Genomic DNA, 123,887 nt, shown 5'->3' on the forward strand with positions numbered 1-123,887 from the left:
AGTGGGACCAACCACCACCCAAACTTACAGAAATCTGCTGGCTCCTGATTTATTTCATGATCCAGTTCAGTAGTACTCTCCTTCTTTTTAAAACATTTCATGGACCTGCCCTCATCATCCAAAAGAACCTTCTTTTCTATTCTCCTTCCAACTTGCTTCACTGCTCCTTCTCTAACTCGTCAGTCTTGCTGCTCCACTGTGGGTCTGACAGCTGCTTTCTCTGTGCTTCTGCCATGTAAAACAGCTTTCTTGTATCTCTCTGTCACATTAACTCTCAATCTATTGTCAAATCTCATCTAAATATCAGTCATTTCTCCCTGATCTACATAGAAGTGTACACCTACTTCACTACTACGTTTACATCCTTTGGAAATAATTTTTATGAAAGATGCTATACAAAGTAAAGTTATGTTTCATGGTACATTCAAAATCTGATTTAGGAATAAAACCCAGAGGTGTTGAATCCTATCAATTGATCATACACTTAATAAAAAGAGATTGATAAATGCAAGTCCTGCTATAGGTAAGGATCTGACAAGCCTCAGAGTCTGCCAGCTTGCCTTTATTAAATTCCATCTTGTGGCAAATAGCAAATAACTGAGCAATGAATACAAAATTAAAATGAGATATAGCACATATTGATAGATATCACTGATGAAGACACCAATTTGGATGCCATTAGTCCGCATAAATATACTCTGGAGCTTATTGCTCTGGAGTTTATCACTCCCAGGCACTGCATCTGTAAATGCACCTGGAAGTGCAGCACATTAAGCTGGGTCAGAGCAGCCCCGGCTGGCAGCCGGCCCAGTGGGTTGCAGAGAGCCTGGCTGGGGCACAGGGGTGCTTCAGTGCGGGGCTAGCCAGAAGGCAGTCCCCTGCACTGAAGCACCCTCATGCCCCAGCCAGCTGTGGCAGTGTGTACATGTGCATTGCTGTGGTGTAAAAAACTCCACAGAAGGATAGTACTTGTCAATACAAATGCTATCCTGCTGCAGAGTTAATTAATCTACTCCAGCCTAAAAGGGGCATATGTATAGACACATGACATTTACTGTGCAGCTAATTAGTCAACTGTGTAGTAAGTATATTGTGTAGATGTACCCACTGATTGTCTTATATTAGCTAATATCTTGGAATTGATATAATCATCTATGAGGAAAACAGCAAAGAGCACCATGCCTGAAATTAATAATGCAAGTCAATCCAAACAAGAAAAAATAGATATTGATGAGGGATTTGGAGTAAGGAAGGAAAGCCTCGTGTGCTAGGAAGAAAGAAGCTAATGCAGGCATAGGGAAGTTTTGTTAACAAAAGTTAAAGAGGTGCACCTGAAACAAGGAAGCAAAGGGCTTTTAGAGAAAGGTATTGGCTTGGATTCAAATGGGGATTTTTGCACACTTGTCCCTTTTCAGCTGGAATTTATACACTTTTTCTCTAATATGTGATTCAGCACAGTCCTCCCGAAATGTTTGCACAAATCGTGTGTGAGGTTCTAAGCATTTCAGCACAGATGTATGCACTGTAGTGATTAAGCAACAGTCGAACTGGTCATTTGAAACCAACAGCTTTTGTTTATGCTCATTCTGCCATTTTGAATGAAATCTGTTATTAATATCCATATCCTACTTCAGGCTGCTTGAGATCCACCCACTAGGTGTTCCTGCACCTAGATCATCTGAGCAGCCTGATTCATTACACACAATCTGAGTATCCCTAAGCAGCAGAAGGGATTCCCGAAAAAAACATGGGGCCAAAAGGTAAGAAGGTAAGATGGAGCCTCACTCTATAACCCAGTGAAGAGGGTACTTCCCTGGTCATTTCCGTAACTTACACGTTTTTAATATAATAGTGGACACAATGCATAAACAGCAGCACTGTGATCAGGTGTCTTTTAAATCTTAGTGTGCTGCAATGACTAGTTACTGTACAAAAGAGATCGTGCTCAGTGTACCTTGCCCTTGCCCTTCCTTCCCACCCTGTACTGTTAGTCTGTTTTATTTCTCTGGTATATACCTTGATATATCAAACACAAAGCTCTTTGGAGCAAGAACTTCCTTTTCATAATGATAATGTGACAGTTACTGGGCATAGGTCATAGAAGAAGCAGGAAATAAGAACAAATGTAGGTGTGTAAGTGCAGCACAGATTTATGGACTTTGATGAAGGTTTATGCATTTGGTGCAGCCCATGAGGGGACTTCAGAGGGCAGGCTGACTTAGAGTTTTGGGACATCACATAAACTGTCACATATTTTGCATAAACTGTCAGCATATTTTGGAGGAGAAAGAAATGGGGAGACCAGAAGCCAGAAAAATGACAATAGTCAAAGTCAGTGGGTACGCTTACTGTGCAGTTGACCAATTAACTGCAAAGTAAACATCTTTGTATCTACACACGCACCCCTATCAGGGTGCATGAAACTAATAACTCCATAGCAGCGTAGTACTTGTATTTACAAGTAGTACCCTGCTGCGGAGTTTTTTTCCTGCACAGAAGCTCAAGTGTAGACACTGCCTTGGCTAACTGGGGCACATGGTGCCTCAGCGCAGGGCTACCTGGTGGGCAGCACCCAGCCAACCCGCTCCCACCCCTCTCCCCTGCAATCCATGGAGCCTAGTCAGAGCAGCCCTGAGCTAGTAGGTGGCCCCCTTGGGTCCCCTGCCAACCTGGTTTGTTCCGACTGGACTCCATGCAATATGCACAAATAAACTCCAGAGGAATTTGCTCCACAGTTTTTTGCTCCCAGGTGTATATTCAAACAGTGCACCCAGAAGTAAAAAAAAAAAAGAAACTCTGGAGCAATAAGATCCTCAGTTTATTGGCCCACATTAGTTGCATGTGTAGACATACCCAGTGATACCTAAGAAATGAACTATAGCTTTGCCAATAGTGGCAAAGGCATCTGGGCATGTCATAGGGCTCTTCTACATGTGCAGGTAAAGGCACAATGGGATATAGTGCATGATCCACACAATCATGCCTCCTGCCATGCCATGTGTGCATGGCAGGAAGGACAATTATGGGATTGTACATTAGATCCCATGGCATCTCTTCGTCAGTGGAGGGGGAAACCAGAATCACAAGCCTGGGCTCCCTCCCTGCACTGGTTCCTGTGGATGTGAACCCTACAGCTGATAAAGCTGGCAGAAGTGGCAGTGTTCTCCCCGCTTCCTCCGCTGTGAGCCCCACAGCCAACAAGGCTCACAGCAGTGATAGCCTTCTCCCTCTCCCCACTGCAAGCCCTGCAGCTGATGGGTCTCACAGCAGGGGTAGTCCAGAACGCTGCAACCACTGCAGGCCTTGTCAGCTGTGGGACTGCAGCAGGTGATGAGCCCCTGTGGCTGGGAGCCCTTTAGTTGATAAGGCTCCCAGCCACAGGGGAACACCTGGCCGTATGTTCAATTAATAGCATGATTAGAACAAGCTACGAAGTTATTACACATTTTTTGTGGAGTAACTTTGTAGCTTGCTGCTTGTTTTATCATGCTATTATTTAGTTGAATGTGTAGCTGGGTCACAGCTTAGTATGTGATTAAGTAGTTAATCATGCCTTATGTGTAATGTGTAGAGGGGGCCTGAAAGGCATCAATAGGAAGATGAACAGGCTTTGGTGGAATGGATAAAATGCTAAATATGAAGCTAAGGTTTTAGGAAAATAGGAAGTAAAAGTAAGGATATTACCAATGGTGAGAGGGAGAGAAGGAAGAGCAGTGCAGCCCTCAGCAGCTGTTAAGCTTCCCCATGCTTACATTCTAGATCCAAGCAGTGAGTGGTTAGCTTATACCCTTTGTATTACAGTTGTACTCCATGTGGTGTAATTGCTTAGATGTTCTAATTGTCTTAATCCGGATAAATTCTTGGATCTGATGATCTATTGCAGCAGTAAGTTTTGTTTTTGTTTGACTACCATACTACATTGAGCATATAGTTTCATTTTATTGCTTACAGTGATGTACTGATTGGTTACAGTTCACTGAGACTTGTTCAGCTGTGATGTATTTGGGCATGTCTATACATCCTCTGTGGGGAGCCCAGGAGCACTGTTTTTCAGGCTTTTTGTTAGGCACACGTCTTAGTATGCAATCAGGGCTGTTCTAAGCCATCACACTATCTACTTTCCAGACGTTGGTGTGCACAGGCAGGTAAAACTTGCTTCTTGGTAGTAGTCTAGACTCACCATTAAGGTATACGTGCCCTTTGCTGCTGTTTGGCACCCTGCACCTTCACTAATGTTTCTAGTATTTACAAATCTATTTTTCTGTTTCCCATGCCTACTAGGTAAAGTGCCAAGAGAAGGTGGCATGAACTCTGCTTTTGCAGCAGTTGAACAATTAGGGATAGATTACATTACAAAATTTCTCATGAACTATGAAAGTTATCAAGATTGACTATCTGGTAGAAATACCCTTGATAACCACTATATAGATCATTTCCCCCTTGACTACCACTGTGTAGGTTATTCCATTTCTCTATTGTAATAAGGAGTGATAATTCAGGAGTAAATCCTTTAGTCAAGTGTTTCTAAATGATAATTCCTTCTTCATGCTCTAAATTGTTCCCTCCCAAAACAAATCATTCAAGAGGAAACAGCGTGGGTATACCTTTCCTATAATGACAGAGAGAGCACATTTTGGGAAAAAATTGGGGAGACGGCAGCACTTTGCATTTCAGAGAGTAAGCCCTCAGCACCTGAATCCTCCACCAGTAATACATGAGAACCAGATTGAAATGTTACTGGCCTATGAGCAGTTTATGGAAATGAATGAGGACTAGTGATCTCTGTCCCCTAACTCCCCAGATGCTGCTACATCTCTTAGCATTGTTCCTACTTTCTTATTTAAATCAAGAGCCTTCTTTCAGTATAACTCCATTATAATTATTCCCCCATGCTTTACCTTTTCTTTTGCGTATTTCTTCTTCTTCACACTTGAAAAGGGTATTACCTGCTACCTCTACTTTCCTCAAGAGGTCATGTCATTAGGTCTTATCATTCCCTTATATACTGAATGATGTGTAGAGGCCAGAAACTTCTGCAGGCTGATCAAGTTTCCTCTGCATTGTTGTATGACAGTTCGTGGTATAGATTCCCTGTCTTTCTGTGGAGGAAACAAGAGATTTGTATCAGAAGGCCACTAGAATCCCTTGAAATAATCAGGGATCCACAAGGCTACAGCTGAACTTTGAGGGATTCTGCCATGAGCACAAGCCCATGGGGATCTCTCAGTAGCTCCTCTGAATGAATGGGACTGAGGCAGAACTTCAGTGCAGAATTTCTCTTCATTGGTTTCCCTCCTATGCTTGTATTAACTTCCACTGGGGATAATTTTACCTAGCCCTTCTCAGATCTCTGCCTACTCCATCCCCAGCCTGCTCCCTGTACATGCATTTATGGACTGTGAAGAATCTCCACAAAGTGCAGGAGAGATAATATTGGAAAGATAACCAGTCTCCTCCTTTCATGGAGGAGAACAAGGACTTGAGTAGGTCACAAGGACATGATTTGAACTGTTCTTTTCAGCTCCTAAAACAGTCTGCTTTCTGCTTCCTGACATCAATAAAAGCATAGATCACGTACTGGAGAAATTTTCAAGACCATTGTCACTATGGTCACATGAACTCAGCATTTTCTGATGCATTTTGCCTGGTAGTTATAGGAAAGGGAAAACTAGACTCACTTGGCATTTTTCGCCTCTTATAACACCTACTTATCTAGTTGCACACAACTCTACACCTCTTTTTTTCCCCATCAATCTACTTTTTAGCCCCTGAGACCCCTTTTCCCTTATTGTTAATGATAGTTTTCTGCAGTAGAAACTCTCAATTGATATGTATTTATGCTACAATAACCAAATGTTTGCCATGGGGGCTCTTGGAATCCTGCTTAAATGGTATTTAGAATTATTCACAGGAGTTGATACAGCCTACCCAGTTCAGCAGTAATGGAGGCAAAGCATAGGTAGACCTGTGTTTGACACCTGCTTTGTAACAGGGACACTTTTTTACACACAGATACAATCTGGAATGATTTACTACGGTACATTGATTAAGTGACATAATGAAAATAATAATTAAAGCGGTTCCTTTTTATTTATTTGTATTTAATTTCCTTTAGTCTGTTTCTTATATAAAGATGTGCATTTAAAGAAGTTCTGATAGTGAAACTGTTTAGTGGAAAAAGAAACTTGTGACTTATTTACCACTTTTATTGAGATCTTGTCATATTAAAATGAACCAGGTGAGCTTGATATGATTTCTTTTGGAAAGTGTTTTCATTAGCAGTAATCAGCCTTAGAACTTGATTGTTATCCAATCTAAACATGCATATTACAAAAAAAAGAGAACAGCAGTCTCCCTATTATAATAATCCTGTATTATAGTACAAGAAAAGTACTGGAATAGTATTGCCTGCTGGAATAGTACTGCCTTCTTGAAGAAGTGTTAGTATAGATATGCATGTCCAATGTACATTTACTCCACCAGTATGAAAAGGATGTTCACTTCAAAAAAAAAAAAAAAAGAAGGAAAAAAGGGTTTTAGCCCTAACCTCTTTTATTTACATACCGTTTTTGGAAGCCATTATGGCAATGTAACTGTCAAAAATACAAACCAAGAATACAAAATGAGAAGTACTGCTGTTTCAAAAATGTTGGATATGATTGCTCAGAGCTCCAGTATGAAACTGGAGATAGGCCTGGTGCAAGTCTCTGGATTAGGGGCAGAGGGGAGAGCAACAAGGGTAGTGTCAAGGTGGGTGTCTGCTATTGACCACCAGACCAGGAACATGAGGTGCATGATGCTTTCTTCAGACAGCTCATGGAAGTTTCCAGATCACAGGCCCTGGTTCTCATGGGGAACTTCAATCACCCTGACATCCAGGAAGTTTTGGAGAGTTCAGGGACAACTTCTTGGTGCAAGTGTTGGAGAGGCCAACTAGGGACCATGCTCTTCTTGACCCACTGCTCACAAATAGGAAAGGATTAGTGGGAATGTAGTAGTGGATGGCAACTTGGGCAGCAGTGACCATGAGACAATTGAGTTCAGGATCCTGAGGAAAGGAAGGAAGGAGTGCAGCAGAGTAATGACCCTGGACTTCAGAAAAGTACTTTGACTCAGGGAGCTGATGGGCAGGATCCCCTGGGAAACCAGTCTGAGAGGGAAAGGAGTCCAGGAGAGCTGGTCATATTTTAAAGACACCTTAGCAAGGGTGCAGGAAGACAAGCAAGTATGGGAGAAGACCACCTTGGCTTATCAGGGAACTCTTCCATGAGCCAAAACACAAAAAGAAAGCTTACAAGAAGTAAAAACTTGAACAAACAACTGTGGAGGAGTATAAGAGTATTGCTTGGGCATGCAGGGATGAAATCAGGAAGACTGAAGCACAATTGGAGTTGCAGCTAGCAAGAGACATGAAAGGTAAAAAAAAGTTCGTACAAGCATGTCAGCAAAAAGAAGATGATTAAGGAAAGTGTAGATCCCTTACTGAATGGAAAATTCAACCTAGTGACAGAGGATGCAGAAAAATCTGAAGTACTCAATGCCTTTTTTACCTCAGTTTTTACAAGCAAGGTCAGCTCACAGACTACTGCACCTGGTAGCACAGTTTGGAGAGGAGGTGATCAGCCAAAAGTGATGAAAGAACAGGTTAGGGACTATTCATAAAAGTTGGAAATGTATAAGTCCATGGGGCCAAACGTGATGCACCCGAGATGCTGAGGGAGTTGGCTGATGTGACTGCAGAGCCGCTGGCCGTTACCTTTGAAAACTCGTGTCTATCAGGTGGGGTCCCAGACCATTGGAAAAGGGCAAATATAAAGCCCACCTTTAAGAAACGGAAGGAGGAGAATCTGGGAAACTACAGACCAGTCAGCCTCACCTCAGTCCCTGGAAAAATCATGGAGCAGTTCCTCAAGGAATCCATTTCTAAGCATTTAGAGGAGAGGAAGGCGATGTTACCTGTCAGCTCCGTGTTCTTGGGGAACCCTGACACAGGACACAGGCTGTCTGACTCACAAAGAATCGCTCCCCCCCTCCCCCCACCTAAACAGAAACTGATTAAGATGCAGTGAGAGACACACCTAAAACCATCCAGATCAGGGTGACAAAAGTGAAACAACTGCCCTAGGTCTCATTGGCATCTGAGATGGGAACAGATGATCATTCATTTACATGACAGATGGAGAACAGAACACCCGAAGCAGAGACTGCAGTGAATTCTGGGATCAGCGAAGCAGGGGAGCACTGCATGATGGCGAATCTGTGCTCCAAATGCTAATCACCCAGCTCAGCATTTAGCCGACCAGTTCTAATCCAGGTTTACAAAGAACTTTTCCTCTCCCCCCACCCCACACACACCTCTAAACAAAAGTAAGTTTACTAGGCATCTCGGGCTGTACATTCCCCGGTCCCACTATGGGAGGCCTATGTAAACTTAATTGGCTACAACTCGGTTGCCAGGTTAGGGAATGCTGAGGCAATAGACCGAGTCAGAGGGGGTATGGGCAACATTTGAACAATGGTACAGGGTTCATCACAGCGTCTAGCCCGTTGGAGTCCTGTCCACAAGTGTTTTCATACTTTTCCCGAGACGACTGGTCGAAGTCCTCTCCACAACAGGTTATAAACACTCCAATAATTGCCTTAAGTCTGTTAAAAGACTATGTAGTAAGATCTGGAAAAGTCATGCTAAGCTGAGACTTGTTCACAGCAAGTAAAAATCCAAAACCCTGATGCTGCAATCTATTGTTTCTGAAGACACCAAGAGATATCCCATCAAGTACATAATGTCAAACTGGCTCCCAAGTAGGTGTTTCCTGAGTATCAATCAAGTTCCTGAGATGTTCCACCCAGATAACCCCTTGTCAACAGAGAGGACAATTTGATTTACACTATTGAGAATGATTGAAAGAAGCTGAACTGGGGGTATAAAAATCTGTAAAAGAAGCAGCAGTGTGTGCTGATACCACCCACCTTCTTCTGGAGAGGCTGCAGGAAGAAGATCATCTCCCTTCAAGGATCCTACTGAGAACTTTAACCTGTCAGCTCTGTAACCTGAGTGCCTTGGACTGGTGAGATCCCAGCTCTTTCTCTCTTTTCTCTTCTGTCTCTCTAAGCATAGATTTCTGAACTTGAACTGTATTAGTTAAGCTTGAGCTAAGTTTCCCCAAATACTTAGTGAAACCAGGGTATACTGTGACTGTTTGTGTTTGTTTTTCCTTTGCATGTCTATTACTACTAGTGTCAATATATATTTCATCTACTTAGCAATAAATAACTTTTATAGTCAAACTGGTGGTAATTGGGTATATTTTGCCTTCTTTACTTCTCTTTCCCCACTTGCTCTACAGCAATGCCCCTTTTACCTAAGCTAAAGATCCCTGTGTAGCCCAAAAATACTGTGGGGTCTGCTGATCAAGAGGCTAAAAGATTGGGACGTGCTGAGTTTGAAACACATAAAGGGATCAGCTTGTAGAGGCTGATTGACCCAGTTTAGCTCAGACGTGCCCTAATGAACTGAATGCTGGCCCATGAGGGTGTCATCTGGACACCCAGCCAGATTCAGAGGTATTCTGTTTAACTGTGTGCTTGTGACTGACTGTAGTTATTGTTGCTCTGATGAACTGATTCTTGGCATATGAGGGTGTCAGCCTGTCCATGCTGATCAACCCAGCCAGGTCAGGCATGTCACGTTAATGTGTGTGTGTTTGTGTGTATGACTGATTTGGGGACTGGAGGAACCCAGCCCCACTGAACTGAGTCCTGCAAGATAGCTCCATTGGGGGTGAGGGCTTGCAGAAGGGAGAGATACAGCTCTATATAAAAACACCAGTAACACAAGCAGCACATCGATAGAATTACCAAGGCCCTAGCCCTAATAAATGAGCACACCCCAAAGTAGCGGGCAAATCTGGTAACAGTGATTAGGAACAGGCAGCGTGGATTCACCAAGGGCAAGCCATGCCTGACCTACCTGATTGCCTTCTATGATGAGATGACTGGTTCCATGGATGTGGGGAAAGCAGTGGACATGATATACCTTTATTTTAGCAAGGCTTTTGATATGGTCACCCCCAACATTCTTGCAAGCAAGTTAAGGAAGTATGGGTTGAATGAATGGACTGTAAGGTCAGCACTGGTGAGGCCACATCTGGAGTACTGTGCCCAATTTTGGGCCCCCACTACAGAAAGGATGTAGACAGATTGGAAAGAGTCCAGCAGAGGGCAACAAAAATGATTACAGGGCTGGGGCACATGACTGATGAGCAGGGATCCTGGTTAAAAATGTCACCATTTAAAAATTACAAAATCTCTTATTAAAAATCACAGATTACCTGATTGAAAACCCCCAGATCTATGCTTTTCAATGATTAAAATGAAACACCACTATGTGTAGAAAAAAGTAAATATCAGCTGAACACAATGTTTTATTGATATATTTACAATTTTAAAACAATTTGGAAGCCTACCAGTGCCTCAATCGTTATAATAAAATAAATTCTAAATACCTATATATTTTGGCATTTGATTTTGGTTTTTTTCTCATAGAAAAATCAGAGTTCCCCCTGCCCCCTTTGCTCACTAGGATGCAGGTCCAGCTGTGGTTTTGCCTCCTGGTGCTTTGTGGTGCTGAGCAGCCCTGATATGCCAGTGCCCTGCCCCTGCTGTTGTACCTCCCTCCCAAGCCACAGCCCCCTGGGCCTGCTGGTGCCCCTCCCTCCCTCCCTACACACAGCCCTCCCAGCGCCCCTAATTCCCCACCCACAGCCCACACCCCCCAGCACAGCTAATGCCCGTCACTTGCATCCTGCATCCCCTGCCTGCCCCCAGCCCTGCCAGAGGGAGCCCCCAGCTGCCAGGGCTATGGGATCAGGGCCAGGGCATGCAGCCCTTTGCCCCACCAGCTGTGTCTGAGCCATAGGAGGCAGAGCTGCTGTGGCCAGAATAAAGCATGAAGCCTGACTTTCCCTCCTGTGGGTGGCATGGTCAGAGTGGAGCCCACTGGAAGGGATGGAGAATGCAGGCTACAGGCTTGGGGTTCCCTGCCCTGCTGCTCTTCCCCCCCGCCCCGGGGAACTCCACAGCCCAGCGGGTGGGACCTGACATGGGAGGGCAGAGAGGGGCAGACAGTCTTGGTGCTGTCGTCAAGCCTTATGCTGGCCATGCTGTGGCAAGGCACACCCTGACCACCTGGCAGCAGTGGTGGCAGGGCAGAGCTGTGTACCCCCCACTGCTGCCAAGTGATCAGGGGGCACCTCACCACTGCTGACATGAGGCTGCCAGTGGCAGCACCAAGCCTGCCTGCCCTTCTCTGCTTTCCTGCACTGGGTCCCACCCGCTGGGCTGCAGAAGCCTCTGGGAGGAGGGCAGTGGGGCAGGGAGCCCCAAACCCACCCCATGCAGCACACATTTGACCCCTCCCCATGCACAAATCTGGGAGGCATGTGCCCCCTCCTGCCTCCCTCCCTGGCAGTGCATGCAGCATGAGCTAGCCCACTGCTGTCCCCTTCACATGAGCTGCCTGTGGTTCCATCCTGCCCCCACCATCCTGCCCTGCCTGCTGGGCCCCGCATTCCCACCCCAGCCCCAGGCCCCATGCACAGCCTGGCTGGGCAGCACCCCCAACCCCAGCCCTGCCCTTTCCTCACCAAAGGGGCCTTAATCTGCCCTTCCTATCCAGATTGACCTCGGGGAGCTGCAGGAACTGCTTTCCATGCTGCCGGGCTGCCATGTGCATGCATGGCGCCTCCTGCCTGTGATTGTCCTCCTCCTGCTCCCCCCAGCCCCAAGCAGCTCCTTGCAGGCTGGACATCTGAAAGCCTGAAAATGAAACCTGCTGTTCCTTAGGATTTTCTCCTTAAAAGTAGAAAATCCCTGTTTTTCTCTGTTAAAGAAAGTCCACTTTTTTCCACAGCAAACAAAAAACCCGGATCCCTGCTTATGAGGAGAGACTGAGGGAACTGCACTTATCTAGCATGGAGAACACAGGATTCAATAGCAGCTTTCAGCTACTTGAAGGGTGGTTCCAGAGATGGAGCTAGACTGTTCTCAGTGGTGACCCCAGGGAGATGGGAGTTCAAGAAGAGTGGTTGATTCTCAAGGAAGCGATCCTCAATGCACAAGCTAAATCTATTCCAACACGGAGGAAAGGCAGCAAGAAGGCACAGCAGCCCTCCTGGCTCTCTAGGGACCTAGCGGACCTCCTGTGGCTAAAAAGGAAAGCCTACAAAGGATGGAGGATGGGATTCACCTTCAAGGAGGATTATTCTGCGCTGGTCCGGTCCTGCAGGGAGCAAACCAGGAAAGCCAAGGCTGCAACTGAACTCCAACTAGCTTCAAGCATCAAGGACAACAAAAAGTCCTTTTTCAGATATGTGGGGAGCCGGAGGAAAAGCAAGGGCAATGTTGGACCCCTGCTAAACCAGATGGGGCAACTGACAACTGACGCCCAGGAAAAAGCCAACCTATTAAATAGGTACTTTGCGTCAGTCTTTCATCAGTCCCATGGGACGCCCATGCCTGCTATGGGACAGGGAGATCCGGGTGATGGGGATCCCCTACCCTCCATAAATGCTGACCTCGTGAAGGAACACCTTGAAAAGCTGGATACCTTCAAGTCAGCCGGCCCTGATAATCTGCACCCCAGGGTACTCAAGGAGCTGGCGAGCGTCATAGCCCAGCCCCTGGCACAGATCTTTGAAAACTCCTGGCGCTCCGGTGTAGTGCCCAAAGACTGGAAGAAGGCCAATGTGGTGCCGATCTTCAAGAAAGGGAGGAGAGTGGATCCGGCTAACTACAGGCCCATTAGCCTGACTTCTATCCTGGGGAAGATCTTAGAAAAGTTTATTAAGGAGGCCATCCTTGATGGACTGGCCCAGGCTAACATCCTAAGGGATAGCCAGCATGGGTTTGTTGTGGGCAGATCTTGTTTGACCTATCTCATTTCCTTCTATGACCAGGTGACCTATCACCTGGACAAGGGAGAAGAGATTGATGTCATATATCTTGACTTCAAAAAAGCCTTTGATCTGGTATCCCACGATCACCTCTTGGCCAAACTGGCCAGTTGTGGCCTTGGCTCCACCACGATCTGCTGGCTGGGAAACTGGCTCCGTGGTTGGACCCAGAGGGTTGTAATTGATGGCAGTCACTCATCGTGGTGCCCTGTGACCAGTGGGGTCCCTCAAGGCTCTGTCCTGGGACCCATCCTGTTCCACATCTTCATTAATGATGTGGACATTGGAGTCAGGAGTGGACTGGCCAAGTTCGCCGATGACACCAAACTTTGGGGCAAAGCATCCACGCCAGAAGATAGGCGGGTGATCCAGGCTGACCTGGACAAGCTCAGCAAGTGGGCGGACGAGAACCTGATGGTGTTTAACACCGAAAAATGCAAGGTTCTCCACCTGGGGAGGAAAAACCTGCAGCATCCTTATAGGCTCGGCAGTGCTACGTTGGATAGCACTATAAAAGAAAGAGACTTGGGGGTCATCATTGACCACAAGATGAACATGAGCCTGCAATGCGATGCTGCGGCTAGTAAAGAGACCAAAATGCTGGCTTGCATCCATAGATGCTTCTCGAGCAAATCCCGGGACGTCATTCTCCCCTTGTACTCGGCCTTGGTGAGGCCGCAGCTGGAGTACTATGTCCAGTTTTGGGCTCCACAATTCAAAAAGGATGTGGAGAAGCTTGAGAGAGTCCAGAGGAGAGCCACGCGCATGATCAGAGGTCAGGAAAACAGATCTTACGATGATAGGCTGAGAGCCATGGGACTCTTTAGCCTGGAAAAGCACAGGGTCAGGGGTGACCTGATGGCCACCTATAAGTTTATCAGGGGTGACCACCAGGATCTGGGGGAACGTTTGTTCACCAGAGCGCCCCAAGGGATGACGAGGTCGAACGGTCACAAACTCCTGCAAGACTGTTTCAGGCTGGACATAAGGAAGAATTTCTTTACTATGCGAGCCCCCACGGTCTGGAACAGTCTGCCAGTGGAGGTGGTTCAAGCACCTACATTGAACACCTTCAAGAGTAAATTGGATGCTTATCTTGCTGGGATCCTATGACCCCAGCTGACTTCCTGCCCTTTGGGCAGGGGGCTGGACTCGATGATCTCCCGAGGTCCCTTCCAGCCCTAATGTCTATGAAATCTATGAAATCTATGTGGCAGATGACAGAACAAAGAGCAACAGTCTCAAGTTGCAGCAAGGGAAGTTTAGGGTAGGAATGAGGAAGAATTTTCACACTAGGAGGATAGTAAAGCACAGGAACAGGTTACCAAGAGAGATTATGGAATGTCCATCTTTGGAAGTTTTTAAGACCCAGCCTAGACAAAGCCCTGGCTGGGATAACCTAGTTGGGGAATGGCCTGCTTTAAGCAGGGGGTTAGACTAGATGACCTCCTGAGGTCCCTTCCAGCCCTTATTTTCTCTGATTCTATTATATGCTCCTTGAACTCTGTGGTTCCAAATGTAATGGTGTGTGTGAAATAAACTATTATGAAAGTCTTTGTTCAAGTTTAAAGAAAAATGAAGAAGGGCCTTCTTGCCTAGACAACAAAAATGAGGAATACTACATATTAAAAGTCGTATGATAAGATCTGTAACACATTTGCCAACAGTAACCACAGCACCCAGTGTACCTTTTGTTCATCTACAAACCCAAATCCTGCATTATTTTAAGACGGAAGGAGGCACTCATCACATTGCAAGTTTGGACCAAGAAGCTTGCATTTTCCCTAGTTATGAACTTATGCAGAGCAGGGGCAACATGTAGGGGGTGCACGTGGGTGCATGTGCATCCCCTGTGCATGTTGGTGCACACCCTGAAAAAAGGTACTGCTGACACTGTTGGCGGCGCCTAAGGGCAGTTGCTGCTTACCACCCCACAGCTGGCACTGTGGGGTTTGTGGGAGGTCCATGAGCACATCTGGCTACTGCCAACACTGCCAGCACTCACCACCCCCCACCTCCGACAGTGCCGATGGTATCTGCGGGAGCTCCCCGCTCACCACCTCTGCACTCCTGGAGCTGCCAGGGGGTACATGCCGTTCATGATGCAGAATTCAGTATTGAGCCCTTATTCTGCATATTTCCATAATGCTATTTAAAGAGCTAGTATCTGCTATGCTGCTGATTTTAAGATTGCAGCCAGAAATATTGTATTACAGAGCTGCTCTTTGTGATCCTGTAGTTAAGGCTGTGTCAAGATCAGCTGGGTTATTAATACTAGAAAACTGTCTATTGCACAAGTGTAATCACATGTTTCATAATTCATTTCAGTATGCCAATCTGCATTAATACTGAGTTATTCTTTATTAATAGAATGCAATAGTAAACGCAGATTAGCTCAATTTAAGTTTCTTTTAAATCATTAAATATTTGAAGAATTCATTACATCTGATGTGCTCAGACTTCTTATAACCCTGAGCAATATTTAGCTAGTAGATGTCAAAGCATCAAATATATAGCAAATCAACAATGCACACTTCACAATCTCTCTAAATACATAAAAGAGATAATCTGGTTTCATGTAAACAAATGTTTTAAATAAAGTTTCTCTTTATATTCATGTTCTGGGGCACTCATCATGATACTTTACAGGCATCATATGAGTAATTTACTTGAAGGAAACACTTCCCAAGGTAGGGCCCAGCAATCTTTTTCTCCATACCTTGACAACACAGCTTTCCAAAGGAAACTGCATCTATAGAATGGTCAGCTACCTAAGAAATTAGTTGTCACTGAGAAAAAGTCTAAACAATCTTATGAATTTTTCTAAGAAACTTCCAGAGCCAGTAGCCTAAACAATGATGTTCAACGTCTGGCCTGTGGGACACCCCATCTGAAAATGCTGGGGTGGAGGAACTGCAAGTGTATTAACGGTCATGGCTTCCAGACCTGCAAAACGTAGTTCTGCCACTACTCCTTTGCCATCAAATTCCTAGCCTAGAGGGGGACTTTCCCCCCACCTCCTCAGGCTGTGTGACACAGTCCTGCATGACAGATCACCCTCATGGACTGACCCTGCATGCCAAACCCACACTGGATCTGGCCAATGAACGAGCCCCACCCATGGGATCCGGCCTGCAGGTTGGCCCCATGCCACTTATCTGGCCTCTCTTCTGTCCTGAGGGGCCAGGAGGTTGACCAGCACCACTGCCCTATAAGATACAATTTCCACTGGTTTTTTTCCTAATAGTCTCACTGCAGCACTATTAAGATTCTACTGAGGGGAGATTCCAATGGTGAGAGTATTCATGCAGACTAGGCATATAACCCTTTTCAGAGAAGGACATACAGTTTTCCCCTAGAAGTTTAGCCTGGGAACGCCAAACTAGAGCATCTGCATTTAGCATAACAGACTTGGGAGGTCAAAAGAAGAGAAACAGTCTCTTCCTACTTATTTCAGATATATAACTACTGGTAATTCCCGAAACAAAGTATGTTGCAATGTTCCATCTATGAAGAGGTTTAATCAGTTTGGGTTGAATAAACTATCTTGTGGGAACATATTTGGAAGTAAACAGGAGTGAATAAAAAGCACATCTGCCTCCTGTTCAGCTGAGCTGTGCTTCACACAGGACCTGAGGGGATATCAAATGGATCTCAGTTTTCTTGTAGACTTTCTGATGCTACTGGCAGCTGTGTACTGGCTTTACCTTTGATGTTATATAACTTTGACACAGCCCTAATGCTGCTCTAAGTTTATACTGGAGACCAGAATGTGGCCCAAAATCTGTCAAATGCTTTGGGATAGAAGAGTATGATTTAGGATAGAAGAGTACCAGCATTACTGTAAATGCTAGTGTTGTTCCCTAGTAGCTACATTTTACTATCAGCACTGTACTATTGAATTATTAATAGAAACAAGCACTTTCTTCCATTACAAATTGTTGTTTGTACTTTTTATCCATTCACAGCCCTGTGTATTTTTTCATGATTTTCTTCATCTCTCAATATTGTTGTTTATTTAGCTGTTGAATGTGAACCTACCACCATTATCGCATCAAATACTACTTACAGTGGTAATATATATATATATAACCACTGTAATATACACACATATATAAGCAGAATGGGGCCAAGTATTCTACATACATGGAATATTTTAAACAGCAGGCCATTTTTTTCTTTCTGCCACCCCTGTAAGTCCACTGAAGCCAGCAAACAAAAGCAGTAGTCAATAAAGTGCAATATTTTTGCATAGGAGGAAAAAAAGGAAAAATATGATGATCTGAATAAAAGCATTTTAAAATATGATTTTGATCCTCTTGTGCATCATTGTAAACTGTAATCATGAAATTTAATTATGCAAATGATACAATTTATCAGCCTAAAGTTCCTTTGGAATATACTTTCCTGTTCTGTTCTTTTTCTCTTTTTGCTATTTTAATTATTTCTCTAATTCTCCCAAATAAATAAAATCTCTAATATTTCCATAAGCTTTTTAGAGCAGACTGTATGTGCATTAACTTCCTAGAGTGAAATACTTTCTACCGGTTTAGAGACTCTTCCTCATCTCGGTGGCTGGTAACGTGGCCTGGTTAGAAACGTCTTTTTCGCCTTGTGCAATGCAGCTGGCACAAAGCCAGCATACTTCAGGAAACTCCAACTAGCACAGAACATTGCAACACATTTCCACAGTGGCACAGGCTGTCATAACCACATCAACCACCCAACTCCATTTCTAAGCTGGCTTCTGATTAGAACAGGGATGATCAAGCTCTGGCCACGGGCCAAATGTGGCCCGTAGGACCCTGGCATCTGGCCCATGGGGTTTGCCACAGGTCAGAAAATTTGGCAGCAGGGGACTGGTCGCCCTTAATACAACCACCTTCCCATGCTGCCAAATTCCCACACCCTTTACCCCCTCAGCCAGATGGGGCCAGGCCAGACTCCTTTTTCCTGTGATCAGGTTGGGATGGGCCATGTCCCCTTCCCTCCAGGAGGCTGGATCAGGGCCAGGCTGCTCTAGGGCCCCTCCACACGACCACTGCATCTGCTCTGATGGAGCCTTGCAGAGGGAAGGGGCCAAGCTGTTCCAGACCCCCTTCACATGGCCACTGCACCTGCCCTGGGCAACAGATCAGGACCACAGGTTGGATCTCGTCTGCAGAGGAACCTAGGCATTGCCCATCTGGCCTGCCAGGGAGAAAGATTGAGCACCACTGAATTACAACATTTGGGACCAATGGACCGCAGCCCAACCTCAGTATTTCTAAGGGGTTACTTTTAATTGAAAACACAGGCAAGGAGATTAGGGCCCAGGGCACTTGAGAGACCATTTAAAGACCACTCACCATGGCCTGATGGAATCACTGTCACTGAAGGCTGGCAAGATCGCCTGGAGGCCATCTGTGATCACCAGGGATCCTGGTTTTCTGTTTCCCATGGAAAAACAGAGAAAACCACAGATTTCCCATTTTTATCAGAGAAAACACAGATTTTTCCTTTTAGAAGAGAAACCAACAGATTTCCCTTTTTTGCAAACAGCTCTGTAGGCTGACTGAGTTCCAGCCTACAGGAGCTGTTTGGTGGGGAGCAGGCAGGCTGCAAACCCCCTCCCAGCTGGACTGCCTGGCCAGCTGCAAACCCTGGGCTGAAAATGCTGTGCTCCCTGCCCTGCTGCCCTCCCCCAGGCTCTCCAGAGCACAGTGTGTGCGACTGGTGCAGCAAGGCACAGTGGGGCCATGCACAAAAGCTGCCTGCTGCTTGCAAGCTCCATACTGGCCCAGACCACACTTCCTCTGTGTGCACACCCACTCTGCCCCCACCCACCACACAGATCTTGGGGGGGGTCCCCCATACCCCCCAGCAGGCAGGCAGCGGGGGGGAGGAGAGCCGGCTCGTGTTCCTGCTGTAGCGGTTACTGCCTTCTCTTGGGGGCTGCGGACCTGGGTCCCTGGCCCCATAGCCCTGGCAGCTGGGGGCCTCCTTCAGCAGGGCTGGGGGGCAAGGGCTGTGGTACAAGGGGCACAAGCAGGGCTGTAGCGGGGAGTGAGGGACACCAGCAGGGCTGTGGGGGGCATTTGATTTTAACCATGGATTTTGTGATTTTTTTTCAGAGAATTTGTGATTTTTTATTATGGAAAGCCAGGATCCCTGGTGAGCACCCACCTCACTTCAAAGACACAAGGGAGCTGTTCTGCAGAAAAGGTCACGTGTGGCTGGGCAGGAGATGGATTTCTCAACCAGGGCAGGCAAGGTGCCAGAGGAGGTATGGGCAGCCTCTGCATGTGGCACACAACCTGTGAGGGATGGGACAGAAATGAGGCAGGGCACCAAAAGCAGAGGGGCAGATGGGGTAGGGGATAGGGGAAGGGGATGGGAGAGGCACTGGGGGAAGATGAGGGGTTAAGTTGTACCTCATCCCCCAATAGTCTGTGGCACATGTTGATCAGGACTAATGCTCAGAATGACTTTGCCACCTGCGAGGCACATTTCTCTCTTAGCAACAAAACACTGGCCCCTTCACCAGGAGAGCACAAGCCACGCAGGCCTGGGCACAAGGGCACTGCAGGGACACAGCCACACAATTTCTGGTTGGAGACAAGGCAGTCTGCGAGGCCCGATGGCTGGCAGGGCTTTGTGTGATGCTGCTGGGGGGATGTCGTGCAGCCACACTGCTTCACATGCAACCCAGTAGCATGTGGGGAGTCCTGGGTGGAGGCTGCCCTGTGGCCAAGCTCGGCAGGGCCGTGGCATAGGCAGGTAGGTCCATGGGCTCCAGGTGCTCCTATGCAGGAGGATTTCAGGTATCCCCGGCCTTGCCCTGCAGCCCTCCCTGGGGCAGCTGGGTGGGATGTGCAGCTTGTCCTTGGGGGCGGCAGGGGGCATCCTGATTGTATGTGGGGCAGGGGCAGTGCGCATGAGGGGGAGCATGTGCGTGCGTGCGCGTCTGTGTCCACGTGTATCCGTGGGAGTGTGTGTGTCTGTGTGCACATATCCGTGTGCGTGTGCACGGGTGCACGTGTATGCGGGTGTTTCTGTGTGCACGTGTGCGTCTTTTTTTTCCTCACGTGCGGGGGGTGGGGGCACGTGCGTGTGTGCCGGTGGGCGCCAGTCTGTGCGTGTCTGTGAATGCGTGACTGTCCGGGCGTCTGTGCGTGCGGGTGTCTGAGGGCGCGTGTGCTTGTATGTGCGTGTGTATGCATGCACGGGTGTCTCTGCGTGCATGTCTGCATGCGCCTGTCTGCCCCCGTGTCCGTGCATGTCCGTGTTTCTCCTCACACGCCCGGCTCAGGGCGGGGTATCTGTGTGCGTGGTCGTGTGACGCGGTGAGCGCGTGGGTGGGGCCGCGCGCAAGCCTGAGGCGCGCCGGAGTGAGCGCTGAGGAAACCCCCGCGGCGCAGTGCGCCTGACCGCAGGGGCGGCGGGCCCCGCCCCCAGCCACGGGACACTCCCCGCTCCCCTCCCTCCGCCGCGCAGCCAATAGGAGGCGGTGGCGGCGGGAGGTGTGTGCCGTGACCTCACTTCCGGGACCTGTCACCCGGCCGCCCAACAGCCAGCCGCGCGCCAGACGCAGGTCGGCGCTGCCAACGGGCGCGCTAGGGCCAGACCCAGCCCCCCCCCCGCGCCGCCGCTCCTCCTCCCCCGCCGCCGCCGCTCTCCGCCCCTCGCGGGGGCCCCGGGCCCCGGGCTTCGCCGTCTCTCGGGACACAGGTGCGTGGCGGGGCGGTGGTGATCCGTCGCGGGCGCGAAGGGGTTAATCTGTGTGGAGGCGGGGGTGTGGATGCCTTGTCACCCCGTGTCCTTGTCACTGTGTGTGTGCGCGTCAGTGTCCCAGAGCCTGCGACCGTGGTAGCCTTGTGACTGGGCTGAGCCAGCAGTGTCAGGAAAGTGGCATCCTGCCCCCACGCATGCAACCGCAGCTGCCAGGGGAGCCCCAGGTTCCCTGCAGGGCTGGTGGCTAGACAGGAAGAACCAGTTGATGGCTGCCCCTGCAGGGCAGGCTGTATAAGCCTAAGGTGGCAAGCATCAACCAGGGAGAAAGCTTTGGTACCCTGGGGGTGCCTCAAGAGCTGTTCAGGTGGGTGCTACGCCAGGCTCACACCACTGCTGCGTTTGGCCACTGTTGTCCACAATGTAAACCCTGAGGTTTCTAATGGAAATTCACATCTGCAGTCTTTCTGGGCTCTTCTCAGCAGAAAAAGCACTCTGAAGTTTTTCTCTTGTCAAAAAAAGAGTGAACACTAAGAGCTGGCGTGTTTGCAGGTGCTGCGAGCCTGTTCCAGGGTTGCCTCAAGTCTTTAAAGGTTGAGTCGCTTTGGTGTAAGGGGTGTTGGTTGTAGCCGAGTTGGTCTAAGGACATGGGCAGACAAGGTTCTTTGGGTAAATCTGATGTCTTTTATTAAATCAACTAAATAGTTGGAAAAATAGTTGGTTTGTACCTGAACGCTTGCAAATAACAGGTTCTCCAACTAGTCAAGTCTCATAAAAGATACCACATCTACCCGAAGCAACTTGCTTGGTGCAAGGGAACATTCAGGCACCTGAGATTTTTCGCTTTGGAGTTGTTTTATCTGCTTACCCCAATTGGTCCAGTTACCCAAGCACAAGGTGCTGCTAGAAAGCTTAGTTGGAAGGGCGTGAAGATGGGATTTTTTAGATTGAACCTGGAGTAGGGATGGCGGGACTCCCAAGACACCCCATGTTCTTGAAGCCCTGTCTATGTGAAGTGTATAAAGTTGTCTGTTCTAGGTGTTATCTTATAGAACGTGTGTCTGTGCTGACTCTTCATCATTCTTGTTAGTAACAAAATCTTGTCCCTCTAGGCTAGGTACAGACATTCAAAATGCCTGAGGCAGAATCGATCTAAGCTGCGTGGTTTTCTGTAAGTGGCCTAGTTTAGATTGGTAGCTAACAGAACACACATTTGCCTTTTAGTGGGGGGGGGCAAATTTTAGACAGGGTTCTGTCACTTTTAAACCTGTCTGTGTGCACTGAACTTCTATTCTGTTACAGGTATAGACCAGTTTCTGATCACTTATACTGGTAAAAGGGTAATGTTTGTACCTGGCCCTGGAATCTACCAGCCCCATACAGTACTGATAAATTGCCCTGCAAGCTTCCTCTGTAACTATCCATAGCAGCTCCTCAACCTTGAGCAGGATGGTGTCCAGGGGTGACGTGTAGGAGATGTATGTGCACCCCCTGAGAGTGCCAGTGCACCCCCCCTGGCAGACTGCGCTTCCTTTTTAGCTGGCGGGCAGCCCCGCCTCCAGTCGCTGGCCGGTGTACCAGAGGCACCAGGCACCCATGATGGTATCCTACTGCGACATCCAACAATGGTGTCAATCGTGGCTTCTGTGATATGATCACTGTCCACTAGGAACCGTACAGCAAGTTCATCAGTTGCTTATTTTGTATGATCCACCAAATAGTCATTAGCTGCTAGTGACTTTTTTACAGCTATGTAGTTTGTACACCTCAAGTAGCACTCGCAGTACACTGTTTTTATGAGGAAGAGAGTCTAAAGCTGACCTTGCTCTCTTAGCAGAGTTTGAGAGCACTGCATAGGCAGCATGCTTGCTTTCTCTCTCTCCCCATGTAGGGCAGGGAACATTTGACATCCAAAAAAAAAGTCCTCTTCTTCCCTACTCACCACTCAGAAAGATACAGTGCCCTTCAAACGGTTATGTGTGGGGCATGGAGTAGTTGTCATTCACTTCTGTTTTCATAGTCTATGTTTTTAATATTTTTCTGGGTGAGCTGAGCAGTGCCAAGAATCATATAGCAGATAGGCGTCATAAATGCAAAATACTACTTTCCAGTGGAGTACTAGGCAGCCTAGGAGGAAACCATATTCACCTTCCAGAAGAAGCTGGGTTACAGTGACTCAGTGTTGCTGTGGGGTGCCAGGCAATCCTACAAGAAACCAATGTCCTCAAAGTAGCAGATACACTTTTCAGTTGGTATCTCTCCTTCCCTTACATGCTGAGACTTGAGTTCAAGGGTCTGTTTTCTTTGAAAATGAAATATCTGTTGCAAGGGAAGATGGAGAATCCTGCTGTGTAAGAATTGGGTTTCAAATATTTTGTATTAAAAATGTAGCGTATGTGCAGAGTATTTCCAGAAGCTTTCTGTGGAACTTGGGAGCTTGAACATTTTAAAGTTTCATCTTAAAACAGTTTTGTAAGTCGCCTTTAAAGGCTGAATTTTCCCTTTTAGGTTGGGTGTGTAAAAGAGTAGATTTAATTAAGCCATTATTTACTCTTTTGTGAAGGCATGCTTTAAAAAAAATCCTGGCATTATAAGGTGCATGTAACATAAAATCCCTACCTTTTGAGGTGTAACTAGTAGTCCATAGTAATATTACATCGGCATCTTCACACGGGTTGGGTTTGTGTGTGCATTTATACTATCAAAAATGTAGACAAGCTCCTAGAATGATTACATGCGACTTTTAGTGTTGAAGGAAATTGTTTTGTGCTAGTAAAAGCATTTTGGTTTGTAATACCTGACTATTAGAATACCCTGGCTTTCACCAAGGAGGTGTTTATTGCTTTACAATACAAGAGGACAGCCAGGATGATACTGAGACTTGACAGTCACAGGTGTCAAAGTATTGTGTGCCTGAATAGTCTCGTGTAAAGATAAGCACATGTATATGCTATATGTTGACCCCAAGTATCCAAAAATAAGATTGGCCCAATATATGAGGTTTGCCAAAGAAAAACAGAAAAGGGGGTGAAGAGTCTCTTTATACCATAAGCACTCAAAGTAAAAAATACTTTAATATAGCTCTTTACTCTTTTTCCCTGTAACCCTGATGGTTCAATAACTTTCTCTTATGAAAATTGAGATTCATATATAATTACTGGTGTCCAGAAGCTGTGACTTTAAAAATACATTGAATATTACAGCAGTCTTAACACAAGTGCAAGAGATCACACCACTGTGTAAATCATTGGGGTCTGAATATGGCAGCTATTGAGAAATATTAGGCAAAAATAGGCATGTTTCAGCTAGTAAACAGGTTAAATGTATCTGAGTTCTGCAGTAATGTGAAAAATCATTCAAAAGATTTACCTTAGATCTTTGTTTGCATAGATAGTTTGCAGTTGATGTTTGATGAAAAGATGTAGACACTTTTAAAGGGATTCTTAACATGAGTTATTGTAGAAGAACAACTACAGCTGCTGCTCTGTGCTTAAATGATTCTTTGAAATTTGAGATTTTCAAACAAGCAGGCCCCACAGCTCTACCATTCTGATTTTTATTTATTTTAACTTTTTTTTTAAAGAAAAAATGCCAGCAACTCAGCATCTATGAGGCCCTCTACGATAACAAACCCCTGTGCACGTGTGAGATGGAAGGGAAACAGATTATGGAAACCGATTTCTGTTTCAGGCTTCCAACAAGTTGCTCTAAGTGGTGAGTAAAATACAAGAATTATCTTGGGATTGTTCTTTGAATGGCTGAAAAAGAAAACAATTGAGTGATAATTTCTCTATGGAGCAGTTTATGAAATCAGTGAAAAAGGGAAGAACTTTGAACCAGTAGTACAAACAACAATTTGAAGGGTGAAAAGTAACAATGGCTAACTCAAAGGAGGAGAATAAATGTAAATATTTTTTTCAGTCTTGCTATGCCTGTTGCTATGCAGTTATTTATCTTCCTGGGTAGAAGTTATATAAAGGCTTTATTCTGCAGAATTCTGATTGTTTCTCAATTCTTGATGAGGATGGCACTTGTCACTTTATAGAACTAAGCCTCTAAAATTACTTTTTTTTTTAACAACTCTGGTGTGATCTTGCACAATGCTGAGCCTATTTTACCTTGCAGAATCAGGCCTTAGATCATCATGATATTTTGAAAAAATGTGATTTATTTTTGTCTACATTTAGAAAAAAGATGGGTGCAGAGTAGTTTGTAGTGTGAGGCCCTGAAGTGTTGTCAAACCTGGTTCAGTTTCTTCATACAAATGTTAATAGTTTCTGTTTACGTAACAGTATTTGTTTTAAAGGAGTTATATTTGCTATATACCTCTTTTTTTTTCTTTTTTTTTTTAAAGCTACCATCCCTTTGGAAATACCACTTGTCTGTTTAGCTTAGGGGTTCTCTTGTACGTAGTTTTAATACAAATTGTAAAACTGGGCAGCCTAATAATAGAACAGAATGTTAAGAAGGAATTTTAAGGCTTGTCTTTGATAACAGACATAGGTATGGCTTATTTTTGTTATGTGACTTTTGTGTTTCTTAAATGGTAGCATAAATGACATAGAAAAAAAAAACTTTTTGACATTCCACAACTTGGAGGTCAAAAGATGAAAAGTGGACTATATAAATAGCCATGCTTATACTTAAGTTGTTGATTCTGAATTAAAATTGCTTCATGCCTGTGAAAATGCTAACAATATAGAATGCCTTTCAAAATGCTTATGTGGTCAGATGCCACTTCCCAGAAGTGAGGACAGTACAAACTGTATAGCCCAGGAATTTTTGCCTAGGTCAGTTTGCAGATCACTTTACTCACCTTGGTAAGCCAAAATTCTCCTGAGTGATCCCATTAATGCAAGTAAGACTGCTTGGGGAATAAGAGCATCAGTTGTAAACTGTTTGGTTTGGAAACAGGAATTTATCATTTAAAAATTATTAATACTATATGATTAGGGGCCATCTTTTCATTGTGTATGCAAATATGGTGCCTAAAACAAAGTCTAGATCTAAGTATTACATCAGTGCAAATAATATTTGTGGCCTATGAATATATACATCTAATGAAATTTCACTTTTCATGTTAAATTAAACTGTTTAAACAAAATGTTAAATTAACTATCTAAAGTTGTTCTTAGAAACTTTATTAATGTGAAAATTATGAAACTAGCAGCCTGCTGAAGAAAACAAGTAATTACAGCATGTCAGAGCAGGCTTGATTAATTGAGTCTGCTTGAGCGTGGTAATTACTACACTCCAGCAGATTCTAGCATCACGTATATCAGTATCCCTGCACTGAAAAATGGTGGTGGGGGCACTTTCACTAAAGCTCATTCAAAATGTTTATATATAATGTAATGTTTGAATACTGGACAGCAGCATTTGGGGTGGGGGGGAGGAGAGTAGTTCTCTTCACCCTGACACTCTTTGGATCTGGTGCTTTTCAGCAGCTGCAAGCTGATCACTGACTGCCTCTCCCTTTCCCTGGCAGAGGACAAGGCAGTGATCAGACTCTTTAGGGGTAGAAAAACCCAAGATAGTACATCTTATTGCCCTCTGGCCAAACAGCTTACCTTTGAGGTAACAGAAACTCCCCAACCAGGGGACTAGAATGCCTGTATGTCTCCATAGCACTGTATATGTCTGTAGTTCTACAAAATGCCCAGATCCTTTGTAGCACTGCAGAAGAAGTCTTGTCCATAGCAAGCCTAAGTAATCTCCCTTTCAGTTGCTTTGAACATCTACGAGCCCAACTCAAGCTGAGCCCCGGTAGCTTTCTCAAGAAGGTAAACTGCTGCATTACTACTAACAAGATAATTTCTAGTAGCCTCTCAAGTAGGAGTCAGCTGGGGATCTCATTAAACCCCATTTAAAGCTCAATACTTTCAAAGTTATATTTATTAAACATAATAGAACCTAGTAACCAGGGCCTGTTTACCTACAGAAAAATGATAAAATAAATTAATTAAACTAACGGTACAGTAAAAGCAAACCTTTTATGTGCTCTTCTTCACCTTGTAGAAATTCTTCACTGGTGTAAGAGAATGATGGCTGTGGGATCAGGATTGTTCCTTCTCATTTTGAAAAGAAATGCCAGAATAAACAGGCAGAAGGGCTAGTGCTTTTCTGAAGGATTGTCTTTAATTGTGTGTAATCCATCTCTACTAAACGGAATTTAAGATATCAAGTGTGTTGTTCTTGTTTCATTATGCAAAAGGATGCAGTTTACCAGTAGTATAAAACCGCAAGAAATGCACAGTACTGTCTTCTGTTAAGAAGGAGAATTTGCTCTTGTTGAATCCTTTCCAAAAACCGATGTAAGTTCCACTGTAGCTTTTCAAATTGTGAATAATCATGGTCTGTTGTGTTTGTTAATGAATCATGCAGGAGGTTGCAGATGGTGTGAAGAATGCAGCTGTTCAGATACTGGGGGGACCAAGAGAGAAGATTAGAACAAATGACGGATGAAGGAAATGATCTACGAGTGGATGGGCATCCCTGTGGGAGTAGGGAAAAAGATGGCTGAGAAGGCAGATTCAAGCTAAGGGTGCAAGGGGTAAAGTCACAACTTGAGACCTGAAGTAGGGAGGGGACAGAAGGCTGAAGAGGAGTAGCACTGAGGCAAAATATTGAAGTGTTACTGTGAAATGACTTAAAGGAAGTTGTGGCATTGTATGTCAAGGGGATAGGGTCATTGACCAGAGGTAAAAGAACAAAAAATAGTGCCTGCAATGGGAAACTAAGTTGAAAGCAGTAGGGTGAGATTGAAGTGTGTATGGATGTTGGGGAACATGGAGGGACACAAGTGTTATGGCAGCAGTTTATGTAAAAACAAGGATTGTAGTAACAGACAGTTAGGCGTCGGAGTGGTAAGAGGAAAACAAAGATGGCAGTACCAGGAAGCAGGTTAACTAGCAGGGTTTACCCTGAGCCAGGGGAAGGGGAGGGAGCCTTACCGTCTCCAGGGACTGCTCTGGGAGTCACAGCTATTGCTATAGCATGGTCTGCTTGACCCAATTATTGCTTCTACAGCAGTAGCTCAAAAGCCATGCATCTGGCTGCTGCTGAAACAGCAGTAGTATGTCAGCTGCCACTGCTGCAGCTACTATGTTGGTGCCTGGGGCTCGTGCCCCACCCTTCATCCCACGTTACACTTACGGTACCTGAAGTCAGCAGGCTTCAGTCCTGGGATTTAGTTGATCTGATCTTGAAGTAGGACCTGCAGGTCCTGGGTTGTGTACAGGGAGTAGGTAAGAGTGACAATACTGAACTAAGGCTAATGATAGAAAATTTTGTGAGTGAGGAGAGCAAGGCATGGCTGAGAGAACATGGCTCAAATTCAGAAGTTTATTGCTTTAAATATGTATCTTTTTCTTAGTTTTCCATGATAATTTATTAAGAAAAATAGAATATACACACTATAATTGAACAAGAACAAGAAGAAAAATCTTTTTCTTTATACAGAAAGAATGTTGCCATTTCTGGGATGTATGACAAAGCTAGAAGCTTTACCTTCGGGTCAGAAGTCCTAAGCCAAAAGTGAATATTTAACCACTCTTTCAAGGACAGCCAATAGTCTTTTCCCAATAGAGTATGAGATTAGAGACAAAACAAGAACCCAAGAGAGCTGTAACCTAAGTCAAGTGGTAAAATAGTTTCAGAAATCTGGTGCACTGTTTATACTTTTTGTAAACCGCAATAAATAGAACACAAATTTGTAAAAGCCAGTTTAAAAAGAAAAAAAGGCCAGATCTAACTTGGAAGCAGGGTTTGAATTACAGGGGAAATTTGGGAGGCTACCCCCTACCCCGGCAATATCCAAGAGCCGCCTTGTAAGATTTGAAAATCATAACGTGGGGCGGAGGGCTCTGATTTTTCTTATTGGGGCATCGTGATGTGCAGCCCAATTTTTTTTTGCAGACCGCCCCAAAATTCAAAGTGTAATTCAAAGCCTGCTTGGAAGTATGTGTCCTGAGCTGCTAGACTAGATTTACTTATAAAAACTGTGGGTTTCTGTTCCTATTAAAGCACTACAGCAAGTAATACCTAAGGTAGATATAATCCCGGTGTTCTATATTTGTGTAGTCTTATGGATTAATACTCACTTTGGTTCTTTTATTAAAATCATTTATATAATACTTTAAATGTAAGTAGTATGTTTAAACAGCTGTTTCATGCTCCTACAATGTCATAACTGAATAAACAAAGTAAGTTATCCAAAAAATAACTAGCAGCCATTTTTAATCTACCATATATATCATTACATAGTGAAACTTATTTTGTTTTACCAAAAAGAATGAATATCTTTATTTCTTCTTAATCCATAATCTGAAAGGTAATGTCCAGAGGCCTCATAAAAGTGTCTGCTAATGGCTCTATCCAGAATTGCTAATTGTGAATTATCAGGTCCATCAGTAGGTGAAAGCTTTGTTTAATATGGATACAACTGCAGTTATGTTATTATTTACTACTATAATTTCCTTTAGTCTCTGGGGTGAAGAAAGGGTTTGCTTTCTATGATATTGCCGCAGCTCAGGATCTGATCTCCATGTACAAAAATGAGGGACCTTCCCCAGCTTAATCATCTTAACTGTAGCAACGAAGTACTAATCGTATAGCATGATACAAGACATAGGTTTGCATTGTGCTCAGGTGTGCTGTTTTTGTCATTTTACTCAAGGCAGTGAAAATGGATAGTGAAAACTGGGTTTCATGGTGTACATTAGTTTACTGGCAAAGGATTAATTCTCAAGTTTTATAGTTATCTCCTTGTATAATTTAGAACATGTAATGTATCGTCTGTAAATATTACATGCGGAAGGATCCACTTTGACTTAACTTATTTGAACTACTCAAGTCTAATCTCAAGAAAAATACTGCTAATGATGATGGGGCTAGGATACCTAACGTAATGTTCACAGTTCATCTGATAGAATTGAAACACGGCATTCATTGCATGGTATATGTTAAAAAAACCACAGAAACAAACCCTGTTTAACTAGATGTCAGAAAAACATGATTGCATCAACTCTGCTTAAATGTTGGTTCTGTTATAGGATGCATATCAGAGTCTAAAAGTATGCTATAGCACCTGATAAATGAATCATTGACTGGTAATTTGAATATCTTTTAATGCTTCTGTGACTGTAAGTTGTATTTTCTTATTATGAAATTAAACCATATATTTTGGTAAAGCTGAAGTGATATTGTAGCCACGAAGGTCCAGGAAATTTAAGATGCAAGGATTATTGTGGGTAATACCTATTATTGGACCATCTGCTTTGTTGGGGTGGACTTGCGCACTTTTTTGAATGCTTGTGTAAGTCTATCCCAACCATGCAGTTGGTCAAATAAAAATATCACCTACAAAAATCCTTGCCTCTAATTAAACCACCATTATTTTTGTTAATTGTATTTCTTTAAAAATGAATATTTCAAAAAAATATTTTGACAGAATAATATACTTCCTTCAGGTATGGAGTACACTTGAGAGAGACAAGTTGAGTTGAAACAAAGGCTTTGTTCAGAATGCAGCATGCAAATATATGCTTTATTAAGTTTTTAAAAATAGTTTTAGCTATCACTTCAGTGTCTTTCCAACCCACTTCTTAACATCAAGTGCATAAAGTAGAAGTCAGCTTTTGCCAGCCAGTCCTATTTGGGGCCTGTTCCTTTAATTGCTCAGATTCTAACTTGTCAAATTGATTTAGACCACAGTGTGCTATAAAGAGTTCCTTGGGGTTGATTTTTCCTCCTTTTTTTTCCTTCCCCAAAATGGAGCTAATTTAAAATAACTTTCTAGTATTCCCAGAATGTAGCCAAAGTCCACCTTCTTGTCTGTACTGTTTGTGTAGCTATTGGTTATTGTGCTGTTGGAAGATCTATTGGAAAACTTTGAATATTTAGTCAGGCATCTGTGCTAAAAGCAGTTTAACATTCTTTAAAGAGATGGCTTCTCTTCTTCCATGACTCTGACTCATACAGGAGCATGTTTAAGATGCTGCTATTTCAGTGTCCTGACAGTGATTAAATATAAATATAATGTAAAACATAAGTTTTCAGAGGGGAAGAAAAACTGTGCAGTATATAATGCAATATAATTGTTGGAAAAATCCAGTAGAAAATTTAGGGGCAAAAAACTATAAACCAATATTTATAGTCTGTTTATTTAAAAAAAGAAAAGACTCGGGACATCCTACAGTAAACAAAGGATTATTTATAAAAAGTGATAAAATATTAAAATAAGTCCCCAGACAATATACCCAAACTGAACACTGCCTGCTAAAAGCCTGTACAAGTAAGATTTTACAATGGTTTTCAAAGATGCCCTTGGTCAGGCTCTAAAGGGGACTCAAGGGGAAGGGAATTTTAAAGTTGAGGAGTGAATGCCTGGGAGCAGACGTCCCACATTTTTGCCGAATTAATTTGGTACATGGGTGGAACTTGCAGGAGATTTGCTCTCAGTTAATCTTAGAGATGAAGGCTCTGGCTGTTCAGTTATTCATAATTCCTTATCCATAGTTTCTAGTAGTCAGTGAGATTGCAGAGTGGTATTTTGTGAGAAACCATACCAGATTGTCCCTCAATCATAAATTCAGGTTGAATGTCTAGTCATCCTGTTGGCAGTACCAGGACTGCATTTTCCCTTACTTTTTTTTTTTAAATCAGAGGAACTGTTGGGGTTAGATGAAAAGGGATTTTTGTAGCTGTTATTGCCTAATACTAAAAGAGTTTTCAAACATCACATTGTTCAAGCTGCAGTTCAAAGCACCGTGCCGCCATTTTTCAACATAGGGATGCTGACGCACATAATGCTGGAGGCTGCTTGACTCGATTAATCGAGTCTGCTCCAACGCACTGGATTTACAGCGCATCAGAGATGCCTCCCTGCATGTATGTAAGTGCCCTTTCGGGCAAGTTTCCTTGTTTCACAAAATATTTGGTGACTACAGAGGCAAGGATTTCCTTGCGTGATATGTTTTATTGGACCAACTGCAGAGTTGGGATAGAAGTATCAAATACAAGACATTCTTCAGGTCAGAGGAGAGAAGCCAGAACAGTGATAGGCCATGGAAATAATGACCATAAAGTAATTGCAGTTTGACAGTACATTTCAAAATCTACACAGCATGTAAGAGAGTGCACACAAGTGATGTGTATCATTTTGCTTCCATTTTCTGAGCAGGGACCGGAACAGTCACCCCCCCTCTGAGCCCCACTTAGATCCCAGGGGAGGTGCACCTAGGCCAAGGGTTAGTGAGGAAATAGTTAGGGAACTTCTGGAAGGACTGGATGTATTCAAATCAGCTGGTCCGGACTATCTCCACCCTAGAGTACTGAGGGAATTGGCTGAAGTCATTGCAGGAGCCCTGGCACGGCTGTATGAGCACTCGTGGTGCTCTGGTGTGGTGCCAGAGGACTGGAAGAGGGCCAGTGTGGTTCCCATTTTCAAAAAGGGGAGGAAGGAGGACCTATAAGCAAGTTAATCTTACCTCAATCCTGGGCAAGCTTTTTGAGAGAATTATTCTGGCGCATATCGATGAGGGACCACCAGGGGAGATTATGCTTAGGGGCAATCAACACGGGTTCATTAGAGGCAGGTCCTGTCAGACCAACCTGGTGGCCTTCTATGACCAGATCACCAAAACCTTAGATGCAGGGGTAGCAGTGGACGTAATCTTTCTGGACTTTCGGAAGGCCTTCGACACTGTCTCTCACCCTGTTCTCATTAAGAAACTGGGGGACTGGTGTCGACACCCACACAGTCAAATGGGTCGCCAACTGGCTGGAGGGCCGCACCCAGAGGGTGGTAGTGGATGGGTCATTTTTGGCCTGGAGGAATGTGGGCAGTGGGGTTCCTCAGGGCTCGGTCCTCGGGCCCGCACTGTTCAACATCTTCATCAGTGACTTGGATGAGGGGGTAAAAAGCACCCTGTTCAAATTTGCTGATGACACTAAGATGTGGGGAGATGTGGACATGCTAGAAGGGCGGAATAGGCTGCAATCAGACCTAGACAGGTTACAGGGGTGGGCGGATGAGAATAGGATGGGATTCAACACTGACAAGTGCAGGGTACTGCACCTGGGGAGGAACAACCGGCACCATACCTACAAGCTGGGGAACTCCCTAGTCGTCAGTACAGAGGCATAAAAGGATCTTGGAGTCATCATTGATGCCAAGATAAACATGGGCCAGCAGCGTGGGGATGTAGTCAGGAAGGCCAACCGTACCTTGTCATGCATCCACAGATGCATCTCGAGCAGGTCCAAGGAGGTGATCCTCCCCCTCTATGCGGCACTGGTCAGGCCGCAGCTGGAGTATTGCATCCAGTTCTGGGCACCGCACCTCAAGAAGGATGTGGACAACATGGAGAGGGTCCAGAGGAGGACCACTCGCATGGTCAGGGGGCAGCAGGACAGGCCCTACAAGGACAGGCTACAGGACCTGAACCTGTTCAGCCTCCATAAGAGAAGGCTGAGGGGGGATCTAGTGGCCTGTTACAAACTAGTCAGAGGGGACCAGCAGGCACTGGGGAAGTCCGTGTGCCTCTGTGCACTACCAGGAGTGACCAGGAATAATGGTCACAAGCTGGCAGAGGGTAGATTCAGACTAGACATCAGGAGGCATTACTTCACTGTCAGGGCGGCTAGGATCTGGAACCAACTTCCAAGAGAAGTGGTGCTGGCTCCTACCCTGGGGGTCTTTAAGAGGAGGCTAGATATACACCTTGCTGGGGTCGTTTGACCCCAGTACTCTTTCCTGCCATGGCAGGGGGTCGGACTCAATGATCTACTCAGGTCCCTTCCAACCCTGGTAACTATGAAACTATAAGCACTGAACTAGATAAAGCACTGGAGAATATAAAGTATTAAAAATTGGCATTGTTTGGAGAAAGTAGATGAGGTAAAGAGAGTAATGAAGTAAATTAACAATTAGGTTTATTCTAACCCCAATAATTAACATAATCTTCTGAACTGATACTGCAGTCTTACTCCCATTCCACTCTGTTTTTGACAAACTCCAACCACAAAATTCTGATTTAGTGAGTGAAGAGAAAACTTACAATTAGGGTGGAAGTCAGATCCCTTCATTCCCAATTACAGGGGTCACTTAACCACCTACATTGGGTGGTGCGAGTGTATGCTTAAAACCACCACAGTCTGTATAAATATCCTGCAGCTGAAGGTAATCTTTTATGCATGTTGGATTTCATAGCCAAGTAACACTAATTCAGAAAACTAGCCTAAGTTTTTACACGGGTTAGAGCAGAGGGGTTTTTTTCTTATGTCAGAAAGACTGAGATGAATGGTTATATCAAGCATAATATTATCCAGCATCCACTCAACCAGCAGAAAGTAGGAATGTTTGCAGGCAGGCTTGACTAGTCAATAATAGACCTGTATGGCTGGTCTCTGGAGCTGGGAGACAAAGGTTGCATAATCCTGATAGCCCTTTATTGACCAAGTCAGATCTGGTTCCTGTTGGTGTAGGGGGTGGTTATAGCTAACCCAAGGCAGACTGAAACTTATCAAATCTGATAAATCTAATCTAGGGTGTTTTTCCATATCCCAAGTCAAGATTTATCCCTGTCTTTTCAGCTGTTGGTGAGTTTAGAGGTTAACTAATCTACTCTTTGTATTTTATCCAAGATTTCACAAGAGAGAGTGTATAGTCTCATGTTGTATAGTCTCATGTGAAGCCTATACGCATCTCTTCCGTTGCCTTGAATAAAGTGTATTCATTTTATTTAATTGATACTGGTTTTTCTTCTTAATATATAGAAAGTAAACTTTTAGCTTTGCTTCTAGTCACCTTCCTAAGGAGCTTGTTGCATTTAAAGCTTCCCATTTAAAAAGTCACAGGTTTCTTGAGATATTCATGTACTCCTTTCCTAGTTGCTGAAGCCTCTTTTTGAGGCACATGATATGTGTGAGTTCAGGTTCCCAGCACAGAAGATTTTTTTTTTTTATGAGTGACTTCACGTCTGATCTCTCCATACAGTGGACTCCAGTTGTCTTTGGGAGTTGTGTGGGTGGACAGCAGCTATAAGTGGGCTTGAAGCTCCGAGGATAGCTCTGCCATGTACAAATCATGTACCATAGCCTTAAGGTAAATCTTTGTACATGTGTTTAAAAAAATGAAGGTTCTCAAGCTCTGGTCTATGGATCGCTTGCCAGTGGTCAGCAGGCAGTTGACAGGATCACTTAAGTTTCACAGTGTTTAAGTGCTTAAAGTTATTTTTTTTCATGTGAATAATTGTGGTAGTTTTGTAGTACTGGCAGGCTGTGGTCTTTAGCAGAACTGGATAAGTTAAGTTTTAATAGCTTTGCTGGAGGGGCGGGGGGTTCAGTTTCCTGATTTCCTATTAAAAATAGCCAGAACTGTTGACAGTACAGATTAATTCTCATAAACATCAACAGTCTAACAAATGCAGTAGGGAAGGGGAAACCTTAAATTATACCATCTTTGTTGTCATAAGTATAGTAGACATAGGCAGCATCACAGCTCGAGGAGGTTGGGGCTCAGTGCAGGGCATGTATTTCCCTCTGTCGGGACAGAACTGTGCAAGGAAGACTCACTTTCACTTCATGGGGACTACCATGTGGTCTTGGAAAGAAGCTATATGACAAATCAGCTAGAGACTGAAGGTGACATCGTTGATGCAAGGGCTATTGGATGATGATTGTTGTTGGATTGCTTTCTGCAGCATCCACTTGTGACATTCTCTCTCTCTCTCAGGAGATTTTCTTTTCATTCCTTTCCTATCTTTTCCTATCTTCCTAGCTAGATTTGTGTTGTGCTTTCACAGTATTATGGCCGTAAGCAACTGTTCCAGGAAGTGCTTGTAGTTTGCTTTTGATTTAGCTCTAGGAAAACAACTTACTGTTGGTGGTTGTGAACAAATTCTTGATGTTGTTCTAATGGGGGTTGGAAACCTAAGCCAATTTTAAATTTCTTTACTTTTTTGACAGTAAGTCTCAATTAAAATCCAAAAAATACAAGTTTTGGGTGATTTGGAGGGGCAGGGACAGTGGAGTCCCCACCCCTCCAGTGGCTGCATTTGTTTCTTGTGCCTGAGATTTCACTTGAATGTTATTGATTCTGAAGAGACTCTCGTATTTCCCATATTTACTTGAATACAAGTCAGTTTTTTCCCCCATTCAACATCAGGGGGAAAACAAGCCCCTTGTTTTATATTTTCATACCAGTAACCCCTACATTAAATACGTTGGGTATCATTAAACTGCTGCTAGTAGGAGCATATGCTGAGTAACAGAAACCAACCATGAAGTTCAGTGAATACAGTCCATGCTGAGGATGCCCATAAAACACCTGACCCATATTGGGCAAACAAACTTATGGGAACCTTTCTGTGTGTGTATGGCCCTTAAAATGGGCAGTGGCTTCCCCAGGAAGGGGAATGAGCACCAGCCTGGTAGCAATACCAGGTTGGCACTTGTGAGACTGGAGCAAGCTCTGATAATCTCCCCTGATGCCAAAAGTTTATTCTCGAAAAATATTATTATGTGTATGTGTACACACACACACAATAGGAACTGCATGCAAGTTTCCCCTTCTCCTGCTCTGGGACCAGCTAACCTCATTGATAACCGGATATCAAAAATTTGGCAGTTTTTAAAAAATACTGTATATCTACGTCCTGATTTCCCAACCAGCATACCATCAGGCACATCCAGGTGTGCCGTGACATTTTGGGCTGGAGCCATGCCCTCAACCTGCTGCTACTGCGGCTCCAGCCAGGCAGGGGGCATGGCTCCAGCCAGGCAGGGGGCATGGCTCCAACCCAATATGCCATCCGGCTGGCTGCACGCCACCCCTCCTTTCAGTGTCCAGCCATCCCCCCAGTCGGTGTCCAGCTATTCGCGTGCCACTCCTCCCTACCCCCCACCCCCCCCACTCTGTGTCTGGTGTGCTGCAGTGCTTTTTTATTTAGGTAAGTGTGCCATGGGGCAAAAAAGGTTGGGAAACACTGTCTGAATAAGATATGCTTACCCTCACCCTGTTTCTGAGCCTGTAGCATATGATTAGTGTGGCTCTGCTATGAGATGGAGATGGACCAGGCAGCCCTGCACCTCATCTGCATATACATTTTTGGAGTGTCCCAGGATTTGGGGCCACAACACCTGGTTCCAGTCATGAGTGGGGTCTCCTCTGCTGGAGGGTATCTGGAGTATGCACGCATACCAAGCGGTGCTGGGCTATGTAGTTACCATGGCTTAAACCATTGTTGACTGTTGGGGCCCAGCCCAGTGAGCTGTATAAGCCATGAGCCTTTTTTGGGCCTAGACTAACATCATGCACAGTTTGTACTATGTATAAGTAGGTGCAAAAATGGTGCTGAAAAGTATGTTCATGGAGTACTTGTGCTGAAATTTTTAGCATTCAGAGTTGGGGCCAGAGTCAGACCTTCAGAGTCTTCTGCCCCCATCTGTTTGCCCGCTGCAGCTTCTACCCTGTCCTCTGTCCTTCTTGTCCCCATCTCCTTTATTGTTAGGCGCATAAGTGACTGGTGCCTCCTAATACTGGGGGTTCCCCAGCAGCTGATTAGCCAGGGAGGGGGCGTTCCTCAGTGGACACTTGCTGACTGGGGGCTGGGTGGAGGGAGAGAGAAATTTTGGTAGTGGGAGGCTGAGCATGCACACGCGCTCAGCCCTCTGCGCGAAAGTCTGTGGGGGAAGAGGAAAGGGCCATGGGGTGGGGTGGGGGAGGGAGCAAGGCTGGGCCTGGCACTTTCATATAAAAAAAAGAAATGAAAGCACTAGGCTTCCACCAATTTCTTGTTATACTTCAAGTTTTGTACTTTTCACACACATCTTGCATTTCTTTGATGTATATCATCTTAATCGTTTATTATATTGGCTTATAATGGGCACTACATGATGTTAAGCCATATTCTATAATCCTGCCTGAAATTAACTTATTTATGATCTTTGGTAACTCTATGTGGAAATGGTAAGAATATAAAAAAGGCCAGCATTTTATAAGCTTCCCCCCACCCCTTTTATTGATTTTATTTTTTTTTAATCAAGGGTTCTGAAGTCGAACGGGAAGAAAGCTGTGCAACCAAACAAATGTCTGTGCTTTATTCCATAAAAGCCATTTCGGCTAGGGACAGACATTACACGTAAACTGGTTTAAGTGATCAGAAACTGGTTTAAACCTGTAACAGAACAGATGTTCAGTGCACATCTGCAGATGCATCACAAGCAGGGCCAAAGAGGTGATCCTACCCCTCTGTGCGACACTGGTTAGACCACAGTTGGAGTACTGTGTCCAGTTCTGGGTGCCACACTTCAGGAGGGATGTGGAAAACATCGGGAGGGTCCAGAGGAGGGCCACTCGCATGATCCAGGGACAGCAGGGCAGACCCTATGAGGAGAGGCTGCAGGACCTGAAGATCTATAAGGTCCCTTCCGACCCTACTTCTATGATTCTATGAAGGAGCCAGCACCACTTACTTCCCTTGGAAGTTGGTTCCGGATCCTAGCCACGCTGACTGTGACATAGTGTCTTCTAATGTCCAGCCTGAACCTACTCTGAAACAACTTATGGCTGTTATTTCTTGTTACTCCAGGAGGTGCTCGGGTGAACAGGGTCTCTCCCATTCCCTGCTGGTCCCCCCCCGGTAAGTTTGTAAATGGCCACCAGATCCCCTCTCAGCCTCCTCTTGTGAAGGCTGAACAGGTCAATAATGACTCCAAGATTCCTTTCTGCCTCCATGCTCTCAAGAAGGGAGTTTCCCATCTTATAAGTGTGCTGCTGGTTACTACTGCCCAAGTGCAGCACCCTGCACTTGTCATTGTTGAAGCGCATCCTGTTTTTGCTAGACCACCCCTGTAATCTATCCAAGTCTTGCTGCAGTCTTTCCCTCCCTACTAGTGTGCTCACCTCACCCCAAATTTTGGTATCATCAGTGAATTTAAACAGGGTGCTTTTCACCCTGTCATCCAAATTGCTGATAAAGAGATTGAACACCGCGGGCCCAAGGACCGAGCCCTGGGGGACTCCGCTGCCCACTTCTCCCCAGGTTGAATATGACCCTTCCACCACCACCCTCTGAGTGTGACCCTTCATCCAATCTGCAATCCATCTGACTGTGTAGGCATCAATGCCACAGTCACCCAGTTTCTTAATGAGGATGGGGTGGGAGATGGTGTCAAAGGCCTTGCTGAAGTCCAGAAAGACTACATCCATGGCAACACCTGCATCCAAGGTTTTTGTGACCTGATCATAAAAGGCAATCAGGTTGGTCTTGCTTGGGGGTCTTTCAGAGGAGGCTCGACAGTTACGTAGCTGGGGTCATGTGAGCCCAGTATTCTCTCCTGCCCAGGGCAGGAGGTCGGACTTGATGATCTACTTAGGTCCCTTCCAACCCTACATCTATGAATCACATAAACCAGTTTGAAAATGGCTGAAACCAGTTTGAGAAAATTGGTTGAATGTAGTTTCAGACTTAAATGATTTGGCTCAAACTGGTTTATGCAAGGTCTGTCCCAGACCCCTTGCTGGTTTAAATTAACTCAGACTCCCCCAGCATGCTGTCTGGGCTGGGCAGGGCTCTCTGCTCCACAGCAGAGCTGGTTCTTCCCCTCTGCTCCCTGGCTGCAGCTCCAGCACATTGCAAGCATCTGCCTGGCTTCTGCTCCCCTGCCCTCCCTTCCCCATTCTTTGCCAAGCAGGCATTCCCTCATCCCAAACAGACACCTCCCAGCATTACCTAGCAGACCACATGCTGGCTACCTTGGAGCTGTGGCACACAGGACAAAGGCAGAATCAACAGTTAGCTGGTAATGCCCTTCCTGTTTTCTTAATTGGGTGATAAGCACAGAGTTAGGGGTGATAAACATTCCCTGCTGGGCTGCTCAGGATGGAGAGAACCCCTCCCTAATTTATAGCATCCTGCCAGGGCCCAGCCATACCCCCCTCAGCTCAGCAGTTTGGAAGGGAATGGAGGACTGCTCTAGCAACACCCCCTTCCCTCCCCCTCCCCCAGATTTCTAGGCTGAGCCACTGCAGGCATGTGCCTGCATGTCTGGGATGTCTGTCCAGTTACAAACTGATTCAGCCTAACCAGGTTAGACTAACCTGCAGAGATTGAATCAATTCAGACTCAGGCTTTTTCAATGTCTGTCCCTAGCCTTCAAGTTTAGTTAAATGAGATTTAAATGCTCCCATGTCCTTTTTGTTATTCTGGTAAACTGTCAGCCACATTTGGGCATCACGCCAAACCTGTTAATCACAGACTTTTGTAGTGTAAAATCAGGTGGATGTTGCCAGTGTTGCATCAGCATCTTCACAGTTTTTCTGTGAACTCCAGGAGCAGGTTTGAGGGAGAAAATTAATCATGTTGTGGTTCCCACAACAAGCTTCCCTTGCAAGTACAACTCGACACATCACCCCACTGGCCTTATTCCACTTCCCATAGCACCTCCTCATAAAGTTGTTACCCCCAATTTCATACTGAGTAAGGATAGGAAACATAGGCTATCTTTTCCTTTAATTAAGTAATCCCTCCCACCCCTTTTCCCCAAAATAACAGGTTCTCATGCTGCATGTTAACATAGCTAGCTGTATAGGTATTTGTCCTGCACATCACACCAATCACCTACTTTGCTACGCAACCCAGTTAATTCTCTCAGTTCCCTGAGCACCACTGAATGAATTAGGTAGGGGCCTGTGGGGGAGAAAAGAGGTGGTAATCCTAGTTTTGTCTGTTTAAGATTCCCAATTTTTCTGATTAAAGACCCAAAATCCATGTTTTTCTGCAATTAAAATGAAACACATCTATATAGATAGATAGCTAAATAGATATCAGTTTAACACAATGTTTTATTGATATATTTACCATTTTAAAGCAGTTTGGAAACCTACCAGTGCCTCAATCATTATAATAAAATAAATTCTAAATACCTATATTTAGAAGGTATATTTAGAAGCTACTCTCCATGCTGCCTGGCTGCCATGTGCATGTGTGTGCATGCATATGCATATGGTGCCCCCTGCCTGATTACCCCCCTCCCACTCCACCCCCAACCTCTTGCAGGCCTGCAACCTCTGACAGCCTGCAAGGGGAAACCTGCCATTTCACATGGTTGTTTTTCCTTTTAAAAGGGAAAATCCATGTTTTTCCATGGCGAACAGAAAACCTGGATCCCTGGTATTGAATGCATGTACATGAGAAGAATAAATTTAAGGTTGTTTAAATACTGGCTTTCCCTAAGTTTTCAGATGGTAACTTGTACTACATGTTAAAAGTTAACTTTTATCATAGTTGGGATGTGGGGGGCATTGCATATGGTCCATTGCATGTGATCTGTATCTTACATCACAACAATGTAATTGAGAATGAACAAAATCAGAAAGCTATTTGTCGTTAAATGGTGTAACTGGTAACCATGGAAAAGAAGCTGATTTTCATTTTTTTCAAAAATGATTTCACTTTTATCCTCGGTAAATTCTCCTGTTTACATAAAAATTCATAACCTTTTGTGAAATGTGAAGGTAACATTTTCTTGAAGAATATTTGATTGGTTTAGAGATTTACAGCAATCTAAGACAAGGATAGGCAATCCCCGGCATTGGTGCAAGTGCGGCACACAAAGGCATTTTGCTTGGCTTCCCCACCATCTGCTTCTGGCGCACCAATATTTTACAAATTAAGGTTACAGCTGTTTTTGCCATTCTGCCCAAAAACATTATTGACCCCTGGTCTAAGACTTTATCATGCCAGACTGAAGAAAGACAAACAGCATCCCCTCTATGAAGAGCCCATTGCTTGATGTTTCAGCTCAAGTCATATCCTATTACTCTTAACTTTGCAGTATTTCTTTGTTTTCACGTGGTTATTATCTTATGCCCTGAAGCAGGAAGTCTGAGATGTGCCTTGTAATTTTAACCTAGCTAGTGAAACTAAGGATGCTGTTCTTATTGACATAAATACCCAAACCTGTCTAGAGTACATGCTGGTTTTAGGACCAAATAGTCTGCTTTTAGCTACAACACTGTGCTATTTCAGAGTAAGTGACCTACATGTGTAACAGCAAATGCTTCAACTTTACCCTCAATAGTTACAAGCAAGCTCTTTACACGATCAGTTTGTTTATGCAATAAATCCAGACTTTGTTACCACTGACTTTGCTCCTCAAAAACTTGCTTCCTAACATGGATAATCCATGTTGTGTTAAGTGTAGCAAAACCACCCGGCCTAGTGACTTAATCTTCCATTATTACCTCCAAATAATTAAGTGAATTATCTGCTGCAGGATTTGATTGTTCTTCTGATAGTCTAACATCTTCAAGGACACAGGTAATATGATTATTGTTGTTTTTGTTATGTTTTTCTTTTAAAAAAATACAATTTTGTCCAGAGACCTAAGCAGTTGAAGGTTAATAAAGCAGAACACCACAGATTGTGATGAAGCTTCAGTAAAACACATGGCTCTGAAACCACAGCACGTTGGAATTTTACATTTATGTCAAATTATGTTCTTATTTGTCTACTTCTTGTCCTTTTATTTTTTCAAGTCTGTGTAAAAAGAAGAGAAAGTCTAGCATCTGCATGGGAAGTTCAGAGAAGGACAAGTTTGTGTCACAGGTTTTTTGTGTGTTCTGGGAGCAATGAAATGTTGACTACTAGGAACAGTTTGAAAGGAATCATACACTGATGTTGTAAATGTCAATGTTGTAACCAGATTTTCTGCAGGTGAAAGTAGATTGGTTCAGTTTTTGTAAATTACGTCTGCACAAAGGTCTTAAATCTGACTTGTTTGCAGTGGATGTGAACAGTTATTTTCATAGTAGTTAAAAAGGAAGACTTTTCTTTAAAAAAAAAAAAAAAAGGAAACTTTAATTTGTACGTGCATTAATAGTGAGTTATAAAAGTATAATTTTACAACAATATTATATTATCAAATAATAAACTTGTACTATATTATTTTATAATTGAGTGCAAAATTATAATATTAGCATATTTAACTTAAGTGATACTTTCAAATGAGTGCATGTATATACGCAGAGAGCACTAAAAAGGCACAATTATAAAGAATAAAAAAAGAAATATCTTGATCAGTGTTTTTGTGGCTCTGATTCTGCAATAAGAAATGAGAATACAACTAGTAAAAACTAAGATAAATGTACATATTCCATTTATAATCTGTCCTATAACCAGATCAGTAAATGTACATAGTTACACTTAAGAAATTATTTTCATGCTTGCTCACTTAGCTGGTTATTCATTTACCTGGGTTGTAACAATTAAGCTGCTGCAATATATCAATAATATCTGAAAGTAGAGAAGGATTTGTAATGCTGAGAATTTGATTTTTTTTTTTTTAAGACATTACATGTTTCATTATATTTCCGTATTCATCTATTCAGGAATATTTGTACTAAGTACAACTTGCAGCATTTAGAGACAGCCCTCCCTTGAGATCAGTAGAGAACTTTGCACAATCCCACTGGGTGCTTTAGGCAGCATTGAGCTTCAATAGGTGTAGTTATTCATTGAGTTTCACCAGCTGGACTGAGCCAGAGTACTTTTCCTATACCTTTCAAGGCAGGGCTGTCAAATTCATCCAGCCTGGTGGGCCTGATGAGTGGCACAAGGCCAGTTTGCTGGCCATATCGGATCCACAGACTGGCCCCACACTCTGAATCCAGCACGTGGATCCAGCATAGCCATAATGGGTGCAGCGTGTAGGTGTGGTCTTGCTCTGGGCTCTCCAGGGCTGGGCTGCATGAGGCATCTGTTCTGGGGCTGTGCTGCATGCAGGAGCCTCTCTGCTGGTCCAGGGCCATGCTGAATAACTCTGGAGCATCCAATGCATGCAATAGAACCCTTGAGTGGCAGAGGGGCATGCGGCTGCTCTGGGGCTGTTGCATGTGGTGGCCACTTTGCCACTCCAAGATGTGAGCTGGAGTGGGTACCACATGTAGTGCACAGAGCCATCTGGCATACCCCACATGCTGCCTGTGGGTCAACTTGAAGACCCAGGAGTAGCACTGGGGGCCAGATGATAAGGCTCTAGGATCCAGCCCCTAGGCCATATCTCTGACACCCCTGTTTTAAGGGGTATATCATATTCATTTGCCCCATCTCCCTCTTAGTTAAAGATTTGCTTTGTGGCAAGTGCACAGTGGAGATAGAGCCAGCTGTTGGTCTCTCTCATTTTCCAACCACTTAATGGGTTTGTTCTGTGAAGAGCAATTTAGTCATGTCCCTTGTAGTTCCCAGAACACAGACACTTTTTCTGGGCAACCCTTATGTGAGGCTGTGTGATCAATTCTTTCACCACATGGCCATGTCAGGGGGAAGAGCCCTTTCTTGTTTCCTGTGGTTTTCATTTGTGGAAAATAATTCATTAACTAACAAGATGATGTAGAATGCAGTGCCACAGAAACCTGTGCTGGACCTGGTGTGATTTTGAGTTCTTTATGTGTGAACTAGAAGATGTAATAAATACTGAATGTAAAGAGGAAATTCTACAAAGAGATTAGGCACATCAGCAGATAATAACCAAATGATGTTAACCTTCAATAAATACAGTTTACTCTGTCTCCTGGAGATGCTCTGTTTCTAATGCCTTTAACTTGCACTGTATCCAGGTTTTCTTAGATACTTTTCTGAACATATACAAATGCTTTAGCTACAAAATCCTTATCACAGGGTGTATCTACATGAGCAGTTAATGTAGCTAAGTAAATTCCAGAGCAGGCCACACCAAAGTCAGCTGTTCCTCAAGTGCGACATTCTCGTGTGTGCCCAGGACTGCAACAGCTTATGCCGGGGCGGAGCAGTCCTGGGCTGGCAGAGGGCCTGGGGGGTCAGCTCCATGTTACAGCACTGGGCGACAAAGGGGCTGGCAGATGCCAGGGTTCTGGCCCCCATCTGGCTGGGCTGACCATGGGCAATTAACATGCCCAATCAGTTTCTACACATGCATTTAGGTGCAGTTATTTTTGCCGCTATAAGATAGAGCAGTCGAGGACAGTACTATGTTACAACAGCAAAAATAAGTTTGCTGCAGTCTAATAACATTGCACATGCAGACTGTGATGCTTTACACTGTAGCAGATTAATGTGCTGCACAGTTAAGTGCACGTGTAGATGCACACACAATGTTCCCTGGCACCCCTATTTGCTGTATAACAGGGCCTAAGCATAAAACTGGATTTACAGAGTTTATCTTGATTCTACAGCCTTACTTTTCTTAGTGTAAGAAAAGGACTACAGCGGTGGCTGTAAGAAAAGGACTGAGGACTACAGCTGTGGCCAGATAGACCTATATGTTACAATCATATTAACTTGCATTTTATCTTTCTTCTGAATGTGCTGTGCATGTTGTTGTTGCAGTATTTAATATACAGTAATAATTAACATTGATTGGGGGGGGGGAAGCACCTCATCTTGGAAATGACTAGGGGTGGAGAGGGGAGGACAGGTAGTTGCTCCAGGCTGGGGCTGGACCCAAAACTGCTGCCTGCCCTACTGCTACTAGTGTACCCCCTTCCCCACAACAGCCTTCCCCCTCCCCCATCTCCTCCCTTCCACTTTCTCCTCCCTCCATACTGCTTCTGCCCCCACTATAACCTCAGGCCCCTGCCCCTCCTACCTTTGTTCACCTTGTGATCTTTGCTGGCAAGGTCTGTTCTTGCTGCAGCCTGGGGCATGGACTACAGTTTCAGCCCAGCCTTTTACCAAGGGTAAGGGACTGTGGAGGGGAAGTAAAGGGAGGGGTGATGGAGCAGAGGCTGCAGAAGGAGATGGGTGGAGGGGAAAGGTGGGTCCTGAGGCTTCAGAGAGGGGCAAAAGTGATGTGGGGGGGAGCATGGAAGTCGGGGAGCAGAGACCACAAGGTTCTGGAAGGGCTGGCTCAAAGGGGGGGCAAGTGTTGGGGCTACAGGTGACAGAGGGCAAGCTACCACCTGCCCCCTACTACTGCTTTCCATGCTGCATTGGTGATGGGAACAACTTTAAGATAATCCTCCATTAATTAGATCCTTTACATGGAAATTGTATGAAATTTATACATTTTTCATGAATCTGATTATTGGAGTGCCAAAGTGAATGCAGTATCATCTTGGATTTGGGTAAATACAGTATTATTGTTTTACTCAACTGACCATAACATTTTTATTGGGTTTGGTAAAGAAGCACAGATACTTTTGTGGAGATGGGACATTAGTTATGCCAAAGGTAAACTGGAAGTTAAGGCATTATATAGGAATAAGAATTATTGTAGGCAGTGACAAAACGTGATTTTTCTTTTAAAGGGATAATTGAAAGAGATTTTTACTGTTGTATAATAACATCCACATCACATCAGAAGTAACTACCTGACTGATAACTTCAGTGTCCTACTCAGAATAAGTTAATTTGGTACAGAGAGCAGTACAGTTGAGAGGCTCTTCCCGGAGCACTGCAATTACATTTAGAATTGATCCCTCAAGAATGACACTGTGATGTGCAGGACGGCTTGTCCTTGTATAAAATGCTATCTCACACCTTTCAGAGAAATACTTCATAAGGAAGTTTGTGCCTTTCAATATCTAAATTTGCTCTAAAATGTTATTTATACAATGCTAGCTGAAGTACCCATTCTTCACCTAGGTTGTTTTTGTAATTGCAGTGTTTCTTTATTTTTAAATAACTTAATAAGACATACTTAGGTCAAAAATATAGTTTATTTTTAAAAAACACAGTACAACATATGTAACATTTAATAAACATGGAATGAAAAAGAAGGCAAGTGCCAATATAATAATGACAATTGAGTTGGGGTGGCGGGGGGAAAGGGAAGCATCAGCATCAATATATTGATGACAACTGAACTGAATTCACTGCATCCAAAATGGAGTGGTACCAGTTTGTTACCTGAGAAACAAAGTAATCCCAGTCACTGGAAGCCCCCAAAAGGGTCAAGTGAAAAATAACCTGCCTATGATTTTCTTCAGGTGGTGGTATTCAGTGATTTTGAAAGGTTTAGTGTAGATAGGACCAGCTATTCTTGAGTTATAAGTGAACAGATATACACTTCATCTGAGAGAGAGAATCAGAACTTAAATTTTCCTACTGCCATATAACAAAGTGGGCAGCTGAGAGCTCACTTGATCAAGATGCAGGCCTTTTTTTTTAGTCAAGTGATATATTGTTTATAAGTTTTAAATAGAATGTAGCATATCAAATTAAAAGCAGTGATGATATCCACCTGAAGCAATGTCTTAACTGATGTTAGGAATAACCTGAATAACTCCTAGTCTTAGTTTCTGGTATTGTTCACCTAGCACAACACCTGATATAACACATGTATATTGTCAACTGGAGATGTGTTAGGCCATTAAATTAATCAAGGTATCCTGCATCTTTGAAAAACACTATGCAAAAATATGCAGTTTGAAGGAAAAAGAGTTCTCCTCTACAGCCCCTTCCAGGCCTTTAAGTGGACTCAAATGTGTTTTACAAATGTGGATGTTGTTCTCATTGCATAGATGGGTAAATTTGAAGAAAAAATATTGGTGAGTTGACCAAAGTTACGCAGACCATAATTACAGGTAAGGAAGTGATATGCTAACTTTTATGGGCACACATTCCAAGTTGAAGCATACTCCATAGTTGATGGATTAGAACTTGTAGATGAATGCAGATAAGGAAAATGAGCCAAAGTCACTGAAGGATCTAAATGAAAATTGAAAAACTGATTGTGAAATTTTGAAAGAAAGCAAATGCGTATATTTTAAATAGCAATGATTGGATAGGTGTGTGCTAGGATGTGTATAAGGTGCTACATAATTGTTGAATAGAGCGAGATCCATTATTCTTCCCTATTCCCCTTTAATTCACAAAATGTTTACACTGTATTCTCTTGCATATATCACATCCCAGAATATACTATGCATCTTTATTTTTGAAAAGCAGAATGAAGAATTTTTTTTCCACAATTATGGCTGCATAGAACCAGGTTAAAGCCTAATCTTCAGCTGACTTGCCCTCTCTTTCCTGCATAACCAAAAGCTGAAATCATAGCTGCAGCTGTAAATTGGTGTCTCATGGGTAGATTTTGACTAAAGACCATTAAAAAGGAGGGGCAATCATTAACACTTCTGGAATGAAGATCAATGAGCCGTCAATTGACTCTCTTTTATGCCTGAAAAGTAATACAACAACTGCTGCAGGGTAGAGAAGGAATCAAAGCAGGCTGCTTCTATAATGGGTAGAAAATCAACTTCCTCAATTCACACATACCCCACTGTTAGAGGAAAAAGGGTTGTGCTGTATATGAAAAAATATAGTATGCCATTGGCCTTCTAGAAAGTAGAAAAGATGGCTGAGACAGCCTTAATGAAATAACACTTTTAATAGCCATTTTTGGTTTTGAACAGTGTGTGCAGTGTATATTGTTGCAACCATAACTTTTATCAGTCTTGCAAACTTGTATGGTCACAAGTCAGTCCTTAACTGTGCTTGCACAACTCATTTTGTTATAGTTGCAGATAGCTTTGCCTGATAAATGTAGAGACACACTGCCACGTTTATGGATTTTTTTGCATCAGTATAGCTCAGTGTTACTTGTTTTCATATAGGAGGATTCTAAAGGTGACTCTTCTTGCCCATCCTTAAGTAAAATCAAGAGAGTACCCCAGCAGTCTGTTGTTCATAAGTGCCTTTGTTTTTGTTACATACAAAAGGAAACAGTTATAAGCATTCATCTTGGAAGAAAAAATAAACTCAAGGGATGAACATTTACTCATTTGTTTTTTATCAAAATAGGCTTGTCAATTTTAAATTTATATCTGTTCAGAGAGATAAGTATTTAAATATGCACAACTTTAAACAACATAAAGGAAACAGGTTTTTTGGGGATTTGTCTGGGCCCTGTAATTTCACTGATTTTCATGGAGAAATCAGTGTTTACTAGCACATACCAGTTATAAGAAATGCCATTTATTATGTCAAAGCATAGGGTCGTCTAGCCCAGTATCATGTCTCACACAATGACAGGGTGTAGTTAGTTGTCCATAATACCTTTCTCCCCCCATCCCCCGTCATCACCTGCTTCTGTTCCATTTCAGCTTCTAACAGTCATAGGTTTAAAAAGTTCTAATTTGGAGGCTGTATACTTATCTACCATGGGATCATAAAAAATGAGGTTTGGAAGGGACCTCTGGAGGTCATCTAGGCCAACCCCCTGTTCAAAACAGGACCATCCCCAGTTAAATCATCCCAGCCAAAGCTTTGTCTAGCTGGGTCTTGAAAACCTCCAAAGATGGAGATTCCATAACCTCTCTGGGTAATGTGGTCCAGTGTTTTACTACCCTCCTAGTGAGAAAATTCTTCCTAATGGTTAACCTAAACTTCCCTTGCTGCAACTTGAGCCAGTTGCTCCTTGTTCTATCACCTGCCAGCACTGAAAACAGTCTAGCTCCATCCTGTTTGTATTAAATCCCTTCTCAGTCTTCTTTTCTCCAAACTAAATAAGCCCAGTTCCCTCAGCCTCTCCTCATAAGTCATGTGCCCCAGCTAAATACAGAATTGATATTTTTTGCAAACTGGACACAACAACTCCAAGATCTCTTTTCTATGTGATACCAATTAAGGTAGAGCTGGTCATCATGTCTGCATTTTTTGTGTTATTTTTTTCCACTTTACACTTACCAATATTTGAATTTCATTTGCCATTTTGTTGCCGACTCAGATTTTCAAAATTCTCTAGTAGTTCTTCAAAGTTCACCTTAGCCTTTTACCACTCTGAGTAATTTTGTCTCATTTGCAGACCTGGAAAACTCACTATTTACCAACCCCCTTTTCAGTTCTTTTATTAATATTAAATAAAACTGGTTTTAACATAAATCTTGGGGAGGACCACACTGTTTACTTTTTGTTCTGGACACTGACCATTTATTTGCTTTTTTTTTTTTTTAATGTCCTTAAGCCAGTTTCTGATCAACAGGTGGATCCTCCCCTTTAATCCCAAGAATCTTTGATGTCAAAGGGTTTTTTTGAAAGCCCAGATATACTGTATCATTTGGATCACCCTGAGCCACATGTTTGTTAACACCTGCCCAGTGCCCAGGTAAGAGCGTAGATTCTGCCCTAAAAAGGAGCTCTTTGGTGTGTGTTGCAACATTATATATTAGAAGGCACTTGATGTAAAGAACTCTAATGGGTTGGTGAAGCATGACCTCCCTTTAAAAAAGCCGTGTTGATCTTTCTATAGCACTTACATGATGATCAGGCCTTTCTTTTAATTATTGCTTTTATCAGTTTGCCAGGAACAGAAATTAGATTCACTGGCCTGTAGTGTTTTAGGTCACCTCTGGAGTCATTTTTAAGATTGGCGTTAAAATGGCAATCCCTCTATTTCTTTAGCACCAAGGCTGTGTTTAGTTTTAGGTTGTATACTGTAGTAGATAGTTTCTCAATTTCAGATTTGAGCTCCTTCAAGATGGAAGTGTGAATGTCATCAGTTCCTACCTCATCTACTGATACTTCAGTTTGGGTCATTTCTGCTGACTGTTGTGTGGGTCAAAGTACAAGACAGTCAAAAAACCCAAGGCTGAATTGATTCACAGGTTAGTCTAAGCTACATAGATTGAACCAATAAGCAAGCGAACAGACATTCACTTTTGATTCTGAAAATACAGCCACATGCCTGCAGTGGCCCAGGCCAGAAGCTGGGGGGGTTGCTGGAGCACTCCTCCCTGCTAGACTGGAGCAGACAGCTTTCCAAACACTTATACTGGTTTATGATTCATAGATTCATAGATTCATAGATGCTAGGGTTGGAAGGGACCTCAATAGATCATCGAGTCCGATCCCCTGCATAAGCAGGAAAGAGTGCTGGGCCTACATTACCCCAGCTAGATACACATCCAACCTTCTCTTGAATACCCCCAGGGTAGGGGAGAGCACCACCTCCCTTGGGAGCCCGTTCCAGACCTTGGCCACTCGAACTGTGAAGAAGTTCCTCCTAATATCCAATCTAAATCTGCTCTCTTCTAGCTTGTGGCCATTATTTCTTGTAACCCCCGGGGGCGCCTTGGTGAATAAATACTCACCAATTCCCTTCTGTGCCCCCCTGACGAACTTATAGGCAGCCACCAGGTCGCCTCTCAACCTTCTCTTGCGGAGGCTGAAAAGGTCCAGTTTCTCTAATCTCTCCTCGTAGGGCTTGGCCTGCAGGCCCTTAACCATATGAGTGGCCCTTCTCTGGACCCTCTCCAGGTTATCCGCATCCTTCTTGAAGTGCGGCGCCCAGAATTGCACGCAGTACTCCAGCTGCGGTCTGTAGAAGTTATGTGTAACTTCTATCCCTAACCTGGGGGGAATGGCTCTAGTGAGAATCTCCCTGACACCTTCTACAATTCTTATCTTAAGCTTAACGATAAACTGTCAGAAGTATATGGTATATTGGCAAATATCAACTCTTAGCTTTGACTGTTACTCTGTCACTAATATTATATATGCATGTGTATTTGTTATCTGCATCAATGTGCGTTCATGTACCTGTTGAACAGATTGTAGCTATAACCATAGATTTTGCCTTAAAGAAGAGCTGTTTGGTGTGTGTTGCAACATTATGCATTAGATGACATTTGATTCCTTTTTGTGATGGGTCCAAAAAATAAAAATTAGAATTTTGTGAAAAAAATTCTCTAATTTCCTGAGAATTAGTGTACTTACTCAAACTGCTGGTGGCACGTTTTCTTCAGAATCAGCATTACCCTAAATCATAAGCTAGAATGCAGTAGATAAATTAAAACTAACTTTAGAAAATATGCATGTTCTAAATTAGACATTGGAGCACGGTTGCTGCTGATGTATCTGATTTAAGCAGTTTACACTAAGGGTTATTTTGCTCATTTTCTTGAGGATTATACTAGATGGCCAAGTTCTGATCTCTGCAGTATCATAAGATCCACTGAAAAGATGATCTGGTCTGCATCCTCAGGCTTCTTAAACAATAGCCATGGATATCCAAGTAAACTGTTCTGATTTATACTTAATTTAGATTTTATTTATTGCTATGTGTATCTTACCCAAAATAATTCAAGCTGAAATGCATATACTGCCTTTGTGGTTTGATAATTCCAAGAGCATGGTAAGGAAAGAATAGAAACAGATCTTGCTGTCACCATTTTTCAGGTGTTCAAGCTATAGGGATTTTTACCATCTTGTTAGCATGTCTTCTGTGTAATGCTTCTGAAGAAAAAGAAGTATTTGTACAGGTCCTTGATTCACTGAATTTTGCATACTGCATGTAACTGGGTACATCTACACATGCTATTAAGGCTACACAATAAACTCCGGAGCAGTTTGAACCAGGGTTAGCTGCTCCTGTGTGCAACATCTATATGTGTGCCTGGGACCACAGCAATTTGAGCTGGAGCAGAGTAGTCCCAGGCTGGCGGGGTATGGCAGGTCAGCCCCAGGCTTTGGGTGGCAGTGTTGGGCACAGGAGGGGCTGGCAGGAGCTGGGAATCTGACCCTGGGTTGCTGGGCTAACTGGGCACAATTTGCACCTGCAGTCAGCCTCTATAGGTAGCCTCTATATTTCATTGGAATTACTGCCTCTGCCGTAAAATAGTACAGTTGGGGACAGTACTATCTTATGGTGGAGTTAATTAATTTACTGCACCCTAATACCGGCACATATTTAGAATGTAGATATACCTACTGACTCCATTATAGTTTCAAATATCTTATGGCATTCCAGATACATCTGCATTTATTTCTCTTAACAGTCTAATGAGGATTAAGTGACAACTCTGCCTGACCAAAATGGTAGACACGGAAAGGGAGCTTTGTCCGCTTACTCCCTTAGAGGAAAATGATCTTGGAAGCCCATTTTCTGGAGAATTCCTCCAAGACATGGAGAACATACAGGACATCTCTCAATCTATAGGGGATGACAGTTCTGGAGCATTAAGCATAACAGAATTCCAGTCTTTAGGAAATGGTCCAGGATCTGATGGCTCAGTTATTACAGGTAAGAGTTTTATTTGATTCATATTCACATTGTGGAAAAAAAGATCTTTTGATCCGTTTATAAGTTGTTTTTATAAACTAATACCAATCTAATATTTGTGAGAGGTATCCTAATCTACGGAACAATGGTTTTAATACAGAACGTTCAATATATAATATTTGGTTTTACAAGTGAAAAGGGGGAAGTAAACATATTATATTGTTTTGAATAATTTTGACTGTAACACACGCTTGGGCCATTGAGCAACAACTCTCCCTCTCCTTTTAAAGCAGCTAAAATATACATTTGTCCTTACCCCTAGGTCAGCAATTACATACCTTTTCAGATTTTCTTAGCAGCTACTATGTAATTCTTTGTTATGAAGGAATTTTTTTCTTGAGATTTCTTTCTTTGGACGGTCTGCCTGGCTTTTATGTATGGTGACATAATAAAATCCTTGCTACTCTGGACTCTAGAATACCAAAACCTGAACTATTGTCCACTTTTTTAAGTGTAACCCAGGTACACCCAAGGTTTTGCCCTATTCTCAGTTGGATGGCATGGGTAGACAGGAGGGGGTGCTGTAAGAGGGATGCCGGAATTTCGAGCAGATCCCTTTTTCCTCTGTAGAGTTAGCCCAGGCCCAAAATTCTTAACTATATACAATTTACTGAGTTACTAGCATTTATATATAAAACTCTTTAAGACAGATATAATTACAGATACAAATATACATATAAAGGTCTGTTAGCAAGAGGAAGTCGGCCATAGGGAGGACAGTCAGGTGGATCCCAGAACAATCAATCCAGCAATTTTATACCACAAGTGGGTTAGCTAATAAAGATATCCTTACAGAGCCCATTATACAGAATGAATACACCCAACTATTTATAACCCCAACAATAACAATAGATACCGAATAGGAAACATAACTATACCAGATTTTAGACTCAGCCTATCTGGGTTCCAACCACTTGGTCCCTCAAATAAGATAGGGGGTTCTCACCCTAGTCCCCCTCCCCCAAGGGTCCCCTGCCTGGGGGTGCCTCCCCTGCAGGACCCGGGATCCCGGTAACTCACGGTCCTTCCTCTGGGGGCTGTTGATGTGGCCTCTGGGTCCCCACACCATCTCAGGCCTCCTGGAGCCACTGGCTTTGAGTTGAGGGTTCTTTCCTCTGGGCCCTGTGCCCTGTGTTGGGCACTCAGGGAGCTCCTATGGGAGCTGAGCCCTCACTGGCTCTAGTTCCCTAGCCTCACACCAGGGGTTTTTCCACTTCCCAGGCCCTGCTCTGGGCACTGGGCCTCTTTTTTACTTTAATGCTGAGCCACACTGCAGGGCTCTGGTTATCTGGCCTAAAGCCATGGTTAACTTGAGCAGCCAAGTTCGCAGGCTCAGGTTGCCTCGAGCACCTTCCAGAGCCTGAGCACCATGCGCTGATCTGTGCACCATGGAAGTTCAGGCAGGGTTCCAATGATAGTCTTTGGAGCTCCTATCTCCTCACCATCTCTCGCTGTGTCTGCCCAGCATGCTGAGTACTCTGGGCTTTTATTTACACCAGAGGCCCTGCCCCTGAAGGCTGCCGGACCTACAAAATGCAGTCTTCAATCAAGTCCAGGGGCTCCTTGCAACCCCCCTACCCTCTACCCCCTGAGCAGAGGTGGGGCAAGACCCTCCCAGCTGGTGCCTGATTGGTGGAAAAGTTCCACCAATCCAAAATGTCCTTCTCCAACCCAGGCTTGCCAGGCAAAAGCAGTGAGCCTGCCACATAAACTATCCTTATTCAAAAGTTGCTACTCAAAAGAAAATAGAAAACATGTCTGAGAGAACTATTACAATACATAGGTATTGATTCTCAGTTCTTTGACTCCAAGGTTTTTGTTTTATGTATGACAAGGGGAGAAATCAAGGAAATCTCCCCTTCAGCCCTATAGCATCCATCCCCTTCTGGAGAAGAGGAAAAAAACTAGTGTTACTTTAGAACTGAAATTGTAGAAACTTGTCAGATTTCTGAACTTTCTGTCTTAATTGCAAATTAATCCATGTCCTGATCTGTGTAACCAATAAATGGGCATTGCCTTATATAAATTTAAAGGTTTGACTAGTAGAACAGAAGCTGCAGTATGGAATGAGGGTATCCTTACATTTTAAGAATGTAAAATTTTTTATGCTCCTGGCTGACTCTGGTTTGTGTCTGGATTGGTGTCCAGATAACTGGAGGCTCTTTAATGGCTCTACCTCTAGTTACTTGTAGGCCTGGAGTAGATAATTGTGAATTGTTATCCTCTGATGCAGACTTCTACTTGCCCTTGGTTCACAAGGGAATCTTACTGCTTTTGGTAAGGCTGTGGCATGCACTTTAATGCCTCTCACTCTCCGCTTAACCGCACCTATCATTTTCTGATGGTATAGTCGGGGTTGTAGCTGCAGCACCAGCACCCCAGTTATAGCTCTGTAGTGTCTGTCTAGTCCCCCATCTCCCAGTGCTGCCAACTGGTATGCAGATGGGGGGGGGGGGGGTGCCAAGGGATAGTTTGGAAGATTGTGCTGTAGGATGCATCTCTGTGGTTAGAGTCCTTCATCATGGATCTTGCTTAAAATAATCTTAATCTTCATAAAGGTGCAGCCTAGAATAACTCCCTCACCCTTTGTATTTAAACTTCTACAGAGGAATAGTTCAAGAGGCCAAATAAAACAGGAACCTTCTAGCTGAAACCAGAGATCTAAATGGCTCTGAGGTTGTAACACAGTCCTGCCAATTCCTGTAACTTTTTTATTGCGAGTCTTGTGATACTTGGTTTAGCTTCTGACTCCAGGGAGGTAGGAGTAGAGGGTGAGTCCTCCTGGTTGCAGAGACGATAATGGAAAAACTGAACCCTATATGCTCATAATATAGAAGGAAAATATAAGGAAGCAAGAATACTTTTTTTTTTAAGGGGGGAAAAAAATCTTATGAATATAGGTTGTATGATTCATGACACTGATTCCCTTGCACTTGACAGCACTGGCAATACAAACTATTAGTTCTGAGCTGATTCTTCTCCAGCATAATAGTCATTGACGTATATTCATAGGAATGTTGTAATGTTTCTGTTAAAATAACACAAACATGTATTTGCTAATATTCTGTAGCCTGCTGCTAGTTGCAGGAGTTAAAGGGAAAATATGCTGGCTTCAAAAAATATTTTCTTCATGTGTAGCTTGTTGTTGTTGTTGTTTGAACTAGTTCAAAGGGGAATGTGTTATTTAATGAGATGTTGAAACTGTATTCACTCAAATACAAGACGAGCCCACCCCCCATATCTTATATTTGTATACAAGGAAACCTCATTAAATACATTGTCTATCTTTAAACTGCTGCCAAAAGCAGCATGTACTCACTAATGGAAACCAACTATGAACCTGATTAAATGCAGCCCCCACTGAGCATGACTATAAAACACATGGCCCGTATTGTTTGTCTTGTTTGGGTTTTTTTATGAGAATTTTTCATGTTCCAATCCAAATCAGCGAAATCGATTCAAAATCCATGAGTCAGTCAAGAATTGTAAGTGGCCCTACTACCAACACATTGGGAGGGGTCTCAAAGCACCCAGGGCTAGGAGACAGCTGCTGCTGCAGAGCTATCCTGCCCCATGCAGGAGGGGACAAGCGCTGTGCCCAGCAGAGCTTCCCTGCCCAGCCTGGGGCTGGCTGGGACCTGCCCCAGGCTGCACAGAGCACTATCAATGGAGCCCAGAGCTGGCTGGGACTTGCCTCAGAAGTTGGACAGTTCCTAGCCAGCCCCACTCTGTGCGGGGAAGTAGATTTCAAGGGGCTGATTGTGTGACAAATGTCATTTCTGTCTGTGCCCTAAAAGTGTGTTTATAGAGTACCTATGCTAAAACTTGCAGCAATTTTCAAAAAAGGTAAAATGCATCAATTCTGGATGAGCGACGTCTATGGGTACTATAAGCAAATTATTGCAGGTATGTCTTCAAATTTGCCCCTCACTTCCACATGCTCAGAGCCAGCAGGGTCTGGCAGTAAGGAGGGAGGAAAGGGACTGCAGGGGGAAGAAGTTGGGGAAGAAACAAAGGGCAAGACTCCCCCAGATTTACTTTCCCTGCTGTAGGAGTAGGAGGGGAACAAATTCAAGGCAAACCTCCAATAATTATTCTATACATGGAAAATTATATCAAATGTATACACTTTCCATATATAGAATCTAATTATTGGGGAGTCATCTTATATCCAGAGTCATCTTTATATTTGACTAAATACAATATTTAATTCTAAGTGATTATGCAGTGCTGGTTGTTGTTGTTGTATTTGCAGAGGCAGGGCATTCAGTGAGGATTTATATTTCCAGATCATCTAGAATGTCAGCCCAATTTTTTTTTTCCATTCTCCATTTCTAACAGTTGTTAGCAGCAACGTGGTTGCTTTTGCTCCTAGTAAATGTATCTCTTTGGAGTGATACTAAAAGCTTGCATTTATCTTGAACCCCAATTCAGCAAAGTATGTAATCGCATGAATAGTCAGTGGACTTAAACTTCACTTACAGCAATGTACTTCAGCATACGCTTAATTATTGTTTTTTGTTTGAACCAGGAAAATGTATCTGTCCTTCCACAGCTGTAGATTTGACTCTGAACTGATTTGAGCTATATGAGAGCGCAGTCACCAATGGATGCAATGTCAGGATAAGCAGTTTCCAACTTCAGAGAAAGGGTGGGCAATTGACTGTGAGCGTTGTTATATGACCTTCAGGAGCTGGTCCTTGGGCTTGGTTTATTAATTTAGAACAGTCCATTTAAGAAAAGTGCTGGTTCTTGTGTCTTTAATTAGCAAAATATCTGCAAAATTTGTAGCTAACAGTTGCCTGTACAAAGGTCATAGTTGATTTAAACTGCACGTAATTTTGAAGCTTTGTATTTGTTTACACTGTTAATAGAAGCAGGAATTATTTTTCAAATGCATTTATTATTGCAAAATTTACTAGTGCATCCTGTAATTTTGGATTTTTTTCCAAGAAAACTCATTTTCCTATGTGGCATTGGTATTGATTGTGGCATTGATATTAATTTTTTGGTGATGTGGTACTTCTGAAGTGTTCCTTTTTCTTTTAGACACCTTTTCACCAGCATCAAGTCCTTCATCCATTAATTTTGCAACAGTTCCAAGTAGCATAGATGAATCACCCAGTGGAGCATTAAACATTGAATGTAGAATTTGTGGGGATAAAGCCTCAGGCTACCATTACGGAGTACATGCTTGTGAAGGTTGTAAGGTACAGTTGTCATTTTCTTTTTAAGAGCCTAAACCAAGGGGGTTTTTTATTTACAGGGTTATATAAAGGAAAATGTATTTATTTTGTAAATGTCTAATTAGCATCCATTTAGCTGTAAAAAGAAAACATAATTTGAGTCATAAAAGTGCTTTTGTGGTCTTTTCAAGAATTAATTTAGTTTGATACCCTATTTTAATATTAGATCAAGCTGAGGTGATTTATGATGGTGAAGATAAGTAGCGCTTTTGTGAAAATGACTCTTTCTGTTGGCATCTAATCATAACTTGAACTGTTACTCAGAAAGAAAAACATTTGCTCCACTATTGTTTTATTTGTATTGAGACTATGCTGTAGGAACCATGTGAGTTAGCTACACTTCCATTATATTTCCCATTAACAAATCCAGAATCTCTCATCTCCCCCACATCCTTCCTGAATTGTATATTGTACCTGTGATAGGCTTGGAGCCAGTAGACAGCATTGAAGACAAACAAGCAGGCTCACTTTCAGTCTTCCAAGTATAGGATGGTGCCAGCAAGAATTATAATTTTTATTGTGCTTTTTGATTATTTTTTTAAACATTTGTTTAGTATTGCATCTTTTCTAACTAATTCTAACAATAGGACTAAGGTGAGTGAAATCTTTTTTTTTTAATGTTCATAGGCAGACATTCTTGTGGTGATATTGTTCATTGGATGAACTACATGGTTAGGATAGACATAGGCAAGTTTTTGGGTATCCTGGGTATGCCCTATTGTTGAGGCAGGCCTGGATCCCATTGGGTGCCTGTTCATTATCCACAAGTGGGAACATGTTTCCCCAGGGGGACACAGCAGCGACACAGTGTGTGTAGCTGCTGCTTGTCCCCTGGGGAACACCCCTGCCACATATGCTCTGGTGCACAATATGTTGCCCTGGGTGGGGTAGGGGAGGCTGAGGTCAGCACCTTTGCTGGCTCCAGCTGTAGGTGCCAACTTCTTTTTTTTTTTTTTTTTTTTTTTTTTTTGCCAGTGGGTGCTTGCAGGCTTAAAACCAAAAAAAGGCACTACTTTTAACTTGGTGCGTTCCTGTGCCAAGCCCAGTGCATTATTTCTACACAGCTCTGCAAGATCTATAAAGATGAGGGCTTTAGTGGGGCTTTTTTTGGGGCACTTTTATCTAATAACTGATTGAATCAGCTATTAGATAAAAGCGCCAAAAAGCCCTGCTAAAGTATCCAATCTTTATACATGCTGCAGAGCCAGGTTAGTAATGCGGTACTTTTTCTGGTGAAGTACAGGTTTATTTTGGGTTTTTTTGTTTTTATTGGTGGGGGAGGGCATGGCATTTGCATGCAGTTCCATGAATGCTAAACACCTGCTATTTTTTTTCAGTGGGTGCTTAAGCCCCAGAGCACCCACAGAGTTGGTGCCTATGGCCCCAGCAGCCTGGGACCTCTGGGAACTGCAGCCATGGCAATTCTGCTGCAAGGAGCCAGGTCAGCAGCTGGAGTCTGGCTGCAGCCAGCCAGGCTACAGTTTTGGGTGGAGCACACTGCTGCTACGTGTGCTGCATGGGTTTGGGTTTTTTTTTGACCCCAGGATCTCCCCGGGTCAAAAATCTCGCTCTGTGGTGCAAACAGCAGCACAGGGAATGTCAGCACATACAGTGCCACAGATGGGTCTGCAGTACTGTATACCACACATCCACGCTCATCTGGATGCACCCACTTAGGCCTCTGGGAGAGAAGTGGACAAAGAAGAGCTAAGTAGCAGATGGAATAAACGTTTGTGTAACACTCCATGTATAAATAAAAACAGGATATAAGGGAAATTATCAGGTAGCTAACAGGCAGGAAGATGCGGTAAAAACCTGATAAAGGAGGAACAAGATTGTTCAGAAGGGTTGTTATCACCTGTGAGGTGAGAGGTTATCAAGTAGATTACAGTGGACCATGAAGTCATTGTCTCTGTTAAGTCCCTGGTGTTTAATGTCCAGTAGGCTGATGAATTTCTGTTCCTATCCTCATCTTGTAAAGGTGTTGGGTAGATTGCCTCAGAGCACAAGAACTGTGAGGTCAGGCAGTGATTTTTTTCTTCGTGTGAAAAATGTTCTCCTACCTGTGTTTTATTGCCTTCATCCTTCTGTGATCATTCATTCTCCTACATAGTTTTTGTTTGGTTTCACTAACATTTGCCATGAGGACGTTTATTGCATTGGATGAGATGTATCATATTCTGGGATAGACACATGTATGATCCATGGATTCTGATAGCTTTGTTGTGGGGAGTATTGATTGTTGTTACAGTAGAGGTGTGTTGACAGTCTTGCATTTATTGTTGAGGCTGGAGGGGCTGGGAGTATTTTTCTCTGGGTGTGGTCCTTTTTAAAAATGTGCTGTAATTGTTTGATGATCCAATGATCCTTCTTATAGGTTCAAGTGTTGGTTAGCAGGTGTGAACCAAGGGTGTGTGGTCGATGGGGTTTTGTTTTCTTGTATTGTACTAGGCTGCTGAGGGGTAGCTCATCAAAAGATATGATCTATTTATCTTCTGGAGTGCTTTTGCTGGGTAAAGACAGTTTTCCGTTTGGCAAGATTGGGGTCACAAGTATTCTTCTCAGAGCCAATGCTGTGGTATCTGAGGTGTGTTTGGGTCGATTGCTAGTTTGTTGACATAAGTGTGTGGTCTGTGAGTTTTCTGTAGTGCCTTATAGGGTGCCCTCCCATATGTAGATTGTGATGTCTAGGAAGCTGATGTAGGTATAAGAGTATTCCCAAAATAATTCAATTGAAGGGTGATAGTTATTAAACCTGCAGTGGAAATCCAGATTGATGAAAATATCATCTATGCAGTGTAGCTGTATTACAAGTTTGGAGCAATTCTCTAAAAAAAATCCTCTTCTGGGTGGCTCCTGAGGAGGTTGGCATGTTATGTCCATAGCTATATCAGGGGTTTGGAGGAAGTGTTGGTTGTTGAATTAAGTTATTATACATGAGGAAATGGATGATTTGTACAATCTGTTGTGGTTGCAAAAGCGAATGTAGTCTGGTTTTCCTGCAGGTGTTTCAGGCAGGCAGCTGTGCCTACATAGTAGGGAATTCTAGTGTGGAGCACATACAATGTTGCTGGAGTAGAAAAGTGGGGAATTAGTGGAAACAGTTTTTTCTGAAGCTGGTGTAGAAAGAATTTGTTAGTATTCCAGTTCCAGAGCAAATAATATAGGTGTGGGATCCTCCCCAAGTTCCTTATTGTAGCTAGTATGTGTGACTTCTCCGTTAGCCTCATTAACATTGAACTAGCAATGTTAGCTTCATTGTTTGCCTCATTTAAATGTGCATTTTCTCACCCTCACTCAACTTTAAAACCTTTTTAAAGAATATCAAGATATAAATGTTCTGAGGTGATGTTGCCATGATGGTCCAGGAAATGTGCAAGAGGCAAGAATTCTTGTGATATCTTTTATTGCACCAACTGCATGGTTGGGATAGACATAGAAATCAAAATATCACAGTACCTTTCCCCAGGTCTCTGTGGAAAAGCAGACACAGCAGAACAAAGTGGCAGATGAAACAAAAGCTTGTGCAAGATGGAAATAAGTTGTCATTACACATGGATCTTTGTGACATCCTGGCATTGCCTGTGACGGCTTACTGCTCTGCAACACTATTGTGATGTTTCAGTATGCAACTGGCATTGTATTTGCCATATGAAGATATCATGGTAAACTCTGTTTACCCACAGGCTTATCTTGTCATACTTGGCTTTTCTTCTAGCTTTGTATCCACCTTGTCCCCACACCCAAAAATTAGGAAGAGAGAGTCCTTGTTGCATCTGTTGGGGGGGGGGGGTGTCTGTGTGTGTGTACACACATGGTAGATGGGTATCATCCTGACAGAAACCTGGAACAGCACATGACTGTGTAAAACAATGCAGGGTAGAGAGCATGGGAGTTCTTGATCCTTAAAGACTGCTTTAATATTACATTGAAGGTCCTTTTGACCTTTAACCAACAAAAGATTGGGAAGCAGGGAGTAGACATAGAACTACATTCTATCTACATCAGCTATAAATCTGGTTGTAGTAGTATATTACTGCATTTAACAAAATAAGAAAACTACTGTCTTTTTAATAGTTCAGTCTTTAACAATCTGCATAAGAAGATATTTTTATAGTAATCTGATTTTATCAGTGACTATTATGAATAATAGAAAAGAGAAACAGAGCTGTATGGATAAAATTTATTGGACTTCTTACCTCATGTTCTTTCACAATATATAATGTTCTCTCAAACTTTTTAATAGGGTTTTTTTAGGAGAACAATTCGACTGAAACTCACCTATGATAAATGTGATCGCAGCTGCAAAATTCAGAAAAAAAATCGTAATAAGTGCCAATACTGTCGTTTTCAGAAGTGCCTTTCAGTTGGAATGTCACATAATGGTAGGTAAGAGTGCCCTTAATTTGTTTGCTCGTTCACAATGAAGAGCTCAATTCTGAAAGCAGACATGTTGAGTAACTTACTAGTGTGTAATCCTATGCTTACACTGACTGATCATATATAGAGTAAGACCTCAAGATTGTATAGTGTATTTACAGTAAGCCCTGATCCTACACTAAGAATTGCATGGATGCAGAATTGCATCCCTGATGTAGGATCAGAACCTCATTTTAGGGGTTCCCCCCTTTTTTATTTTAAAAATCATAGTTTGAGTGTACAGTATTTGGACAAAAGTAAAGGATATTTTCTGCCAAAATTATTTTAAAAATGGGCTTCCTATTTTAAAAAAATAAAAAATCCAAAAGAGGCATGTGAGTGCAGTTGATTGGAAAAAAAGAAATAAAAATATTTAAGGATGAATTAAGTATTTGTTTCTATAAGACTCCTCTTTTAAAATATAATTCAGTTTGATCAACCAAATGAAAGTTCACTAAAACAACTTCCTTTAGATTTTAAGTGAAAAGCACTCTTAATTCTCAGTTTGCTTATGTAAACATTTTAAAATTTAAATTTTATTTTGTCACAAAGTTGTATTAAATTTATAGTTAAGTACTTAGCATGCATCTGAAATGCGGGTATTTACTTTGCCACTATCAGCAACATCTTCCTACTTTATTTATATTCTGTTATGCGTATTAAATATCTTTTTGTACTTTGGAGCTTATTTTGTATGTATGTAAATTCAAGCATCCAACAATTTGATAACGGTATCATAAATTATATGCATCATTTCTTGACTGTAATTTATGATGGTGTATTTACTAACATGCTTTGTACTTGAAGTATTCACTCTCTTGTTTATAGGTGTCCAGTTTTTTTTTTGCTGTTACAGATTCTCTTCCACTTGTCCAGTGAGCTACGTTTTAGATACAAAAATAGTACTTAAATAATTAGGACAGGACTCTAGGCACATTTAATTATCCAAGAATAAAACTGATTCCAAAAAACTAAACCCTCCTGTATAACCACCAAATCCTGGAGACACTGACACTCATTACATGCCTTCTGGTTTGACTTGAAAATCTGCTAGGTATCGTTAGCTCTGCTTTCAGTGCCTGCCCAGAACTACCCGAGTCTGAGTAGCTCAGTAGCTAGGTTCCCCTTGAGCCCCATAAGGATCCTAAACCTAAGTGAATCGAATCGGTGTATGGACATATGCCTTCATGGTACAGGACAGTGCCATACTGAGACCCACCTTACCCACTTCTTACATGCTAGCTCCCAACCAGAAATGGTGTGGTTGTGTCAATGCAGTACTGTACATGTGCCAACATGTTCTTCCTTACAGCCTAGTGGTGGGATGCTCTTCTGGGGGATGTCATATTTGAATGCCCTGGGATTTGGTGTCTAGGGCTTCTGCTCCATGAATGTGTATTCAAACCACTAGATTATTGCATAAAAGGTGAATATGTCCACTATTGCATCCTTCTCCAACCATATTTTAAAACTAAAATAATTTCATCTTCATTTTGTGAGCCTTCTGATCCAGTTGGAATGTGTGAGGTGTGCTCTGAGCAAGTCTACTGTATTTGCTCCTCACAATACTACCTTGCAGAGCATAAGTATAACCAGGGTTTCCTGAGGGGCCTAATTCGATAAGCATTTTCAGAGTGTGTTTAACACACACCTGCAAGATCAGGCACTTGTGAAATTCTTTTGATAGCACTTTATACCTTGATAATTAAACAGTGGCTCTTTGGCTTTAGTCTGTTCATGGCTTCACTATAGCACAGATTACGGTCTACTTCTAGTGCTTACTCTTTATAGATGACAGCCTTACTTTTGTAACCAAGAAATAAAAATAGCAGTGATTGTTGTTTTTGTATTCATGATATACGCATCTTTCCTATCAGCCATCCGTTTTGGACGAATGCCAAGGTCCGAGAAGGCAAAATTGAAAGCTGAAATTCTAACAGGTGAAAACTATGTAGAAGATTCAGAAATGGCAGATCTTAAATCTCTTGCCAAGCAAATTTATGAGGCCTACCTGAAAAATTTCAATATGAACAAAGTCAAAGCCAGAGTCATTCTGGCAGGCAAAACCAGTAACAACCCAGTAAGTCTTTTTGCATTTTTTTTTATGGTAGAGCTGCTATGCAAGAGCTAGATGTTGCATTATAATGCTGGAGAGCTCTCAAGCAGATCATTTGGGGGAATAAAGGGCGTAATATAGACATGAAAGATAGAAAAAGAATATCTAGTTAATCTGATTCTTGATACCTAAGGTCACTATAGTGGGAAGGTGTAACAAAAAATGACCATGTAAATGAAAAATAACAAGCCCAGATTATAGTAAATTGCTAGATGGACAGTAGGTAACTCAAAGTGGCAGGGAACAGTAAATTAGCTGCTATTGAGAAGAAATGAACTGTGATATTTGACTTCAAACTAGTTTTAATACTGGGGGAAGTAAATATATTGCCAATTAAGAGTAAAGATGACGATGATAAAGCTTCACCTTTTTACAACTCTTCTTCCACAACCCTTCATCAAATACTTTAAATATCTGAATTTTTATAGGTAGTCAATTCAGGGTACAGCAAAGTTGTGCCTTCGCCAAGAGTTACAGAGCATAAGTATATAATACAATAACGGGAAAGATTCATGATTTTGGGTCCTCAGCTTGAGACTCCTCAAGGGAGCCTGACTTGACGCCCAGAGGTTCCTTCAAGACCAGGCCTGGCTTTCTTCAGTATCTCAATCTGAGACCCCAAAATCATTTAAAGTAAAAAAAAAATAAATAAATAACAAAAAGGGGAGAGCTGAACCCGATGATCTTGCAAGGTCCCTTCCAGCCCCTTACAGTCTATGAATCTATGAACATATTAATATTGTAATTGCTAATATACATCAGTAATATTGTGTATTGATGTTCATTAGTACAAATAGTAATTGTATATACAGGTTTCCTTCAATTTATGCAGTACATGCGTTCCCGGAGAATGGCTCATAAATCAAATCCGCATAAAGTGAACCCACTTTACAATGTAACAAAAAGGGATAGGTTCCCATGGCTGTGAGGGAGGGAAGGAGTGAGGCTGGGACTAGGGAAGGGGCAGGGGGAGGGGTGCCACTCCCAGAGCTGCACAAGGCGGCAAAGCAGCCGGAACAGAGTGGCACTCACCCCAGCCCTGGCTTCAGCGGCCCCGGAACTGGCCAGCACCAGCTGCCTGCAGTTGCTGGGCTGCACCATGCTCCACCTGACCCCCACGCCTGGGCTCCACCTATCCTCACTTATCTCTGCTCCTGGGCTGTGCCACACCCTGGTGCAGGCAGCTGGTGTTGGCTGCTCCTGGGGCCACTTCAGCACAGGCTGGGGCGAGTGCAGGAAAGCAGGTGGGGCGGGGCATGGTATTCATCCCAGTCCATGCTGCAGCAGCCCTGTGAGCAGCCAACACCAGCTGCTTGCACCATGCCACGAACCCCCCAAGGATCTGCCTGTCCCCACTCACCCCAGCCCCTGCTGCAGCAGCCCTGGAAGTGGCTGATGCCAGCTGCCTGCACCAGGGCACAGTGCAGCCTGGGAGCAGAGGTGAGAGGGGACAGGCAGAGCCCAGGCAGCTGCTCCCAGGGCCGGCTGCTCACGTGGCCACTGCAGCTGGGACTGGGGTGAGTGCCATGCCCTGCACTGCCAGAGGTTCCACTTGTCCCCTCTCACCCCAGCCCATGCTGAAGCAGCCCCGGGAGCAGCCAACAGCACAGCCCAGAAGCTGAGATGAGTAGGGACATGTCCAAGATCAAGGATAGTAAAAAGTCCTTTTTCAAATACATAGGGAGGATGAAGAAGGCACCGGGTAACGTGGGGTCCCTGCAAGGTATGCTGGGCAATCTGATGGTTGCGACAGAGGAGAAATCAAAACTCTTTAACCAATTCTTCACCTCCATTTTCTTGTGCAGGGACCAGGACTTCCCTGCGGGGATGCCAGATGGACTCGAGGGGAACGCCTCCAGACCTCAGGTTGGGGAGGACCGGGTTAGAGAGCTTCTGGAGGGGCTGGACATGTTCAAGTCAGCGGGTCCAGATGCTCTCCACCCCAGGGTGTTGAGGGACCTAGCTGGGGTTATTGCAGGGCCCTTGGCATGGCTCTACGAGCGCTCATGGTGCTTGGGCCAGGTGCCAGATGACTGGAAGATAGCTAATGTGGTCCCCATCTTCAAAAAAGGGAAGAGGGAGGACCCAGACAACTATAGGCCCGTCAGTCTTACCTCTATCCTTGGGAAACTCTTTGAGAAGATCCTCAAGGAGCACATCTGTGATGGGCCGGCTTCAGGGATGATGCTCAAGGGCAACTAGCATGGTTTCATTAGGGGCAGGTCTTGTCAGACCAACCTGATTGCCTTTTATGATCAGGTCACAAAGGCAATGGATGCAGGTGTCGCCATGGACGTAGTCTTTCTAGACTTCAGGAAGGCCTTTGACACCATCTCCCACCCCATCCTCATTAAAAAACTAGGCGACTGTGGCATTGATGCCTACACAGTCAGATGGATTGCAGATTGGCTCAAGGGTCGTACTCAGAGGGTGGTGGTGGACGGGTCATATTCGACCTGGGGGGAAGTGGGCAGCGGAGTCCCCCAGGGCTCGGTCCTGGGGCCTGCACGGTTCAATTTCTTTATCAGTGATTTGGACGATGGGGTGAAATGCAACCTGTTTAAATTTGCTGATGATACCAAAATTTGGGGTGAGGTGAGCACGCTAGTAGGGAGGGAAAGACTGCAACAAGACCTGGATAGGTTACAGGAGTGGGCTGACATAAACAAGATGCATTTCAATACTGACAAGTGCAGGGTGCTGCACTTGGGCAGTAGAAACCAGCAGCACACTTATAGAATGGGAAACTCCCTTCTTGAGAGCATGGAGGGAGAAAGGGATCTTGGAGTCATTGTTGACTCCAAGATGAACATGGGCCGACAATGTGAGGTCTTGGTTGGCAGGGCTAACCGGACCTTGTCGTGCCATCTCACGTAGAGCCAGGGAGGTGATCCTCCCCCTCTGTGCGACGCTGGTCAGGCCACAGCTGGAGTACTGTGTCCAGTTCTGTGCACCCCATTTCAGGAGGGATGTGGACAACATTGAAAGGGTCCAGAGGAGGCACCACACGCATGATCCGGGGACTACAGGGCAGACCCTACATTGAAAGACTGCGGGACCTAAACCTGTTTAGCCTTCACAAGAGAAGGCTGAGGGGGGACCTGGTGACTGTCTATAAACTCACTAGGGGGGACCAGAAGGGTTTGGGGGAGACACTGTTTTCCCTAGCGCCCCTGGCATGACAAGGAACAATGGACACAAGTTATTAGAGAGTAGATTTAAATTAGACATCCGCAAGAACTACTTCACAGTTAGGGCGGCTAGGAGCTGGAACCAACTTCCTAGGGAAGTGGTGCTGGCTCCTACCCTGGGGATCTTTAAAAAGAGGCTTGATGACTACCTGGCTGGACTCATTTGAGTCCAGTCTTTTTCTCCTGCCCAGGTGGCGGGTCGGGCTTGAAGATCTACAAGGTCCCTTCTGACCCTACTTCTATGATTCTATGTGAGCCCAAGCACGAGGTGGACAGGCAGAGCATGGTGCAGCCCAGCAGCTTCAGGCAGCTGGTGTCGGCCGTTTCTGGGGCCGCTCCAGCCAGGGGTGGAGTGAGTGGGGCCGCGGCCTTTTCCCCTCCCCCCACAGACTTATCTGCTTGGGCAGGGGGCCGTCTATGTTGATCACATAAGAGCAAATTTACCTCTTATATAACAAATTATGGGTCTAAATATGCTCATTGTATAAGAGTGAATTCACATATAAAGAACCCATATAAATTGAGGGAAACCTGTATTTTGCTCTTACTAGCTTGGGGGGAGGTGTCATGTTGTAGATATACTGTTTCATGCCAGAGGTAACTTCTCCAGAAATAGTTTTAGTACTTCTAGAGGTCCATATACCTCTTAGTGTTATAAATGGAAAAAAAAGCTCAGTCTTCTAACTTTTAATATCTTCATCTAGTAACTGGCTTAGAGCTTTTCTACTACCAAATTTATTATTCCTCGAAAAGGGGAGAATAGATATTCGAAAAAAGTGTATCTGATTTTATTATAATTTTCTGAAACTATAATTTAGTCTCTTACACTAAGCACTGAATGCTCTGTGACTTTTTTTTCTTTGAGACACCAAGATCAATAACATTTTAGAGGATATGGGTGTAAATATTTGTGTTAATAATCAAGCATGCTTTTACAGCATTTTCCTATTTTTTGCATTTAGCTATCCCATTGTTCCTATCCAGGCAGTGAGTATAAGCCTCCTATAAGAAGTTGAAGATAGTAAGAAAATGAACTATTATTCCTGTAAAAAGCAGCAGCCAACCTACAGCTTGTAGCTGTTTGTTTTGCACTATAAAAGTACATGGGTAGACTGAAATCTGTGGAGTTTTGGTGGGTTTTTTACTTTTTTCTATTGAGATTTAACTTTAATATAAGGTATTTATTTTATAGCAAATTGAATGGAATAAGATGAGATTCAAGTCCACTAGATATGAGGTTGGGAAGGAGCGGGGAGCTATATTACAAACCACACAAATCCATATGTTACTTGCCACTTAGTTTAGGCTTTTAATAAAAGTTGAAGGCTGATTTTTATGTGAAACATATCTGTTTTGTTAAAATATTAACATTTTATTTTGTAAATTAATTAATTGGACCTTTTCTTTGTAGCCATTTGTCATACATGACATGGATACATTGTGCATGGCAGAGAAGACTTTGGTGGCAAAGCTGGTAGCTAATGGAATTCAGAACAAGGAAGCAGAAGTTCGAATCTTTCATTGTTGCCAGTGCACATCTGTAGAGACTGTAACAGAATTAACTGAGTTTGCTAAATCTATCCCTGGCTTCTCAAACCTTGACTTGAATGATCAGGTGACCCTATTAAAATATGGAGTTTATGAAGCCATATTTGCCATGCTAGCTTCAGTGATGAATAAAGATGGGATGCTTGTTGCCTATGGAAATGGCTTTATAACTCGAGAGTTTCTGAAAAGCCTAAGAAAGCCATTTTGTGATATCATGGAGCCGAAGTTTGACTTTGCAATGAAATTTAATTCACTGGAGCTTGATGACAGTGATATATCCCTCTTTGTGGCTGCTATCATTTGCTGTGGAGGTAAGAATAAACATTTATTATTAAAGGGTATTTAAGATCATCCTCTTATTAGTAATTATAATGCAGTTATAACTGTTGCAATTGATTTAATTTTTGCCTAAGGTTGGTTGTTTCTATGAGGTATTATATGGGCTTTGATCCCATGTTGTGCTGTGTTGGAACATGTCTGTATATATGTTGTTGTTAGACTGGGGCCTTAGTGCTTTGCTTTCAGTTGGATTGTGAAGAGTATCCTTTTTGAGGAATAGGATTTGGCATGAAGAAATTTTTTTAATTTCTGAAACCAGCAAAGAAGTGCCACAAGGTGAGACTGCAGCCCAAGGGAATCCCCATGGGTCAGAAAACCTGACAGTGGAAGCTCCACGCAGCCAGATCCAGCCTTGTCTAGTCAATGGGATCAGGGCTGAGTCTGCCCCCCCACCCCAATGTTTCCAGATTAGGTGGGCTGTTTCCCCCTCCTCCCCCCACCCATACCCACACATCCAGATCAGAGATGCCCCAGCCCCATCCTGCATATGTCTGGATTTAGGATGGGCTGCTCCCCTTCCCACCTCGCATGCATCTGGATTGGTGCTGTTCCATCCCCACCCCCTCCAGGTGCATCCAGACTGGGGCCACCCTGCCCCTGCTGTACATGTCTGGATCAGGGCTGGGCTGCTTTGCTCCCCCCAGTACTCCTGTCTTACTGTACAGAATCAATCAGGGTTGTGGTGTGGAGACTAAGACCTGCTGTTGCAGAAGCTGAAACATGGGAATGAGGTAGGGCATTGCCAGGAATGAGGATAGTTACATGGATATGGCACTCAAATGCTACTTGGGTAACAGGATGATGCCCTTTTCCTGCCATGGTTCCTAGGAAATTCTGGAAGTATTGTTCAAACCAAACTTTTCTCAGCTAGTTGCTAACTGTGTTCTAATTTTCTGGATGCTTGACTTCACACCTCTGGGACTGGGACTGATTTATGGAAGTGCAGGCTACTCACAACTGCCATTGGAATAAATGGAAACTTTGCTTTGAGCACATTAAGTTCTCTGAAAATTCAAGCCTTGGATGTCTTTAGATTCACAAAATTAGTGAATACTTTTTATCTTTGTTCCACATACAAATATGGGAATAATAATACTGCCTTATCTTATAGGGTTAATATTTGTCAAGTACAGTATACAGCACATAAATCCGGAATTATCAGAAATCTGGCACTTCCCCCCTGCCACTCCAGGACCAGTCGCCACTTCCCCCCGCTCTCCTGGACATGGAGGGGGAACTTTGCATGTGGCAGCTGCCACCACGAGTCACCACTCCATGTAATCGCTCTCCATGTGGCTGCTGCTCCAGGACCAGCCACTGCAACCCTCTCCCCACCACTTACCCACTCCATGGCCAGCCACCACACTGGTTTAAAAAATCTCACGTTTTCAAATGTCTGGCAGGTGCTCAGTCACAAGCATGCCAGCTTATGAGATTATACTGTATTTGAATGACATAGTAAGGAGTACCATAGAAAAATGCATAAGGAATTGAGTAATTCTGACTTCAGAGCAGACTCAAATAGTGTGAAACAAGAAAGTCATAGATTCATAGATGCTAGGGTCGGAAGGGACCTCAATAGATCATCGAGTCCGACCCCTGCATAAGCAGGAAAGAGTGCTGGGCCTACATTACCCCAGCTAGATACACATCTAGCCTTCGCTTGAAGACCCCCAGGGTAGGGGAGAGCACCACCTCCCTTGGGAGCCCGTTCCAGACCTTGGCCACTCGAACTGTGAAGAAGTTCCTCCTAATATCCAATCTAAATCTGCTCTCTTCTAGCTTGTGGCCATTATTTCTTGTAACCCCCGGGGGGGCCTTGGTGAATAAATACTCACCAATTCCCTTCTGTGCCCCCCTGATGAACTTATAGGCAGCCACCAGGTCGCCTCTCAACCTTCTCTTGCGGAGGCTGAAAAGGTCCAGTTTCTCTAGTCTCTCCTCGTAGGGCTTGGCCTGCAGGCCCTTAACCATATGAGTGGCCCTTCTCTGGACCCTCTCCAGATTATCCGCATCCTTCGTGAAATGCAGCGCCCAGAATTGCACGCAGTACTCCAGCTGCGGTCTGACCAGCACCCGATAGAGGGGAAGTATCACCTCCTTGGACCTATTTGTCATGCATCTGCTGATGCACGATAAAGTGCCATTTGCTTTTCTGATGGTTTCGTCACACTGCCGACTCATGTTCATCTTGGAGTCCACTAGGACTCCAAGATCCCTTTCTACTTCCGTGCCACCCAGCAGGTCATTTCCTAGGCTGTAGGTGTGCTGGACATTTTTCCTCCCTAGATGCAGCACTTTGCATTTCTCCTTGTTGAACTGCATTCTGTTGTTTTCTGCCCACTTGTCTAACCTGTCCAGGTCTGCTTGCAGCTGCTCCCTGCCCTCCGGCGTGTCCACTTCGCCCCATAGCTTAGTGTCATCTGCAAACTTGGACAGAGTACATTTCACTCCCTCATCCAAGTCGCTGATGAAGACATTAAAGAGTATCGGTCCAAGGACCGAGCCCTGCGGGACCCCACTGCCCACACCCCTCCAGGTCGAAACCGACCCATCCACCACGACTCTCTGGGTGCGACCCTCCAGCCAATTCTCCACCCACCGGACTGTGCAGTCATCCAAGTCACAGCCCCTTAACTTGTTCACCAGTATGGGGTGGGATACCTTATCAAAGGCCTTCCTGAAGTCCAAGTATACGACATCCACCCCTCCTCCTGCGTCGAGGCGTTTTGTGACCTGGTCATAAAAAGAGACTAGATTGGTCAGGCACGATCTGCCTGCCACGAACCCATGCTGGTTTCCCCTCAGCATAACTTGCCCTGCCGGGCTCTCACAAATGTGAGCCTTGATAATTTTTTCAAAGACTTTGCCAAGGATGGAGGTGAGACTAACTGGCCTATAGTTGCCCGGGTCCTCCTTCCTCCCCTTCTTGAAAATGGGAACCACATTGGCCCTTTTCCAGTCCTCCGGGACTTGACCCGTGCGCCACGAGCGTTCAAATATTCCCGCCAGTGGCTCTGCAATGATGTCCTATAGCAACAGACTAATAAGAAGGAAACAATGAGAGATTTTAAATGAGCATCATCCATCCAGTACCCTGAAAGAGGAAGGGGTCCTGTTGAAATGTGATCGTGTAATTACATGCTGTATCAAGTACTGCATCCTCATGCCAATTCCACTCTTATCACTTAACTCGGCCCTGACTTTTTTTTTATTTCTTGTGTAATCATTCTTTGTCTCTTGTCCTGTGTGTACCTTCTTCCCAGACCTGAGAAAGGGCACTTTGTGTCCAAAAGCCTGTCTAACATCTCCCAACAATACAGTGGTCCAAGTAAAAATCTTGACAAAAAATAAAAATCCTGTCCCCTGACATTTTCGGCTCTTCATCCGGTAACATGGTTTCTCCTGGCCTCCAAGCCACGCCCCCCCCCCCACACACACCCTGCCTTATTGTCCAGTCAAACCATCCAAGTGGGTCCCAGTTCAGCTGTCTTGACCTAGGCTCCTTCGCATCTCCAGCCCTCACTGGTCTCTGTCTTGGCTCCTTGTTCTACTTTCTCTCGACCTCCCCTGGTAGCCTCTGGTCCTTGTCACTTCTTGTAATTCAGGCTCTTCTCCTGCATTAAGATCAAGCAGTTTCCTTCTCTATGCTCTCTAGACCTTATAAGAGGGTCATTGATAGCACAAAAGACAGGTTCCCCTTTTAGCTCAGGTGTCTAGACTTGCAGTAGCTCAGAGCTACATTTCCCAAGAAAATCCTGCTCACCTCTGTCCTGGGGCATACCTTGTGTGGACAGGACTCCTTGGGGAAGTTAGCTTCTAAATTCCAAGAATGCAACTATTCCTGAAAAACCTGTAATTTTGCCTGATTTAGGCAGATTATTTTGAGGATGACTAATCATTTCCTGGCAGATTTCAAGCTCTATTTTCAAAGCATAGAAGTTCTAAAAAAGGTCAAGAGAATCCAGTAGGCACAATATTGGTATAAGTATATCGTGAAGAACTTACTAGAAATAAGTTGTCTGATCTTCCTTGCCCTTCCAGTTTGCTTGGGAGACCCCTAACACTTTGACATACAAAAACACAGAACCAGATATCCAGGTTAGGCACCTCCAGTCTTTCTTGTAGCACAATGTATGTTTTTAATGTAAGATTTCAGCCTTTTGGGGGAAGAAGGGGGAGTTTTGCCAAAAGCATGAGGAGCAATTTTGAGAGAGAGAAAGTACTAAAGACAGGATTTTACTTTTGCTTTGATCCAAAACGCATTTGAAATCAATGGGTATATTCCAATTGCCCTTGGTGGGTCCTGGATCAAGTTCTAAAGCTAGTAAAAATAAGTAAAAATTGTAAAGTTAAGCTGTGTTCTTTTGTTTTTGTGAACAGATCGTCCTGGTCTTGTAAATGTAGGACACATTGAAAAGATGCAGGAGAGCATTGTACATGTACTAAAACTACACTTGCAAAACAACCATCCTGATGACATCTTCCTTTTCCCAAAACTTCTTCAGAAAATGGCTGACCTCCGGCAACTTGTTACAGAGCATGCTCAACTTGTTCAGATAATCAAAAAGACTGAATCTGATGCACACTTACACCCTTTACTACAAGAAATCTACAGGGATATGTATTAAGGGGTTTTGGTATTTTTTCCGCAGTATTTAAAGCCAACAATAACACTAATAATAGATGGGAGCAAAATTACTTTGCACAATTATCTGCTGTGCTTTAACCCCAAAGCATGAAAAAAAAACAGAGAACTGGAATATCACACTTGTTTTTTTGCCTTGAATTCTTCTTTTTAAGAAATTTAAGGACACTTTTATGCAGTGCTCGTGAATTTGCTCATAAAAGGTTCTAAATAATTTAAAATTTGGGGAATAGTGAGAATTTTGTATGGTTTTGTATTAACAAATTTGAATCTATTAAGTAGCGTAAATAGATCTTGATTGATCAAAATTTTATATTCTATATTAATTTAGTCATTTAACCTTTAATTTAATTGGGCAAATTCTCTCAAGGTAAATGCACTATCTTCTATAGATTATGCACTCTTGTTTTATATACTCTCATGGTCACTGAATGCCAGCTTGTACTTTCTGACTTTTCTTGAATAAGGCAGTCACTCTAAATCTATTGAGTGGTTGGGAATAATTATATATTCACATTTTTATAGTTTGAAAGATCTTTTGCTTTGCTGCTCTCAGAATTAGGTAAGTAACAGTACTGCTATAGTATTGTACTGCTTGGGTAACTTTTAGATTAGCCTGTTGAAAAGGCTCTCTTTATTTAACATTTTTTAAAAAGTACAGCACTCAGATATATTTTACCCAGATGCGTGTTGTTGAATTAGCACATGACAGTGACTGAATGCTTGTTTCAAAAGTGTTCTAAGCAAATAACAACAAAATGTCCCCTATGGCTGGATACATTAATACTGTGTTTGTCTTGGAGAAGTCAGAATAGCTCAAGACGAAACTTTAACCTCAAAACATCATTTAAGTTAGCAGGTCTTAGGGAGAATCTCAGAGATCTGATGCTTTCCCCCAAAGAAGCTGAAGTACAATTTGTCAACATGCTGTTGCTTAAACTGATGGTCTACTCTGAAAAAAAAAAAAATGATTTCGTAAATACAGCACTTTCTTTCTTAAAAGGTCTGGTACCCTACTTGTTTACATTTCTGACAGATCAATTATTTTACATTCTTTGTATCTGTTAGTCCCTCAAAGCTAACAGCTCTCTTAGCCTGCACTTCCTTCTGTTCATTCATATGCATTGTCAACAGAAGTTAACTAAATTCAACTGCATCCCATTTTGTCCACATGTGTATGCACATATAGAGATTATATATTTGCATTGGAAGCAGAATTTGTAGATACTGGACTCCTACAGACATTCAGTTTCTCCTGGAAGAGTCACTGCTTTCCCAGGAGAAACCGTGAGTGTACAGATGTTCAGCCTTTTTCTCTCAGAATAAAATGGCCACTCCAGGAGAAAGATAACCTGGATAGCAACTAGGGTTACATCATTCCCAGGACAATATCTCCTGAGAAAGTGAAAGTCTGTGCACACTTTGCTGCTTCTCAGAAGAAAACAGTCCTCCAGCATGCCCCCTTCCATCCCTCCTTCCTTCCCTCGCAGGAGACTCCTTGGACTCTACTGTTCCAGCAGAGCATAAAACACACCCCTTTCACAATGTCCACATTGTGCTGCAGAGAAACACAGGTTGATTGTGGGCAATTAGGGCTTCCCTATGCACTGCTGCCATCTGATGCTGGCCAGACTAAACTGATTGCAAAAATATAGAAGCAGGTAACATTTTGGGGGAAATGGCTTGCATTATGTAACTGGGAACAAAATTTGATCCTCAGAATACCGCTTAATGGTGATACTATATAAGCCAAAATATAACTGTGGTTTTCTGTTCCCATGTTGCCTGTAGGCCTGTAAGTTAGGTTACTGAAATATAATGAGCGTGGAACCCCATGATGCCATTTTTACAGTTGTTTTCAGAGATTTCTGTGCAATGAATGAAAATAACTGCTAGCCATGAATTTCTTTGGGAATTAACATTTAATACATATTTATTAAAAATATTATTCTCTTTTATTTATCTGTATTTTCTTTTCTTATCCTAACAGTTTCTCTATTGTCCTTTTCTGTGGGTTGTTACAACAGTGTTGTTTTTTGTTTTTCTTGTGGGGGTGGGAGTTGGAAGCCATTCTCAACTTTTTCTTGACTTTTAGGCTTTCTCTGTCAGAAAAGGGTTAGTTTTTGCTTGTGTTATCACAGTGTTTGTGGACCTCAATCTTAAACCCACATTAACAGAATCAAGTATATTTTCTGAGGCCCAGAACATGGGAAAGTGATCTTCATTTTAATTACAGAACATGTTTCTGTTAGAAATGTACTAGTTCTTTGAGGATCTTGGTAAGTTCTGGTTCATATTTTAAAAGCATTTTTTTTATTTCAGGTTTGATACTATACTATTAAAACGATATTAAAAATAAAGCCATGTATACAGTATGACATCATTATACCAAATCCTAGGTTGGTTTTTTTTTTTGGTGTTTTCTTTTTGGAGGGGGAGGTGTTTAAAAGCCTTCCTTTTCAAAGCAAACCCAACTTCAGGAACTGATTTTTTTCCAAACCTTCCCCCCGGACCCATTCTTGTGATGCAGCAAATTGGTTAACCCCATTATAACCCTCTTTTAATGGCCTTTTAATCACAGGTTCTTGAGGGTTCATTATAATGAGGTTGTTTTGTATGTCCAACAACACAGTAAGGATCTATATAGAAAATAGCCATTAGGAATATTTGGAATGTCATGTAAATTTCCCACGCATGTCTAAAATGTAATACGTGTGTCTGAGAAAATGAATAGCAGTAGGTCCATACATACAAAATGATGGCATTACATCATTTTTCTACTCCCCACAACTATCAGTAAGAAATGTCTGAATATGGTACAACCATCTTTAACAATCCTATTGGGTAGTGGGTTCCCATGTCTTATCAGGAAATAGTGGATTGAGGAATTGTCCCCCTTTACTTATCATTGCAATACATAGTGTGCCTTCCTGATTCTTAGTCTGTCTTGACTCATTATGGAGCTCAGGGCAATAAATATTTTTACGCAGAAGACAGATTCAGAATTGGAGTCATTGATATCGGATATTACCAAAACTAGAGTTTCAAAGCCCCAGAAATTGGGCCTCAAAAAATCAAAGGGTTCTTCAATCCAACTGTGTTTCCATTTTTTTTTCTGGCCTTTTGTTTCTGACTGTGAGGATACACTTAGATTTTCAAGCTTTTTACTGACAACCATAGAGATAATTACAACAATTTTAATGGAAGCTGAGATTTGACACACAATCACTTGTCTAGGGCTTTGGACTTTTAAAGAAAAATATATATATATTGGCAGCTCATGATGAAAACATGAGCTGGTATATCAAGTTTTGATTTTTTAGATCTAAATATGCACCTAAATGCTCTGGACCTAATACTGTAGATTCCTACTCATTTGATCTATCCTTCTTGGTGATTTAACTTAATTTGTTTCAGGATCATAGCACTTCTGTTTCCATTGTCCTTGTTTTTGTTGTAATGGTGGTCTGGCAAATTTTCATTTGGGGACAAATTCTGTACTCCTACACAAAGCTTGAAAAAACAAGCTTACTCAGGGAAATCAGGGAGGACAGGCCGTACTGCAGAGCATCTCTTACATCAACCTTTCCCCATGTAGGAGTTTTGACCAGTGGCACAGCATAAGCATTGACACCTTGGCCGGACCTTTTCATGCTACCAGTTGTGCCTTGTGAAGAGCCTCTGACAGCAAAACTCCACGGTGTCTAGGATAGAACGCAGTGCTAAAGAATCACAATAAATCCACTGAATCTGGGTCTCTGTTGCACCTAAGACCCAAGTAAGCCTTTTGCCCAAAATGAGTAACCATCATTGCAGCAAATCATAATTTTTTGATTTTGCTACTAGGAATAATATGTTTTGCTGCCTGAAAGGTTGATTTGAGGGCAACATTCTCTAAAGACAGACTTTACAGCAGTGTTAGAATTGCCTCTGAACAGAAGGAGCAATAAGGCATGGCTTTTGTATGCAGATTTTAAGGGGATGTATTTTGTTCCTTAAAACAAGAATCCCCATAATGTTTATTGTTTAAGGCTTGTGATGCTGCTGACTCAGTTTTAGGTTTGGTCCTTGTATTTGACTTAATTTTGGGTGGCTGTTAGTTTTTTTTACATCAAAACAGAAAAATCCCTTGTTCAAAAGAATATTAAGACTGCAGAATTAAATGTGTACAGGTTAGGAATTACCAAAATTAGGGTTTGCTGTCCTTTCCACCCCCAAAATCTAATTCCCTTCTATTCTTCTCTACTCCATTGACAGCCTTCCACCAATTAACTTTTGTTGCCCTTCCTCCTGTATCTTACCATTCTCTGGCTCCTGTAATCTCCCCAGCTCCACTCTGCTTCCTCCTCATCCCACTGCATTATCCTTATCCATACTTATCCTTCGCCTTGCCACCTAAGCATAGGTAAGACTCTCCATGTTTACATTTCCTGAGACACAGTGTCCAGAAGGAATGATTACAGGCAAAATCCTATTCAGCCCCTGCAGAGTTGTGACGGGTTGTGTGAAGTTATTGTGGATGACGCATGAGCAAACCAGTCAGCACATGATAGATCTATAGAAACAGAATATGCCACATACAGGGAGAATGTTTGAACACTTAGTAGCCAACTCTTAGTATGTCCTTACAGAACAAGTGCAATTCATATATATGTCATTTTTTTAGCACTCAGATTTTGCTAAATGAGGATGACTTTTCATGGAGATGATAAAATATATGGCACTGACACCAGGGTGACCCCCTGCCAAATTTCAAGTTCATGCTCCAAAACTTGGAGGCACTACTGATTCTCAGTAAAACAAGTGCATTGAAAAGAGCAAAATTAACCTACTGTAATGTCAGAAATGGCTGAAACCTTTGTTGTTGTTGTTGTTCAAACTTTCTGAATAAATTCAGACTGAAGCAAATACCTGGCATGGGAAATGTTAGTCCAAATGGTTAACCAGTGATAACACGATAAGCAACTGAAGACAGCATCTTGCAATGGGAAATGTTGGGCAAACTTCTTAACTACAAGTGCTGTTATAGGTAGCACAGTTAATAACTATCGGGTAGAATATATATAATTTGAGCTTTCTCCTTGCCTGTACCCGTACTTTTTTTCTCTTGTTCTGTTTCAAGACCAAAGTATTCAAATTTGAATGATTTCTAGAGCTATTTGTTTTGTGCTTTGGAGTTAGAATTAGAGTTAGTTAAACAATATATAGCAAAAGAACAAGATTGTACAAAAACTTGAACAAGAGGTTCACACAGCATAAAATTTTTGGGTGATTCCACTAACCAAAAGTGTACCATAAAGATACCTGCCCTGCTTTTAGAGAGTTTAATGTACAGGACAACAAGTTCACTAGTTTTAGCATTGCTTTACAGGAAACACATTTTTTTCTGTATTAGATTTCACAAATCCTAGACCAGCTACCTCAAAAGATGATCACAGTAGGCACTGGAAAATTAAATTTCAAAAAGGCTGCATTTGTGTTGGCTTTTGCAACTGCTCAGAGTTTGGGAAATTTAGGTTAAATACTAATAGGCTCCCACTATAATTTCCATTATTCAGTTTTTTTAAAAGATCAATTCTGTAAGTTAAAAGTGGTCATATTTTAAAAAACAACGTGCCAGAAAGTCTGTAAATAGCATTTTAGGTTCGGCATTAATGTTAATTTTTCCTATTATTTATTTGTATTATTGAAACACCTAAGAACCCCAGTTGTGGATTAGGATTCTATTTTGCCAGACATTGGACAGACACTGAACAAAGGAGAACCTTTCCACAAAGAGCTTTAAGAGTTAATAGAAAGGGGGGAGGGTAGCACAAGGAAATACTGATCAGCATGATAAATCTCAGCACACATGTAGACATGGTTGAGTTTGGTTTTTTTTGTATGCCGCATGCCAAAAAATAATGTCCTAAGGAAGGATTTTAATTTGGTTTTAGGGAAATTTTGCTTAACTGAGTTACTACTTTAGGATATTCTGTTTAAATTTACATTCTCCTTTCAGTGCACAAGCATGCAAGTATCCTTACTACAAATAGATGGTTATTTTGTACCCCATTGTACATGTTAATTTACAAGCCCACCCCTATTTTTAACCCACCGAAATGAGCACTTTTTCCACTTTTTTAGAAATTGGCCCCTTTTCAGCATTTAAAATACGTATTTTTTCATTTTCCTGTGCGTTTCAGTTTCTAGTTCAACCAGCTGCTAAAGCGTTGAAGTATTGCCAAAGTGTATGTTTTGGCAGTGTTTCTGGCCCAAACAGATGTGTAATTGCTGGTATTTCCTATTAGAGGCTATACTCTTAAGAAAGTCAGCACAATTTGCAGACTGGAGAGGTTATGATAATCATCTAAACATTTGTTTATTCAAACTGCTGAACCTTTAGAGACTTACCCATGACTAGAACTATGTCTAATACTGAACTAATGTTAAATCTTTGTAGCCTTTCTTTTCTAGTAGGCAGCTTAGAAGTCTTAGACAAAATATTTGGAGAAAACTACATTGTTCTTTTAGTCCTTTGTCTTCTACAGCCCTCTGCTCTTTCTCCTCCACTTTCAGATCAGTTTGTTCCAATGCTTCCAGTCAAAAATCATTCATCTTAAAGCTTTCCTTTTAATGGTTAAAAAACAACTGGCAATTACACTTTTATAGAATGAATTTACAGCTGATGTGTTGTTTTAGTTATTGAACACAATGTCTTTATATAAATTGGCACTTCATTGGAAATCATAATCCTTTAATAAGGCTGAAATATAAGGGTGAAGTCTGGTGTTTGACTCTTTCTCATTGCTATTTGAATAGCTAGATTTATTCAAATTTTGAATATCTGGATTTAATAAACTTTATCCCTGCTCCTAAATGCTTAAATTATAATATGGAAATTTTAACTAAGATTCCAGGTATTATGTGTTTTGCCTTTTTCTTGTTTAAACTTCATGCTGCAGTTTGTAAAATATAATAGCAAAGCAAAAAGTTTTAAACTGTCTTACAGAAACACGTTAAAGAGCTATGTAAATTATTTAAATTGAACACTGTCTGTGGACCTTCTCCTCCAAATTTTTATTCTTGGCAAAGGTTTACTTGTATGGCTAAAGGCCAGAAGGGCTAAAGCTAAAGATGAATTATTATTTATTTCCCACTAGACTTTAATTACCATATATTCTGTTTTAAAAAAATGAATCATATCAGTTTATGTAATCATGGTTGTAACCAAGTTTTTAAATGTATTTTTACATAGACCATAGACTTTATTTTTTGCTTTTCTTAGATAAGTGTCACAGGAAAAGCTATCATTCTAAAATGCTTGGAATTAATTACTTGGTTTGAACTCGCCAATACAGAGGGTAGATCTTAGAACCACATTCATCTTTGTAATGTACTACAGTGCTTTGCACTTAGGTGAGATGACTGGTAACAGAACTAAGGGGGAAGAGTTTCTGTACGTTAGACCTATTTTATCTAATAATTTCATGAGAAGATGTTTTGCTGGTTAATAGGAATAATATGTCCTACAGAATGTTTCTATGTAAAAAATATTGTTGCTACCTGCACTGAGGTTAATCTGTGATTTTATTATTACAACACATGTAAATACCCCTTGACAATGCAAACCTAGTAATAATTGAAATATACATACCTTGAAAGTTCTTCATCGGTTTCTGTGTAGGAACATTCCATTTTCCTATGCATGTTCATCTAGATGAAGACAGAATCCATACATAGGTCTAAAATCTGTATACTGAGCTATACAGCTACATGTGTGCAGATAAGCCTGAAAACAAATTATTTTACAGAATCAGGGCCATAGACAATTAACAAATGAATTGTTTATGAATTTTATTTTGAAGTAGTCAAAAAAATTGCCACCTAAGACAAATGCAGTAGGTATTTTAATTGTTCTAGCTGTGATTTATATTCATTGCCATTTGTTTGCAATCCATTAAATGCCATTTTTTAAAGTTGCACCAGTTTTATAATTGCAGATTGATAAATTGTTATCATTCAGGTACTCTTTGTTAATGTATAAAATTTCTCTTATGAAGTAAATGTCAAATTTGTAAATGCTTTATACTGTATTCTCTTTTGGTAATCTACAAGTTTATTTTTCTGCACTGAATTTTAATGGTCGGAGGCAGCAGTAAAATAAAACCGGTGAAGAGAAAAATCACATATGTCCTTTCATACTATAATTGTACAAAAAAGACCTTTCCAGTTAGCCAAAATCATCTGAGGACAAAGTTGTTTTTCTATCATTAGTCTACTAAATAATTGATTAAGGCATTTTCAGCTTCTGAAACTCCATTTGGTCTTAAGCTTTTTCCCTTTTATTAAATCAAGTTGTCAGCTCCATCAGAATTACAAGGAAAGACAGAAGGGCATTAGGTTTTTTTAATTCATAGTAGTTGTAGCATTTTTGCTTAAGCAAGCACTGCAGACCCAATTTTTGAACATGAGCAGTCCTTAGTTTATAAAACCTATGCACATAATAAGTAGGGATTATTAACACGAATAAAAGTTATTGGGCTATGCCCTAAAAAAGGACTGAAAGATCTGTTCCAAGGTGTATGTCATAAGCAGAACATTATATTCTGTCTCCTTTGTGCATGTATACCATAATTACTCATTGTTGAATCTTGACTCAGCATTAACTGTAAAATGGTGTAAAATAGCACGTGGGTTTGGTTATCTCATATGACTGCTATGACTGACTGCATATGCCACAGGAGTTCCGGAGAAATAGCCTACATCCTGGACTTTTAGGAAGGTATCTGTAGAAAAACCTGTTGTATTCATTTGCAGATATACTTTGTATAGGGTGCTTATCAAAGCCCCATAACCTCTGATGCATTCAAATAGCATATGTATATTTTTATCACATGGAAGCCAGAACTACCCTTATCTTCAAACAGTTTTATGGCCTCCTTTAATACAGCAGGACAGTTCTTATGGTAGTTATGATAATGGTACCATGTCCTCCCAACACTGGCTGCAGACCTGTTTAAGCAACTACTAGATAGGGCAGCTAATTTCACTTGTCAGCACTAAACTGTGGAATTGATAAAATAATGGCATGGAAAGGGGTCACTGTGCCTTCTCATTCTTGGAGACAATTTACAAAGTGTAAGTGGGTAAGGGGAGCATATTTAAAAGCCAGAGCCACATTGCTATATCCCTCGTCCACAGGCAGCTATCCCCTCTGCTTAGAGAAGTGTAAGTGCGCTTAGGCCTTGTTTATTTCCTTTATAATGACAACAAAATAGTCAGATGTGTAATAATGCTCATTTAACAAAATGGTAAAATTGTAACTTTAATGACTTTTATTAGCTCTAAATTTCAATGTTTTCATTAATTCTTCATTGATGCCACCGTGAATTAAAATCCTGATGTGATTAAACAGACATCAGTACATACAAACATCTGGATTTTCAGTTCTCCGGTATTTTAAAAACATGCCTTGTGTGCCTTTTACTGCACTAAAATATAAAAGTGTAATGGAAATTGATTAAGAGTAGATGTTGCTAAGCAGGGATGACTCAATCATGAAATGGCTGTCTTCTGTGAAGTACCACTAACTCAGGTTAAATTCTCAAGTGTGTTTCATCCAAACAATACAAGTAGCATTTTAAAAGAGGGAATGGAAAGTCCTGGCAATATAGCAAGGTCAAAGTCTAGGTATCTTTTTCTGCACTTGTTGAAGTAAAAAATAATATTTCTAAACAAAACAATGAATTCAGTATGTTTTGTCTATTGATTTTTTTCTTTTAGAATAAAAAGGCCTGCTTAATTCAAGTGTTTGTTTCCATTTTTATTTCCATCCTGATTTTTTTTTTTTCCCCTGTTGCATAAATAAGGTGTTGGATTGATAGCAACTGTATCCTGGCTTCTGGGAACCTATGTACTTAAAGAACCATGCTGTAATATTGAACGTAAAAATGGCTGATTTTTAGGGGGGGATGTTGCCTTAAAGGTTGAAAAAATAAAGTATTTTTAAAAATTGGACCATGAGTTCTAATAGGTAGGGCAGCCTGACTGGTGTTTCATTTATTGCTAGAGAATTCTGAATTCAATATGACCAGTGATTTACAGCTGTCTAGTTCCCTTTTTGAAGCAAATAAGTTTGCCACCCTTTGTAGGCCATATCCTGCATTTTACCAGAAAACTGCAAATTGGATCCCCTTCCTGCAAACACAGTGTATTACTCTTTATTTGCATGCTAATGTAACATACATAAATGGTTGCACAATCAGGGTCTACGCTAGTATTTCCAAGCTGAGTCACGAATCCTCCCCACCTCCACTGATGGGTATCCCTGTAAAAAGTGTCTTTTGTAATATTGACGTACCATTACAAGTAACACTCATTTAATGTATAACTTTCTCCTTAATGATTTTGCCTTCTAGCTTTTGATCTGCTTCCTGTTTTGGAAAATGCAGGGAAGCTTCACTTAAGTGAGTAATCTCAGTGATTTCAGTGATGCCACTTCTTGTGTGAGCTTGAACACAGAAGTAAGTTTTTTGTGGGCACTCAAATGTTCTGTGGTAGTGCAAAGCACTAGGACAGCTGATATATTAAGGTGTTTATTGCATAGTGTAACTTATGCACTTTGAGGACATTCTTAAAGGAGAAGGTGACCTTGCAAATAGAAAGTCTGTCCGCACAGAATGAATTGCAGGGTTGGAGCTGGAATGGAGGGGGGCAGCTAAAGGTCCATTCCTATGAGCCTTATGCTTGTAAGTAGTCTCAATGAATGGATTAGGTGTTCTTTTTTTATTTGTTTTGATTTTTTCAGCAAACATCAGGATCTTCCGTCAATGATACAGGTACAACAGTAGGAGGGTGGCACCCTCGTGTTAGTGTTACAAATTAGTACTTACACAGTAGCAATCAAAGATTTCTCCTGTTTACATTCCACTACTTGATAATGATTGGTTATGTTAAGAAACACATACACAGTTCTTATAAGCAATGTGGGATTAGGAAGTACATAGTTTATTGTAGGTCTTTACACTGTGAGAAATGGTTCAAAAACAGTAATGAGTTCCAGAATTTGACTACTAAGCTACAAAGTCACATCTGGCTGGGGTCAGCCATGCATGTTGTTAAGATACTGTCACAACACTTAGGGATATGGATACTGAGTATAGTAGTCTTTTAGCTTAGATCACATACTTATCCATGCCTCATTTAGTGAGCTAAATTAACTGCAATTTTCATAGAAGTACTGTCCTTCAAAGCTTGAGAAGGGAAGTAACTTTAAGTTGTGTTGAAGTGTTGTCTACAAATCCACCAGGCCTCTTGTACCAGATGCTGAACAAGTGTTGAACGAAATGACTCGTTGCCCAAATGTACATAAAATAACTCAATACTGGATTAGACATTCATTTTTTAATAAAAGTAAATGTTTTAATATACCCAAAACAGTCCACTTTTATCACTTGATAGGTTATAGTATATTACAAAAGCTGAGAACATGGGAGATCTTAACCAAGACATTATATTCCTAGAGAACATGATTAGCAAGGTCCCCTACCAACAGTGTTTTCATGAAGCATTCTAGATGTTTTCTTAACAGATGTGCATCCAAGTGACTTTATGTGAATACTTTACTTTACTTTATAAATAGTCCATGCAACTGTAGCAAAGCCAATAAGATGATCTTGAAGAAAACACTTGAGTCAGGTAATTCTTTCCCATAGTAATTGCTTAACCTGTCCATGACTCACTATATTTACCCAAATCCAAAATGAGCCTGAATTTTTAGGATGGCCCACCCCAATAATTAGATTCCATATGTGGAAACTTTATACATTTGTTACAATTTTTCCATTCATAGAAATCTAATTATTGGAGGATCATCTTAAATTTGCCCCAAACACCACTGTAGTGGGGAAAGCAGTGGAAGTGGGGAGCACAGGGTAAGGATGGGGAAGACTGCAAAGGGACAAGTTGGGAGCAGGTAATTTGCCCCCTCCTGTCTCTCCCTCCACCACCACCCTAAACCCTTTGTGGCTGCATCCATCTTCCACGCAGCCTCGGGCCCTCCCCTTCCCTCCTTGTCTTGGAATTGAGTAAATATGGTAAATTAATTCTATTTGAATTCCTACTTCGGTTGTCATTTAGTTGCCCAGTTCAGACCCGATGGAACTTCTTGCTGGCTATCCTGCTGAGCTTTATTTGCATTTTGCTCTTACTTGACAGTGAAATGAAAGGCACCAGCTCTTTCTCACTTGTAAACAAAAACATCATGTAAGAAAGTTCACTGCCCCTTCCAAGACCATCCTCGTGACTGGAAGCTTGAGTGGAAAGTGACTGCAGTCATGTAAAGTATCAGCCACTGAGTTCCATTGCAAAAGCTTGGCTTGCAGAAGTCCATGTATGACACTAATCTTGAAACATCTGCAGGCCAAAGTGTTTTAAAAAGTGTCAACTCTGTGTTCTGTGACTGTTCTCACTTTTGAAAGTGTGATGCATCAGATTCTTCTGTCTACCTAAAATTTATTAAAGTGAGACTGTCAGGCTGATGATCTTAGATTAGATTGGCAGGTAGACACATGGTAAAGCAGGGTGGAACCTTAGAGGCAGACTGGTTCAGAGAGGTATGAGCTTTGGTACGAAACAACCTACCTGATTAGATAATAGTATTTATTCTTGGGCAGTGTAAACTAAGTTCCATAGAAGTACGTTGGCTTACACCAGTTGAGAATCTGCCTGCCCATTAAAAACACTTTTGTATTAGTATCCAACATGACTGATTAACATTTAAAAAGTCAGAATTTTAAATTGTACTTTTTAATATTTTATGACATTTACTTTTTGTACTTCGTGTCATTTGGATTATGATTACAGGGCAGCCTGTTTCCATTTCTAATTTTCCTGCACCAGCTCAGTGTCATGATGCCTTCATTGCAAACCCAGGAATGTCTGAACGTATTTTCATGATGTTTCCTTTCATGACTGACTTGTGGTAAGTTGATGAAAGTCATTCCTCTATTGCAAAGGTGTAAAATTCATTTGGCTCTGTGGCCTGGATCTGGAGCACAGGGCTCCCCACAGGCTGGGTTTTGACCCATCTCAGTAGAGCAAGCAGCAGTGGCATTAACCACTGCAGGTACCTGAGCTGCTGTCTCAGCTCAGAGCACCACAGGGGTTAACAGTGCTGTTATTCACCCATGGCCACCACCAACATGGGTCCTCAACTAGGCTCATCTTCCTGGAATTTGACCATGAGTCATGCCCTGTTGCACTGTCCTCAAAATTCCCAGCCTCTCCAGAAGTCCTGCATCCCAGATAAGACAGGTCCACCCCTCTGCTGTCATAGAGAAGTAAGGTTTTTAGTGGGACTTTTTTTTATCCAAGTCGTCTTGTATTTCCAAAGGAAACTCTTCCAGGTTTTTCTTAACGCAGGGGAGGCAGAACCTTTTTGAGTAGAATAGACTACATTCCTGTAAGGAAAATATGAATAATTAACAGTACATAAAATGGAATTGGCTACATTTCACTTTTTCTAAATTATACTGAGTGTCCCTTCCTCCTCTCTTCAGTCGAGTAGGAAGAACATAATGAAGGGGGGGATTTCTGGTCTTGGCACCATGGCAAAGTTGGGATAATGGGAATGAATCCTGAAGGAGCTTTCTCCCTCCATGACTCCAGGCAAGGGCCAAAGACAACTGAAGTCCTTATGCCTTACTCTAAAGGAAGCTACAGGAAGCCTTCTCTCAGGGTAGCACATAGCTCTACAACAGTTCAACTCTAATTTGTTCCAAAACCTCAAATCTGCTGCAGACAAAACCAGTCATTTCCCTTATCTGGCATCAGAGAATGGCACCTGGATCTGGCATGCTTCAGATACCTGGTTAGCCAATGCTGTAGGCCCAACCTTTTTTACCCAGAAATGTGGTTGTTATACAGGAAGTGGTCAGGGAACAGATGCAGTATCTTAATCCAACGTGCACTGCCCCAGTTGGCCAGCTTTGCAGACAAATTGACTGAGTTACATTCTTTGTCCTGAGAGGGTGTAAATCTTATAATTTTGCTGTTCTCCAGACCACTAGATTCCATATGGGATTTCACAGCCAAGATGCAGCTGGCAGTGGTGGCTTATTCCTGTGGATTTAAATACAGGTGATGACATCAGCTCAGACAGACGAATACATCTTTGTGGAGGCAGCAGACTCCCTGGATGTTACCCAAATGTTAAAGTGCTCCTTCAGGGCTGGCTGTATGACTGACTTTGTTTTGGGTGACTGGTTTGCATGTATCAGATTCTCTGTTCCAAATACCACTTCATGCATTTCAGTGCCAGGTTAACTCCATGGTTTTACTAAACTGATAAATCTACTTCTCTGTAACTTTTCAGGCTAGTGAACAGAAAGTTGTTGCCTGGTCTTGCTTCCGGTGCTGAGCATATTGCTTCCTGTATGTATTCAGAGGTTGTGTGGCATGTTAAAAATTTGGCATCAGTTTAGATGCCTTAGAAAGCCCCATTTACAAAACCTGTTGTTTCTATTATATGATCTAACTAGTCTACCTGCTGCTTTTGCCCTGTGGGGAACCTTTGTTGCTTAAATTGCCAATGAAAAAGTGGACATGTGAGTTTAAGCTGTTGTGGTATTGCTGTCTGCAATGCACTGTGCCCCAAGCAGGTAGGACTATATCATGCTTGGCCTAGGACAGACACAATAGGAGAAAGCAACATTCCAGAGAGCCTGTGAAGTAAGGAGACAAGAGTGGAAAAATTATCCCCACTTTGCAGGTAGCAAACAAAAGCCCAAAGAGAAGGCACAGATCCACCAAATTATTTAAGTGCCTCAGTCCCACTGAAATCATTAGGTGCCCAAATGAAGGTAATGCCTTTATGGTTCTGGGCCTAAGTGCCCAAGGTCACGTATGTAGGCTGTGGCACAGCTAAGAATGGCGTGCTTCCTGTATGCCGAACCAGTGCCTTATCTACACATTCCATCCGTTCTTTTGACACCTTAGAAGATGTACAGTCTATGGATACTGAAGATCATCTTTAATCCTAGTCCTAATGAGCACTGTCAGGATCCAGAGGCACTAGACCTGGTGGTTAGAGTTAGGGGGTGTTACCAGCATCCATAATATGGGGAGCAAGCCAAAGTAAAACCAGGATCATGTACCAAGCCAAGGGGTTACTAGAAGCGGATGTGAGGAAGTAAGCCAAAGTCAAGGTAGGATTCACATGCTGAGCCAGTGTTTTACCAGAAATGGATGTCAGGAAGCAAGCCAAAGTCTAAACAGGTTCTAAAGTTCAGGGACTGGATACATGGACAGGAATGCAGGAACAAGTTTACCAGTCACACAGGTAAGAGCTACTTCCAGACTGAAGCCAGTTTGTTGTGCAAGAGCTCCTTAAAAGCAGTCCTAGAAGAAATCCAGCAGGCTGAGCTGGGGCTGCTTAAGGCCTTGAGTGTTGCTGACCTTGTTGCCCAGCTGTAGTGCTGAGGCCTTACAGGTGTCAGTGTTTTAATACTATTGGCCATTCAAGCATTGCACTATTGTGCCAAAGGTCAGCATCTGAAGTTGTCACTTGCTGTGATGTGCCTGTACATTGTACATTGGTGGGTGGAGGATGGGGGGAGGAGCAGTAGTTAAGATATGGGTAGCTCCCCTAAAGTACTATTTTTGCTTGGAACACGGTCTGAAGGTTTACTCAAGCAAATGCTTTCCATAAAATAAGGTAGTGGAAGGTCATTGTAATTTGTGCTGCAAATTGCATCTTAACAACTGACTAGAGTGAAAATAACTGAAATACCAGTAAATGAAAAATAATTAAGGGTAATATACTGAAGAGTCCAATTATGAAGGAAGCCCAGCTATTGAGAACATTCATTGTGTTTTGCTAATGACACTTCTGCACATCAGTTGTAAATGAACCCATTATTGCCTGGTAAATTTAAGTGGTATCTCATGACTATGTTGGGCTTAGATCTGAAAGGTCAAACAATGAAAGGTAACAAATTACATCCAGTGGCCTGGGTCAATTTAAGGGAAGATGGTTCTTGGGTCTCCATAGTGCAGGGGTCAGCAACCCCTGGCACGCGTGCCAGAGCATGGCACGTAAGGCCATTTAGCTTGGCACACCACAGCTGGCCCAGGCTCTGTTGCCAGCCATGGAGTCCAGGCTGTGCCCAGCAAGCCACTGACAGGCTTCAAGCCCTGCTGCAAGCGTTCAGGCTCCATGGCTGGCAGCAGCTGCCCAGAGCCCAGGCTGACTGCAGCCAGGAGGCCACAAACAGCTGCACCAAGCTCCAGAGCCCTTGGCCAGGTTCCATGGTGGCAGCAACTGCACATGCCGCTGGGCAGATGGGGGGGAGGAGGAGGACCAGAGTTGTGCTGCTCTACGCCCCTTCCCCACTGTCTGGCCAGAGGGGGTGTGCACCTGCCACAGCCACAGAGCCTGGCTGGGGCTTCAGAGCCCAGTGCTGTTTGCAACCTCCTGGTTGCCTCCTCCAGCTGGCCCAGGCTCTGGGCAGTTGCAAACGGGGCAGGCTGCAAACAGCTGCACCAGGGTCTGTAGCCCCGGCACCGACTCCATACTGGCAGCAACTGCACATGCACCTCGGGGTACAGGGTGGGGAAGGCACAGGGACAGCATGATCCTGGCTCCTCCCCCACCATCCACCTGGAGGCACATGTGTAGCTGCCGCCAACAACGAGGATTGGACCCCTCACTGCTCCCCCGTAGTCTGCCCTTGGCACAGCAAGTTGAGGCATTGGTCAGGGTTGGGATGCTTTTGGCACTCCAGCCAAAAATGCTACTGAACCCTGCTTTAGCAAAATTACAAAGAACAGTAGTAGGCAACCATCGATCCTTCTAGATCATGGTGTATGCATGAGAAGCCACCAGGACCTTTGACACAAATGCCTAGACAGAAGTATGAAGGAGTGGAGGCTGCTAAGACCTTCCATCCCCTCTTCAGACAGAATCCAAAGGCCAGACTGAGTCCAGAAGTTCGGTGGTTCAATGGCTGTAGTTATATGCACATCCAGAAATCAAACCCAGGTCTCCTGCATGGCAGGAAAAGATTCTACCACCAAACCAAAACAGTGGGTACAAAGTAATGGAACCACAAGCAACCTCCCTCTAAAAGTTGTCCATTATAGCAATCTGGTTCTTCACTACATAGCCCCAGTGAGGTAAGTTATAGCTGGTTAGCTTCAGAGGCTCAAGTTATAACATAAATGCAAGCAGATCAAGACAGGGTCTGGCTTGATTCACTGATACAACCACAAGTCAAGACCCTTGACTTGTAATCCTAGCTCTAACTCCCTCTGTGGTCTTGAGGAAGTCACTTAACCCATGTCCCACTTTCCCCCACATGAAAGAGGAATAATACATAATTTACCTGCTAGATGCAGGTGTTTAAAGTGTTAAATTAACATTTTCTGTAGATCTCTTCCTATCTTACTAAGTGTGTGTTGGTACATCTATTTAATAACCATACTCGTACACCTAACTCTCAAGTGGGCAAGCCAGTTTGGTAGCAAATGTATTCTAATATTTTGTAGCCTTGAGCCGATAGACTTCAATGGGATTAGTTCTCCAGGCTCAGGCCCTTGCTCAGCTGTCACTTCCCTTTTCAGGTTAGCTACCCACTGCTGCATGTTTAGTGTCATCATTAAGAACCTCAGAGTTTTTTTTTGGGGGGGGGGGGGGGGGGTCTTTTGCTTTGAGATGTACTATTCAGGAAAATCTTGATAGCTTTAGTAACAAAAGAAATATGCATAAACAGCTAAAGATATTAAATGGATTCTGACAACCCTATACTTTGTTCTGTCCACAGTGAATCAGAACATTTAATTAGCTGCATTAATCTCTTAAATGGCAGAGACCCTCCTTCCTATTAAGATTCACTGTAATGTGCTTGGCTGAAACTTCAATTCTGGGACAAGTTCAACTGGTGGAATTGAAAAATGCCAGGCATGTCTTTTGGAAATCAGTTGCTAAAGTATACTGATTATTAAGGATGAATTTGAGAGCCTGCTACTTTTTTTTTAAACAATTTGAACAGCAGACAGCTGGACTAAAACAATTATCAATAGCAATTTATATTTTGACCATTTTCCAATTTCCATTCATCTAAGTACTGGAAGAGAATTTCAGAAGGGAAAATAACTATCAGGAAAAAAGTGTTGCAACTTGGTTTCCCCCTCCACCTTCTCCCCATCCCACAATTAAACCAGTGAGCCAGACTGCTTCTGAAGTCAGCTGAATTGGTACCAGCATTCTTGGCCCAAATTCATCTTGAAAAGAGGAACAAAGCAAAATTTGGTCCTCACTTCTTCAGATCTGTAAAAAACCCTGCATTTGTCCCTCTGCCTCTTCAACCCTAGTTTCCATGCAATCAGACTGGTATTCCCCTGACACTCTCCTCTAATTAAGTGTGTGGTTTGTTTTGCCATAAGTACAAAAAGCCATCAAACTGGGGAACAAAAATACTAAAGCTTCAGCAGTAGTGAAATTTTTTTATTTTTTTATTTTTTTTTATCGGTGCTGCTGTTCACTACCTGAGCCATTCCTTTACTCACTAATGACCACTCTGATGAAGCTGGATATAGCCCCAAACTACTATAAGCAGAGATGAGCCAAAAAACTTTGGAAACTGCCAAAGCTACATATTGTGATGCCATCAGCTGGGTCCCAGAAGCCTTAATACTTAAATACCCTTCCCTTAAGTAGGAAATGCAAGTGTTCTTAATGAAGAATGCTATCATTCTGTTGCTACTGGACCAACGGGGTCATGTTTTGTCATTTCTAATGTTTTTGGATTATTGTCCATCTTTTGTCTCGTCATTCAAGAGTGTTCATAATGACCCTTGCTGAAGGAAAGGCTTTGATTTAAATTTTTTTGCACTGTTCTCAAGTAAGATTTGAACTGTCCCACTGCCCTAAAAAGCTGTTTGAACTTATCTGCACTCAGCTTTCAACGCTCTGCAGATTTGTGCTGGGCTTCCAGGAAGTGCCACTTGAAGGGAATAGGCAAATGTAATGTTTAAACTACCCCTTGTGCCTTCTAGACTCTGGGCTGCTTTAGGGACTGAAATGGTTTCTGGCTCCTCTGGACACTATTTGATGCTGGAGATTTATCCCACCTCGCCCTTCCCCTACACGCCTTTTATGCAAGGATTTGCCAGGGGACATGGAGGTAGCATGGCTTTCTGGAGGCCTGTCTCATACCTGTACTGGCAAACTGTGGTGCTTTAATAGCCCCTCTACACTGGCAGGGCAGTGAAGATGAAGGAGAAATTGTTTCATGTTGTTCTGAAGATCTGGAAAAAGATATGACCTTATGCAGCAACTTTAATGACACTCTAATAACACGAGAAACCACGTTTTACAGGAACTGGTAGCAGAGAAAGCTGGTTGGTACACTGCTGTCACTGTTTGATCTTTTCCCCAAGAGGTCACTGAGTCTGGAACAAAAGCAAGCTATAAAATACACCATGGATCACATGTTACTTACTGTGCCAACACACACCCGCCTGGTACACAAACTGCACTGCGATCCAAGGATAAGGAATTTGTCCTTGTCGGGGGTGAAAGGATCTTTCATGACATAGCTTTCTTCCAGGAGGCTAGGAAAGAATCAGCTCCCATTTAAAAAATGTACCACTTTGCAAAGGAAAATCTGCTAATAACCATTTCATTAATGCAGGGTGATTCTCAACAAGGGTGCTGTAGCACACTGGAGTGCTGTGAGATCCTTGTAAGCATGCCATGGGGTACTGCACAGTATTAGCACTGTTGTGTGTGCAAACCCCTACACATGATTCACAAGATAAACTCAAAGATTTCATATAGGAATCCGCAGTGTCAAAAAGTCTGATTACCAGTTGTGGTCTTTGAATTCTTTGCAACAAAAGAATTGCTTTCACACATTTTTCAACTACAGAAAAATAAAAGCTGGTGTTGACTGAGGGGTGATTTGAGTCTAAAAACACTGATAACCACTGGATTAGTACTGTATGGGTGTTCTCAGTGCTCCACCTTTAAATGTATCCTAGAAGGGACACTTCTCTAGGCCAACGTAAACACCCTATCTATTTACCGTTGCAAATTCCAATCCTTAGTGAAGAGCCATTTTAAAAAATATATGCATTTTCTTTTGAAAAAGGCCTTTACTACTTCTAGTTGTCACTCCTGTGAACTTAGGGTTCAGCCTTTCATAGGCAAGAGTTGTCAGCATGTAACAATAACATGATCTAAAATATTCTGAGTTGTGCAACTGTTGCCTCAGGGCTACTGAGTTGGGTATCTTTCATTAGGTACTTGGCAACTTGTGTGAGAGAGCTCAAGGCACTGTTCCTCTGACTAGTTCTGGGCAGAACCCTGCTGAAATTTAATGGTGTTGATTTGCATACAGCACCCCGTAGGACAGGATTACTACTTCATGCACTTGATGTAAACTCAGAGATTTAAAGACCATGGTGATATTGAAACTTTTTTCTTTTTAATCTTAAAAGGAGGAGATGGCATGTTTTTGTTTGTGTGTGAGAGAGTGAAGCTTTGAACCATGTACCTTTAACCCATGTTCCAGGTTAGGCATGATTTGATTGGACTTCTTGGTTGATTCTGTGTAGTGCTACAGCAGTCTAGAGTATGAGATCCCATGGTAATGAGATCTGTTATAAAAAAACAAACCATACTTACACAATAGAGCGTGTATTGGGAGGTTTCTGCCCATAATAACTGTATGGAGCTGTTAATCCACATAACTGGCACTCAAAGACTCCTTTGGGCTGAACTTCTTTGTTGGTATCCATTTCTAAGCTGCACATGTAAAAAAAAAACCACCCTTTCAGTTTGAAATACAGTAGTGGGAGCATCACTGAAGGTGATAAAACTGAACTGCTCAAGTACTGCTGTCTGGTACTAAAGCATGTGGGAAAAGATGCTTTTCCCCCCCAATCAACAGTTGAGAAATAATTTTGGTTGGCAAGTTCATAAGGCCTGAAGAACAAACTGCCACTTACTTTTTTTCCTCTTGCAGTTGAGTTAATGGAAATGTAAAATCCATACTCCCTACATAGCTTTGAACATTTCAGCCTTGGTGCCTTCTCTAGGAAGGTATTGTTATTCTAGAGTTAAATCCAAAAAAGGATGTAGGTGCATACTGTGGCACATAAACATCTTAAGTAAAAAATAATGATCCTGAAAAATCCTGTTTAGTTGCTTCCTAAACCTGGGGGACATCTGAACTTCCCTGATACCTCATGGGTTGACTCGCAAGTTCCCTTCAAGGATACTTAGTCCCGTGTCTCTATGCACACCTGGAAATACATCAGTCTGCAAGAGACTGAGCAGCCTTGTGCCCATCTCTTTGCCTAAGCCCATGAAGGGTTCATAAACTAGAATTTCCTTCGCTCAAATCACCTGAAAGTCTTGATCATGAAGTTATTCTCAGAGGCCTAGACCCCAAGGCTACTGGCTAAGGGAGCAAGGGCACACTCACCTCCTCCTGTGTAAACTTTTCCATTGTGCAGAAAAGAATCCAAGATTCATTGGATCTGAAAGAGCCCAAGGGACTTATCCTGTAGGCTAGTAGTTAGACCCATTAGCTCTAGGGAGGTGGCAAATACGGATTTAAATTCCCTCAGACAGTGAAGGAATTGAGCCTTGGCTTTCCATTTCCCACATTTCTAATCACTAAGTCAGTGTTTCCCATCCTTTTTTACCCCATGACACACCTACCTAAATAAAAAAGCACCACAGCATACTGGATGTGGAGGTGAGGCAGCATGCAGCCAGCCGGATACCAATGGGGGGGGTGCAGCTAGCCAGAAGGCATTTTGAGATGGAGCCACACCCCCTGCATGGCTGGAGCCACGCTCCCCATCTGTCTGTGGCTCCAGCCAGGCAGGGGGGTGGCTCTAGCCCAAACTGCAGCAGCACACCTGGACGTGCCTAATGGCAAACCAGTTGGGAAATGGTTCACTAGGTAACCACTAAGGAAGTAAAACTTGTTCAGTCCTTGAAGGAAAGACCATAGGGCAGCAACCTTGAGAAGTTTCTAGGCAGTGGACCCTAAATGGAGGGAGACATCTTTTTACAGCCCTGCTCAAGGGGCTGAATTTCAGAGAAACACTTGGACTCAGCATTTCCTATTGGCTAAACCAGGGATTATCAACCAGGACACTGCAAAATCCTGGAAAGGGTGTCGCACAATATTAGCACTCTTAGGTGCGCAAACACTTGCACATGATTCAGAAGATAGATATAGGAATTTCAAATAGGAATCCATAGTGTCAAAAACATTCAGAACTGTTGTGGTCTGAGTTCTTTGCAACAGAAGAATTGATCTACTATTTTTCCCTTGTCAAAAAAATGAGTGAAAGGTAAGAACCAACTCTTTCAAGGATGCCTTGAGTCTTGAAAAGTTGAGAACCACAGGGCTAGACCTAAATACCCTCTAGTCAGTATACTAGCTAGTCTAGACTTAGGTGAATTAATGCATGGGCCCATGGGGGCCCAGCCCAGGGGCCCCCTGGGTGCCTGGGTTTCCTTGGGAAATGGAAGGTTTCACCTTGCAGACAGGCAGCATTCTAGCCTACAAGGGGTCCTGCTTGGAGCTCCCAGGAACGAGACACATGCACAGCCATATGCATGCATGTGGCCAGAAAAACAAAGGCACAGCATGGAAAGCAACTCCCTGCAGGTAAGTCTATGGAGGAGAAGAGGTTAGGGTATGGGGCAGATCAGTGATCTCAGTGAGGGAGGGAATGAGGCAGGGGCGGGTAGGAAACAGGACACAGCCAGGGCAGTGTACTGGATCTGGGGCTGGGGTAGAGAGCCAGACAGAGTCACAGGCAGTTCATCCAGGGGCCATAGGGGAGGAAAAGTAGGGGGGCAGATCCCCACCACTGCATACACCCCCCAGGGAGGCATGGGGTAGCATGTGCTTCCCCCCCCATATTTGTGCATGGGGCAGATGCAGGCTGCTCACTGTGGGCTCAGGGCTCTCCACTCTGCTGTCTTTCCTTCAGGAGCCCTATGTTGGCTGTGTGCCCTACCTGCCCAGCAGCAGTTGGGTGGTGAGTTGTTCCTGCTGCTGGGCAGACAAGGCATGCAGCTGGTGTGGGGCCCCTAGGACAAAGGCAGCAGAGAAGAAATTCCCAAGCCCACAGCAGGCAGCCCACATCCACCCTTGCCCTACTCAGCTCCTCTCTGGCTGGGGTCTGGCTGCAGGGGTGGAGTGGTTCAGTTTCTCCAGGTCTGGAGTAGTCCTGTGGCCCTGATCTGGGCAGAGGGAAGAGAGGGGGGAATCTAGCCCAGAGACCACCCAGCCCTGGGCAGCCAGGAAGGCTCGCACCTTCCCCCTTAACCCTACTGTGCAGGCTCAGGCAGCTGCCCCTTAGCACTTTTACATGTGCTCCAGGGGTCAGGGGGGTGGCACTTTAATTAGCGTGGCTCTGAGAGCCACTTGAATTAAAGTGCTGCAGCATCTCATGTATCAGTATCCCTGTGCTTAAAAATGGTGGTGGCAGCACTTGAACTAAAGCTCATTCATACTCATGGCTATTGATATGGCCTGTATTTTTCTTCTAGTAGTTTACTGTAATGTAGATACAATGTAAAATGTGTATTTAAAAAAATAGTCAAACAAGAATCTACATGACCACTATATTAAAATATCTTTCCTTTTGTGTTATTATACACTGATGGTGATCCCATGCAACTGAGTAATTTCCCTACGGCAGTTGTTTTATTCAGTTTTGTGCATGGTAAAATTGAGTACTTAATTTCAACATCATGTGTTATGCTTTATTTATTAATGCACAGTGTAAACATTTAATGGGTCTATTTATTAATGCTTTTTGATACATTCATGTTTATAATGGGGTGTGGCAGGTCCCCAATTTTGTTTGCCTGGGGCCCCAATAAATCTTAATCTGCCACTGATTCTGAATCCCTTAAGCTTTCTCAGAGTGCATGGGGAGAACTAAATGCTTACCACTGGGTTCTGGGTTCCACTGCCAAGGTCATGTGCCTAATCCTTTGATGCCTATATTTTTTTTTTTACACTCCTTGTTTATCAAATAAGCCTTTAAGGGTTGATCTTTAGGCCTCTCTTGAAAATACTAGTCAATGAGTTAAAAATTGTGCTTTCTCTAGTCCCATGCCATTTTAAGTCTGGGAGACACCCTTCAGGTATATCATAAAGCATATGGAAATATATTTTATCAAAAGCATATGATATTATGTTTTTCATATGCACAGCCAAGTGTGACCGAATTTTGACAAGCCCAGTGCCTGCATACACCTGCACAGAATTAACACAGAGCCATAAATTAACTATGGATGCTTGTTTGCGTGCAGGGTTACCCAATTTGAATGCACAAATATGGGCATGCCTCTTCGGCTGCTTGAAAATTATCAACAAGGCATTCTTCCTGTACAATCTGAGATACAGTTATGACCATACCATGCTGCAATTCTGTCAGACCTTATCACCCAAGCAGAGTTGGCCTGGGTCAATGATTAAATGAGAACTCTGTCTAAAACATGCACCCGGGCTGCAGAAAATGGGGCTGAAGATCTGGCAACTGGGACCCTTCCTTCGGAACTGGTACCAAACCAGCATCCTAGCACAGTGTTTAGGCAGAACAGTGCTGCTAGAGATGCTGTTGTAGATGAATAAGAAATGGCACCCTGGTCATTTGTCATTAAATACCATCATCCTCCTGCAGAACAGCAGGTGGCTCCCATGACAGACTGGAGTCAATGAGGCTCCACAATGAGCAGTTCATAAACATAGATCAAAGAGCAGAATCAGGCCTTAACTTTCTTCTTGGTCTGTTAACCCAGATTTTCTTCTTTTCATATGTTAATGGTACTATGACATACTAATAAAGTCAGGTGCCTTCAATGTCTGAGAAGACTACAGTGTGTGCCCTGGCTATCTTTTATATCTACTTCATGTTGAGATTAACCAAAATGTTCTAAGATCTTTGAATTAGATTTGGGCTGTGTATCTGGTATACATTATTTCAGACAAATTTAATTTTACTTTCTTAAAGTCATGTATGTACAAAACATGCTAGAGCTAGGGAGAGAAGTTACACACAAACTGGTTTAAGTGAGCAGAAACTGGTTTAAGCCTATGATATAGGTTCAGTGCACACAGACCTGTTTTCAAAATGAATGAAACTTGTTTGAGATCAATCCGATACCAATTCAACCAGGTTTAACTGATTGAGATCAAACTGGTGTATGGAACTTCTGTCCCAAACCCCTTCCTGGTTTAAGTTAAATCAGAGTCCCTCAGCATCCCAGGATGCTTTGTAGCCCTGGGCTAGGCTGTGCTCTCTGCTCCAGTGGAGCAGGGCTGGCCCTGCCCCTCTGCTCCCGATCCAGAGCAGGGGCAGGCAGGAATGGGGGTATGGCCAGACACCAGCCCCCTAAAGGAAAGGGGGCAGAGAAGAGGTTTATTCCCCACCTCCCTTCCCTGTTCCATCAGCATGGACCTGCCTGGCATTTCTCCACTCGCTGCTCCAGCAGTTGGGGCATGGTCAGCCCAGCAGTAGCCTCAAGTGAACTGCCCAAGGAAGAGGTTTAATTCCCCTCTCCCTGTCACACCAGCATGGACCCAAACCGGGGTCCACCTGGCACACCCCCCTCTCCCCACCACTGCTGCAGGGGCGGGGTTGTGGTCAAACGCCAGCCAGCACAGCCCCTGAGGCAAAGGGTGCAGGAATAGGGGTTATTTCCCCGTCCACTCCCAGGGGACTGCAGCTGGGGTCTGCTAGCCCTGACTGCCACATCAGCTGATTGCTTCCTGCGTGGGGTGAGCAGCAAAATAAGCTCCTTTCCTGCCCCATTCACCAGATGCTGGAAGGACAGGGGAAATAACTCCCCTCTATGCCCCTGTCGCCTAAGGAGGCCATGCTGGCCAGTCTGGTTGCACCCCCACCCCTGCCGCTGGAGCAGCAAAATAGCAGGAACCCTGATGGGGAAAGCACTCCCTATCATAGTTTCCTGGGAGCACGTCTCTTCCCAGCAGGAGCGCTATGCTGCAGGTGGGAGCAGGGTGTGCAGAATGCACGGGGTTAGCGGCAGCACTGGGGCTCAGAGGGGCCCCCTCAAGGCTCCCCTAGTGCCATTGCTGCCACTTGCCCCGCATATTCTGCGGCAGATCTGCCCGCCTGCTCCCACCCACAGTACAGCCCCTCTTCCAGGAAGAGCCTTGCACTTCCTGGGAAACCATGAGAGGGACTGCTGTCCCCATCAGGGTCCCTCCCCTCTCACTGCTCTGGCAGCAGGGGTGGGGGCACAGCTAGAGGCCAGCCAGCAAGGCTCCCTTAGGCAACAGGGCATGGTGGGGAGTTATTTCCCCCCTCCCTCCTGTGTCTGGTGGAGGGGGCAGGGAGAAGGCATATGCCACTGCTTGCCTCGTGCAGGGAGTGATCAGTGGAGGCAGCAGTGAGGGCTGGCAGACTCCAGCTATGGTCATCCAGGAGTGGAGGGAGGAATAAAACCCCTACCTGCCCCCTTTGCCGCAGGAAGCCATGCCGGTTGGCATCTGGCCACAATCCTGCCCCTGCAGTAGTCAGGGGGGAGTGCCAGGAGCACCCCAGCTCAGGTCCATGCCTGTGGGACAGGGAGGGGGGAATTAAACCCCCTCCCTGGCCAGTTCACCTGAGGCTACTGAGAGAGCTGGCCATGCACCCCCAGTACTGGTTCCCTCCAGCCAAAAGCATGCTCTAGTGCCCCCCAGCTTCCGGCCTGAGCCATTGTAAGCATGTGCCTGCATTTCCTGAGTCAAGAGGGAATGTCTATTCACTTGCAAATTAGTCTAACCTGCTTATTGAACCAGACTGCAAAGACAGGTAAGCAGCAGGGGTCCAGATAGTCCTGAGAATCGGGGGGTGGCATATGCACCAATTCAAGGCCTTAAACGCCTCTATACCAATGCTCGTAGTATGGGGAATAAGCAGGAGGAACTCGCCCTCCAGATAGCTACTTCAAATCTGGACATAGTAGGGCTCACAGAAACCTGGTGGGATTCATCCCATGACTGGGTGGTCAACATTAGGGACTATAGGCTGTATAGGCGGGATAGAACAGGGAGGAAAGGCGGGGGTGTGGCGCTCTACGTGAAAGAGCAATACACATCCTCAACCAGCAGGATGGGGTCAGAGGAGAGACAGGCTAAAGTGCTCTGGGTCAGGATACAGGGGGGTCATGGGGAAAGGGACTAAACAGTTGGGGTCTACTACAGACCTCCCATCCAAGGGGAAGAGCTGGACTGAGAATTCTTGGGGCAGCTTGTAGAGGCACTTGAGGCAAGGGATGTAGTTGTCACAGGTGATCTAAATCACCCGGACATCTGCTGGGAGGAGCAGTCAGCCAGGTATGACCACTGACAGAGGTTCCTGGCCAAGATACAGGACCTCCACTTAACCCAAGAGGTACACAGTCCTACCAGGGGAAATGCCCTGCTGGACCTGGTCCTGGCCACAGGTGACAACCTGGTGAGGGGACTCCAGGTCCTCGACCACCTGGGCACTAGCAATCATCACTTGCTGGAATTCACCATCCAGCTCAGGGTGTCAAGGGCCTGCAGCAAGGCAGCAGCCTTAGACTTTAAGAGGGCCAACTTCAATGAGCTGAGCAGATTAGTGGGAGAGACACTACGGTCCTGGAGAGTAGGGGAACTGGGTGCCCAAGATGAATGGTTGTTCCTTAAGGAGACTATACTCAAAGCCCAAGGGGTGATGATCTTAACAAGAAGCAAAGGGGGCAAGAGTGCCCAAAAGCCCCCCTGGCTCACCAAGGGCATTCGTGAATGCCTGATTGCCAAAAAAGGAGGCGTACACCCAGTGGAAGGGAGGGGCTATCACCAAAGAGGAGTATACCTCCACCACTCGGGTCTGTAGGGGGGCTGTTAGAAAAGCTAAGGCAGATACGGAACTAGGGCTAGCATCAAAGATCAAGGATAACAAGAAGTCCTTTTTTAAATACATATGGAGAATGAAGAACCCCCTGGGTAACGTGGGGCCCCTGCAAGATATGCTTCACTATCTGGTGGTTACACCAGAAAAGAAAGCAGACCTCTTTAACAAATTCTTTGCCTCTATTTTCTTGTGCAGGGACCAGGACTCCCCTACCAAGATTCAAGGCGGACTTGGGAGAAACTCCACCAAACCTAGTGTCAAGGAGGACTGGGCTAGAGAACTTCTGGAAGGGCTGGACATGTTCAAATCAGCAGATCCAGATGCTCTCAACCCCAGGGTGTTCAGGGGATTGGCAGGGGTTATTGCAGGGTCCCTGCCATGGCTTTACGAGCACTTGTGGTGACTAGGAGAGGGCCAATGTGGTCCCCATCTTTAAAAAAAGGGAAGAGGGAGGACCCAGGCAACTATAGGCCCATTATTCTTTACTTCAATCCTGGGGAAGCTCTTTGAGAAGATTATCGAGGATTGCACCTGTGATGGGCCAGCAGCAGGGATGATACTCCTGGGCAACCACCATGGTTTCATTAGGGGCAGGTCCTGTCAGACCAACCTGGCTGCCTTCTACAATCAGGTCACAAAAATCACTGGACGCAGGTGTCACGGTGGATATAGTCTTTCTGGACTTCAGGAAGGCCTTGACACCATCTCCCACCCCATTCTCATTAAAAAGCTAGGTGACTATGATATTGATGCCTACACAGTCAGATGGATTGTAAATTGGCTGAGGGGTTGTACTCAGGGAGTGGTGGTGGATGGGTCATTTTCGACCTGGAAGGAAGTGGGCAGTGGAGTCCCCCAGGCCTCAGTCCTTGGGCCCACACTGTTCAATTTCTTTATTAGCAACTTGGACAACGGGGTGAAAAGCAGCCTGTTTAAATTTGCAGATGACACCAAGATTTGGGGTGAGGTGGGCACACTAGAAGGGGAGGACAGATTACAGTGGGACCGGGACATGTTACAGGGGTGGGCAAATGAAAATAGGACGGGATTCAATAGTGACAAGTGCATGGTGTTGCACTTGGGCAGTAGGAACCAGCAGCATGCCTATAGGCTGGGGAACTCTCTTCTCGAAAGCACGGTGGCAGAAAGAGATCTTGGAGTCATTACTGACTCCAAGATGAACATGGGCTGACAATGCGAGAACATGGTCAGTAGGGCTAACCGTACCTTGTCCTGCATCCACAGATGCATCACAAGCAGGGCCACGGAGGTGGTCCTCCCCCCCGTGACACTGGTCAGGCCACAGCTGGAGTACTGCATCCACTTCTGGGTGCCGCACTTCAGAAGGGATGTGGACAGCATTGAGAGGGTCCAGAGGAGGGCCACTCACATGATCCAGGGACAGCAGGGCAGACCCTATGAGAAGCTACAGGACCTTAACCTGTTCAGCCTTCACAAGAGAAGGCTGAGGGGAGGCCTGGTGGCCATCTATAAACTTACTAGGGGGGACCAGCGGAGTTTGGGAGAGACCTTGTTCCTCCTAGCGCCTCCCGGAGTAACAAGAAATAACAGCCATAAGTTGCTAGAGAGTAGGTTTAGACTAGACATTAGAAGGCACTACTTCACAGTCAGGGCAGCTAGGATCTGGAACCAACTTCCACGGGAAGTGGTGCAGGCTCCTACCCTGGGGGTCTTTAAGAGGAGGCTCGACACTTACCTGGCTGGGGTCATTTGAGCCCAGTGTCTTCTCCCGCCCAGGGCGGGGGGTCGGACTAGAAGATCTACAAGGTCTCTTCCGACCCTACATCTATGAATCAATTCAGGCTCTGGCTTTTTTGAATGTCCCTAGCCCAGATGGATCACTTGTATGATACCCACATTTTTAGGTAACCCAAAACTCCTCTTCTGTATAGCTGGTAGCAAAACAGAGAAAACCATATACTAAATGAGGTTTGTCTGGGAATGGAGTATGAAGTTTGCACTGCCAAATTTACACAAAGCAAACTGATGGTAAAGATTTCAGAGGCAGAGCAACTGAAGATCATTTCACTTGAGGCAGGATTTTCGCACAACTGTAGTCCGATTTAAAGACAAGGTGACAACATACTGTTCTGAACTGAAGTAGAGAAAGTGCCTACTCACTCACAGCTGCTGTCACATAGAACAGAAGCTGTTCAATGGCCTAAATGGGGGGCTGCTAAATGGGAAAGAATGATACTTATGTACTGACAAATTTCTGGCCAGGCTGGTCAAAAAGCATGTGATTCTGCCTGCCAGGCAATGACTGAATTAGGTGAACCCGCAATGATTTCCATTTCACTCCAAGTGATGGGCCACTTGTTACAGCTTTGCTTAATTGGAATAGCTTTTGCCCTAGGATCCTGTCTATGCAGGGACACTTTGGACCATTGAGCTTTTTTCCATGTGCAAGTGCTACAGCACCAGGTACTTTGAAAAGTGCCCAGTGCTACGATGCTTGCAGTTGTGTAAGTGGCAAAATGCACATCACCACGAAGAAAATAGCAGTGGTGCACTTTTGAACTAAAACACCTTGGAGGTGCTCTAGTTCAAGAGCGCATCGCTGCCATTTTCTGCACGTTGACATGCATTTCACCACTTATACAACTGCACGCAGCACAGCTCAGTGCATGTCAGCTCGCATACAACACAGACTTCATTAATCAAGTCTACTCCACAGTGGCATATCTCCAGCATGCTGCGGGACAAAAAGGTATGTGTATAAATGTCCATTAAGACCAATTACCTAACTGCAGAAAGTGAATACACACAAGTCAAAAGTGCATTAAACCTACGGCTGGATGCTTTCATTCAGAAGCCGAGAGGCTTTATTTTATGCAGTTACAAAATAGGCTACTCCTTCAGAATGAGCATGCCCATAGGGACTTAATAAGCTTTTTCCTTATGCACATTAACTTCACACTTAAGTGAATTTGACTTAACTGCTGTACAGAGTAGTCCTAAGGCATGTGCCCTGAAAATGCTTTCAGTACTCTCTCAGGGCTTGTCTTCACTGTCAAAAAGCTGCATGTTTCCTCAGGGTAACTGAGCAAATATCAGCACACCTGAGGCAAAAATATAATTAAGGCACTTCAATTTTACAGTCAAGTAAACTTGTCAAATGGAGACTTATCCTCACAACTTTAGTTGACAGCGACAACAGATTCACTACTTGGAAGAAAAGATGTCTTCTCCTTTTAATACAGCATACGAGTAAATCAGGAATAGCTTATTTGGCACTCAGGGTATGGTCTCTCAAAGTGCTAGAAAACTCCAGAGGAGGAAGAACATTTATAAGGCTAATCCTTTTATAATAATCATAGGTGGAGCAACAGCTTCATTAGTGCAGGTGTTTACAAGGGTTACTGTGTGGGGGGTGGTTTTCGTTTTTTTTCAACAGAATTTTTTAAGAACCAGAGAGATATCAAATATATACAAGGCTAGTGGTTACTGGAGGAATTGTTACTACTGCTTGATTCTGAGAACATGCAGTAGTAGCAGAGCATGTAAGCATCTACTGAACTTCATATCCTTTGAAATGAATGCAGTTTTTCATATGGTTAACATTAAGCACGTTAAAATGCTACTGGATAAGGACCAGTCATGCTGATGATGATGCAACACAAATATTTTAATGCAATACCAAGAAAACATTTACAATCAAAGAAAATAATAATACAAGGGGATATTTCCCAGTACCTTGGTCTGATGAACTGTGTGGATGTGACATAGGAGAATGGGTCTCTTGGGGCTCCTAAAAACTTCAGTGCAGTTCTGCTCAGAGAATTTGGCTACAAGGACTGGAAAAAATGCCAGAAATAATCAATCACCATAACATTGTCAGTCAGTGGCAGAGTAAAGAGCACAGATAAGTATCAGATTTTATTTGCTTCAAACCTTATTACTGCAGCATATTCTAAGCTACTCTTGTTTCTCCACAGGAGCCTTGTAATCATTACAGACTTAGAAGAACCATATAATAATTGTACTGCTATAAACAGCTATAAATTATAATTGGAGAAGGGTGTCAGAAAATCCTTGCACTGACACACCTTTAATCCTCTTAAAATAAGTCTGTTCTGAGACTTGTTTTTTCCCTGCAACAAGTTCCCAGAGTATTTATAAGCAAGGATCTACTTAAATACTCAGGCCTTTACCCTGTGATATGTTGAGTGCCCTCTATTTGGAGTACATGAACTGTTCAGTGCCTTGCAGGACCTGGCTCCTTGTCCCTTATCTAGCTGGTAACAAATTATTCTGGAGTGCTTTGTCTATTCTCAGTAGGAATGAATTTCAGTATTGAAGATGCAATCATTTCCCTCAGAAAATTAATCTGTGGCCACACAGATCTGAGTAAGGTTTTTCTCTTTTATCCATTACTTTTTAATTAGCCTCTGCCTGGAAAAAAAATCCTTTCTAGTACCTCTGTGTTAATGCCATCCAGGTACCTGTAGGTGACCTCTTCATTGTCTCCCTACTTTTCCCTGTTAATAGGGCCCTTCCTTTCACCTGCCTTACTTTGGCTTTGGGCAACAAGCCAGCCAAGGAACTAGGAATCAGGGGCTTTCCCCCACCCTTTTATTCCAGGAAGTCATTTTCATGAGTCTAATCCTCCCTTCTCTGCAACAACCTACTCCCTGAGGACAGGAGGGTGTTGCAATATTGCTTACCTTATTTACAATGAAGTAATTGTAATCAGGACAAGGTTCAGCCTCCCTCCAGATTGCCAGAGCCAGATTCATTGTTTGAGCTGGGCTTGTGGCTAGCCCTAACTCTCCATATCCCATCGGGCAATATGACCTGAAATCCACAGAGTCCTAATGATGCTTTACGCATCAAAGTGAGCACATTTATTAAAGAATTCAAGGAATCTTTGAATATGAATAATAAGATTTAAGAAGGGAGAGTTGTAGAACAGGACATTATATCAGATCCCTTCCTTGAAGACCTTTTATCTCCAACTGCAGTTACTTGTCTTGGTCTTGGCTTACAGACCATGAGCCTGGGGACAGGGCAAAAAGTAAAAGGCTTTAAATTGCAACACAATCTATTTAGGTTAGATGTTGGGAACTTCCTAATTATTTGGGCAGTTAAGCCCTGGAAGAGATTACTTTGGGAAGTGCTAAAACCTGTCTCAGTAGAAATGTTTGAGATGAATACCTGAAGGGAAGGTTTAGACAGCGATGATCCTGTCTTGAGCAGGGCAGTGGACTTGATGACTTCCTGAGGTGCCTTCCTGTCCTATTTTTCTAAGATTCTTATTATATCAGGGTATAATACACGTGAAGGGGCAAGCAGAGAGACCTATGTGCCCTCTAATGCATCCTGAAAATGGCAAAAATGCTCCAAAAATTACCCACCAGAAAACAGTAACTGCTTGGAAGTGTTTTATGTTGAAGTGCTTCCTGTTACATCTGTATGCTGTATGGATCCACCAGCATGCCCACAGTGCTCTGCTCTCCCCATGAGAAAGGGAAAAAGCAAGGCAGACTGTCAATGAATGCTCTCCTGTGTGCACTGGGTCTGCTCTCCTGGAGTGCCTCCTTCACCCTGAACCAGGAGGTCCCCTTAGCTGGAGAGCACACCACTGCATGCAAGCATGGCAATTTTGAAGTCTAGGCAAGGGGCATGGCAGGGGCTTGTACATCTGTTTACAGTAGAAGTGGTCCATTTCTGAAGCACTTCATTTTAAGTGCTTCAAATGTTACATCTGTCCCCACCCTTTTACAATCTCTCATGTATTTCTAACAAGTTAACAAGGCAGAGAACATTAACATTTAATAAAAAAATCTAAACAAAATACTTCGTAATTGGATAAGGTAGGCTGCCAGCTCCAATTAAGAGTAGATGCCCAGAAAAGAATTTCAGTACAGAGAAGCACAAATGGTGCTCTTACCAGGGCTCGCTACCCTCTGGTGGATACAATTTGAACTACAAAACTGTGATAAATAGCATTTTACTGTTAATACCTAGTGGCTGTGCAAAACTTTGAACTGCGATTTGGATTCAGATGATTTGGAGGCTGAATCTATTAATCTGAATTGAATCACTAGAAGCTTTAAGCTTTCTGAATCAATTTGGAGCTTCCGGATCGATTTGGAAAAGATTTGGCAATTTGGATATTCAGCCATAGGGCATAATGAATTTGACAAGAAACCCCTGCACCTATCTCCTTGAAACTTGGCAGGCTTTGTGGCCTCAGCAAGAGCTACAACCCCTGAAGTTTTCACCCCACTATGGCTTAACACGCACACGTGGCATGAGTTTTGCTTTCAGGATTTTGAGGTGCAGTTTCCCAGAAACCCCTAAACTTATCACCTTTAAGCTTGGCAGGCTTCATGCTCTCAGGAGAGACTACCATCCCTGTAAGTTTCATCTGAATTGGTCAAAAAGAACCAAGTTACAGATATTTCATTCATTCCCCATTATACTCAGTGGCTGAATCTCCAAATCAGCTCTGAATCTTCCGAAGTGATTTCGCCGAATTGAATCTCTGGCATCCGAATTAGCGGAATCTGAATCAAATAGTTCCCTATTTTCAAAGGCCTACTAATGGGGATTCTCCTTTAGCTCAAGTGGGTTTTTTTCTTCCCCTAAGTGTGACTTGATTTTAGAACTCAAGGCATGTGATCAGAATAAGGGATAACAAGCTGCAAGAAAAGCAGCCACAAGTGCATATCAATTCTGCCATTTGACTTCTCTCTTCTCTTTCCCTCCCCTGTAGGTCCTAAGCCAAACAAAAAACTAATAAAGTCAGAATCCAGTTTTCAAGCCCGTGATACCTAAATGTGCTTTTGGGTGATTAGAGTCTTCCCCAATCTATGTACTGTGCAGGTGAGCACAGCAAGACACCCCACATCCTGATCCTTCTGCTGGAAACAAAACAAACATAGTTTCTTAAGGCTCAACTGGACCTAGCCTTCATGAAAACTAGACAAATCCAGATAACCTGAGATCTGTTCCCACTAAACCTGCCTGTCGCATTCAGAGGCCCTTAGAAAGGAATGGCATCAGGCCAACTCCTGTGCTGACCTGACTTTCTCACGACTTCAGACATTAATGTACTATTAATAACATTGATTGTTCATATTGTTAGATTAACTTTCCCAGCAGAGAAGGATAAGAGAGCATGCTCTCTACATAATAAATAAATTAAGAAGCTTTATTTCTCCTTCTAGAGAAGTTATCGAGCCCCATAAGCACAAGTGAAACTACTAATGGACAATTTCATCTTAGTGCATTTAACAAACACTTTCCAAGCTTCTTTAAAAAACTGGAGTATATTGGCAGGTGGGATTGCATAAATATGCAGCAGGACCAAACACAATGTGTTGGGAAATAAGATACCAGCTCTGTTAAACTAGTCGTGGAGGGGATAAATATAGCTCCAGGGGTTTACTTCTTGGTACTAAGCCATCTTACTGCTGTACATGCATGTGAATGTTATAAAGTAGGTGCTGTGAAAGCTGATGCCAGGTTTCTTCCTTGACCAGGCAGAAATCCAGTGTTAGCATATAGGAGGAACTGGCTGCTCTTCAGTAAAATCTGAATGAAAAGAGCCTATGGTTTGCTTAGTACCAGCAACTGAATAGCCATGATTGTGTTCATAGTGAAATGCTGCACAATGCTCTAACAAAAATGTGGAAAGAACTTGGGTAAGAACAATCTCAAAACTGCAAAAAGCAAAGTCCTATACCTAGGTAGATTGCTTTTTTACAAATTAAACCCCCAGACATGCACACTCAGGCACTATCCATTCTCTTGGAAAATCTACTGTAGTCTACACCTCTCATGCTAATCAGATTCTCAAACCCACCCAGACTAACAAGAGCAGTGAGGATAAGCAAATAGCAGAGCCTGATCCTTTCAGGATAGGGGACAAGTGGGGACGTTTGCTCACCTGCCTCTGGCTTGGCCACCGCCAGTCTATAAGTCCCTTCTGACAGCAACTACAGGGAGCCTGGGTGCAATGTTCAACTGCTTGAGCCCTTAGTCTCGCAAACCAGGAGTCCCGGATTCATAACCTGTGACCCAGATTCCCAAGCATCTTCCCATCCCCCTGGTTTGACTTGCACAAATACTTCTTCCTTCCTACCCAGTGAAAGTTTCCCTTTCCTGGGGAAAAGTCTAGATGTTTGGGGTTCTCAAACAAGTGTCCCAAAGCCTAACGATATATGGCAGAAGTCTTCCAGAAAAGTTGCTCAAAAAATGAGACAAGACTGTAGTGCTGCCCACATACTACCTCTGGGCCTTTTCTTTTTCTTTCTTTTGTTATGATTGACAATTGAAGTAGATGTTCCAACTGTAGAACTGCCCCTGTCTCCACCACATTAAATAAGGTCTCCCTACTGGGAATTTGTAGTTCTGTGGGTATGCTTGAATATGCTTAGTTATCTGTTGGTGTGCTGAACCTGTCTGCTCCTATGAAGAAGATTCTTCTTAATTTTAATCCACTACACTGGATACATTTCAGCTTCCTCTACATCCCCACAGCTGAGCTGTGCCTTTCTTTTCCTTTTCCAGTGATTCTTGTTTCTTCACTAGCCTTAAATGTTTGGCAAACATCACCAAACAGGGCCCAAAACAGTGAGGTCACCATGGCTTAAAATGCTGTTGACTGTAAGGGCCCAGCCTAATGAGCTATATAGCAAACTAGCAAATTGCCTGTCAAGAATGATGGGGAGGGGGCGGGGGGGGGGAGCAGAGGCCTGCATCTGAACCCCTCCCCCCACCTCCTGCCTCAGCCCAGCACCGCAGCCGCTCCTGGCCTCCCCCCTGCCACTTCAGCTCTATCATCTTATGGCCATTGTTCCTGGTTATTCCAAGGGGTGCTCTAGTAAACAGAGCATTTCCTATTCCCTGCTGCCCTGCTGGTGAATTTTTATACTGCCACAAGATCCCCACCCAGCCTTCCCTTGCAAAGACTGAAAAGGTCCAGGTCCCTCAGCCTTCCCTGCAGGCCTCTAACCATATGAGTGGCCCTCCTCTGGACCTTCTCAATGTTGTCCACATCCCTCTTGAACTGCAGCACTCAGAACTGGATGTAGTACGCCAGCTGCGGCCCGACCAGTGCCACATAGAAAGGAAGCATCACTTCCCTAGACCCGTTCATGATGTACCTACTAAAGTGTGGTTAGCTCTGCTAATTACTTTGTGACACTGACGACTCATATTCATCCTGAAGTCAACAATGACTCCAAGATCTCTTTCTGCTGCTGTGCTGCTGAGAAGGTTCTCCCCCAGCCTATAGGTGTGCTGGTGATTTCCTCTCCCTAGGTATAGCACTTTGCACTTGTCTTTGTTGAACTGCATCCTATTCTCTGCCTGCTTCTTGAACCTGTCCAGGTCTGCCTGGATTCAGTTTCTTCCCATCAATGTGTTTACTTCACCCTAAAGTTTGGCGTCATCTATGAATTTGGACAAAATGCTTTCCATGCCCTCATCCAGGTCGCTGATGAAGCTATTGAACAGCACCGCCCAAGGACCGAGCCCTGAGGGACCCCACTGCCCACATCCTTCCAAGTCGATACCGACCCATCTACCACCACTCTCTGGATACGACCCTTAAACCAATTTGCCACCCACATGACTGTGTAATCATCTATGGCACAGCTGTTCAATTTGTTTATAGAAATAGGATGGAATATCATCTTGAAGGCCTTTTTAAAGTCCAAGTACATGACATCTACCTCGACTCCTGCGTCTAAACATTTAATGACCTGGTCATAGAAAGAAACAGTGTTAGTCAGGCAGGATCTACCTGCCATGAACCCGTGCTGGTTGCCCTCCAGCATTATATTACCTGCTGGACTCCTACAAATGTGATCCTTGATAATTTTTTCGAGGGTTTTCCCAAGGATAGAGGTGAGACTAACCAGTCTACAGTTACCTGGATCCTCCTTCCTCCCCTTCTTGAAAATAGGGACCACAATGGCTCTTTTCCAACTGTGCCAGTGGCTCTGCTATGACACTGGCTAATTCTTTTAGCAGCCTTGGATGGAGCTCATCCAGTCCCACTGATTTAATACATCCAGCCCCTCCAAGTGTCTCTTTACTAGGTCAGCGCTGACAGTTGGTGGGCTGGTGTTTCTCCTGCTTCTGTCAGTAATGCATTTAGGAGATGTATCTAGATCCGTGTTCAAGAATACAGAGGCAAAGAACTCACTGAAGAGCTCTGCTTTGTCCCTCCTGTCACCAGTTGCCCTTGTCTATCCTGCAGGGGTCCTATGCTGCCCTGCACCTCCTTTTTGCTCCCTATATTCCTGAAGGACTTTTTGTTGTCCCTAATTTTTGTCGCCAGCCTAAGTTCTAATCCTGCTTTGGCCTTCCTGATTCCATGCAAGTGCGATCCAAGGAGGTATACTCCTCCTTGGTAGCTACCCCGTTTCCACAGCCTGTATGCCCCTTTTTCTGCCCTTAGGCTTTCCTGGATTTCCCTGTTTATCCAAGAGGGCTTCTTGGCCCCTTTTCCCACTTTTCTATGCAGTGGGATTTGCTGTCACCTGTCCCCAAATGATCACTTTCTTGAGCAACGACCACCCTTCCTGGACCCCCATTTTGTCGATGCTCTTGAGCTTGGATGCCCCACTAACTAATCTCCTAAGCACTCTGAAGTTACTCTTTCTGAAGTCTAGCACTTCTGCCCTGCTGGTTACTTTTCCCACCCATCACCAGATAGTGAATTCAATCAACTGATGGTCCCTATCCCCTAGGTTACCTTGTACCTGCAGATCCCCCACAGCCAGTACCAAGACCAAGGTGTTTCTGCTAGTGGGATCGTATATCTCCTGCTTTAGGTGGAGGTCTTGTATGCAGGTAAAGAACCAACATGAGTGGTTAGTTCTGGCTGACTGCTCCTCCCAGCAGATGTCAGGGTAGTTTAGGTCACCCATGACAAACATATCTCTCAACTCTACAGCTTCTGAGTGCTGCCTGGAGAATTCCAGGTCTATCTCATTCTCCTGGTGTGGCGGTCTATAGTATACCCTGCCACTACCAAGTCCCTTTCCCCCCAACCCTCTTGTAACCTAACCCACAGTACCTCAGTTTGGCCCTCCTCTGATCCCATCTTGATGAGAGAAAATGTATATTGCTCCTTAAACATAGAAAGCAACGCTCCCTGCCCTTTTTTTCCCCCCACTCTATTCCATCTGTACAACTTACAACCTTCAATGCCTACTACCCAGTTGTGAGTAGGGTCCCACCAGGTTTCAATTACCCTGGGCTATGGGATGGGGGGCCCACTCCGGCCCCTGGATCCAAAAAGTAGGACAGGGGGGCTCCAGCCCCAGTCCCACTGCTATGGCGGTGCTCTGCAGTGTGGGGTGCAGTGAAGCTAGTGCTGAGCAGCCGGCACCCCACGCCCCTGCTGCCTCCAAGGAGCCGAGGCAACAAATCAAAGTGTAAATAAAGCGTTATAGATAGACAGACTGAGGCTTTTATTATATTAGAATTATGGCTTTGGACTAGTATTATGCGTAGTTTGTACTATAGACAAGTAGATACAAAAGTGCTGCTTAAAACGGTGTTTATTGAGTACCTATGCTAAAACTTGCAGCAGTTTCAAAAAAAAATAAAATGCATCAATTATGAATGAACTAAGTCCAGGAGTACCCACTGTAAATTTACCACAGACATTTTTTTTAAAATTCATTGTTTTTCAAATTTGGCCGTCACTTGTGTGTGCTGAGAGAGAGCAGGGTCTGACAGTCAGAGGGGAAGAAGGGGTGCAGGAAGAAAAAGTTGGGAAGGGGGCGGAACAGAGAGCAAAGGAACTACCTGACTCCTCAGATTTATTTTCCCTGCTGTAGAAGTGGGAAGGAGGATACACTCAAGGCAAACCTCCAATAATTAGATTCTGTACCTGGAAAAATTACAAATTTGATATAATTTTCCAGGTACAGAATCTGATTATTACAGGGCCATCTTACATTCAAGTAAATATGGTAGTTTTCTCTCAGCCTCAGTTCATCATCTGTGAAGTGGGTAAAACAACTTGCATAGCAAAGGTGATGCTGCAAGTCAATGGCAGAGTTTATAGACTCTAAATCTCCTGGTTGTCACATACCATATCTATTAAATCAAGCACTCTCAGTCAAGCTGCTCTTGAACAAACCAAGATCATTTGTGCCCTTGTACAGTGGACCTCTAGCACAGCGTCTCTCAACCCATGGGTCGTAAACAACCTTTAAAAATAGATTCTCCTTTAAGGGAGAAAAACATGGGAAACCATGGCTTTTTCCTTGTGGGCTGGCAGAGTTCCAGCCTGTGAGGGGCTGCTTGGGGCCTCCCCCACAAATGCTGCCCCTTTGCCCCCACTGCCCCACACAGTAGGGGGCTAGGGCCTGGGGGTGAGGGGCCGCGGGTTAGGAGTGGGGGGCACTGGGTCAGGGCTGGCCATTGATATTTACAAGTGGGTCCCAGTACCAAAAAAGGTTGAAAACCACTGCTATAGGAAACTGCTTTGCTGCTTTTTAAGGGAAGGGACATTACAATTCTGATTTTGTGTACCCAGGTTTTGAAAGGAATTCTCATTATGCCAACTGCTGGGATGGGATATCTCTTCTCTTCACCTGGGAAACCAGAGCACATCTCCAGGAGGAAGGTAGGGGACCCAGAACCTTTCCTGTGGGCACCCAGAATACAGATGAAAGGCTTGTCTACATAACAGCTGCACTACTTGAACTGTCTTGGTATAATTAAGTGTCTATTCCCTTTGTATGGATGCCATTATATCAAAAGAAAGATAACTGAAGACTGTAGCTTACTCCTGTGCAGAAGGGAATACCAATAACATATATATTTATCTGTGCTCCTAAATTCTTAGGGGTTCCAGTGATGATATAGCCATATCAGGTGGGGGAAAAAACTACATCCTAACTGAAATACCAACTCAAAAATCTAGGGGTAGACCAGATCTAACTGTACTACATTGTGCAGGCATTTTGTAATACATCTATAATGATATTAGCCTCTTTCTATGAAGTACTATAGAGACAACTTTAAGAAGCATCTTTGGTAAATAAATTTCAGATGACATGCCAGGAGTCATTCAACAAACAACACACAAGCACACAGAATTGTTCCCAAGGGCCAGGCTACCTTGGAGACATCAAAAAGTTACTCTCCCAGCTCGTGGTGTTCTCCCTTGACATATTTGTAGGTGGCTATCAAGTCACCCCTCAGCCTTCTTTTACTCAGACTGAACAAGACCAGATCCCAAAGTCTCTCCTCATAAGGCCTATCCCCCCAGGCCCTTGATCACATGGGTGGCCCTTCTCTGCACCCTTTCAAACTTGTCCACATACTCCTTGAAATGCACTGCCCAGAATTGGACAGAGTACTCCAGCTGTGGCCTCACCAATGCTGAATAGAGGGGGAGGAGCACCTCTCTGGATCTATTGGTGACACACCTGCTACTGCACAACAGAGTTCTATTTGCTCTGTTGGAGATTTCATCACACCGGTGGCTCATATTCATCCTCTGGTCAACTGTCACCCCCAGGTCCCTTATGGATGTAGTGCCAGCTAGTGGACCACCACCCATCATATAGATATGGTGAGGGTGAAGGACCCGGCATTTGTCCCTGTTGAACTTCATCTGATTGCGTTCAGCCCATAGGAAACAGCCTGTCAAGATCATCCTGGATCTTTGTCCTGTCCTTGGGCATATGCCCACAGCTTGGTGTCATCCACAAACTTAATCATTGCACTTTTCACTCCCTCATCCTGGTCACTGATAAAGTTGTTAAAGAGCACAGGCCCAAGCACTGATCCCTGGGGGACACCATTGGAGATGGCCCTCCAGGATGAGGCCACCCCATCAGTTACCACTCACTGAGATCAGCTGCTGAGCCAGTTGCCAACCCACCTCACTGTAGCCTGGTCTAAGCCAGTACTCTCCAACTTAATTGAGAGGATTTTGTGGGAAACACTATCAAAGGCCTTGCTGAAATCTAGGTAGGTGATGTCCACCTCCTGTTCCATGTCCTGCTGCTTAATTACCTGGTCATAAAAGGACACCAGGTTTGTTAGACATGACCTCCCCTCAACAAAACCATGCTGGCTGCTTCTCAGTACCCCACCAGTTGTGAGCTTGTAGTTGATGTCCTCCTTGTCTATTTTTTCAACGATTTTTCCCAGGACTGAATGGTCTATAGTTAGCAGGGTCATCCCTCTTTAAGAAAGGAAAGATGGATGCCATGTTAGCCATCTTCCAGTCGTTTAGGACCGCTCCTGAGTTCCACGACTCTTTGAACAGCCTCACCAGGGGCACCGCTATGAGCTCAGCCAGTTCCTTGAACACTCAGATACAGGCAGTCTGGCCCAGCCGACTTGAAAATGTCCATATGATCTAAAAGTATTTTCACCTGTTCAGGACTGATTTTATGTGGACTACTGTTATTGCCATATTCTCTGTGCCTCTGGACAGGTGATGAGTTCTCACCCAGTTTCAGAAATGCTGATGCAAAGTAAGTATTAAGGAGTTCTGCCTTTTCATGGGGGTCAACTGTGGGCTTCCCCTCCGTATTCAGTAGGGGTACCACAGTGGAGCTTGATTTTTTTTTTTTTTGCTCCCTATGTACCTATAGAAGGATTTTTTGTTGTGTTTAACTTAAGTTGCCAGTTTCATTTCCATGCATGCCTTGGCTTTCCTTGCCTCATGTTTACAGACCCTGGCTGTGTAAGCGTACTCTTCTCTGGATGCTGAATCATTTTTCCATTGCATGTACGCTGCTTTTTTCTTTTTGAGAAGTTCCCTAATGTGTCTGTTGAGCCAGGCAACCCTCTTGGCCCCTCTTCCACTTTTTGACTGCATAGGGATAGCCTCTTTTTGAGCAGTGAGAATAGTTGCTTTGAGGAAGCGTCATCCTTGTGGCTCCCAGGTCATCGAATTACTGGTTGCAAAAGGCCTTACCAACTAGACTCCTAAGGTTGCCAAGGTCTGCCCACCTGAAGTCCAGGATGCCTGTTCTGCTGATAAAATTCCCAGCCTTTTGGTGGATGGTGAATCTAATCAAATTGTGATCACTGTCACCCAGACCACCTCCAATCTTCAGGTCACCTACCATGTCTTCCCCTTTGGTCAGCACCAAGCCCAGAGTGGCTTTACTCCTAGTTGGCAGACCTCTGGAGCAAAGGGTCTGGATGACAAATAGCACCTTTTATTCCTCGCAGCAAGGAGTCTCCCACTGCAATCACCCTACGTTTCTTCTGATGGTGGCTGTTCCTGTCTTGTCCTTGGTGCAGAGAATGCAAATGCTTCTTCCACTGATGGTGTGAGAGCTGGGTAGTTGTTATGTGGGGCTATTGGTGGAGTGGCTGACAGACATTGTAGCTTTGGGCCTGATGTGACCAATCTCCACGCTATGTCATTAGGGGCATCTTGCTGGAACTTGCTCTTCTTCCTGGTCTCAGTGTCATACTTTTCCAGGTGCAGTGTCTGGCAGTAAGCATCAATGTCCTCCTCGTGCTTCCTGATGGCTCCCAGTCTGCTTGCCTCCTACTGGAGCTCCTTCACCCAGCCCTCCAGTCTCCACCAGTGAGCACATCCCACAGTAACATGCTGCCTCTTCTGGGCATATTCTGCACTCAGTGCAGGAGCAGGCTGAATTTTAATTAGACTTTTTTCACATCTGTAAGCAGCCTAGTAATTAGGACACTGTGAGCAAATGGGAGATCCACTTTTAGTTCCTTCCTTTCCCTGAGGGGGTTCAAATCTCTCTCTTCCTAGGGAAGGACCTGGCCACTGTCCAGAATTCAAGATTCAATAGGCAAAGAAGGTGAGAGTGCCCAGTGGGCATTCCCTGAGATGGGCCAGATCTGGGTTCTAATCCCTGCTTCCAATCCGGTTTCTGTTTTACATTAAATAGCCATGAGAAATTACAGGTGATTACATGAGTTAAATCCATCCTTGGAGCAGGGACACTTACCTCTAAAAGAAAGTTTCCAGTTGTGGAGGGTGGTACCTCCTTGCAGTCTGGAAGTGTTCATTCAGGGCTAGAGAGTGTGGGATTTGGGAGCTTTTTTTTTTGTTAGCTAGCTGCAGCCAATCATGCTGATTTCAGTTGACTTAACAGGCTGGCTCTTTTGGACCCTATGTGGAGTTACCTCATTCTACCCATGCACTGCATGAGGAACTTGGGCACCTCGCTCTAGATTCTACTCTAGGACCCAGATACCTGAGTTTTTAGTGCGGGGGGGGTTAGCAACTCACCACAATTGGCACGGGCAGCCTGTGTGTGCAGCACATGGTAGACTGGGGAAAGAACAGGCAGCACAGCAGGAGATAGGACAAGAAGCACAAAGCAGAGCAGTAGAGCACAGGGCAGGGATTAGAAAGCCGAGTAGCTGGGCAGCCAGGGACCATGGGGCTGGGAGCAGAAAGCCGGGCAGCCAGGGACCATGGGGCTGGGAGCAGAAAGCTGAGCAGCAAATCAGCCAGAGAGCATAGGTCAGAAAGCTGGGAGCACCCTGGCAAGCATAGCAGCAGATCAGGCAGGGGAAGCAACCTGGTGTAGCACTCGGGAACTGCAGGAGGGTAATTTGTGACCTGCCACACTGGTTGTTGCCTGCAGCTGTAGTGGCTCCTCACAAGAAGCTGACACCCCTGTGCGCATGGCTGTGCTTCACCCTGCTCCACCCCTCTTCACAAAGATGCTGCCGGGGACAGCACCGCATGAAACACCCGGGGAGGACCAGGGTCCCCCTAACGTGGGAGGGGGCACAGGTTCTAGCTCAATACCCGACGCCCGGACATAGGACGGAGAGGAATGGCACGACCCCCCCGCTCACCTTGGTACGACCCCCAGCGAGAACGTAGCCCGAGGCGCCCCCTGCTGCCTGCGCCGGCCTAGCCCGCAGCCGCACAAGAGAAACGCGCTTCCCCTTCGCGGGCTCCGCCATTATGACGTCACCGCTCAGCGTGATCCTCTCTTCCCGCTCCTTAAAGGAACAGTGCTTCAAAGCCAGCAGATCTTCGTTAGCCGTAGCGGGCAGCGGAGCTGCGAGGCTGCTGAGACTCCCTGGGTAGGGGCAGAGCTCTCGCACTGGGTGGGTTTGAAAGCCAAAGATTTGGAGAGGAAGGTCATCAACTAAACAAAGCAGACCCCCGAGAAAGCAGCCGCGGGCGCCGCCTGCACTCGTGTCGGTTGACAGAGAAAAAATGATCGGGTTATCAGAGTCCGGCCAGTAAACCTCTGAGATCACCAGCACTTGAACACCTTAGTCAAGCGAGAATTAAATTCAGGACACGTTCCTGTCCGTACGCAGTCGCTGGATGCCCGCGGAGCCAAATCAGAGCTAGGTCAGGCTGTCACCTGTATAAGAGCCTTGGGGAAATCCCCGTCCTACAAAAAGACAGACACGTTCTTTGGCCATTTTGCCTGGCACACCACTGCCGGCCTGGGCTCTAGGCAGCTGGTGCCAACCACAAAGCCCGGGCTGCTCCCAGCAAGCGGCTGGGCTCCATGGTTGGCAGCAGCTACCCAGAGCCTGGGCCGGTTGCAGGTAGGAGGCTGCAAAGATCTGCTCCCGGTTCCGGCATTAGCTCCATACCCGCGGGCGCGCGCGTGCCTCCGAGCGGATGGTGGGCGGGCTGTGCTGCCTCAGGCCGGATCCGCACCATCCCAGGGCCCATAAAAAAGATTCTGATCACTGAATTTCAGTAAGGCATGAGCAAGGGATGAAATAATGATGGACTGAAAACTCAGGAGACCTCCTTTCTTATTCCTTGGCTCTCATGTTTCAAGGTGGGCTTTGCTTTGCAGCTCCAGACTCATCCCAGAGGCATAGAAACAGGTTGATGTCACATTTGCCTTCAAGTTAAAGTTGGACATACATACCATCCTTATTTATGATAAAGATCTTGGGTTCCAGAGCTCCTAATGTCTTGTGTAAGGCCTCTTATAAACAAATCAAATAACAGATCACCAAAACAGCTAATAAAATCTGATTTCCTAACCAGTCTGGTTGCAGGAAACTATAGCATGATTGCAGTTATGACTCTAGTGTTGACTGATTTGTATGCATCACTAGAGAGTGCGTGGGTCACAGCTGCAAGTTCATAACTGACCAAAAACTTCTCTCCACTAGTTTTGATGAGTTTTTTTTCTATTCATGATATTTCTTCAGTATTGATAGCAACACCAAACATCCTTTTATTAAAACGCTGTGTGAACTGTGAAAAAGTACTACTTTTCTCAGTCAGTAATTCATATTTTGCCTATGGTAGAACTATAGATGTAATCGTCTCTATATACACTATTCAAAAAAACAAATCAGGATGAAAAATATTATTAAATTAAATTAAAATATGTTATAATAGATGTTTGCTTTTTAGTATATGATTTTTTGTTTTTTATCTATAATTTGTTAACATGTCTTGAAAGATTTTGTGTGTGCGACCCTCAACAGCTCACCAAAACTTAAGTGGCCTGCCAACCGAAATAACTGCCATAGCTATTACTATGGGCACAGCTAGGATGTTGAAAAGTGGGGTGCAAACAGTGCAGTGCATCATCATACACTTTTTTTCTCCAGGTAAAAAGAAATTAAAAGCTTTACTATGTAACTGTTTTATTCTTTTTCTCTGTATAACTGCCGCGCGGCACTCTCACATTTATGTAACCTTGAAGTCTTGACTGTTAATCAAAATGAGCGCTTTATACTTTTCTCCGCTGGCATTAAGCTACACATGTGCATTCTGTAAATTTAATTTCTTATCTAGAAGTGTCATTTCTGCAGAAACGAAACTTATGTAGAAAATCTGCCTAGCAATTACTGTTGAAAAGAAACTATCCTATCCCTGTATACTTAGCTTATATCATAGTTAGTGTCACAGAGGCAGTCCAACCAACATCTATAAAAGAGGCAAAGAGGCAGGAAGTAGCAGAGACGACAACTGGAAAACTCTGTAGGCCTGATCACCCTGCAAACCAGTTCTCAGCCTCCCCGTCTGGGTGTATCCCAGCGAAAACAAAGGCCTCGAAAACCCGACAATCGACAATCGACTCACCGCGTTACAGTTTGTATTCTATATCCCATTTATGAGCTGTTGACCAGCTCTGGGACTTAAGGAGCCGGCAGCCGCACCTAGCATTGGACTAGTTCCAGTGTTGGAACGCAAGGGCTTGCTCATGAACCAACAGACCCCCTTTGTATCCGGCATACTGTAACTGAAGAAACATCAGAGACTCCACTTCTCGACTGCCTCTCATCATAGCTTAGGCAGCATATCTACGCTCTCTATACTTATATTTACTACAACTTCATTCCAACCGGCCTCCCCTCTTATTCGTAAGAGGGTGAGGCCAGGTGAGTGAATAAAACCTTTTGTTTTACCTTATATCTGCTCTGTAATAACTTCTACTACTAACATGCCATCTCAATGAGCTGTTGACCAGTTCTGGGACTTAAGGAGCCGGCAGCCGCACCTAGCATTGGACTGGTTCCAGTGCTGGAACGCAAGGGCTAGCTCCGGAACCTCGTGAACCAACGGACATCCTATAGACTTATTACAAAGAAATTAACAACTTACTCTAAGTCGTCTACTTGCGCCAGCTCGGCAAACCTCGAGGGTGGCTATAAAGCTACCTCCAATCCCGCCCCACAAGCCGCGTGCTCGCCTGCTCCGCAAAGCCCGCGGCTCCCCAAGCGGTGCTGGAATCGCAAGCCCAGCATTCTGCCACATACTAATACGCTAGGGACCTAGGGCTATATTATTCAGTTTAAGATCAAAGCAAAAACAAATATTACTTCATTGGATTGTACATTAATTTGCTGTATCATATGTTGCATATTAAAAACACAACAAACTAGGCAAGAAAAAAAATTAAATGTTGTTTCTTTGTCCTGTAGTGATTAGAATTAATTGTACAACTTTAGAATCATGAAAGAAAATCAAGCCTTCTTAAGCATCTTGACAGTGTATCTATCCAATAACTGGAAGTTATTTTCACGTGTGTTTTAATGTTAACCAGAGTTAATGTTTCCACAACTGAATTAATGTTTTTAGCTAGAGTTAAAAACAGTCTGCAGGGCTATGAAATAGGAGCTACTTTACCAGGAGTAAATAGCAGACAGCAGAACTGAAGAAAAAAGAATAGCTTGATTAGTGGAAACTTAAAACATTAAGAAGAGGGTCGTTAATGCTGGAATGAAGAGTTCAGAAAGAATCAGGTAAAATACAATGAGCCACAAAATCATGTGACACCCTCTCTGCTGCCTGAATAGAAATGATGCTGCCACTGCCAACTTGTTTTAAACTTTGAGTGGACCATATCCTATGCAAAACATATTCTATGTAAAAAAATCCCCCCACAAATATATTCAAGCCTCATGAATAGGTGTTTTACTTGCACCTTTCAGTGACTTCATAAACACCAATCATATGATAAGCTCTATAAATCAAATGTGGAAGGGACACAGTCATCAAAATGTGAATGTTAGCTGCTGTAGATGCAGCTGAGCCATCCATCTCTGATCTTTTCACAAGATTAAGTCTGAATCTGTATTCAGTGCCGGTTATTGACAGAGCCTCACTTAGGTAGTTATATTAGCAAGAAATAGTCATGTGTTCTGAGGAAGCTGATAAGGTTTCATTTATTTCTGATTTCTATAGAAAAATGCACACTTGTAATACAAATTGATTTAATCAACATATCGGACAATATTTTAAAATTAACTCACACTAGAAATTCTCTATGAATATTCAGTAATATCAGAAGTTTGTCTGGTAAAACCCCCACTTCTTGGAACAGAATGTAGACTTAGAATTTATTCAAATGATGCAGTAAGACAGTGTTTCCACACAAGATGTGAACACACACATACACACACACAACTCAGTTGCATCTTTAGAGATGAGGATGATGGAGTATTCTGGTCCACATAGATTCTGTAAAGCAAACAATGTAGAGATACCAGAAAAAGGGTTTATTATGAGTTTTATCTAACAAGCTTCAAGGCATTTCTTATGTATGAAGTAATGAAGCAAATCCTTTCTTCTTGCGTATACCTGTTGGTCTCTTGTGCCCATCTATACATTCAGGTAAGGGTGTAATAGGATTGGATGCTTAATCAATATAGTCACACCTTCCATGCCAAACATGCATGGCAGGCGGTATAACTGTGGGATACAGCTAACAAGCTTCAAGGCAGTTCTTCTGTATGGTGTTGAAGCAAATCCTTTCTTCTTGCGTGTACCTATTGGTCTCTTAGGGCTAGTCCAGATGTTCAGGTAAAGGCACGATAGGATCAGATGTTCAATCCACACAGTCACACCTCCTGTCATACCATACATGTGTGGCAGACAGAATGGCTGTGGGATCCAGCATCAGATCCTATCACACCTTTTTGCTGGTTAGGGGGAGCCCAGGATTGCAATCCCAGGCTCCCCCTGCACCAGCTCCCATTGCTGTGAGCCTCACAGCTGGCCAGGCTCACAGCGGCGGCAATGTTTTCCCCACTGCCTCTATTACAAGCCCCGCAGCTGAAGAGGCTCATAGTAGCAGCAGCATTCCCTCTGGTGTCCTCCCTCTGAGCCAGGCAGCTGTCAAGTCTCACAGCAGGGGTAGTGTTCTGCCTACTGGTGCAAGTCCTGCAGCTGATTAAGCTTGCAGTGGTAGCAGCATTCCCCCCACTCCCCTCACAGTGAGCAATATGGGAGTGGGCAGCATTTTCGTCACTACTCTCATTGTGGACTCTGCAGCTAATGAAGCTAGCTAATTGCAGCTAGGTCAC

At 43.6% G+C, this 123,887-nt stretch overlaps 2 protein-coding genes across 4 annotated transcripts; one reads left to right on the forward strand and one right to left on the reverse strand.

Moving 5' to 3' along the window:
- Positions 1 to 20,491: 20,491 nt before the first annotated feature.
- Positions 20,492 to 84,002, forward strand: PPARA (peroxisome proliferator activated receptor alpha). Of its 2 annotated transcripts, XM_090043810.1 has the most exons (9): positions 20,492 to 20,663; positions 24,247 to 24,377; positions 49,611 to 49,751; positions 52,423 to 52,667; positions 57,756 to 57,916; positions 62,199 to 62,337; positions 64,249 to 64,451; positions 69,090 to 69,537; positions 73,949 to 84,002. In XM_090043810.1, the coding sequence occupies exons 4-9, from the start codon at positions 52,460 to 52,462 to the stop codon at positions 74,194 to 74,196; spliced, it is 1,407 nt and encodes a 468-aa protein (XP_089899936.1). In that variant the 5' UTR covers positions 20,492 to 20,663; positions 24,247 to 24,377; positions 49,611 to 49,751; positions 52,423 to 52,459; the 3' UTR covers positions 74,197 to 84,002. The 2 variants fall into 2 exon arrangements, with proteins under 2 accessions (XP_089899936.1, XP_089899935.1); XM_090043809.1 differs by lacking the exon at positions 49,611 to 49,751.
- A 1,179-nt stretch (positions 84,003 to 85,181) lies between these two features.
- CDPF1 (cysteine rich DPF motif domain containing 1) lies at positions 85,182 to 119,485 on the reverse strand. Of its 2 annotated transcripts, none has more exons than XM_090043811.1 (5): positions 118,941 to 119,485; positions 105,846 to 105,946; positions 94,885 to 95,004; positions 93,698 to 93,809; positions 85,182 to 87,655 (listed from the first exon to the last, which is right to left on the reverse strand). In XM_090043811.1, the coding sequence occupies exons 3-5, from the start codon at positions 94,995 to 94,997 to the stop codon at positions 87,545 to 87,547; spliced, it is 336 nt and encodes a 111-aa protein (XP_089899937.1). In that variant the 5' UTR covers positions 94,998 to 95,004; positions 105,846 to 105,946; positions 118,941 to 119,485; the 3' UTR covers positions 85,182 to 87,544. The 2 variants fall into 2 exon arrangements, with proteins under 2 accessions (XP_089899937.1, XP_089899938.1); XM_090043812.1 differs by lacking the exon at positions 118,941 to 119,485 and adding an exon at positions 118,079 to 118,919.
- Positions 119,486 to 123,887: the final 4,402 nt, after the last annotated feature.

This window comes from Crocodylus siamensis, chromosome 4 (assembly GCF_052110815.1).
Source record: "Crocodylus siamensis isolate JL-2025a chromosome 4, ASM5211081v1, whole genome shotgun sequence".
Taxonomy (NCBI): Eukaryota; Metazoa; Chordata; order Crocodylia; family Crocodylidae; genus Crocodylus; species Crocodylus siamensis.

Excerpts from the sequence above, each read along its gene's own strand:
- PPARA (XM_090043810.1), top strand. The coding sequence starts at position 52,460 with ATGGTAGACACGGAAAGGGAGCTTTGTCCGCTTACTCCCTTAGAGGAA. Across the intron at positions 64,452-69,089 it reads GCAAAACCAGTAACAACCCA|CCATTTGTCATACATGACAT; the intron begins GTAAGTCTTTTT and ends TTTTCTTTGTAG. Across the intron at positions 69,538-73,948 it reads TGCTATCATTTGCTGTGGAG|ATCGTCCTGGTCTTGTAAAT; the intron begins GTAAGAATAAAC and ends TTTTGTGAACAG.
- CDPF1 (XM_090043811.1), bottom strand. The coding sequence starts at position 94,997 with ATGGATACCAACAAAGAAGTTCAGCCCAAAGGAGTCTTTGAGTGCCAG. Across the intron at positions 93,810-94,884 it reads CCCAATACACGCTCTATTGT|CCTCCTGGAAGAAAGCTATG; the intron begins GTAAGTATGGTT and ends ATTCTTTCCTAG. Across the intron at positions 87,656-93,697 it reads GGCGGGTGTGTGTTGGCACA|GAATGTAGTCTATTCTACTC; the intron begins GTAAGTAACATG and ends TTTTCCTTACAG.